The sequence below is a fragment of the Phoenix dactylifera genome, chromosome 4, assembly GCF_009389715.1.
Source record: "Phoenix dactylifera cultivar Barhee BC4 chromosome 4, palm_55x_up_171113_PBpolish2nd_filt_p, whole genome shotgun sequence".
Lineage (NCBI taxonomy): Eukaryota > Viridiplantae > Streptophyta > Magnoliopsida > Arecales > Arecaceae > Phoenix > Phoenix dactylifera.
Window position 1 is genome coordinate 32494306 of NC_052395.1, and position 144179 is coordinate 32638484.

The 144179-nt window shown below is 41.0% G+C and overlaps 7 protein-coding genes, 1 long non-coding RNA gene, 1 other non-coding gene and 1 pseudogene across 35 annotated transcripts in view; 4 read left to right on the plus strand and 6 right to left on the minus strand.

Annotated features, from left to right (window-relative positions):
- The window catches only part of LOC103718207 (exocyst complex component EXO70E2-like), a 3750-nt gene extending 2000 nt beyond the window's left edge, over positions 1-1750 (plus strand). For all 3 annotated transcript variants that reach the window (XM_008806909.4, XM_008806910.4, XM_008806911.4), the window contains exon 2: positions 1-1750. This exon is cut by the window's left edge. In XM_008806909.4, coding sequence (XP_008805131.2) covers positions 1-1454 — 1454 coding nt within the window. In that variant the 3' untranslated portion in view covers positions 1455-1750.
- A 4334-nt stretch (positions 1751-6084) lies between these two features.
- On the plus strand, positions 6085-7175 carry LOC120110695. The gene is made up of 2 exons (XM_039126287.1): positions 6085-6680; positions 7172-7175. The coding sequence occupies exons 1-2, from the start codon at positions 6085-6087 to the stop codon at positions 7173-7175; spliced, it is 600 nt and encodes a 199-aa protein (XP_038982215.1).
- Positions 7176-22618: 15443 nt separating this feature from the next.
- Positions 22619-26060, plus strand: LOC103718206 (magnesium transporter MRS2-5-like). 4 transcript variants are annotated; one of them, XM_008806906.3, is made up of 7 exons: positions 22619-22801; positions 23663-24144; positions 24680-24750; positions 24916-25044; positions 25137-25472; positions 25555-25602; positions 25690-26060. In XM_008806906.3, the coding sequence occupies exons 2-7, from the start codon at positions 23709-23711 to the stop codon at positions 25918-25920; spliced, it is 1251 nt and encodes a 416-aa protein (XP_008805128.1). In that variant the 5' UTR covers positions 22619-22801; positions 23663-23708; the 3' UTR covers positions 25921-26060. The 4 variants fall into 4 exon arrangements, with proteins under 4 accessions (XP_008805128.1, XP_038982088.1, XP_017700987.1 ...); XM_039126160.1 differs by having other exon boundaries at positions 22619-22795; XM_039126161.1 differs by lacking the exon at positions 22619-22801 and adding an exon at positions 22829-22916.
- A 2170-nt stretch (positions 26061-28230) lies between these two features.
- LOC103699214 (disease resistance protein RGA2-like) lies at positions 28231-51190 on the minus strand. Of its 3 annotated transcripts, XM_039126152.1 has the most exons (7): positions 50834-51190; positions 45979-48989; positions 40947-41079; positions 30510-30715; positions 30290-30383; positions 29286-29498; positions 28231-29023 (listed from the first exon to the last, which is right to left on the minus strand). In XM_039126152.1, exons 1-2 carry the CDS (start codon positions 51125-51127, stop codon positions 46029-46031), a joined length of 3255 nt encoding a protein of 1084 aa, XP_038982080.1. In that variant the 5' UTR covers positions 51128-51190; the 3' UTR covers positions 28231-29023; positions 29286-29498; positions 30290-30383; positions 30510-30715; positions 40947-41079; positions 45979-46028. The 3 variants fall into 3 exon arrangements, with proteins under 3 accessions (XP_038982080.1, XP_038982079.1, XP_038982081.1); XM_039126151.1 differs by having other exon boundaries at positions 29286-30383; XM_039126153.1 differs by having other exon boundaries at positions 29251-30383.
- Positions 51191-54263: 3073 nt separating this feature from the next.
- LOC120110696 lies at positions 54264-54749 on the minus strand. Its single transcript, XM_039126288.1, has one exon. It carries the CDS (start codon positions 54747-54749, stop codon positions 54264-54266), a length of 486 nt encoding a protein of 161 aa, XP_038982216.1.
- A 5348-nt stretch (positions 54750-60097) lies between these two features.
- Positions 60098-66260, plus strand: LOC120110616. Its single transcript, XR_005511803.1, has 2 exons — positions 60098-60157; positions 64881-66260. It is a non-coding gene; the product is annotated as an uncharacterized LOC120110616 (long non-coding RNA).
- LOC120110732 lies at positions 61214-61319 on the minus strand. The gene has a single exon (XR_005511865.1). It is a non-coding gene; the product is annotated as a small nucleolar RNA R71 (small nucleolar RNA).
- Positions 66261-68864: 2604 nt separating the features above from the next.
- On the minus strand, positions 68865-89608 carry LOC103698421 (putative disease resistance RPP13-like protein 1). 6 transcript variants are annotated; one of them, XM_039126155.1, is made up of 7 exons: positions 88902-89608; positions 83479-86536; positions 72867-73003; positions 71221-71426; positions 71001-71126; positions 69892-70236; positions 68865-69657 (listed from the first exon to the last, which is right to left on the minus strand). In XM_039126155.1, exon 2 carries the CDS (start codon positions 85900-85902, stop codon positions 84124-84126), a length of 1779 nt encoding a protein of 592 aa, XP_038982083.1. In that variant the 5' UTR covers positions 85903-86536; positions 88902-89608; the 3' UTR covers positions 68865-69657; positions 69892-70236; positions 71001-71126; positions 71221-71426; positions 72867-73003; positions 83479-84123. The 6 variants fall into 6 exon arrangements, with proteins under 6 accessions (XP_038982083.1, XP_038982086.1, XP_038982085.1 ...); XM_039126158.1 differs by lacking the exon at positions 71001-71126; XM_039126157.1 differs by having other exon boundaries at positions 69892-71094.
- LOC120110697 lies at positions 70173-76826 on the minus strand (annotated as a pseudogene).
- Positions 89609-127193: 37585 nt separating the features above from the next.
- Positions 127194-139810, minus strand: LOC103718205 (putative disease resistance protein RGA3). Of its 15 annotated transcripts, XM_039126144.1 has the most exons (7): positions 136349-139810; positions 134879-135011; positions 133309-133506; positions 132283-133218; positions 132063-132188; positions 130954-131298; positions 129732-130524 (listed from the first exon to the last, which is right to left on the minus strand). In XM_039126144.1, exon 1 carries the CDS (start codon positions 139699-139701, stop codon positions 136399-136401), a length of 3303 nt encoding a protein of 1100 aa, XP_038982072.1. In that variant the 5' UTR covers positions 139702-139810; the 3' UTR covers positions 129732-130524; positions 130954-131298; positions 132063-132188; positions 132283-133218; positions 133309-133506; positions 134879-135011; positions 136349-136398. The 15 variants fall into 15 exon arrangements, with proteins under 15 accessions (XP_038982067.1, XP_038982072.1, XP_038982074.1 ...); XM_039126139.1 differs by adding an exon at positions 127194-128027 and having other exon boundaries at positions 129969-132188; XM_039126146.1 differs by having other exon boundaries at positions 129732-132188; positions 132283-132449; positions 133093-133186.
- Positions 139811-144179: the final 4369 nt, after the last annotated feature.

The window sequence follows — 144179 nt, forward strand, 5'->3', positions numbered from 1 at the left end:
CAGAGGAGGATATTGTGACTGATTACTCGAGCAGCTCATTTGATGATGAATCAATTGATGGTGAGATTCAGAGTGATGCTGGTAGAGATTCAGAAGATTTTGTGATTGATTTGATCCACCCTAGTGCAATTTCCAGTCTTAAGTCCATTGCTGAGTTGATGTTCCAGTCAAATTATGACAAGGAATGTTGTCAAGCTTACATCAGTGTCAGAAAAGCTGAACTTGACGAGTGCCTGGCAGTTCTTGGTATGGAGAAATTGGGCATTGAAGAAATTCTGAGGATGGATTGGAATGTCTTAAGCATCAAAACAAAGTGGTGGAACCGAGCAATGAAGGTGTTCATCCGGGTCTACCTTGTTAGTGAAAAACACCTCTGTGATCTTATCCTTGGAAACATTACAAGATCAGAGACAGATTATTGTTTTGTTGAGAGCTCAAGGAATTCGATCATGCAACTCCTCAATTTTGGTGAAGCCGTGGCCATTGGACCTCCGAAGCCAGAAAAGCTGTTCCGGATACTTGATATGTATGAGTGTCTGAACGATCTTCTTGTTGACGTAGAAGCTTTGTTTCCGGGAGAGTATGGCTCTAGCATCCTAACTGAATGTCATGAAGTTCTACTCAGATTAAGTGAATCCGCGAGGGGGAGTTTCATGGAGTTCAAATATGCAATTCGATCAAACACATCAACCACTCCATTCGCTGGGGGCAGAGTCCATCCTCTTACAAAGTATGTCATGAACTATATAAAAGCCCTTGCTGTTTATGGAAAGACTCTTGATTTGCTTCTTGAGGACCTACATGAAAATGATCAAATTTCAGCAGCAGAAGATGATCGGAGGGACACTTCTGTTCATTCTTCTCCAACGGCTTGGCATCTGCTGTCAGTGACCTCGATTCTTGAATCAAACCTGGAAGTTAGATCCATGTTGTACCAGGATGGTCCATTACAAAATTTCTTCATGATGAATAACATTTATTACATGTTTCAAAAGGTCGTGGATTCTGATCTTCAAAACTTTTTAGGTGATGAGTGGATTCGTGCATACAAAAGGAAGTTCCGGCAGCATGCAACAAGCTATGAGAGGGCCTCATGGAATCCAGTCCTCTCTTTTTTGAAGGATGAGGGGATCTGCAGCCGAGGTTCTAGCACTCCTTCCACCACAGTCCTTAAGGAGAGATTCAAAAGTTTCAACCTTGCTTTGGAAGAGGTTTACAGGATTCAGACTGCTTGGTTCATTCCAGATGTCCAACTTCGAGATGAACTGAGGATCTCAATATCACTTAAGGTGCTGCAGGCATATCGGACATTCCTGGGTAGGTACTCTGTCCATCTGGATGGTACAAGACACCGAGACAGGTACATCAAGTACTGCCCAGATGATCTGGAGAGGTACTTATTAGATCTGTTTGAGGGATTACCTAAGTCATTGCAGTGTCCATACTGGAGGTGAAAGTTTCATATTAGCATTGGTTTCCCCTTCCTTTCTTTCATGATCATCTTGGGCCTTGCTGATGTACATAAATTTTCCTAATGTGTTTATGTCCATTCTTGATGCATGTGATGTATGGTGAGTTTCGGAAGAAGTTGGATCTCCCATTTTTTTTCTCCATTTGTGGTTGTTGTTGTATGATATATATTAATCGTGACTTATAAGCACGATTTCTTTCTCTTGAGCTGCTTGCTCTGCTTGTAATACAATCAAAAAAATATATTATGCATATCATGGTATTCTCATTTCCTTGTTTACATTGAAACAGTCTTCTGTTGGAAAAAGGAATGTATTTTGGTGTACCAGATTTTTGGATTCTTGTCCTTAAACATGTCATTAGGTTACACACGGTTGATTAATTCATAAATCAGACAGCTAGAATAAATTAGGACAGTAATAGTATTTTTTTGCCAGCAAACAATGCAAGAATTTGATCAGGTAACTGCAGGTTTTTAGCTTGCAGAGTCATGAAATTCCTAACTTGTGGCTCCTTTAGCTTGGAATTATTTGGCCATAAGCAATGTGCAAGCAAAATTTTAGTGATGGATTAAAAAACTAAATGCTGTTGTTCTTATTGCCGGATTAATCATGCAAGGATAATAAAAATTAGACCTGAGCATCAAAATATCAGTTTATATCAGGTGTCCTATGTGCTGCAAAACTAAGACGATGTTGCAATCTCTTTAAAATCAAGATTGTTGAGATTGATAAAGATCTGCTTTTCTTGTTTACCTGATGCTTCTATTCGAGTAGTCTACAGAAGCATGATTCATCGCATTAGACGATATCATCCCATACCAAGTATACCGTACTGTTCTACCGGTCAACCAATAACTCAATACTAAGAATATTACGAGTAACAGTACCAAGAATCAACCTATATTGATATTGTACGAGGATAGTATCGGTACAGCTTTCAAAGCTAGTACCATAAACCATGTATAGAAGGAACGAATCGCTCGCGATATCCATTGAAGTTGCAGTGGAGATATACCCAGTCTACTAGTCTGTGTTAATTATAGATAATACTGCAATTTATGATAAATTTTGAAAAAGATAGAAGTTACGAACGTGCACCATAAGTTATCAAGTCAATTGGACATGTATTCGCATGATTCCTCCTTGCACTACTTTCATTTCTATGAATTGAAAACCAGTGACACCGCAAGCTTTTCCTTCTCGAAGGAGGATCATTAACTGAGCATCCTAGCTGGAAGTTGCAGGTTATCTATGTAATGTCCGGGCCCAATACAGACCGGGCCCAATACTGTAGGGCCCAGTTAAATAGTATTGGGCCAGGGAAGGGTTAGCAGGCCTTGCAGGCCCAAGAAGAGTAGGCTGCCATCTCCCCGAGGGCTGAAAGGACAGTACCACCAGGTGGCCAACGGAGAGACCCCCCACAGAGCATGCACAACAGAAAACCGCCACCTCCTCCTTCCCTCGGCAGCCGAGCTGTGAGCTGGCCGGAAGGGGAGGGCAGCTGGTGGCTCCCGGGGCTCTGAGGAAGGAGAGGATGCCACCTCTCCTTGGGGTCAAATCCTAAGCCAAGTTTTTATAGCCCTAAAACCTACTAACCCTGATTTTTGATATACCCTCCCTAACTCTCTAACCCCCGAAATTCTATACCAGAGAGCTAGGCCCTGGAGCTGGAGGTAGAAGGTGCCCCCGCAGCCCTAGGAGAGGAAGGAGGGACTTTGTACCGAGGTGACACCGCACTACTTCGACCGACCACAACCAGGTAAAGACTCTGCAAGTATAATTTTAGATAGGAAATGGAGGGAGGAAACCCTCTGGCGGATGTTCACCTCTCTGTTCCGTCCATGGAACAGAGGGGAGTACACCGGACAGGGAGGAAGACCGGCGCTAGAAGGAAAGAGGGAGCACTGGGAGGATAACCCTGGGCCGGACCCACGGGCTGCAGGCCGGACCCACAGGCTGCGGGCCGGACCCACAGGCCGCGGGCCGGCCTGAGAAAGGCCCAAGCCCAGGCCCAACTGCCACCCGGGCCGAGCCCAACCGGACTCGGCCTGCGGGTGACAATCGCGGCCGCCGCCGCCCTGGGGCCGAGGGGCAGCCTAAGGGGCCGCCGGGCCTGGCCGTGCCGGCGACAGACGCGGCCCCAAGGCCGCCAGCCTCAGCCCCCACCTCTCGGCCGGCGAAGAGGGGGTAGTGCAGCTCCCGCCAAGGAACACAAAAAAAAAAAAAAGAGAGAAAGACCGGTGCTTACCTCGGACCACGGCCCTACCTCGCCGTGGTCGGAGCCGGTGAGGGCCCCCAGAGGAGATACGGTGTCGATTCCCCTCTCGGCTTTTCCCCTTTTCTCCGGCATCACTTCGGAGAAGGGGAAAGCAGGGACGGGCCTCCCCCGCCGCTGCCCCGAGAAGGGAGCACCACTCCGGCCGGCGGATCGGAGGGCGCTTCGTCTCCCCGGCCGCCTACGAAAGGGAGGGAGGAGCCGGAAGGCGGAAGGGAGCCGGAGGAAGGGGGGAGATGGAGAGACACGGGCGAAGAAGGGGGCCGAAGCCTCTGGAAGCTCCCGGAAGAAGAAAAAAAAAAAGAGAGAGAGAGAGAGAGAGGGGGGGCCTTAACGGGCTAGCGGGTCGGATCCAAGTCCAGATCCGAAACCCGTTAGGCCCAAATGGTTCAAATCGATTGGGTGAGCCCAAATGAAGGGTCGATCCAAGCCCAATCAGATTGGATGGGTCAATTAGGCCTAATTGGTGTTGGGTCTGAATCCGACCAAGCCTGAATGAACCCAAATTAAGTAAATTGGGCTAAATCCGGACCCAATTAAACCCAATTCAGCTGGGTCCGAACCATGTTCATGACAGGTTGACCCCAGCAAGCCCAATCAACCCATGTGGACCTAATCTGGTTTTAAATCGAGCCCCAAAAGCTCTAAATTGGGTAAATTGGACTTGGGCTAGATCCTTGGATGGGATCCAAACAAGTAAGTTCATAGTATGATGAACTAAGAAATTTTATAATAAATAAATGGGGAATAATGTGATCCCTATGGTGTTGTTTTAGGTGATTAAGGATTTGTCACCTGGACTTGAGAAATTTGGAAAGCGAATTGAGGTAAGTAATCTGTCTTAATCTTATCGTAGATCTTGTATTACATTTTATAAGATGAACCAGTATTTTTCATACAATTTGATTTGTATGCATGATTTGTGAAGAAAGTAAGTAATCTATTTTAATCTTATTGTGAATCATATGAGTACTATGTTTGTTAAGTTTTTAAAGTGTTATTCATGCATGATATGTTATGATGGATAAGTAACTTGCCTAATCTCATAAACTATGGCCATGTATGCACCATGATTATGCTTATATTTTAATCATGCATGCAAGTTAGTATAACGAAATACTATCTAGCCAAGAGGCATTATAATGGGCTCAAAGATGCTACTGATCGAATGCAACTGAGCTGGCCTTGCTAGTGGCCGAGAATAACTTCGCTGGCCTTGCTAGTGGCCGAGAATGACTAGCTGGCCCCGCCAGTGGCCGAATGGACTTCGCAGTAGCATCCGAGAGAATGGACCACGGCATGCCGGAGGCACGGTTTCATATGCATACTTTATGAAAATGATATTTGAAGCATGATCATGAGGCTCGTTTCAAAGCCTGGGTATATGAGGCGGGTGCTTCCAAATCCTGCAGATGCGTTTTTGGGGAGAAGCAAAATCGGTGAGGGGTGAAGGACGCTTGCGTGAAGCCCCGGAACCGGCCAACATCTGGCAGGGGAGCCCCGTGTTTCCCCCTCATATGGGCCCGATAGTCACGTGCCCTTTGCAGGCGGACCGTGACATTTATGAACGTGCCTGGCCAAAGCATACATTGTTTTACAACGGATTTTTGAATATATCCATATGAAATGTTGTATTTTGCTAAAACCGCTATCTCCTTTAAATGATGCTAATCGCATGAAATTCTTATGTTTTATGAAAATTCTGTTTGACTGAAAATACTGCTTTGTTTTCTAAGCATACATATTTTGCCATGATAAATTGTGAGATAATACGCATGTCAGCTTCTCAAACCCTGCATAAACATGGTTACCATTATGTTCGATCCGGTAAGATTATGTATGATTACTTACTGAGCCGTGTAGCTCATATCCGTTTATTTACTTTTTTCTTTCAGATCCTCACCACTGATAGCTGCCAGAGACACGTTAATTTGGTATCAGGGCTTCTTTTTTTTTGGGGTAAAGCAAGTATACTTTTGTGTACATAAACTACATAGAAGCTCTGTATTTGGGTACTGACCAGCATGTTGTACTAAGAATGCTTTCATATGAAAAGATTTGGTTGGTTTGACTACCCTGTTACCCAGGTATGAGGCTGCGTGCTATTGTGGGCAGTAGTCGGCAATAGCACGGCCGTGTCACGGATCCGGGTCCGGGGCATGACATCTAGTGGTATCAGAGCCTTAGGTTAAACAATAGAATAACCATAAAATGCCTAAGGAAAGGGGTAGTTAAGAATGTCACCGTCAAAATATATATATATATATATTATAATATGCTAGTTTATTGTAATCTTATTATGAGAACTTTTGACTGCAAGGCGATTGTTCGAGAGATATGGACGACGACAGGAGACAACCCTCCCCGGAGCCTAGTGAGCAGTCGGTTCCCCCAGATACTCCACGATCTGCAGCAGGTCAAGCAGGCCTTGCCGGGGTATATCAGCTTATGGCACAAGTGCTGCAACAGCAACAGATGATGCAGCTGGCCGCTATGCCACCGGCAGGCACCTGCTATGAGAGGTTTCGCCGACTAAACCCTCCGACCTTTGAGGGTGGGCCTGACCCTATGGCAGCAGAAGCATGGATCCGGGAAATAGAGAAGATGTTCCGAGCTCTTCTTTTCCCCGATGAGGTGAAGGTCCGGCTGGCGACCTCTATGATGAAGGGGAATGCCGAGTTCTGGTGGACGGCCATGGAGACAGCCTATGCTGTCGACGGACTTACATGGAGGGACTTCAAGAGGTTGTTTTACAACCAATATTTTCCGGATTCAGTCAACCAGTCTAAGCAGAATGAATTCTTGGCGCTAACCCAGACCGACCGGATGTCTGTTCTGGAGTATGCCAATAAATTCAACGAGCTGGGACGATTTTGCCCCCAGTTCATGGAGGAGGAGAGAAGTAAGGTGAACCGGTTTGAACAGGGATTAAGGTACGGGATTCGATTCCGAATATCCTCCCATCTGTTCTCAAGCTACAAAGATGTACTGGACCGAGCCTTGAAGGTTGAGGCTAACCTGATACGGTCCGGGAGGGAGAGAGAAGACATGAAAAGGACCCGATCGTCGGGAGCTCAGAGTAGTAGGTCCGGGGGCAGCAAGGGGTCGGAGCCCAAGAAGAAACAGAACAGAAGCTGCCCCACCTGCGGTAGGAACCATGGCGGACCCTGCTTAATGAAGACCGGAGCTTGTTTCTCTTGCGGGCAGATAGGACACATCGCCCGCGACTGCCCGAGTCGAAAGAAGGACGAGCCCAGACACACTGCACCAGAGGACCAGAGATCAAGGGGTAACCCTCGAGTTTTCGCACTGACTCGACAGGAAGCCAGTACTAGCGATCAGGTGGTGACAGGTACACTTCTGGTCAACTCGGTTCCTGCCCTCATTCTAATTGATTCTGGTTCTACGCATTCTTTCGTGTCAGTTAGCTTTTCCAGACAATTACATAGCACATCTGAGAAATTAGTGGAACCATGGCATGTTGCTACACCCCTTCAGAAAACCGCAATTGTTGACACTAAACATAGAGATTGCATAATTCAGATAGAAAAAAAAAAAAAAAGAGAATTAGAGACAAATCTTTTACAGCTTGACATGCAAGACTTTGATATTATCTTGGGCATGGACTAGGGTGGTATTTCGGATGCCTGGGGTGTTAGAAGTATGCCCTAGAAGCCAATCTGGCTAACACATTATTAATTCTGGGACATAATTTTGTACTTGACTTTATTATTATTGATTAATAAATGGGCATTCTTTTCATTCATATTGTTTATGTGTCTATGAATCGTCCAAGGAATTAATAAGATGATGATACATATTCTCAAGAGTTGAGAATTTGAGCCATGTATCATTGGTGATTAATTTCTAAATGCTCCTGATCAATAGATCATCACGAGGACGGTGATCGATCTGATTAGTACACACATTGCTTTCCTTATGGATGGACGAGACTCGAGTCCACAGTGTAGGGACACTGAAGTGATAGTGCAGGTGCTTGTTAGAGAACAAGGGTACTGAGCGTGACCAACACAAGAAGTCACTTGGATGTCTATCCACTCGTTAGTGACTTGCTTGATGTTGCAGTAGTGTGACTGGTCCTTTGACCTGCGGTGCTTCAGCTACTTACAGTAAGATTATTGTAGTTTGACTACACGTATACATGGTCTCTAGTCATATGGGTCCTTGTAGTGTAGATTGGCTGCAGTAAGTTCACTGTAGGAGTAGGATATGCACTTACATGGAATCTATCGACCTTGATAGAAGAGGAGTGATCCTATGTGATTTGTTAGACTGAGTTCTAAGACCTTGGCCAGGGCAGTAATATAAAGTGGAGAAAGAGTTTTCCACTATCGAACTCGAGTCGAATAAATCTTGACATATGACAGACGAAGGGGTTTGACGAGTTATCCATGACCTCCGTCCTGTAGGGATCCATGATAGTAGGACTGTATCACACGATAACTGCACCTAGAGGTTCATCATTCTATTCTACTGGGTAGCCACTACATGCTGCTAGGTGTCACTGGTGGATGGTGGGACTCACAGGGATTATCTCGATGATCGATAAACCCTAAAGAGTAGAGTTGGAATCGTTCCAATCCATTGAAAGGAGTTTTCAATGATATTGTGATAGAGATCATAATATATCTCACTACCAGTCAGAGTAGAACCTATGGGGTCACACACACTAGAAGTAATGACCGATCCGATGGTTGAATCGTGATTAGGAATCACAAGTAATCAATTTGATTGATAATAAGTTGAAGAAGGAACAAAGGGAATTGATTAATTGGACTTAAAACAAGAGTCCTACTTGGAGTAGGATTCATAGAGTCCTAATTGGATTAGGACTAGAAATCCTACTTGGACTGGAATTCCTACTTGGACTGGGAATCCTATTTGGAGTAGGACTAGGAGTCCTACTTGGAGTAGGATTCATAGAGTCCTAATTGGATTAGGACAGGAATCCTACTTGGACTGGGATTCCTACTTGGACTGGGAATCCTATTAGGAGTAGGACTAGGATTCCTACTTGGAGTAGGATTCCTATAATCCTAATTAGATTAGGAGTTTTGAATTAAATTTGGATTCCTACTTGGAGTAGGATTTCTAGAGTCCTAATCGGATTAGGACTTCGAATTCAAATTAGAGTCCTAATTGGATTAGGACTAGAATTAAACAAGTCCTAATTGGATTAGGATTTCTTAAGTCCCAATTAATTATTAATCCAATGAATCAAGATGGCTCCTAATTAGATTAGGATTGAAGAGTTCAATTGAGTCATGGTTCATTCAAGGTCTAATTGGATTAGGACTAGCATAGATTGAACCCAATTGATTCATGATTTGGACTAAACCTAATAGGAGCCCTAGATGCTATTTAAGAGGAGGCTTGGGGGCTGACCTAATTCATATGTGAAGCCCTCCTCCTCTCCATCACGTGGCCACCCTCCTCTCCTCTCTTTTCAGCCACCAACAACAAAGGGAAGAAAAGGATCTTGGTGGCCTCCTTCTTCCTCCACCGTTTGGTTCCAACGCAAGGAAGAAAAAGAAGGCTGCAGGGCTTCGTTCCTCTTCTTCTCTTCATCCTTCTTCTTCCTCCTTCCAAGCACAATCAAGGATTGATTGAAAGGGAGGATATCAGCCATCAAAGTTATCTCTGCAAGGGAGCTAGCACCCCGGGGAGATAGAAAGCTTGGATCGGTTTTCTGCTTCGTGTGGATACCCGTAGAGGCCGGGCACTTGAACGACTTCAAGCGAACCTTCATCCTAAACCACGATCATCAGTTTGCGGTGATCATCTACCCGCACAAAGGTGAAGATCTGATCTTCCTAATTGTTTAAAAAGTTTTAATCCTAATCCATCTACGAACGGTTTTTGAAATAACGTTCATGAGATGAACGTATGACCCCGTGCATGCCTCTTCCGCTGCATCTGAAAAATTTTTAATTTTCTGCGGCATGGGCGGGTTCCCAACAGTGGTATCAGAGCCTAGGCTTCGTAGATTATGATTAGGATTAAAAGAATCAAGGCATATTAGATCTGAAAATTAAAGGATTATGCCTGCTGATTTTTATGCATGCAGAATTTCATGTTGCAGAATTTTTCTGCATGCTGAATTTTGGTATGCATTGATTAATGATTCTGTTATGTAATTAATATGATTACAATTATTTAAGAATCATCCCTTGCATGATCAGCGACTCATGAGATGAGGTAATCAATTAAGTTTCAGATCTGTAAATTAAAATTATGCATGTGATGCGAATGGTGATGATCATGGATGACCCTTTTGTGAATGTGCTGAAATGTTCTGCAATGCCTGAAATGTTCTGTGATGTTATGTGATAACATGTAAATCATTTTTCCAGATGCCTGCGAGCATCTTAAATTCATGTATTAGAGACCTGCGTGTCTCATCGAAAAAGGGTTGTAATTATTCTTTTATTTTGAATTTTATCTGGGATGTAATCTGTAATGTATGTTGCACGTCGATGGTTGATCGATGTATGCCTCCTACAAGCAAGCCTTGTGCGGATTGAGATCATAGGTTGATTGAAGATGGATCAAGGAGTTGATTACAATTGAACCTAAGGGATCAAGATCGAGTCAAGAGTTGAAGACGATCAAACCAATTGACGTGCATGTGCTTGTACTATGACCCATCCTGGATCCATGATCATCACCAGTTACATTTACTTTCTTATATATATGCCTGGATGTTTAATGTTTATGCCTATGCATAGCGGGTAGATAGAAGTGTGCATAAGATGCGAGTTGCCAATCGAAAGAGACCTAAACTAAAACCTCCTCAATCAAGTCGAGAGTGAACCAACATGAACGGGTCATATTAGATTAATTGATCTAATTGGTGTCTAGGAAAGTATGAAAGGTGGTTACTTAATTAGGACCTTACTCTCTGAGTAAGGGGAGCCTCCCACCTGCTTACCTGGCCAATTGTTCGATTACCTCTTATGAAGAGCTCAAGTTGCAAACACTAAGACCTGATTAACCAATATTAAGTCAATAGGTCTTCCACTGTAGTAGAGCTGCTAAGGTCTTTCTGATGTTGATTTGTCTCGGCTGGATACAGTGGGCAAGTTGCATCGGGGGGCTGGACCTCTCTATAGATATGAGATGTTGTAGGGTAAAGGTGGGGTTGGGCACCAATAACTGTTAGGTGAGGACCCAATGACGACTTTATTCCTACGGTTATACGGTGGGTTTGACTTAACTAAAAAATGGGACCAATAACTGTTAGGTGAGGTCTTCATGGCTTAGAGACCAAGTAGCACTGCAACATGCTTGAGAAGCATTGTACAAGAGTTGTACATTCATCAATTTATGTGTCACCAATAACTGTTAGGTGAGGTGGCATGTAAATCGGTGGGACCGCAGTACCCACTAGAAACCCTAGTCGCGTAGGATTTCCGTTTCCCTACCAGGAGAGTGTGAGGGATTCGAGAAAATAGTGGGAGGTACATTTGTTCTAAAAGACCCTAGAACAAATTAGGATCAAGTACAAAATTCTAACTAGAATCTTTACTCTCTGAGGATTATAAAGTCAGCTTCTAGACTTTTAACTCATATCCTATAGAACAACCGTTTGACCAAACCCAGGAAAATAATGAGATGGCTCCATGTGCTCTGATTCATCATTTGTATTCTGATCTAGGAGCAATACCAACCCAATTATAAAGACTGGCTCAGCAAATTTCAAAAATAATTTTGAATTATGAAATTAGGGTATGTGCTAGACCATGGAATCCCTATGTTACCAATCTGTCCGATCACTGATCAGCGTAAGACGCATGCTAAAGTGGACGAACAATGACAATAAGGTTAGGTGCTGCATAATGGCATCCATGTCCAATGAATTACAATGCCAGCATGAGAACATGAAGACTGCCAGGAACATATTAAATCACCTGCAAGAGTTGTATGGCGATCAGAGTCGCGCAGCATGTTTTGAAGTGTCCAAGAGGCTCTTCAAGGCAAAGATGCGCGATGGACAGTCTGTCCATGATCATGGTTTGACCATGATAAAGGACTTAGAGAAGCTTGAGAAGCTCGGCATGACCATGCACAAGGAATTGCAAATGAATTTGATCCCACAATCCCTTCTAGCTTCATATGAACAGTTTATAGTAAATTACCATATGAACAAGATTGTATGCACCAAAACAGAATTGTTAAATAAATTGGTAACTACCTTAGGGGCCTTGAAGAGTTCAAGGGGCATCGTTCTCACTGTCGAGCTAGTTTCTACTTCCAAGAGAGAGTCTATTTGGAAGAAGAAAAAGCCTGCGAAGAAACAGAAGACCGAGAAAATGCCAAATAAGGAAGTTCCAAGAAAAAGGCCAATTGCAAGGAAAAATGTTTCCATTGCATCATGGACGGCCATTGGAAGAGGAACTGTCCTACATACATGGAAAAGCATAAAGAACATAAAGGGTGACAGACCTTCAGAAGGTATGTCAGATATGCTCAGGGTACTTAGGAACTGTTATCTGTTGCTAGCAGAAATTTGATTTCTGTATCTTAGCACAGAAAGATCTTTTTAAGAATGCTATTACATTTATTTGAGAAATAAATTAGGTTCAATGTGGTTTTATGATTGACAGTCTCTATCACATACATATGGATGTATCTGTGAATATATCTGAGCAAACAGTGAATACCATAGGATCTAATAGATCCAAAAATGAGATAAAACTAAAGTATTTGTGGCACCTCAGGCTTGGCCATATAGGAGAAGACAGAATAAACAAATTGGAGAAACATGAGCTTTTGGGCTCATTGACTTTCGAGTCATATTTGATTTGTGAATTCTGCCTTCAAGAAAAGATGGCCAAGTTATCCTTTGTAGGACACAGGGAGGTCCACTGAAATACTTATCCTAGTACACACTGATGTGTGTTGCCCATTCGATGTGCAGGCTAGGGGTTATAATTTTTTACTTCATTTACCGATGATTACTCACGATATGGATATGTGTATGATACACAAATCTGAAACTTTTGAAAGGTTCAAAGAGTTTAAATATGAAGTAGAAAAACATACAGAAAAACTCACTAAGGTTCTTCGATCAGATTGAAGAGGTAAATACCTTAGTGAAGAGTTCCGTGATTATCTCAAGGAGAATGGTATAGTTTTATAATGGACTCCTCCTGGTACACCTCAGTTCAACGGAGTGTCGGAGAGGAGGAATCGAACTCTATTGGATATGGTCCGATCCATGATGAGCTTCACTGATTTATCCTTGTTTCTTTAGAAGATGCCCTATTTTCAGCTATTTACTTAATGAATAGAATTCCCTCTAAAGTCCGTTCCTACCACACCATATGAGATATGACATGGTAAGAAGCCGAGTCTTGGTCATCTCAAGATTTGGGGATGTCCGGCCCACGTTAAGCGACAACAGGCGGACAAGTTAGAGGATAGGACAATTAATGCTCGTTTTATTGGATATCCTAAAGAGTCATTAGGATACGACTTTTCGTCCCAAAGGATCACAAAGTGTTTGTGAACCTAGATGCTATCTTCATGGAAATAGTTTATCCTTGACAGAGATAGTGGGAGGAAAATTTGAGCTTGAAGAGAAAGTCTCTAAACAGCAACGAGCCATTGTGCCTATAGAACCTATTTAAGCCAGTACACGTAGTACCTCCTCCACCTCGAAAATATAGTAGGATCTCCCGTCCGTCTGAAAGGTACTTAGGTATGCTTACAGAGGATGTAGAGGAAGTGTTTCTCATGAGAGATAGGGATCAAGGTAAGGATCTTAAAACCTACAACGAGGCGATGTTAGACATCAATTCTGAGAGATGGCTGGAAGCGATGAAGTTAGTGATGGACTCCATGCATTCCAGCCAAATCTGGATCTTAGTGGATCCACCAGAAGGTATAGTACCTATTGGGTGTAAATGGATCTACAAGAGAACATTAAGTTTGGATGGCTAGGTAGAGACCTATAAAGCAAGGCTAGTGGCGAAAGGTTATAGTCAGTGCGAAGGCATTGATTATAAGGATACTTTTCACCTGTAGCATTGCAAAAGTCCATTCGAATATTGCTTGTTGTTGCAGCATATCATGATACGATGATGGTGATCACAAGGTCTGTAAGCTGCAAAGGTTCATCTATGGACAAAAACAAGTATCTCGGAGTTGGAACACTCGTTTCAATGATATAATCAAATCGTTTGATTTCATCAAGAACGAAGAGGAACCATGTGTCTATAAGAAAGTTAGTGGGAGGACTATTGCATTCTTCGTATTGTACGTGGATGATATCCTTCAAATTGGCAATGATATTTCCATGCTAACTTAGGTCAAGTTTTGGTTGTGTAAGGAATTCTCCATGATAGACCTTGGAAAAGCATCCTATATTTTAAATTAAGGTCTATAAAGATAGATCTAAGAGGATGCTTGTCCTATCACAGCATATGTACATAGAGGGAGTGCTGAAGAGGTTCGGCATGAAAGACCTCTAAAAGGGGATTATTACCCTTTAGGCATGGGATAAATCACTCCAAGAAGATGTGCCCCAACACATATGAAGAGATTCAACGGATGAGCAAGATCCCTTATGCTTCGGCTATAGGGAGCCTCACATATACCATGCAATATACGTGATTTGATATAGTACATGCTGTGAGTGTCACGAGCATATATCAGTCAAATCCAGGCAAGAAGTGCAAGATAGCTGTGAAGAACAGTCTTAAGTACTTGAGAAGAACTAAGGACATGTTCTTGGTCATTGGGAGAAGATCAGAGTTGAAGGTAGAAGGATGCACACATATTGATGATAGAAAGTCTACATCAGAATATGTGCAATGGTAGTTCAATAAATTGGAAGAGTTCCAAACTGGTATCAGAGCGTAGACTCCACAGAAAATGTGGCGGACCCATTCACTAAGCAGCTAAGTCGGCAGAAAACTGAAGCGCATCTTGAGAAGATGGGGCTTAGGTTTATGGCTGATTGGCTTTAGTGCAAGTGGGAGATTGTTAGAAGTATGCCCTAGAAGCCAATCTGGCTAACACATTATTAATTCTGGGACATAATTTTGTACTTGACTTTATTATTATTGATTAATAAATGGGCATTCTTTTCATTCATATTGTTTATGTGTCTATGAATCGTCCAAGGAATTAATAAGATGATGATACATATTCTCAAGAGTTGAGAATTTGAGCCATGTATCATTGGTGATTAATTTCTAAATGCTCCTGATCAATAGATCATCACGAGGACGGTGATCGATCTGATTAGTACACACATTGCTTTCCTTATGGATGGACGAGACTTGAGTCCACAGTGTAGGGACACTGAAGTGATAGTGCAGGTGCTTGTTAGAGAACAAGGGTACTGAGCGTGACCAACACAAGAAGTCACTTGGATGTCTATCCACTCGTCAGTGACTTGCTTGATGTTGCAGTAGTGTGACTGGTCCTTTGACCTGCGGTGCTTCAGCTACTCACAGTAAGGTTATTGTAGTTTGACTACACGTATACATGGTCTCTAGTCATATGGGTCCTTGTAGTGTAGATTGGCTGCAGTAAGTTCACTGTAGGAGTAGGGTATGCACTTACATGGAATCTATCGACCTTAATAGAAGAGGAGTGATCCTATGTGATTTGTTAGACTGAGTTCTAAGACCTTGGCCAGGGCAGTAATATAAAGTGGAGAAAGAGTTTTCCACTATCGAACTCGAGTCGAATAAATCTTGACATATGACAGACGAAGGGATTTGACGAGTTATCCATGACCTCCGTCCTGTAGGGATCCACGATAGTAGGACTGTATCACACGATAACTGCACCTAGAGGTTCATCATTCTATTCTACTGGGTAGCCACTACATGCTGCTAGGTGTCACTGGTGGATGGTGGGACTCACAGGGATTATCTCGATGATCGATAAACCCTAAAGAGTAGAGTTGGAATCGTTCCAATCCATTGAAAGGAGTTTTCAATGATATTGTGATAGAGATCATAATATATCTCACTACCAGTCAGAGTAGAACCTATGGGGTCACACACACTAGAAGTAATGACCGATCCGATGGTTGAATCGTGATTAGGAATCACAAGTAATCAATTTGATTGATAATAAGTTGAAGAAGGAACAAAGGGAATTGATTAATTGGACTTAAAACAAGAGTCCTACTTGGAGTAGGATTCATAGAGTCCTAATTGGATTAGGACTAGAAATCCTACTTGGACTGGGATTCCTACTTGGACTGGGAATCCTATTTGGAGTAGGACTAGGAGTCCTACTTGGAGTAGGATTCATAGAGTCCTAATTGGATTAGGACAGGAATCCTACTTGGACTGGGATTCCTACTTGGACTGGGAATCCTATTAGGAGTAGGACTAGGATTCCTACTTGGAGTAGGATTCCTATAATCCTAATTAGATTAGGAGTTTTGAATTAAATTTGGATTCCTACTTGGAGTAGGATTCCTAGAGTCCTAATCGGATTAGGACTTCGAATTCAAATTAGAGTCCTAATTGGATTAGGACTAGAATTAAACAAGTCCTAATTGGATTAGGATTTCTTAAGTCCCAATTAATTATTAATCCAATGAATCAAGATGGCTCCTAATTAGATTAGGATTGAAGAGTTCAATTGAGTCATGGTTCATTCAAGTTCTAATTGGATTAGGACTAGCATAGATTGAACCCAATTGATTCATGATTTGGACTAAACCAAATAGGAGCCCTAGATGCTATTTAAGAGGAGGCTTGGGGGCTGACCTAATTCATATGTGAAGCCCTCCTCCTCTCCATCACGTGGCCACCCTCCTCTCCTCTCTTTTCAGCCACCAACAACAAAGGGAAGAAAAGGATCTTGGTGGCCTCCTTCTTCCTCCACCATTTGGTTCCAACGCAAGGAAGAAAAAGAAGGCTGCAGGGCTTCGTTCCTCTTCTTCTCTTCATCCTTCTTCTTCCTCCTTCCAAGCACAATCAAGGATTGATTGAAAGGGAGGATATCAGCCATCAAAGTTATCTCTGCAAGGGAGCTAGCACCCCGGGGAGATAGAAAGCTTGGATCGGTTTTCTGCTTCGTGTGGATACCCGTAGAGGCCGGGCACTTGAACGACTTCAAGCGAACCTTCATCCTAAACCACGATCATCAGTTTACGATGATCATCTACCCGCACAAAGGTGAAGATCTGATCTTCCTAATTGTTTAAAAAGTTTTAATCCTAATCCATCTACGAACGGTTTTTGAAATAACGTTCATGAGATGAACGTATGACCCCGTGCATGCCTCTTTCGCTGCATCTGAAAAATTTTTAATTTTCTGCGGCATGGGCGGGTTCCCAACATGGGGAGCAAGAATTTTTCTTTCAGGGCGACATACCCCTTCAGGGTGCTCCCACATTGCACTTCATTTCCGCTTTGAAAGCTGGAAAGGCTCTGAAAAAGGGGTGTATGGCCTATCTGGCCTGTGTAAAGAATGCTCAGAAAGAGATCAAAACTGGAGGATATTCCAGTAGTCAGAGAATATTCGGATGTTTTTCCGGAGGAATTACCGGGATTACCCTCAGACCGAGAGATCGAATTTGCTATCGACCTCGCACCAGGAGAGGAGCCAGTCTCCAAGGCTCCTGATTAATCAAAGGCTTCAGGCTGCCCAAGACAGACAGAAAAGATGGGCTGACAGAGGAAAAAGGGCCTTGGAATTTTTGGAGGGGAACTTTGTCTTCCTGAAAATTTCTCCGTCGAAGGGCATTACCCGATTCGGAAGACACGGCAAGCTAAGTCCTCGCTACATCGGCCCTTTCGAGATTCTTGCCAGGATAGGCAAGGTTGCCTACAAATTGGCCCTACCCCCGGAGCTATCAGGCGTACACAACGTCTTCCACGTCTCCTTGTTACGGAGGTATGTCCCGGATCCCAGCCATGTGGTGCCATATGAGCCTCTGCAATTAAATGAAGATTTAACCTATGAGGAGGCTCCCCTGCGCATCATAGACAGAAAAGAACAAATCCTGCGAAGGCGCACCATTCCCTACGTTAAAGTCCAGTGGACCAACCACACTGAAAGGGAAGCTACCTGGGAATTGGAGGAAGAGATGCGACAATGTTACCCTCAACTCTTCGAGAACCAAGGTATGCTTAATTTCGAGGACGAAATTTATTTAAGGGGGGAAGGATGTAATGTCCGGGCCCAATACAGACCGGGCCCAATACTGTAGGGCCCAGTTAAATAGTATTGGGCCAGGGAAGGGTTAGCAGGCCTTGCAGGCCCAAGAAGAGTAGGCTGCCATCTCCCCGAGGGCTGAAAGGACAGTACCACCAGGTGGCCAACGGAGAGACCCCCCACAGAGCATGCACAACAAAAAACCGCCACCTCCTCCTTCCCTCGGCAGCCGAGCTGTGAGCTGGCCGGAAGGGGAGGGCAGCTGGTGGCTTCCGGGGCTCTGAGGAAGGAGAGGATGCCACCTCTCCTTGGGGTCAAATCCTAAGCCAAGTTTTTATAGCCCTAAAACCTACTAACCCTGATTTTTGATATACCCTCCCTAACTCTCTAACCCCCGAAATTCTATACCAGAGAGCTAGGCCCTGGAGCTGGAGGTAGAAGGTGCCCCGCAGCCCTAGGAGAGGAAGGAGGGACTTTGTACCGAGGTGACACCGCACTACTTCGACCGACCACAACCAGGTAAAGACTCTGCAAGTATAATTTTAGATAGGAAATGGAGGGAGGAAACCCTCTGGCGGATGTTCACCTCTCTGTTCCGTCCATGGAACAGAGGGGAGTACACCGGACAGGGAGGAAGACCGGCGCTAGAAGGAAAGAGGGAGCACTGGAAGGATAACCCTGGGCCGGACCCACGGGCTGCAGGCCGGACCCACAGGCCGCAGGCCGGCCTGAGAAAGGCCCAAGCCCAGGCCCAACTGCCACCCGGGCCGAGCCCAACCGGACTCGGCCTGCGGGTGACAATCGCGGCCGCCGCCGCCCTGGGGCCGAGGGGCAGCCTAAGGGGCCGCCGGGCCTGGCCGTGCCGGCGACAGACGCGGCCCCAAGGCCGCCAGCCTCAGCCCCCACCTCTCGGCCGGCGAAGAGGGGGTAGTGCAGCTCCCGCCAAGGAACACAAAAAAAAAAAAGAGAGAAAGACCGGTGCTTACCTCGGACCACGGCCCTACCTCGCCGTGGTCGGAGCCGGTGAGGGCCCCCAGAGGAGATACGGTGTCGATTCCCCTCTCGGCTTTTCCCCTTTTCTCCGGCATCACTTCGGAGAAGGGGAAAGCAGGGACGGGCCTCCCCCGCCGCTGCCCCGAGAAGGGAGCACCACTCCGGCCGGCGGATCGGAGGGCGCTTCGTCTCCCCGGCCGCCTACGAAAGGGAGGGAGGAGCCGGAAGGCGGAAGGGAGCCGGAGGAAGGGGGGAGATGGAGAGACACGGGCGAAGAAGGGGGCCGAAGCCTCTGGAAGCTCCCGGAAGAAGAAAAAAAAAAAAAGAGAGAGAGAGAGAGAGAGGGGGCCTTAACGGGCTAGCGGGTCGGATCCAAGTCCAGATCCGAAACCCGTTAGGCCCAAATGGTTCAAATCGATTGGGTGAGCCCAAATGAAGGGTCGATCCAAGCCCAATCAGATTGGATGGGTCAATTAGGCCTAATTGGTGTTGGGTCTGAATCCGACCAAGCCTGAATGAACCCAAATTAAGTAAATTGGGCTAAATCCGGACCCAATTAAACCCAATTCAGCTGGGTCCGAACCATGTTCATGACAGGTTGACCCCAGCAAGCCCAATCAACCCATGTGGACCTAATCTGGTTTTAAATCGAGCCCCAAAAGCTCTAAATTGGGTAAATTGGACTTGGGCTAGATCCTTGGATGGGATCCAAGCAAGTAAGTTCATAGTATGATGAACTAAGAAATTTTATAATAAATAAATGGGGAATAATGTGATCCCTATGGTGTTGTTTTAGGTGATTAAGGATTTGTCACCTGGACTTGAGAAATTTGGAAAGCGAATTGAGGTAAGTAATCTGTCTTAATCTTATCGTAGATCTTGTATTACATTTTATAAGATGAACCAGTATTTTTCATACAATTTGATTTGTATGCATGATTTGTGAAGAAAGTAAGTAATCTATTTTAATCTTATTGTGAATCATATGAGTACTATGTTTGTTAAGTTTTTAAAGTGTTATTCATGCATGATATGTTATGATGGATAAGTAACTTGCCTAATCTCATAAACTATGGCCATGTATGCACCATGATTATGCTTATATTTTAATCATGCATGCAAGTTAGTATAACGAAATACTATCTAGCCAAGAGGCATTATAATGGGCTCAAAGATGCTACTGATCGAATGCAACTAAGCTGGCCTTGCTAGTGGCCGAGAATAACTTCGCTGGCCTTGCTAGTGGCCGAGAATGACTAGCTGGCCCCGCCAGTGGCCGAATGGACTTCGCAGTAGCATCCGAGAGAATGGACCACGGCATGCCGGGGGCACGGTTTCATATGCATACTTTATGAAAATGATATTTGAAGCATGATCATGAGGCTCGTTTCAAAGCCTGGGTATATGAGGCGGGTGCTTCCAAATCCTGCAGATGCGTTTTTGGGGAGAAGCAAAATCGGTGAGGGGTGAAGGACGCTTGCGTGAAGCCCCGGAACCGGCCAACATCTGGCAGGGGAGCCCCGTGTTTTCCCCTCATATGGGCCCGATAGTCACGTGCCCTTTGCAGGCGGACCGTGACATTTATGAACGTGCCTGGCCAAAGCATACATTGTTTTACAACGGATTTTTGAATATATCCATATGAAATGTTGTATTTTGCTAAAACCGCTATCTCCTTTAAATGATGCTAATCGCATGAAATTCTTATGTTTTATGAAAATTCTGTTTGACTGAAATACTGCTTTGTTTTCTAAGCATACATATTTTGCCATGATAAATTGTGAGATAATACGCATGTCAGCTTCTCAAACCCTGCATAAACATGGTTACCATTATGTTCGATCCGGTAAGATTATGTATGATTACTTACTGAGCCGTGTAGCTCATATCCGTTCATTTACTTTTTTCTTTCAGATCCTCACCACTGATAGCTGCCAGAGACACGTTAATTTGGTATCAGGGCTTCTTTTTTTTTGGGGTAAAGCAAGTATACTTTTGTGTACATAAACTACATAGAAGCTCTGTATTTGGGTACTGACCAGCATGTTGTACTAAGAATGCTTTCATATGAAAAGATTTGGTTGGTTTGACTACCCTGTTACCCAGGTATGAGGCTGCGTGCTATTGTGGGCAGTAGTCGGCAATAGCACGGCCGTGTCACGGATCCGGGTCCGGGGCGTGACAATCTAGACAAATTAAATATCAACATATTCTTTCTTGAATTGCTTTGTTTTTTTCCATCAATTAAAACCCCCACGGCACTTCAGACCTTTTGCTCATCAGAAGAAGAAAAATCATCAAGGGATGCGAGGTGGAGTAAGATAAAGATGAGAAGCTTGAGTGCAGATATTTAAAAGGTGGATCAAATTGCTGACATCCAACGAAAATTGAAGGCTCTTGAGCAAAGCAATTCCTTTTTTATTTTTTTTTAAAATTTTTTATAAGGGAATAGAAGGGGAACCCTCCAAATTTACGAGCTTTGCAGATTTAAATGTAAAATTTAAAGGGAAGATATAAGGTAACACCCAAAGATATTTATCGTTAATAGGAATAATATATTGTCAGTGTGAGAACTCGTAAATAGGACATGGCCCAGCCAAGACTTGGACAATATATCCACTCTTCTCACGGCAGTGCAAGGAAATCCAGGTGGTGACGGCTCCGGACATCAATAATTTCCAAAAGCAATCAAAATTAATTAGAAAGGAACGCATCCACATGGTGCCGTGCTTTGACGTCTTGTCACTGTCTTTAGGCATAAATTGTCATTATGTCAATTTATATTCTCTTATATATATAACCCCTTTAGCAACTTAAACCATATAAAAAGCCCATTGTCTAACTACAAATTTTGTAAAAAATTTGGTGCAAAAGTAGAAATACTATATGGTGTTTCCGATCAATGAACACTTTGTGCTGGCCATTTCATCCTATAATCAGTCAGTGTTTTATTTTGTGTAAAAAAATTCTTTTTTTTATGAGCTTGATTATTAAGGAACAACTAAAACTCCACAATGTGCGCAAAGCAGACCGATCTATTGGAACACAAAAAGGCTGAAAATATGGTGGTAAGGATTTATCAGAAAAAGCTCTAATTTAATTTTTGTTACCAAAAAAAATATTCCATTTCAAAGGGAGGTTGATAAAATTGCAGCCTTCTCAATATAGAAACTATAAAGAATATAGGAAGGGGTAGAGTGAGTGCTAATATTTTTCTCTATCTATAATATTTCTTTTTTTCTGAAGAATCAAGTGTTTATTATACGATAATCTTGAGATTCTTGCACTGTAGTTTAATTTTGAAGAAGAGTGATGTGAGTAGTAAAAAAAATATTTTATTGAGTGAAAATGACTCAATATTTAATAGCATAACAATCTTAAACAAATATAATTTTATATTAATGAAATTTTCCATCACTTCTCTCCTTGGCAATATTATATTAATGATCTAAAGTCAAATGACATTCGAATTGCAAATTGATCGAAATATGATCACAATATTTTTATCATGGTAAAATTACCATTTTTGCTAGGGTTAACCATTAAATGAAAACCATTATTTAAGACAAGCGGAGGTTACCACCTTTTTTTTTTTTTTTTCCCCAAAATTTGCCCCAGCCGTAGTTACTAGTAAATATTTTGATATCCAAATATCAAAGTCTTTAGGGGGTTATTAGCAAATATTTCTCGAAGGGCAGATCACGGGGGTGTTTTACTCTCAATCATTGAGCCGTCGCATTGTCGTATCCTAGAACCCTCAAAGCTTTTCGTTGGGCATCTACCCTCGATTTCTTCCGACCCTCATCTTTTCTCTTAATTCTCTTGGATGCCAATCTCTTTCTTTTTGATTTATCCTCTTTCTACGGTGACTAATCTTCTTCAGGCACTTTATGGAGTCAAGGTGGAGGTGAATCTTGTTCCTTTTAGCAATTCTAAACTGTTCTATTTATATATTTTTATTTATTTTGGGGGAAGGGATCATTATTTCCTGGTCTCTGAGTTCAATCACCAAGAAAATAGTAGTGAGTCTGCTGAGAATTCTTTCTTCGACTGTTCTAAAAGATGATGATATTTTGTTTAATATTCAATTTATCCTACTATGGGCTGGAACTTTGAAGCGTTAGGAATTCAGAAATTGGTTTTTACAGATTACATCAGCTCTTTTTGCAAGATCTTATTGTAGATAGATGTGTTGGATTCTGCGAGATGATTCATGGAAGTGTTCAGCCTGAACATATGCTATTGTTTTCAAAAAACAAGTTTTAATCTATCGTGCTAATAGATTCTTTTTTTTTTTTTTTTGATTTTTTTCTGGATAGTAAGTAACTAGCAGGCAATAGGAGAAGGCCTTTATATCTTTTTTGATTTACTCTTTCAATAGAAGCTGATGGGCCTAGATCAATTTTAAGAAAAAATGATAATGGTGATGTCGGTAAAAAGTCTATGCTGTAAGATCTGATCATGGTTTTGTTGTAAAGAAAAAGGAATAATTGTCTCCTTGTGAACCTGTTGAAATGTTTGTATTATTTAGATCCATAAGAATAGTGTGCAATTCATCTTTTATCTTCCATGAACTTGCACTCAAGAATTCTGTGGACAGCATATTATATTGTATTAGAAAGTTCCTTTAGAGTGAATGCTGTATTTCAGAAGCTTAACATTGTTTGGATGGTTTGATATGTCAATTTTGATAGTTAAGCTGTATGTCCCATTTTGCTGCGAATTTGACATGGGTGTTCTGGTGTTAAATTTGATGTATGTTAATTAGGTTGAAGCACCTTCAAAGTTTTACGGCATAGAAGGGAAGAAGTACAATGAAAAATCCATACTCTCCACTCATTCCATCTGCCCTTCCAAAACCAGCTTCTTTCCATGAAGGTGTTAAACTAGATGGCACTTCAAATACTTTCTTTCATGGATTTGGGGCTTTGGGTTTAAAGAAAAGAGGTCATGGCGGTCGTTCATGGATACAGATTGATAGGACTGGGGAATCAAAGGTTGTAACACTTGATAAGGCCACTCTAATGAGGCGGTGTGGTTTACCTGCTAGAGATCTTCGGCTCTTGGATCCTCTATTTGTTTATCCTTCCACAATACTAGGTCGAGAGAAGGCTATTGTCGTCAGTCTTGAACAAATTAGGTGTATAATTATGGCTGATGATGTCTTTCTCATGAATTCTCTGGACAGTTGTGTATTGCAGTATGAATCAGAGCTGTGCCATCGGCTTCAGACGATGAAAGATCAAAGTGGTATCAACCCACTCCCTCATATAAATTATGTTTATTTTCATGTTTTTTATGAGCAATATTCAGGATTTGGACACTGGACCTCCTCCAATGGCAAGCCCTTATGGAAGACGTGCCAACCAACTAGCCTAAGACTAGTTGGCTCTATTTGTTTTCATGTTGTATGAGATTTGTTTAACTACTTGCAACACTTCATAATGTTCACATAGTGTAATTTCATTTTGATTGCAAAGAAATCTGTAAGCACGTACCAACCATTATACTATTTAAGAACCCATCTTACTGACATCCACATTACAAATGCAAATTGTGCCCTTAGGGGGGCCATCACCTGGGCACATGACTCTATTCTAAATGTGGATCACAATGGGGATTATGTTGGTTTCATGAGGCAGATTTGCCATAGCTTTTGTTTCCATGATATTATTCTTGCATTTATCTTGATTTTTACTAGGATTAAGGTAAAATTGCATGCCTTGGTGCTACTTATAATTGAGTTCTATGACATGCTAACATTGGACATTCATGTGGCTTCAAGATAACCTGCCTTTCGAATTCAAGGCTCTCGAGCTTGCTCTGGAAGTAGCTTCTGCATCACTTGATGCTCAGGTGTGTTTAGCTTTGTTGTAGCATTTCCTTTATGATTGCGACTTCCTATGATAAAAGATTTTGTTCCAATAAATCCATAGATTTCTGAACTTTGAGTACTTATGATTTTGCAATTAGGACATATGCTAGTCTCTTTCGTCATGGTTGTACCTTTGGACTTTGCAGGTAACTGAATTGGAAATTGAGATATATCCTGTGCTAGATGAACTAGCATCATCCATTAGCACTGTTAACCTTGAACATGTTCGTAGGCTCAAGAGCCATCTTCTTGGCTTGACTCACAGAGTCCAGAAGGTATACCTAACGATCACCAAGTAATATGCATCATTCCATTGACTACCTACCTTTTCATCTTTAAGATTATTCACTAGAGTATATAATTCCAGGTCCGTGATGGGATAGAACAGCTCATGGACGATGATGGGGACATGGCAGAAATGTATCTAACTGAGAAAAAAGAGAGAATGGAAGCATATTTATACAGAGATCGGTACTTGAATGGTGTTCCAACCGGCAACTGGATCTCAACATCTGCACCTGTCTCACCCACATGCTCTAGCAGCGGACAACCAGAAAAGGCCTCAAACAGTACTATTATGAGTTTCAGTAGGCATGAGAGCTCTATGGGTTCATCTGATAGGGGGAGGCATGTTGAAGAACTAGAGATGTTACTAGAAGCATATTTTGTAGTTATAGACAACACTTCAAGCAAATTGTTATCGGTAAGAGATCTGTTCTAAGATCCAGATGTTTGAGTCCTTCTTCAACCACCACCCTTAATTTTGTTGTTTGGTGCTATCACAGCTCAAAGAGTATGTGGATGACACTGAAGATTTTATAAATATCAAGCTGGTGAGAAGCAGTTGACAGTTTCACTTATCTTTTTCCAGTTGTGTTAACAAATCAACCCTTATTTCGTCTAATTTGTGGCTTAAACAGGACAATGTCCGGAACCAGCTGATCCAATTTGAGTTGCTACTCACAGCTGCCACATTTGTTGTGACAATCTTTGCAGTTGTAACAGGTGTTTTTGGAATGAACTTTGAAGATTCTGTGTTTGAACGTGCATCCAATTTCAACTGGGTCCTGATTATTTCTAGCATCTCTTGTGCGGCAATATATCTCTCTTTCCTGCTATATGTCAAGTACAAGAGATTACTGCCATTATGAGATATTATCATGGATTTTAATTCACTTTGTTATTTTCTTCTCTTCATATTTTTTATTATTTAATTCTTGTAAGTTGTAACTAATTTTAATACAATCATTATTCCATTAAGCCGGATGCTTAGGATTTCTATTGCATCGCACACATATGTTCCTACTTTATCTTTTTTTCTTTTCTTTCTGGCACATGGCTAGTTTCCTTTATGTTAATTCTGTTATGCCTCATATGTCTTCCATTGGGTAGGATTTCATATCTTGACTTAACTCTGCAAGGGATGGACGACTGTTCCAAAGCCAAAGTTCTGACACATAAAGTTGGTTGCAACTCCAACCTAAACTGACCCATTGCTGTGATTCCAACCGACAGACTAAAGCTGTTTTGAGTGGCTAGGTAGCTGTAAAACTCATTTAGCTGGGGTATATAGCTAAATTTGCACACAAAAATGGAACCAAGCTTTATTTTTCCCATCCAGCATGAGTGGCCCTTCTCCACAGTCTACTGTATAATCTATAAAAGACAATTTGCATAGGAGCAGCAGCACCTTCTTAAAGAAAAAATGGATTTTTGGTACAAATTTTCTTTCATATTTTTATGAAATATGTAGGTTTATTCAAAATATATAGGTTTTTTCCATGCCTATTATGGATAAAAGACAGATTTCTCTCTTTTTTTGTTTTTGTTTTTATATCATCAGGTGATGAAATTAAGCTAGTAGTAAGTTTGTGTCTTTTTAGTCCATTAGTTAGCAAAACCAAATATCAAATGACTTAAAGATATTACAGCATTTGATTCATAATTTCTTGTTTAAATGTTTTTAGATCATCAAAATTCCGAAATTTGAATGTCAAAATTCGATCAAGTTTGTCAGCAATGTGATTTTTAGACAAGTTAGGATATATTTATGATTGAGAATTTTTCTTTTGCGACTATTTCTAAATCTGAGGTCAGTTTGGATGATAGTATCTTAAGGTTTTGATTTTGAGATTTATGTTTGGGAGAAAAATATTTCTTGTAATTTGAGAAGGAAAAAAGAAAATAGTCGTTAGCTGCAATGAAGAAAGATCCTCAATGGATTTCAGTATTTTTGAGCAGGTACAATCATGCAAACAATGTCAATCATCATTAACCAAGTCTTAATGTTTTCTGATCAAATACGAACTATTATTTGAATTGCTACATGTTTGTATAATGATCTGGGGGCTTGCCTCTCTTCATGCTTGCCTGATAAAGTCATTGATGATCTTGCTTATTTTTCATATTGTAGAGAACTGCATTAGTTAGCTATATTGAATTATTATTCCCTAGGCAAAATAAGTGAGAAGATTACTACAGGGCCCCTGCAAATGCCATGGATTCTTACTCTTCAAATAAAGAGGAGAAAACTTCAAATTTCTGGCGGTATAACCTCTCTTCTCCATATATATCAAAGCCAAGCTATGGTCTCTGACTCTTGGTGAATAAGAGCTATCAATTCTCCAACTGTGGATTGGAATAACTATTATAGATAGCTTGGAGCTGAGTTAATAAACCGCACCAAACACAATGTGGAGGGCACTTATGGAGCCTTATCTCTTTGATAAAGGCATATGGAAGGTTGTGGGTTCAGAAGGAAAAATCCCTCCAACAAAAACTAGTGAGAATACTGAGGCCCTGAAGAAATGGAAGATAGAAAATTTAACAATTTGTCTACAAGAGATCCACCTCTAATTTCTTTGAGCATATTATGGGTTGCAATTTACCTCGCAATATTTGGAAAACTTTTGATGCGTTGTTCAATGAGAAGAGTGCAGTCAACTTGTAATTGCTAGAGAAGGAGTAGGCTAACGTCACATAAGGGGATATCTCGATACACAATATCTCTTGAGGGTACGTATTCAGAGAGAAATTTCACTACTGGACCGGAAGAAGGCTATTTCACGACCTAAGGAGGGCATACATTGTACGTTATCTTAGTTGAAGGGCAAGTTTGGCAATGATCCTCCGTAAGGTTTTAGAATCTTCTTGCTTCGCAAGAGTCTTTGGCTCACCACTAGTTCTTTTCTATTCACAGGACAATAGAAAATACCCAAATAATCTTAACAGAATGAAGATCCTTCCAGAGAGACACAAATGAATGAAATGATTACATAATTAAAAACACTTGACGTGATTCAATTTGTGACTTCGTGTAATGATGTCGATCTGAATCAGGGCGTGCTAGCTGTAATCAAATGTCAGGACCCATTTCTGGTAATTACGTACAGGAGAACAAATAGCTCATGAACTACTAGACGCAACAAAAGACAAGCACATGATTATATGTTTCGGTGCACTGTAAACAATTTGGGATGATATACCACTATTTTTATTTAGAACATTTTGTCACTGCAAGTTCCCATTACAAACTTTGTGATGTCTTTTCTCATTTCATCTGTTATATTTTTCAGGAAATTCCATTTTCTTAACATAATCTGTCATCAACGTAACAGGTCAGCAAATATTAGAAATTTTATAATGAATATACAAAGATGTCATGGATTAAAAGCATAAGCATAGGTTGGTTATGCTCCCTTGAGAGTGTTGGAAATTGCAGGAACTTTGAGACTTAGAAGAGTCCAACCTTCCATGCTACATCTCCCTGCTCTTTCATTTCAGTTTCTTTTAGGAAGAGGAGAAACTCCAACAATAGTTCCCGTTACTCATGAACTAACTCCAACATCCATATGCAAGCCATTGTTGCTCGAAGGTTCATAGCTTGATTTGTTGATTATTCTGTTCCCATCAGTTATAACAAATGGCTTCGCAGCTTGTGCGGTAGGTGATGAGACTGAGTTAAATACGTACTCTTCAATTTCAAATTTTCCATTGTAAAGCAGAGGGACGAGACAGGTCTCAATAGAAGTAAGAGGCTTCACAGGGCACCTGCGAGACCGTCTACTCCTAAGAGTGCTTCGGTCCATACCATGCCCATAACCAAGAGCAACACTCCTTGGAGAAACATCGACGAGTGAATGGACCTGGGTCCTGGGTTTTGATAGCACCTCCACCTCCAACAACTACATCGGTGGTTTCTGCAAATGGACGGCTGTAATGGTGCGAATGCGATGCATTGCGCACGCAAGTATTCTGCAACCAAAGAAAGATATATTGATCAAGCTCAATATATTGAAACAAAGGAATAGATAAGAAAAGTGGGGAACAAAACTATGAAACCATCAGCTTCTCCCTGGAGGAATAAAATGAATGAAACAGTTAAATTCTAAATGGTTCAATGTGATTAGTATAGTTTGAAGCAGCCAATGCCTGTAAGAAGGATTTGTATTCATGCTAGCATGGCTGGTATTTGGACTTACAAAATGGAATACCCGAGTGCCGATAACATATTTACCTAGTAAATTGGACATATTCTTTCATAGTTGCGGACATGACCATAGAAGGCAATGTCAACCTTATACTTCTGCCAAAAATCTTGAAGGCTATCTTATCCCATTGGCTCCTCAAAGGATCTTCCGGACCATAGTATGCTCCAGCGGAATAACCAAGAACCGTATGAGAAAGGAAGATCAACCGTGGCTGTTTTTGTCTATCAACTGCTGATAGGCTGTGCTCGATGAATTCATAGTGATCAACCGTATGAGAAAGGAAGAACAAATTTTAAGATGAATTATTTGGCTATAGCAACAAGATGCGACAATATTAGTGGATATCATGATATCAGAATTTTAAATATTTCAATATTATAAGCAGAAGGCATTCCTATGGTAGAAGTTACACCAGCTTCATTATAGTTATAATACCAAAGCAACAAAAAGATAAGCAGTCAATAACATGTCCTTGATCTGTAAAGCATTTACAAATCAAAAACAAGAAGAAAAACATGGAATTTAGAGTGCAATGCCATACAATGCTGAAGAGAACTCACTCTCCATACAAGATTTCACACAAAGAAATTCTCCAAGAATTGTTACTCAAAAGGGGATGCCTAATGGATCGAACTCAACTTGAGTATTTAACAACTATAAATGTTTCTGTATTGCATTTGTACAAAATAATGATGCATAAGATAATCAAAAATTCAGCAATACTAACAACTTATTTGGAAGTCATTTCTTGATTCAACTCAATAGAAACTTTGCTTAAGTCAAAGTTTTCAGTGAATCTTTTAAGTTATTGATAGATATAACAAGAGAGGAAAAGGCATTGATCAATGAAACAATCTAAATGATTGGCTGTTTGATCCAGAAGAGATTTCACCAATTGAATTAAGATAAGTCTAACAGTACCACATTAAACAACTAAAATCATGGAACTATAAAAGCAAATGCTATGTCTTTTCAGAGAGGACAACAAGAAAAAATAAATTCAGCAGAGCTCATTTCTTGAGTCTTCTACCAGAATTTCGCCCGGTTCTCTGCACGAACATAAAGCATGGTTTCAGCTAGTACGCCACATTCTCCAACTGAATCCTTATTGCCATTGAAGGACCCTGTTCCAGGCCAATCACGTTCATGATTACCACCGAAGGGAAAACATACTCAAATGTTATTTGCTATGCTAACAAGAGAATGATGTTCTAAAGTATTATATGGAATAGTGAACTAATGAGACTAACCTTCCAATCATATAAGGCACAACTGAAGCAACGGGTTCAATTTGTGATGTAAACTAATCCCACTGTGATATGTATCCATTTGCATAGCATATATCTCCAATATGGATAACTATATCTACGTTGTTCAGGGCCTTGATTAGTTGGTGAGTGGTGTTCAAGGAGTCTGGCTGAAAATTGTTGTATTCATTGGAACCATCAGCTTCTGCCTGAAATAGAATCCAGAAGGAACATTTGTGAGGATATGTTAAATCAAATTCCATTTTTCACTAATATTTCAATGAGTAAAGAACTTGACACCATATAACTGGCCATATGATTTATATTAGAGAATTGTCGACTCATTATTTATAAAAAAGCCATTTTAGAAATGTACTTGTAATTTGATTCTGATAACAACGTAAAAAAAAAAAAGAAACTTTTAGTAATAAAAAGCACAACATTGTTAACGTGTCCCAGATAAATTTTTTTGACCCAATCTGTCACGCCCCGAGCCCGAGGCGCGGCAGACGCCGCACGCCCGCACGGCGGGCCGCGTAGACGTGCAAGGCATCGGATTACATCAAAGCAAATACAGATGTTCAAGACTTTATTTAAGGATTAATAGCAGATGCTTAAAATTGACAAAATACTTAAAATCATTCAAAAGCAGTCTTACAAAATTCCAAAATAACATATGCCAACATAATTCAAATGTCCAAACTAAACTAACTAAAATGCCAATAACTGAAGAATCATCGAAATCTCTAACGCACTCCCCAATCCCGTGCGATCAAGCCTCTGGATCTGAAAAATGGAGAATACAGAATAATGAGCTACACTAGCTCAGTAAGCAACAAAATACCCCAGAGTGGGGTCAGAGCATATCAGATCAAAATACAGGATAATGTTTGAAACAAATCACAAATAATATCATTTTTTTGTTTTTATAAAACTCTGATATCATAATCTCAACATGATAGGCTACGGCCACGTAACCCAGCGGCATGGGTTGCACAGAGTGCCAGAAACCACTATTATTAGTCACCGGTGGAAACGGTGTCCAGAAACCACTATTCTAATCACCGGTGGCGCGGTGTCGAAACCGGTTCCTCACAGAATACAAGTCGACAGGTCCAACGTATAATCCCCATTGGCGGGGCCAGAACAGAACAGAACAGATCATAGCTATGCTGAGAATATATATATATATATAAAAACAGATTTCATAAATTTTTCAGTCATAGTTTACGGATTTCAGAGCAAAATTTTCAAATGAAATGCCAGACCCATTTTACTAAATACAAAACATATTTCAGAATTTAATATATTTATTTGAAAATCACACTTGAAGTATTAAGTCACTTACCTCTTCTCGCTTAATTCCTACTTCAGGCAGGCGGATCAGGTTCACCTGTTAACATTTAATTAATTTCTTTGTAAATTTCAGAGCTAAGCGAAAATCCAAAAATAATACTATTGGGTTTCGGGTTCGGATTCGGATTCGGCGTTGAACTGGATTTCGGGTTCGGATTTCAAATAGACCCAAATTGGGCCCATATAGGGTATGGCCCAACTGGGCCTAACCGGGCTGGACTGGGCCCAAGTTGGGCCTGAAATGGACAGGGCCCAACGGGCCCAGTTTGGCCCGTGATGGGCCTCCTTCTTCCCCCAAACTCCCCATGGACAGGGGAGATGGAAACCGAGAGAGGAAGGGGGAAAAACGGGGTGGTCGGCCTGGGTGGCCGGCCTAGGCGGCTGGGGGCCGTCGCCCGATCGATGGCCGGCCGATCATGGTGGCGGCCGACGGCCGCTGCGGCTCCCGGCGTGAAGAAAACAACCGAGAATGGTCTCGGTTCATGGGGCCAAAACAGGGAAAGAAACATCATGTTATTGGGCATGAAAACGAAGGCAAGAAGGAGGAAAGCTCACCGGCAGTCGACGGAGGTGGTGGGTCTCGGCCAAGGGAAGATCGATCCGGTGTCAGGCGGCGGCGGCGACGCTTGAACCCAAGGAGATGGGTCTCAGAACAGGGGGTGGCTGCGAGGGGGATCCGGCGGCGCTCGATCGGGAGGGTACACCGGTCGGAGAGGAGGAGGAGGGAAGGAAGAAGAGGAGGAGGAGGAGGAGCTCGGGATGCCCTAGGGGAAGGAGTAGATGGGGCTTTATAGCCCCATCGTAACGGTTCTCCGCCGCGAAAATCGCGGCGGTCAAGCGAGATCCACGGCCGATTCACGGCCGTGAATCGGCCGTGGATGGACTAGGAGGGGCGCCGCGGGGATCTCGCGGCGCCCTTGCCTTGTTTACCCCTCCGGAGGAGCCGGAGAGGATCGCCCACGCGATCCTCTGTTCCGGCTCCTTCCCCAAATGAATCGGGGCTGAAGTCGGCGAGGGCTGCCGACTTCAGCCCCGTGTCTCACATTCTTCCCCCCTAAAAAAAAAATTTCGTCCTCGAAATTTAACATACCTTAGCTTGCAAAAAGGTCCGGATATTTTTCCTTCATCTCGTCCTCCAGCTCCCACGTGGCCTCTCGTTCTGAGTGATGGCTCCACTGGATCTTAACATAAGGAATCGTGCGCCTCCTCAACACTTGCTCTTTTCTATCAATCACACGTACAGGCTGCTCAGGATATGTCAAATATTCTCTAAGCTGCAAGGGAGCCACTTCTACCACATGGCTCATATCTGGAATATACTTTCTTAGCATGGAAACATGAAAAACATTGTGAACTCCAGACAGTGAAGGTGGAAGTGCCAATTTGTAAGCCACTGCTCCTACTCTTTCCAGAATCTCAAAGGGGCCGACATAGCGTGGACTAAGTTTTCCGCGTATTCCAAATCGCATCACCCCTTTAGTAGGAGACACTTTCAGAAACACATGATCTCCGACCTGAAATTTCAATTCCCTTCTTCTATTATCTGCATAACTTTTCTGTCTGCTCTGAGCTATCCGGAGGCGTTCCCTGATCAGCTGGATCTTCTCTACTGTTTGTTGCACAATCTCGGGGCCCATAATTTTTCTTTCACCAACATCATCCCAACAAATAGGTGATCTACACTTTCTTCTATATAGAGCCTCATAAGGTGCCATTTGAATACTTGCCTGGTAACTGTTATTATATGCAAACTCAACCAAAGGCAAGTGACGGTCCCAAGAACCTTTCATATCCATTACACAAGCTCTTAGCATATCTTCCAAGGTCTGAATGGTTCTTTCTGATTGGCCATCAGTCTGAGGGTGGAAAGCTGTGCTGAAGCTCAGAGTGGTCCCCAAGGCTTTATGCAAACTACTCCAAAAGTGAGATACAAACCGCGAGTCCCTATCGGAAACAATGGATACGGGTACCCCATGCAACCTCACTATTTGTTCAATGTAGAGCTCTGCAAACTTTTCCAAGGTCATTCCTACTTTGAATGCCAAAAAGTGTGCCGACTTTGTCAATCTGTCCACAATCACCCATATAGCATCATAACCTTTAAGAGTGCGAGGCAACCCGGAGACGAAGTCCATAGTGATGTGTTCCCACTCCATTCAGGAAGTGGTAGGGGCTGCAACAACCCTGCCGGTCTTTGATGCTCTGCTTTAACTTGCTGACATGTCAAACACCGAGCCACAAATTATGCAATTTCTCTCTTCATATTATTCCACCAAAATGTACCTTTCAAATCCTTATACATCTTAGTACCCCCAGGATGCACTGTATATCCAGTATTATGAGCTTCCTTCATAATTTCATTCTTTAAATCGGAGTCATTTGGAATACACATTCTGTTCCTGTATCTCAATGATCCATCCTCATGAAGTCTGAATTCTGATTGAGAACCTGATTCAATATCACTTCTAAGCTTTTGCAACTGAGGGTCATCTGCTTGAGCAATCCTGATCCTCTCTATCAAGGTAGGTTGGACACGTAAGTTTGCCAATTGTGCATCGGAGTCATGCCAACATACCTCAATTTCTGCTCTCCTCAGATCTTCCAGAATTTTCCTCTGAGAGGTGAGTAAGGCAGCAATACTACCAGTGGATTTTCTGCTCAGTGCATCTGCTACCACATTAGCTTTTCCCGGATGGTAATGAATAGACAAATCATAATCCTTCAGTAACTCTAACCATCTTCTCTGTCTCATGTTTAGTTCCTTCTGGGTAAAAAGGTATTTCAAACTTTTGTGATCAGTGTACACCTTACAAGATTCACCATATAAATAATGTCTCCAAATTTTTAATGCAAACACAACAGCAGCAAGTTCCAGATCATGAACGGGGTAGTTCTCCTCATATGACTTTAATTGTCGGGAAGCATATGCAATAACCTTATCATTCTGCATCAGTACACAACCCAATCCTTTCTTTGAGGCATCACTGTAGATGGTATAACCTTCGCCACTAGAGGGAAGGGTAAGGATGGGAGCGGACACCAAACGTTGCTTAAGCTCCTGGAAGCTCTGTTCACATTTATCTGACCACTCAAACTTAACTCCTTTACGAGTTAGTCGAGTCAAAGATGCAGCAATAGAGGAAAAATTCTCAACAAATCGTCTATAATATCCTGCTAGGCCCAAGAAGCTGCGAATCTCAGTAACACTATTGGGTCTGCTCCAGTTGACCACTGCCTCGATCTTCTTTGGATCCACATAGATACCCTCTTTAGATATTACATGCCCTAGGAACATCACACTGTCTAGCCAGAATTCACTTTTCTTCAACTTACCATACAACTGCTCTTGTCTTAGGGTTTCCAGTACTAACCTCAAATGTTGCTCGTGCTCGGCCTGGCTCCCAGAATAGATCAAGATATCATCAATAAAGACTACTACAAATTTGTCCAGAAAGGGTCTGAACACCCTGTTCATCAGATCCATAAAAGCTGCAGGGGCATTTGTCAGTCCAAAAGGCATGACCAAAAATTCATAGTGCCCATAGCGAGTACGAAAAGCAGTTTTAGGCACATCTTCAGCCCTTATCTTTAATTGATGGTACCCAGAACGAAGATCAATTTTAGAGAATATCTGAGCACCCTTTAACTGATCAAATAAGTCATCAATTCTTGGTAGAGGATACTTGTTCTTTATTGTTGCTTTATTTATCTCTCGATAATCAATACATAATCTCATACTACCATCCTTCTTCTTTACAAATAAGACTGGAGCTCCCCAAGGTGAAACACTAGGTCTGATGAAACCCTTATCAAGAAGATCCTGCAACTGCTCCTTTAATTCTTTCATTTCAGCTGGAGCCATTCTATAGGGGCTCTTAGAGATTGGTGTGGTACCAGGAATTAAATCAATTACAAATTCAATTTCTCTATCTGGTGGCAAGCCAGGAAGGTCTTCCGGAAAGACATCAGGGTATTCATTCACTACTCGAATATCTTCCAATCTTTGATCTGATTGTCAGGTGTCAACCACTGTGGCAATATACGCCATACTCCCCTTTCTAAGCAGCCGCTTAATTTGCATAGCGGAGACAACTCGAGGGGAGGTATAAGCACCACTCCCTACGAAGCTGAATTCGGTATCTCCGGGGATCTGAAAGTTTACCCGTTTCTCATGGCAATTAATGGTGGCAAATTGTGATGCTAACCAGTCCATACCGAGGATTATGTCAAAGTCATGCATATCTATAACTATTAAATCAGCAGGCAAGTCTCTACCTACAATCCAAATTGGACAAGTCTTGCAGACCTGATTACCAATCATCCCACTCCCTGCAGGAGTGCTAACATGCAGATCATACTCTAATTGCACACAAGGCAGATCATGTTTTTGCACAAATGTAGATGACACAAAGGAATGCGTAGCACCAGAATCAAATAGTGTATGAGCATAAACAGAAGCAACTGGCAATGTACCTGACACCACCGTGTTGGATGCCTGAGCATCCTGCTGAGTCAGTGCATAAATACGACCCTGTGTGCGCAGTCTCCCCCCTTTCTGCTGCTTAGGAGAAGAAGGCTGAGCTGACTGAGCCGGAGCAGGAGAAGCTTGCACTTGCTGGTTTCTTGAAGTTTGAGGCCTCTGAACTGATCGAAGGTCCTGTTGAGGACACTCAGCTACCTTATGACCCTGCTGGCCGCATCTAAAACAGGCACCAGATAATCGTCTACAGTGTTCAGTCTTATGCATACCACCATATGCATCACACTTCTGCTTCTCTTGCTGAATAGTCTTTCCATCAGATCCTTGCTTCCCTGATTGCCAAGATTGGTTATGTGATTTTGCAGTTTTGCTAGAATTCTGTCCACTGTGAGCATCATAATCTCTGCTTCTCTTCTTTTGTTTCTTATCTTTGGCATCATAGGTTTCTTTCCAGACAATTTCCAGATTCTTAGCCCTGTCTACCAGATCATCATAGTTTGTGGAGTTTATTGCGGCCAAACTCCGACGTAAGTGAGGCTTCAATCCTTCTTCAAATCTCCTCATCCGAGACTCTGCATCCATGACGAGGGTGGGAGCAAACCGAGATAGCCTGTCAAACTCTGCCTCATACTCATCCACAGTCATAGTTCCTTGATTCAGATTGAGAAATTCCCTCTCTAGCTCCCTCAGGCGACTGGAGGGAAAATACTTGGAGTAGAATGCTGTGCGGAATCTCTGCCAGGTAAGCGCCTCATGCTCGGGTGCCAATGTGCGCTCCACAGACATCCACCAATGATGAGCTCGGTCCTGAAGCATATAGGTGGCAAATCTGACCTTCTCTTCATCGGTGCACTCCATTGCCCTGAAGGCTTTCTCCATTTCATTTATCCAGGTTTCGGCCTCTTGAGGACTAGTGGTGCCTTTAAAAGCTGAAGGTGCCATTCTCTTGAATTCTGCTATACTCCTTCTTTGCTCAAGAGGAGCAACATCCTGCTGGACTGGTTGCTGGGGTTGTTGCCTCTGTTGGCGTACTAACCCGACGACCTCCTCGATCAGTTCGAGCACCCGAGTTTGATTTCCGGCGGCAGCTTCTGGAGTTGATTGACCCTGGGGCCCTGAGTTATGCGGTGCCTCGCCCGCTTGGTTAGTGGGGGCTCTTCCCCGAGAGCGCCCAACCATCCGATTTAAGCTACGGACACGGCGAGGCGGCATTCTGATTCAGTGGAAATATAGAAATGTTATAAATTTATCAAAACAGAATAATACATAATAGTTAACAAAACAAATGAACATTATCCCCTTAGCAGGTTCCTACCCATCTCTCAACCTTTCTGACGGATCCTACGAATCCTAAAACTTAGGCTCAATATAATTGTTTCAGTTACAATCCCTAGTGATCTTAAACCTGAGCTCTGATACCACCAAATCTGTCACGCCCCGAGCCCGAGGCGCGGCAGACGCCGCACGCCCGCACGGCGGGCCGCGTAGACGTGCAAGGCATCGGATTACATCAAAGCAAATACAGATGTTCAAGACTTTATTTAAGGATTAATAGCAGATGCTTAAAATTGACAAAATACTTAAAATCATTCAAAAGCAGTCTTACAAAATTTCAAAATAACATATGCCAACATAATTCAAATGTCCAAACTAAACTAACTAAAATGCCAATAACTGAAGAATCATCGAAATCTCTAACGCACTCCCCAATCCCGTGCGATCAAGCCTCTGGATCTGAAAAATGGAGAATACAGAATAATGAGCTACACTAGCTCAGTAAGCAACAAAATACCCCAGAGTGGGGTCAGAGCATATCAGATCAAAATACAGGATAATGTTTGAAACAAATCACAAATAATATCATTTTTTTGTTTTTATAAAACTCTGATATCATAATCTCAACATGATAGGCTACGGCCACGTAACCCAGCGGCATGGGTTGCACAGAGTGCCAGAAACCACTATTATTAGTCACCGGTGGAAACGGTGTCCAGAAACCACTATTCTAATCACCGGTGGCGCGGTGTCGAAACCGGTTCCTCACAGAATACAAGTCAACAGGTCCAACGTATAATCCCCATTGGCGGGGCCAGAACAGAACAGAACAGATCATAGCCATGCTGAGAATATATATATATATAAAAACAGATTTCATAAATTTTTCAGTCATAGTTTACGGATTTCAGAGCAAAATTTTCAAATGAAATGCCAGACCCATTTTACTAAATACAAAACATATTTCAGAATTTAATATATTTATTTGAAAATCACACTTGAAGTATTAAGTCACTTACCTCTTCTCGCTTAATTCCTACTTCAGGCAGGCGGATCAGGTTCACCTGTTAACATTTAATTAATTTCTTTGTAAATTTCAGAGCTAAGCGAAAATCCAAAAATAATACTATTGGGTTTCGGGTTCGGATTCGGATTCGACGTTGAACTGGATTTCGGGTTCGGATTTCAAATAGACCCAAATTGGGCCCATATAGGGTATGGCCCAACTGGGCCTAACCGGGCTGGACTGGGCCCAAGTTGGGCCTGAAATGGACACGGCCCAACGGGCCCAGTTTGGCCCGTGATGGGCCTCCTTCTTCCCCCAAACTCCCCATGGACAGGGGAGATGGAAACCGAGAGAGGAAGGGGGAAAAACGGGGTGGTCGGCCTGGGTGGCCGGCCTAGGCGGCTAGGGGCCGTCGCCCGATCGATGGCCGGCCGATCATGGTGGCGGCCGACGGCCGCTGCGGCTCCCGGCGTGAAGAAAACAACCGAGAATGGTCTCGGTTCATGGGGCCAAAACAGGGAAAGAAACATCATGTTATTGGGCATGAAAACGAAGGCAAGAAGGAGGAAAGCTCACCGGCAGTCGACGGAGGTGGTGGGTCTCGGCCAAGGGAAGATCGATCCGGTGTCAGGCGGCGGCGGCGACGCTTGAACCCAAGGAGATGGGTCTCAGAACAGGGGGTGGCCGCGAGGGGGATCCGGCGGCGCTCGGTCGGGAGGGTACACCGGTCGGAGAGGAGGAGGAGGGAAGGAAGAAGAGGAGGAGGAGCTCGGGATGCCCTAGGGGAAGGAGTAGATGGGGCTTTATAGCCCCATCGTAATGGTTCTCCGCCGCGAAAATCGCGGCGGTCAAGCGAGATCCACGGCCGATTCACGGAAGCGAGATCCACGGCCGATTCACGGCCGTGAATCGGCCGTGGATGGACTAGGAGGGGCGCCGCGGGGATCTCGCGGCGCCCTTGCCTTGTTTACCCCTCCGGAGGAGCCGGAGAGGATCGCCCACGCGATCCTCTGTTCCGGCTCCTTCCCTAAATGAATCGGGGCTGAAGTCGGCGAGGGCTGCCGACTTCAGCCCCGTGTCTCACACAATCACATGGAATAAGTTTTTCCAGCTATTGTTATTGGCATCAGGCAACTACGCACCATGCAAGTGCTTGCAGGAAGGTAAAGGTTATAGAATCAGAAGTGAACATATGCTGCGGTAAAAGCGACAAAGCATATCCAAAAAGTGGAAGGCTCACTGGATGGGAAGTTGAAGAAAGTGACGATGATGAACTATAACAGCTTTAGTAGATAGCATTGAAATCATCCAGAAAGAAGCAGCCGATGGCATTGATGGACATCTGTAATTCATTATATAGAAAAGATGCAACTAGGTGGATATGTGACCAGTTTGAAAAGGAAAAAAAGACTAATAAATTGGGGCTGGACAGCTATGACCATATATGTTACTTTTCTCCAACGTACATCTCATTGACTTTTGATCAGTTTTTGATGTTAAACTGTTTTGTCTTTTCGATGGTTATGATGCTTTCAGGAACTAGGTTTTCAAATCTGGAACTAGTATAGTGCATCATTCCTGTCATGACCTGCCCTCTTCTAGTAAACTTCTATAGCACCCATGATGACAAGAGTATCACTTTTCTGCATTTTTACTGACCCTCACCCAAAAAGCCACTCATCGGCCAATTCATTAACTTAAATGTGCTTTAGTTCCACTCTTCCAAGTCCATTCATGTAGGTCCATGCCACATCAAAACGTGTCCACGAATGCAGCCACCTATAGTCCTAGGTTTCATCACTGGCTCTTTGGCTGACTGCCACTTAATCATTCTCACCTTCTAGCATACTTTCAATCCCTATATAGTGATCCATCAAAGTTTCACGTGCCAAAATGTAGTTAACTAGGTCCATGAAAATTTTTCACCAAGTCTCTAGTAGTTTTTTCTAGGAAAATCTAACTTCAAAACAAATCACATAGAGGATCAAAAGTCAATTATTTTTATACATTTTACTCTTAAATATCTTAATCTAAATGATTTTTTCCTAGGTTTTAAAACTCATTCTGAGCGTTGTCTGAAAATTTCATATTTTCATAGTATGCAATATCATACCATTTATTGAAGAAAAGAATGAATTAGACTCATAAAACATGAACAGAAAGAAATCACTCTATGGAGACAGCATTAACAAAGATATAACATACTGAGGAACAAGATGGGTATCAATTATCAAAAAATGAAAAAAAAAATAATAGGATACAGAATAGGCATGAAGATATGTTGGGTACAATCATGGAGTGAAGCTAAAAGAAAATTTCTTACCTTCCCCATATCGCCAAAGATGACAACACGCTGCAATGAGTCTTGTCCAGGGTAAGGGGATGCTTTGAAACTGTATGACTGAGTCCGAATGTACAAACCATTAGATAATCTATGCCCAAGCCTGTATGTATACCTGCAACATTAACATTGTTATATAAGAATATTATGACTGATAAGACTGCTCATAGAAGCAATCAATAATTTTCAAAGTCAATAAAATGACAATGAATATGGAATCATCTTGCGGAACTTGCACTATGAGTTAAACTATAGATGAGCTATCAATACATCAAAACAAAAATGTACAATAAATTAGATACTTTATATTCACGACGAGTCCTTTGGAAAACTTGTATGCATGAAACCAGAATCACACGATCCCACTGTTCTTGCAGTTGAACATGCAAAATATTGATACATAAACTTTGGATTAATTATAAGATTTGTGGCACGCTACATTAAGTTTCCATCTTTAGGATCTAGAGCCATATTAAATATAACTTAAAAGAGCATGTGAAGGATATTAATAACAATCTCCTGTTGAAAAGTAAACTTAATTTAATGAATGACTTTTGGAGGATTCATGAATATGTGAAGGGTCACCTTGAGAATGGTGATTCATATATATGTATTTAAGTAGTTCATATCTTTTGGGTTTTCTATGTGTATTTAAGTGGTTCATATCTTTTGGGTTTTCTATGTGCATTTAAGTGGTTCATGTACTTAAGTTTATTCATGTACCTAGAAGTTCTATAAATAGCATGTAAGTCTTATAGTTTTGTAAGCAAGGCAAGAGCCAAAGTGAATAGAAAAAATCTGAATTATTCTTCCTCTCCATCCTTTCCTCTCTAATCTATCTTCCTATATTTCCAACAAACTGGTATCAGAGCTCCAGTTTCTTGATCCTGGAGATGGCCAATTCTACCTTCCCATTTCAATTCCCTCGCCTTACAAAAGAGAATTATGAGAATTGGTGCATTCGTATGAAGGCTTTGCTTGGATCGCAAGATGTGTGGGAGATCGTGGATAGAGGCTATGAGGAGCCTCGTGAAGAAGCTTTGATGAGTCCTGCTCAAAGGGAGGCTCTACCCAGAATGCGGAAGAAGGACCAACAAGCTCTCACCCTCATCCATCAATGTTTGGATGAAGTCATGTTCGAGAGAGTGGCTAATGCGACCACCGCCAAGCAAGCATGGGAGATCTTACAAAACTCCTACCAAGGAGTTGATAAAGTGAAGAAAGTACGCCTTCAAATGCTACGAGGAGATTTTGAAGGCATACGAATGCAAGAATCCGAGTCCATTGCGGATTTCTTTTCAAGGGTGTTGGCCATAGTAAATCAAATGAAGAGGTATGGAGAAAGATTGGAGGATGTCCGAGGCATTGAGAAAATTTTTCGTTCATTGCATTCGAAGTTCGATTACATCGTCGTAGCCATCGAGGAGTCCAAAGATTTGGAGACTATGACGGTTGATCAACTTATGGGTTCGTTACAAGCCCATGAAGAGAGAATCAACAAGAAGAAGGAGGAGCCGATCGAGCAAGTTCTAGCCACCAAGCTCTCGGTGAAGGAGAAAGAAAGGGAGTTTGGGAAAAGTCAACAAGGAAGAGGACGTGGAGGTGGACAAGGTCGAGGGAGAGGAGGAAGAGGAAGAGGAAGAGGTGGACAAGGCAATCAATACTCCAACAATGAAGAAAGGAGGTATTTGTCAAGAGGCCGTGGTAGAGGAAACTACACAAGGCAAAATGATAAGTCCAAAGTTCGGTGTTACAATTGTCAAAAGAGTGGGCACTATGCTCGGGAGTGTTGGAGTTCTCCTTTCAATGTTGAAGAGAAGGCTCATCATGTTGAAAATGAAGAAGCGGAGGCCACTTTGTTGCTAGCCTTCAAAGGAGAAGAAAGAAGCAAGAAAGATTTGTGGTATCTTGATAATGCCGCAAGCAATCACATGTGTGGAGATAAAAGCAAATTTGTGGAGATTGACGAATCGGTGACCGGGTTTGTCACTTTTGGAGATAACTCTAAAGTTCCAATTGAAGGCAAAGGTACGATTTTAATTCGTATGAAAAATGGTGGCCATCAACTTATGAGTAATGTTTATTATATTCCAAGTATGAAAAGTAATATTTTGAGTTTGGGACAACTTTTGGAGAAGAACTACGAGGTTCATATGAAAAATCGTAGTCTCTTACTTCAAGATGATAGAGAGAATGTGATTGCTAAGGTGCCCATGACAAAAAATAGGATGTTTTTGCTTGACATCCAAACTGATGTTGCTAAATGTCTCAAGACTTGTTTGAAAGATTCATCTTGGCTTTGGCATTTGAGGCTTGGGCATGTAAATTTTGGAGACTTGAAGTTGTTGGGACAAAAAGAGATGTTGAAGGGCTTGCCAACTATTGACCAACCAGATCAACTATGTGAAGGGTGTCTTGTTGGCAAACAATTCCGAAAGAGTTTTCCAAAAGAAACTACTTCAAGAGCAAGGGAGCTACTTGAACTTGTTCATGCCGATGTTTGTGGACCAATCAAGCCTTCTTCATTTGGTAACAATCGGTATTTTCTTCTCTTTATTGATGATTGTAGTAGAAAAACTTGGGTTTATTTCTTGAAAGAAAAATCCGAAGTATTTGGTGCTTTTAGAAAGTTTAAAGCACTTGTTGAAAAACAAAGTGGCTATTGTATTAAAGCCTTGAGAACGGATAGAGGGGGAGAGTTTACTTCTAACAAGTTTAATGAGTTTTGTGAAGCAAATGGCATTCGGCGGTTTTTGACCGTTCCAAGATCTCCACAACAAAATGGTGTCGTCGAAAGGAAGAATAGGAGCATTCTCAATATGGCTCGAAGCATGTTGAAGACAAAAAAAATGCCAAAAGAATTTTGGGCGGAAGCGGTTGACTGTGCAGTATACCTATCCAACCGGTGTCCAACTAGAAGCCTATGGAACAAAACTCCTCAAGAAGCATGGAGCGGAAGAAAGCCAAGTGTTTCCCATTTAAGAGTTTTTGGGAGCATTGGCTATGTTCATGTACCTGATCAAGAGAGGTCCAAGCTTGATGATAAAAGCAAGAAGCAGATCTTCATCGGGTATGATCAACGTTCCAAAGGCTACAAGCTCTACAATCCAAGTGTTGGCAAGGCGACTATAAGTAGAGATGTGGAGTTCGATGAAGAAGATTCTTGGGATTGGAGTAATGAAGATAAGGAGAGGTATGATTTCTTTCCATTTCTTGATGAGGAGGAGCAAAGAAGAGAAGTTCAAGAGCCCATAACACCTCAATCACCAACAACTCCTAGTACATTTTCTTCATCTTCTAGTGGAAGCTCTAGTGAAAGGCAACCACGAATGAGGAGTCTTCAAGATCTTTATGAGGTAACAGAAAATTTAAGTGATGATTTAACTCTTTTTTGTCACTTTGCCGACTGTGAGCCCATAGTTTTTGAAGAAGCGGTCAAAGATGAGAAGTGGAGAATTGCCATGGATGAAGAGATCAAGTCAATTGAGAAGAATGACACTTGGGAGCTAGCAACCATACCGGAAGGTCAAAAGCCCATTGGTGTGAAGTGGGTTTTTAAAGAAAAGAAGAATGCTAAAGGTGAAGTAGAGAGATACAAGGTATCATTTTCTTAGAAATTGCATTGCAAAGAATGAAGTGCAAGTGAAGTATGTGAAGACCCATGATCAAGTTGCAGATATTTTTACTAAGCCTCTCAAGTATGACACTTTTAGCAAGTTGAGGATGATGCTTGGAGTTACAACAAATTAAGTTTAAAGGGGGGTGTTGAAAAGTAAACTTAATTTAATGAATGACTTTTGGAGGATTCATGAATATGTGAAGGGTCACCTTGAGAATGGTGATTCATGTATATGTATTTAAGTAGTTCATATCTTTTGGGTTTTCTATGTGCATTTAAGTGGTTCATGTCTTTTGGGTTTTCTATGTGCATTTAAGTGGTTCATGTACTTAAGTTTATTCATGTACCTAGAAGTTCTATAAATACCATGTAAGTCTTATAGTTTTGTAAGCAAGGCAAGAGCCAAAGTGAATAGAAAAAATCTGAATTATTCTTCCTCTCCATCCTTTCCTCTCTAATCTCTCTTCCTATATTTCCAACATCTCCCACTCAAGAATGTCATCTTAGATCAATAAATTGTAGTTTCCTTTTCAATAATAGTTTCTAATTTTTCTCTACAACCACATAAATATAGACATCATCATAAATTTGGCAACGAGGATGAACGGTGATGATAATTAATCTAACCTAAATTTACCTTCATTTTGTGAAGGCTGGGGATGTAAAAACTTAACAACCTGAAAAATTGTATTTTTACCTATGTTCATGTAATGCAACAGAAATATATTTAGTCTATTTGAAATGCCATTATATTAATATATTTTTTTAAGAAAAAGAAGGGTTTCCCTATAATTTATTTCATGAGATAGGAAATGAATGCAACTGTAATTAAGTACCAAAAATTGTCTGGTAAAAACATTGCCTTCTAAAACTGTCTAATTAAAGCATGCCTGTGAATTGATCTAGACCAATCGCATATTTAGCACTAGAAACTGAATTCCATTTTTTTCGAAAAAAAATTATTATCATACAGAATTTCAGATAAAGATTTAGAAGATCTTCTGAAAATCCAGTTTTTCCTCGGAAACCAAATCCACAACAATAGATGTCGTGCCAAAGGAAAATTAAAAGAACCAATTGCTAAGTCCATGAGCTAAAAAGAAGCTTAGAGTCCCTGTTCTTCAAGTTCATTTTCATGCTCCCTTAACAAGAAAAAAGGTTTTAACAAACTTTCTCCATTATTGGAGAAAGGGTCCAATCAAAATAAATTTAAAATATGTATCAAGGAATATATATTTTGTGTGCGAACAAAGAATTGGAAAAAGGGTTCAGCTGGCTGCTATTGCAATGTAAAGATGTCATAAGATCTTGCTAGGATTGACGAACATAACCTGTCTCGGAGGGAATGAAAGAAAAGAGACATAAAATGAAGACAGGTCAAAGCAAGGCATATACCTGGAAAGAACTGTAGCCATAGTTGAAAAGGAGTATGGAAGTGGCATGGATCACAGAGCGAGGCCACTGCTGCTGCTGCTGCTGCTGGTGTCGTTGAAATTTGTAGTGAAGCTGAAGGGGGACTTGCTATAGACAACTTGCACCCTTCTATTATGCACCGATCTATTCTCTGAGTATGCATGCACCCGTTGGATGTCTTGGATTGTTGGCCACTCTGGGCTGGCCTTTTGGCAAATTTTTCTCACCAGTCCCATGTTGCACCGGATCACCAGCTCCTCCAGATGAGCTGCATGTACTCTTTTCCTTTTCTTTGCACCTCTTTGCACTCCTTTCAGTAAGTATGATGGGAGTGATTTCATCTCCTCATCGACAAGTTTCATCCTTTTCAAGGATTGAAGATTCTCCACCACTTGCAATTTCGGGCAGCTCTCCACCTCGAGGGTTGTGAGCGCAGGGAGGTCTGAAACTTTCTCCAGGTTGCGACTATGCCTTATATACAATTCTTTGAGCGAAAGGAGCTTCTCAATTGTCGTTAGTCTGTCCGCAGTATTGATATGCAATTTTGTTAGGGAGGTTGCGTAGAGTAGGAGACCCTCGGGAAGAGACATCAACTTGGGGCACTCCTTAAGGAACAGGTACTTTAGACACGGCATTGCTTGTGTTCCTTTATCCCAATGCCATTCCTGCCAGTCATACATATTGTTTAATTTTAGTGTCTCCAGCTTGGGAAATGCATACTTGGAAGCATTTACTCCTGCTCTGCCTCCGCCATTGCTACTGGTACTGGTACTGACCAAAAATTCAGGTCCAACTCCTATGACTGATGCAGCACCCACGATGAGAAGATATTTTAGATGAGGGAGCAGCCCACAAGGTGGAAGCCGCTCACAGTAATTGCAATCAACTAGATTCAACCGGCTCAAATTTGGAAAAAGAATTGATGCCGATGAAGTTGTCTCTGCTATCCACTTTGGGAACTCCCGGCCGAAGTAACATCTGATGGTCAGTTCTTCCAGGCAAGGTGGAGGGTGGAGCTCTTCAAACACCTCCTTGATTCCCCTCATCTCTTCCTCGTTGGGTTGAGGGCATTGCGTGCAAGTTAGCTCGAGTGACCGGAGCTTGGATTTGTTTCTAAGTTCAGCTGCTCTTGCTTCGGAGCTGCTAGATATACACTCCAACGCATCGATTGAGAGAGTCCTGAGACACGAGAGGGATCTCAGTTCTCCCATTGTGCACCATCCCTCCGTCCGGTTGCTCTGCAGTACAAATCCACTTAGTAGATGAAGATTTTGAAGCCTTCCTAGCCCTGCCGGCATCCCAACCACCCCCGTATCATAAAGATCGAGGCTCCTAAGGTTGTGTAAATTCACGATACATTTGGGAAGGCGAGAAAGGAGCGAACACCCTTGCATATCCAACAACTGTAGATTTCTAAGATTTTCTAGGCTTTTCGGTATCATGCTTATCTTGGTCCATGAGATATTCAAATACCATAAATTTCTGAGATTCCCTATGCTTTCCGGTATCACGCTTACCTCCGAACGTGAGATATCTAGGTACCTCAGGTGTATGAGGTTACCCAAAGAATCTGGCAGTCCTCGAATTGCTGGCGAACAGATATCCAGCACTCTTAAACGAGAAAGTTTATTAAAAACGACATCCATCTGAGTCACAGTCAAGCAGGTCTCTCTCCATATTAGAGTCCTTAGCGAGTTCTGTTTTACTAAGACATCAAAGATTTCCGTTGTTTGATTGTTGCTTATATATACACGACGCAGCTTCATTGGCCCATTACTGCTACCTACTTCGTGCACCTTCCTGACAACTGAGCTCTCATCTCGTGCCAGATAGCGAGCAAGACAGTGCAAGAGGTCATGCATGCAACATATATACGAATCATTATCAGATAGCTGCAGAAGATTCCGCATAATCAACTCTCTGTAGTACTCTTCTGCTGTCTCTTCCACAGTCAAACTCCCGTCAGCTTTCACAAATCCCTCGGCAATCCAAAGTTCAGTCATATCACACATATATAATTTATAGTCTTCAGGAAACAATGAGCAGTATATGAAACATTGCTTTAGATAGCTTGGTAGGTCTTCATAACTCAAATATAAGGCTCCCATGACCTCCTCAGGAAGCCCGGATGTGGACCATGCAGTGCTTTCAAGAACTCTACTCCAAGCTGTCCAGGTCTTCTCCTTCGTGCATAGCACCCCTGCAATCACTCTAATGGCTAGAGGAAGGCCATCACATTTCTTAACAATCTCCATCCCTATGTCCTTTAGATGCTGGATCTCGACCTCATCTCCTGTCAGGACCACCTTATTGCAAAGTAATAACCAACTATCCTCTAACGACAATTTGTCGACGTGATGGATGTTCACTGCCAACATCTGCATCGCGATCTGTTCATTTCTTGTAGTAACAAGGATCCTACTGCCAGCAACACAACTATTTAGCGTGTTATACAACAAGTCACACCAAACCTTTGCAGACCAAACGTCATCAAGAACAAGAAACAACTTCTTACCCCTAAGACTGCTCTCGACTTTGGGCTCAAGCGAGGACCTACTGTGCTCCTGGGCACCACCGATGATATCTTTCAGCAAATTTATCTCATCAAACTGTTGCGATACACACACCCACTTCTTCACTGAGAATTCCTCCTGTATTCTCTGGTCATTATATATCCTTTGGGCAAGGGTGGTCTTCCCAATTCCCCCCACACCCACAATTGCGAAAATAAGAATGTTTCTCCGTTCGTCATTCTTAATTAGCGAATCAACCAAGCTCTGAGCGTGCTTTTCAATTTCAGATCCTACAATATCAATCTCACCTATAGGAGATGTCATGCGACTAATTTGAGATGTCACTTGCTGCTTGTCATGGAAAGTGAGCTCGAGATTGAATTCAGACCTGCACCTCAAAATCTCCTCAAGCTTCTGATTGAGTTCTCTAATTTTCATGCCAATCTCTTGAGGCCTTCGAATCCTAGAGCGGAAGAGACACTGCAAGAAAAATCAATTAGTGACAAAATAGTTTGCATCGAATCACAATTTATCACTAATAAGAATCACAAGGCAATGAAATAAAAAGTTCGTTATAAAATATTATTTAAAAAGTATTTTTGGCAACAAAATATATTTCATTGCTAATTTTTGTCACCAAATTTATGGCACCAAATACTCCCATTCTTCTCTTTTGGTGGGAATTTTTTGGTAACAATTTATGATGTTCTTGCAATGAAAATTATTGTGGTGAATACCATAAATTTTAGTGACGATATATTTTTTCATGAGTTGATTATTAATTTTGAAGACGATGTTAGAATCATTCCCAAATATATACTTGCGAACATAAAAAATTAAAAAGAAATATTAGCAATTTTTGTGATGAATTAATTTCGTCACTATTATTTATTTTATATTTGTCAACAAAATTATATTTCATCATAGATAGATCTCTATTTTTTGACTAGGATAACATTTCATCATTGAATATTTACTTATCATTGATGTATATAGCTTTGTCGCATAATGTAGATTATTTAATAACAAAATAGTATTTCGCCATGCATTCTTCAATATATAAATTTACGATAAAAAATATTTTTATTGTTAATTATCTTATTAACATTTAGCAATGATAATATTTTGTAGTTAAACATACATTTATTATCAATATATATAGTTTTGTCGCTGAATACTAACTATTTAATGACAAAATGAGTTTTTCACCTCTACATCATTGTATAACTTTTATGATGAAATAGTTTTTGTTGCAAACGATTTATATGATTTAGCGATGATCATGTTTTATGAGTAAATATATATTTATTAGCAACATATATAGTTTTGTTGTAGAATATTGACTATTTAATGATGAAATGAATATTGTCATTTATACATCATTTTATAATTAAAATTTTTTGATGCTAATTATTTATGGTTTATTTTTTGACAAACTACTTTTGTTGTGAACTAATTTAGAGTTTCTAGAATAATTATATTTCATCAATAAATATGTGATTGATTCCTTTTCAGACATATGTACTTTTAAATATTTTTTACAAATTAATATTAAATATATCAAATATATTTTAGATGTAATGATTATATATAGATTATTATATATTCTTCATGTACTTAAAATATTTTCATAATTTAAATATGCCATTCACAACTTCATGCATCGACAAACTATTTGGTAATAGTTTTATATACGTCAGTGATTTTTAATTGATAAAACCTATATTATAAATAATTTATTAATATGAGAGCCTGCATAAAATCTTTTACCTACTTTTGTGAAAAAATGTCTTTAATTCAGGGATAGTAAATTTAATAAAATTGATTATATATTATATTTTAATTATGATATGAATAAAAAATTATAAATAATCTATTTTTAAAAAACTTTAGAAAATATATATACAACTATCAAAATATATTAAAATTATTTTAAACATTTTCAAAATATTATAAAGAATAAAATGAAGTCATTCATTTTTTTATTTTTTTATTTTTTATCAAAAAGAAGACGATTGATATTTTATAAAAATAATTAATTATTAAAATATAAACTATCATAATTTATTTGAAATGAATATATTTTATAATATAAATAAGTTTTGAATAAGTATACTAAACCATAACTTTATATTATGAGTTAATATTGTCATAGTGGCTATGCAATAGGTAATAAACTAAGAGATCTTAGGTTTAATTTATATATATATATATATATATATATATATATATATATATATATAATTATCATTTTTGGTCCTAATTTGCAATGAAATTTATTTTTAGCAACAAAATTTATTTTTAATTTGCGTGAAAAAGTGTACCACAATAGTGGATGAAGATGGTTCGCTCCACTTGTCGGCCTCGATGCGATGGATGTCAAGGATGTCATCGGCATCGTACATGAAATTCTTGAGCTGCTTGAGCCAGTCCTCAATGGCCAAATCATTGATTCTCTTCCTCTCGGCATCGGCAAGGACTTTGCTGATCATACGGAGCTTGTTCTGGAGCTTTTGGATCTCACCAGGCACACCTAAGAGCATGTCAACCTCTTGCCTCGCCAACTCGACCAGCATTTCAGCAAATTTCGAGACGAAGGCGTCCAATATCATCGCCATCTTCTTCCTCGACTAGTTGGGATTGGAAGCAAAGAAAGAGACAGATAGATCTGATTTCTCTCACAGGCTACCGGACATCAGGGTCGGGCATCGATGCAGGAATCTAGGGCTCGTTTGGTTCGCGGGAAGTATTTTCCCTCCTAGGAATATGATTCCTGGGAATCAGATTCCTAGGAAGAGGATACCTAGGAAAGTACTTTTGGCATGTTTGGTTAACCATGGGAAAGTGACAAATTTCCAAAGTGCTTATGTTTGGTTGACCATCCACTTTCCTAGGAAAGTTATGTATAATTCCTATTATGCCCTTAATAAAAATTAGGTCTTTAATGCCTCTTTAATGCTTCTTTAATGCTGAAGGGTCTTTTTGGGAAAAAATAAAAAAGGAGTGATTCCCACCTCATGGGAAAGTAACTTTCCCATGTTTCTCATGGGAAAGACTTTCCCATGAAATGTGGGAATCATATTCCCATGGGAATACAACTTTCCCATCTCTCTCCTTTGAAAACTCCAACCAAACAAGAGGCATTTCATTACTTTCCCGTTGACCACACTTTTCCCCCTCCTTTTCCTGCGAACCAAACGAGCCCCTAATAGGAAAGGGGGCAAAGGCATTGACACCATGGCGTTGACTTTAACGGGATCCACTGCGGTGCGTGCTTGCACCGAAGAAAGTTCTACAGCGCTCAGTCACCGCCACATCATCAATCATCGAGACAGATAGCTCACGTGGCGGCGACCGAGTGCTGTACGGCGCAAAACACGCACGACAGATCCAAACTCGACTCGATATCCGAAAAGAAATTTCTAGGCACCGCTGTAGCCACGGCACCGCTGGAAAGAGACCGAGCACCAACTGCGTGTTAACCTGCATGCAAAAGACAGTGCGTTCCATTTCATGAATCTAGACGGGTCATAATCTTGTCTTTCGTATACTGTAAATAAGTTTTTTTTAATCCCGATATCTTTTAACGGCACTCAACAATGTTATCTACTCTCCTTATTCCCAAGATGGCAGTGGCTCCAGAAACAACATCAGGCGGTGTATGAAGACAACAAGCACCCATTGATTTGTTCGCATAACATGTGAAGGAGAGGTTCCATGGAAAGAACGATATTATAACATGTAATATTGAAAATTGACAGGTTTCCATGATCAGAAAATAATTATCTTGGCAAACAAATCTTGTGAAATTTTTTTCATGTGCAGTCCCAATCCTTTCTGACTTTGGATATGTCGAGGACAATAGATTTGGAGTCCAAGAAAGAGATTTACGAAGAAAAAAATTGTTGGGAAAAAATAAATCGCCCCAAAGCACGTGAGCAGGCCGCCAGCACGTGGTCGGTGGCGCCCGACCTGGAAAGCACCCAATTTGAAAGCGTCCGATCTCGGAAGCCAGACCTCTCCGACTGTCCGCTGTGGTCACGTCCTTCTACGGCCCGATCTGGGACCATGCCTTGAGCGGTTTACTCAACCATTAATGCGCATGGCCTCTGCAGATCTCCGGCTTACTCAACCATTAATGCGTATGGCCTCTGCAGATCTCCAGCTTACTCAACCATTAATGTGCATGGTCTCTGCAGATCTCCAGCTTACTCAACAATAATGCACGCCATTCACGGACCCCAAGCTCTTCACGGCAACTCAGGCTCCGGACTGATCTCCTACGGCGACGCATTAATTCATACGATCGTGTTCAATCATGACGATAATTCGTCTGCCCCGTCACATCCCAAGGTACACCTCTATCCCTCTATAAAAGGAAAACCCCTCACCCTTATCAAGGGCGTGGGCTCAAAAAACTCTGAAAAATATCCTTTTCCTTCTCTGGCCCCCTCTGACTTAGGCATCGGAGGGCCGGCACCGGAAACCCTGGCCACCGGCTTTTTGCAGGACTCCCGGAGGATACCGTCCGCCAACGGATCGCCACCCACCGCCTGACGACGGAGGTCCTCCCTTTTTCAGCCAATGGTCACCCTCGGGTTCAATTTCCAGCAACAGTTGGTGCTAGAGGAAGGGCCCGAGTCGTGGCCATGAAGTTGAGAAGCAAAGGAGCCTCCAATGCCTCCCGACGTCTTCCAGCAAGTCCTGGACACTCTGTCCAGAATTCGCCATCTCTGGCTGATCCAGTTCCCCAAGTCCAGCCAGAACAGTTCAACATCCTGGTACAGCAGGTCCAAGCCTTGGCCGCAGCCGTTCAAGGCCTGCAGCGTGAGGAAGCCCCACCTATGCCTCCTCCGTAGGCCCAGGTCCAGCCGGTGTTTCCTCCGAACGGACCGGTGCCCCAGGGCCAAAACCTCCATGGCTCCTCGAGGGCCAATAATGAAGAATGATGCTGTCGTCAAGACTCAGCCCGGGCGTCTCCCCGGAGAAAATTGCCAGCGAGGAGCATAGACAGAAGGCCGCAGCTTTCGGAAGCTGAGTCAGCCCCGGACCATCATGAGCCGGAGCAGACTACTGTCTCAATCTCCCAGGCTGGGGAGCTCAACAGGAAGGTCGAGAACCTGGAGCGCCAGATTGAGGCGCTTCACAGCAGGAAAGCAACGCGCGAGGGCGACTTTGAGTTTACCACCAAGTCCCCTTTTCTCGCCAAATCGAGGATGAGCCGATCCCACCGAGGTTCAAAATGCCCCAAGTGGAGCCCTATAGTGGGAATACCAACCCCCTCGATCATTTGAAAAGCTACCGAGCTCTTATGGCATTGCAAGGGTCCTCGGAGGCCGTGCTCTGCAAGGCCTTTCCAACGACTCTTTGGGGAACGGCTCGTCTTTGGTTCTCTGGACTGAAGCCGAGCTCGGTATTCTCTTTTGAGCAGCTCGGCAGGCAGTTCGCCACCAACTTTGCTGCCAGCGACGAACATCAGATTCCCTCCTGGACGTCAAACAGAAGGGAGGAAATCCCTCAGAGAAGGGAGGAAATCCCTCAAACAGAAGGCTGAGCTGACTGAGCCGGAGCAGGAGAAGTTTGCACTTGCTGGGTTCTTGTAGTCTGAGGCCTCTGAATTGATCGAAGGTCCTGTTGAGGACACTCAGCTACCTTATGACCCTGCTGGCCGCACCTGAAACAAGCACTGTATAATCGTCTACAGTGTTCAGTCTTATGCATACCACCACATGCATCACACTTATGCTTTTCTTGCTAAATAGTTTTTCCATAAGATCCTTGCTTCCCTGATTGCCAAGATTGATTATGAGATTTTGCAGTCTTGCTAGAACTCTGTCCACTGCGAGCATCATAATCTCTGTTTCTCTTCTTTTGTTTCCTATCTTTGGTATCATATGTTTCTTTCCAGACAATTTTCAGATTCTTAGCCCTGTCTACCAGATCATCATAGTTTGTCGAGTGTATTGCGGCCAAACTCCGATGTAAGTGAGGCTTCAATCCTTCTTCAAATCTCCTCATCTGGAACTCTGCATCCATGACGAGGGTGGGAGCAAACCGAGATAGCCTGTCAAACTCTGCTTCATACTCATCCACAGTCATAGTTTCTTGATTTAGATTGAGAAATTCGCTCTCTAGCTCCCTCAGGCGACTGGAGGGAAAATACTTGGAATAGAATGCTGTGCGGAATCTCTGCCAGGTCAGTGCCTCCAGCACGGGTGCCAATGTACGCTCCACAGACATCCACCAATGATGAGCTCGGTCCTGAAGCATATAGGTGGCAAATCTGACCTTCTCTTCATCGGTGCACTCCATTGCCCTAAAGGCTTTCTCCATTTCATCTATCCAGGTTTCGGCCTCTTGAGGACTAGTGGTGCCTTTAAAAGCCGAAGGTGCCATTCTCTTGAATTCTACTATACTCCTTTGCTCAGGAGGATCAACGACTTGCTGGATTGGTTGCTGAGGTTGTTGCCTTTGTTGGCATACTAACCCAACGACCTCCTCAATCAGTTCAAGCACCCGGGTTTGATTTTCGGCGACAGCTTCTGGAGTCATTGTTGATTGACCCTGGGGCCCTGAGCTTTGCGAAGCCTCGTCCGCTTGGTTAGCAGGGACTCTTTCTTGAGAGCCCCTAACCATCCGATTCAGGCTACGGACACAACGAGGCGGCATTCCGATTCAGTAAAAATATAAATGTCATAAAATCATCCAAACAGAATAATACGAAATAGTTAATAAAACAAATGAACATTATCCCCTTATTTGGTTCCTACCCATCTCTCAACCTTTCTAACGGATCCTAGGAATCCTAAAACTTAGGCTCAATATAATTGTTTTAGTTACAATCCCTAGTGATCTTAAACCTGAGCTCTGATACCACTAAACCTGTCACGCCCCGAGCCCGAGGCGCGGCAGACGCCGCACGTCCGTACGGCGGACCACACAGGCGTGCAAGGCATCGGAACATATCGGAGCAAATACAGATGTTCAAAATTTATTTGAGGGTAAATCACAGATGCTTAAAATTGACATAAATATTTAAAGTCTTTCAAAAGCAGTCTTACAAAATTCCAAAATAATATTTGCTAACATAATTCAAATGTCCAAACTAAACTAACTAAAATGCCAATAACTGAAAAATCATCGAAAAATCTAACGCACTCCCCAATCCCGTGCGATCAAGCATCTGGATCTGAAAAATAGAGAAAATAAAATAATGAGCTACACCAGCCCAGTAAGCAACAAAATACCCCAAAGTGGGGTCAGAGCATATCAGATCAAAATACAGGATAATGTCTGAAATAAATCATAAATAACATCGTTTTACTGTTTTCAAAACTTATTATCATTTTTCCAAAAATCTGATACCAGAATCTCAACATGATAGGCTACGGCCACGTAACCCAGTGGCATGGGTTGCACAAAGTGCCAGAAACCACTATTGTTAGTCACCGGTGGCAACGGTGTCCAGAAACCACTATTCTAATCACTGGTGGAGCGGTGTGATAAGTGCTAAATAATACATAAATTAACCTCTTTCTCCAAGCACTTATCATTATTTTAACACATATATTTTGTAAATTTAACCATAAAATATGTGTTACCATCATCATTGCATTTTAATAAATTATAAGAGGTAATTTGAGTTGATTTAATTATTTAATGATTAAGCCTAATGAATGCAGGTCAAGTCAAATTTATTTGGGATGATCCCTGAACCCAAAACGTATGCACCCCGCAAATTAAATCCTCTCAAATTCTGATTCGGCTGTTCATTCCAACTCCCTTATTTCTTGTTCATTGAATTTGGTCTATCTTTTGATTCCGGTCATTTTTCAACATTGAGCTCATCCCAAACAAATTCCTTTCACAAATCTGAATTCCGTGCATCCCAAATTGAGTCCCCTCCCCTTCTTCCACGTCATTCCTCCCTTCCGTGTTCAAGAAAAGAAAAGGAAAAAAGACACTCCAATCCAGCCGAATTCCCAGGCTCTTCAAATCCCAGCCATTCCGTCATCCAGAAATCACTCTCGCCATCTCGTTCTGATCCATCCTTACCCGGATCAGCCAAGCCAACTCCTTCAAACAACCGTTCCGTGAGTTCCTCTCATGCTATTCTCCTCTGATTTGCGTCATCGAGTGCATCCCATCTCCTCCCGCATGATCCACGAGATAGAATCAAACCAACCTTGCTCCTGGATTGACCCCACCGTTCACAGCTCCCAATTCTTCCGACATCTCCTCTCAGCCAAGAACACCACCCCCCTGATCCCAGCCGTTAACGAAGTCCCAAGCTACCCATCCCGTCTGCAGATTAAGCATCCCAGCCTCAAAACAGAGTTCATCTCCCCTGCTCCACGTCTGCAGCTTCATCCTCCCGAGCTTTACGGCATCCAAACACATTCCCTTGCTTCGGAACAAAGTTCCGGATAAGCTCTATCCGCATCCCCTGCATCCCAGATACCATCTTCTTCGGATTATTTTCCTTCGCGATAGCCTCCCTCCCAGCCGAATCAAGCCAACCCGCGACGGAGTCCTTCCACGTCGCGTCCACAGACCAAGCTCCCCAGCCATGGAAATAGAACAGAATTCACCCTCTCCCACGTATTCCTCTTCTTCCGCTAGCTCCCAGCCTCCCCGTTTTTATCCACGGAAGAGTTCATCTTCTCCGAAAATCAGGCATCCCAATGTCCCACAATCATCCCGATTGCCTCCCACGATTTTCTACTCCGGATCAATCCAACCTTCCTCTCGTTCCGGGTTGATTCCATGATCCACAGGTGGAACAGAGTCATCCACACTCATCCCTTGCTTCCACGCTCCAGCCTCTTCCCAGATTTCAGGAAAACAACCCTCTCCCGCGTCCGAGAATCCCATCTTCCATCACCCACGGGATAAAGCCCAGGCATCCGTTCCCAGCTGTCAGCCGAGATCCCAACTTCTCTTCCCTGTTTCACGTTCAATCCGTTCGTAATCATCCAGTCTCGGCCTTATCCCGCAGCCGTTGATCCATCTTTATCTCAACTTGGAACAGGGGAGAGAGGGGGAGGTATGCAGTCTATAATAGGCTCTTCATAGAAACCAGAGGGGGCATTCTTCGGATGGAAGGATCAGCGAGCTTCTCCCTATAGCCGAGTTTTCAAAGAAGCTAGAAGGAGGGAGAAGACGGAGAGAAGAAGGAGGTAGCCGTGATGGGAGTCGGAGTCCTCTGCGCTACTGCTATCGTCCACAACTATATGGAAGGCTGATCTCCTCTTCAGGGCTGGATGCAGCCCTAACAAAGGGACACGGGTTTTAGGTATTTAATTTTATATTCTTGGAGTTGTATGAATCCTCTTACTCTTAAATGAATATTTTTCTTTCATCTCATATTTAATCTCTGTGACTTTAAATATGATGTTCGTACAATTGTTTTTCATGATCACTGAGTAAATATAAAATAGTCCATGCTTAAGGAAGATGTGGTGTGCTACCACCTTAGATTAGGATAGACATTTAATGCCAACTAAAGATGGATTATTCCCAAATTGTTTTTGTGAATTTCTATTTAAATGCTTATTAGGCTTGTAGCCAATTTGCATGTTAGTCCAAGAATAAATTAAAATACAATTAATCCTTGTTCCGATGTTAGTGGTGAATTACTTGCCCTAGGTTTCCTCAAACTGATATCCTTTTAATTGTATTTTTTTTTATTTTTTAAATTTCTTAAATTAATAGTCTTCACAAATTTTCTTTTTCAAATATTTTTAAGAAAACAACTGTACGCCAATCCCTGTGGATCGATACCCATAATCACTATCCTACTAGATACGTACTATTGCATGGTTTTTAAAGTTGACTATCAATTTTTGGCACCGTTGCCGGGGATTGCTAGCATAGTTGTTTTTTGGGTTTTTTGCATGGATACCCTTCTAAATATTGGATTTTGCACGAATATCCTTCCAAAATTGATATTTGCATGTATACCCTCATCCAATACTTGTTTTGCTATTCTACCCTTTTTTATTCTTGTTTTTGCATATGTACCCATGCCATCTAACGCCGTTAAAAAATTAATGGTTTCAAATTAAAATGACTAAAATATCCTTAATGGGTAGGCATGCAAATAGAAATATTTATAAGGGTATACAAGCAAATAGAAACTTTACAAGGATATTCATATAATTTTCTATATTTACAAGGGTATATATGCAGAAAAGAATTCTAGTAGATGGAAAAAATTTAGATACATCAATTAATATGATAGCCTTCATAATGCTGTATTTATTAGTTAATATCTTATTTCTAGGCCTTGGAAGAAACTTTATCACGAGCATCCTCTCCATAAAACACTTTGAAATAGAAATAATTATTTAAAAACTATTTGACACCATCATCATTTTCTTGTGTCCATTTTTGTATAAATTAGTGAAATTTCATTTGGCCTTATGGAATGCAGCTTGAAAACCTACACGAAATCAAGTCAAATCCAAGCTCTATTGCGTCTGAAGTTATGAAAGTGTTTGCTTCCAAGTCAACATCTGGTGAGAATAACTTGCCAGAGAGTGCCACCGGATCTTTATTTTTGAGTTCTTCACAGATGGGTACTACCAGTCGTGTTCCAAATAACTTGAAAGCAAATAAGGTGCAAAAGTATCAATCCAACCATTTCTAACTCCTATATAAAAATCACGACAGCGTTCTTGAATAGTAAAATGGGAACTGAATCACTTGAAACCAAACAGCAAGCAAGTTTGTCATCTTACTTGTCAAGAATGAAAAATGTGGGACTCCCAGGGTCCCTAAACTTTTTTTTTGAAGGTTAGGTTCTTCAAGAACCTAGGCTTGTCATCTCCTCTACATGTGATCAAAACGGCCTTCTCCTTCAAACCCCGGACATCCGGGCTGCCCACCTCCTTTAAATCCCTCCCTTCTCTTATATCAAGCAGCTAAGCATTGATGTCTTCCGATAACTTCGAGAAAGCAGTACTGGCAGACTCCACTCCCCAAGGCTTCGGCCTCTGAAAAATCTGCGACATAACCAGCAGCACCGCCAGCGCCGTAGGGAGGAAGGAGGAAGTTCGCGAGCGGCATCGTGATCTCGGGCCGATCTCGCTCGCGAGGCCGATCTCGCCCGCCCGCGGGCGATCGCCCAAGGGATCGCAAGATCGCAATCGCGATCTGTTCGCCCGCAGGCGAACAGCGTTCACGATCCGGAGGGGGAGGGGGAGAATAAGGATAATAGCGTAATTTCAAAATTTTATTTTATTATTAATCTATATAAATTTGATTTTTTTAACTCCGTTAAAACAACCGTTATATTAGGGGTATTTGTACAATAACAGAGTTTTTTGAAGGTATACACGCAAATATCAATTTTGAAAGGGTATTCAAGCAAAATCCGATATTTAGAAGGGTATTCATGCAAAAAACCCTTGTTTTTTTTTCATAAATTAAACTTTCAAAAAATATATATATATACAAATATTTTCTATTTTTGCTACTTTCCTTATCTCCTTTCTTTCTTTTACTAATTTTTGATTTTTTTTGGTATTATTTGATCAGGAATCGAAGAAGAAATCTGGGACGATCAAAAAGAAAACTGCTGGAAAAGGAATGCTGTAGAGGTTTGCCTAAAAAATAAAAGAAAAATTGCTGGGAAATTCCCTTTGGTAACCTCTAAATCTTTCTTAGCTTGAAATTTTGTGGTGATTGTTTGATTTTAATTTCAACAAAAGTGTGAATGCATGCTTGATACACATACACCAATTAATCCGCACATAGCAAGGGCAATCACCCCAACAAGATAAGAACTGGATTTCATCACCAGATTCTTGCCCAAATTAGGTGAACCAATTCTCACATAGCTATCATTTTAATTAAAATCAATTAGACGTTGGCCCCTAGGGACATTCGAGCTCAATAGGATGAAGATCATCCAAAGTTGCACCAATTTCGCTCTGTGGCTCAGTTGATGTCTAGGCAAGCTTTGTCCCTATAAGGGAGACAGTTCATCTGTTCGAGGCAAGTAGTTTTTAAGTGGGACCTTTGCGAACGCATCGTGACCCCCCCACTTACCTGGGAGCTTACCTGATCAACTCAGTTCATTAGACCGGATTGGAGGCTTAGGTGCCCTCTTCAAACTAGTTAGGAGCTATCTAGTGATTTTAGGGCAAATATAAGGATTTGATGTGTTTTTCTTTTATTGCATGCTTGACTGATCAAGTACTAGTTTATGCGAGGGAGTCGTTCTAGAGTACGTGACCTATTACCTTTTGACCCTGAAATAAAACGGACCCTTAGGAATATTCGAGCAGAGATCAGAACATTAGAATCATCCCCACCTTCTGAGATGGCTGAAGAACAACCAAAACTCCTGAGGGAGTACTTTACTCCCACCATTTACACTTCCCCATCTTGCATTCGATTACCTGAGGTAGCAGCAGTACAATATAAAATAAAATCTAGTGTGATCCAAATGCTCCCATTTTTTTATGGGCTCACCAACGAAGACCCATATAAACATCTAGATGAATTTCTTGAGATTTGCACCACTGTCAAGATTCAGAACTTCACTGATAATGCTCTGAAACTTAGATTATTCCCATTCTCCCTTAAGGATAGAGCCAAGCAATGGCTGAATTCTTTAAAAGCCGGTTCGATTCATTCTTGTAATCAAATGCAACAAGAATTCCTTAAAAAATACTTTCCTATAGGAAGAACGAACCAGTTTAGACGTGTCATCACAAGCTTCTCTCAAACTGAGGGAGAAGAATTTCATGAAACTTGGAAGAGATTTCGGGACCTAATTCGAAAATGCCCGCATCATCAAATACCTAAATGGCAGCTAGTGCAATGTTTCTATGATGAATTGACTGAACGAAACCGTCAGATGGTTGATGCTTCTTGTGGGGGAACTTTCATGCTTAAAAATGAACATGAAGCATGGGAATTATTTGAAAATCTCAAATAAAACTTCCTCCACCATGCTTCCTGTTCTCGTCAAGCACCCTCGAGTTTTCAAAGAAAAGGGACCATTTATGAAATAAGTCATTCTATGGACCTGTCTAGCAAGGTAGATGCATTGTCCCATAAGATTGACCAACTGATGATAGGAGGACATGTCATTAGCTCTTCCCAAGCACAAGTGTGTGCTATTTGTTCTAGCCTATCCCACCCTATTCATGAGTGCCCCTCAGCATCCCAATTCTCCGAACTTGTGCAAGAACAAGTAAATGCTGCTCAAATACAATCCCGACCGGATAATGATCCATATTCTACCACTTACAACCCGGGATGGCGCAACCATCCGAATTTCTCTTGGAAGCAGCAGACTTCCAATACTTCCCAGCCTTATTTCCAAAACTTTCAACCGTTCCAGAATGTTCATCCAAACCGCCTCCTACTTACTATTCACAATTTCAACATGTCCCTCCTCTACCACCCCAGAGAGATACATCTTTTGAGCAGAAAGTATTAACTGCTCTTCAAGGACTGGAAGCCAATACATAATTGTTGCACTCCCATACCCAATCTATTGCCAAATTAGAAACCCAGCTAGGGCAGCTAGCGAGTGCACTAAATAAAAGAGAGGAAGGCAAGCTTCCGAGTCAATCAGTGAGTAACCCGAGGGGACAGTACATGGCTCAAGAGACGCACTCGAATGATGTTCACTATGAACAAGCTAACGCCATGACTACCTTAAGAAGCGGACGTGTAGTGGACAATAAGGTTGGAGAAAAAGAACATAAGGTTGAAGACAAGAGTATAACTGTGCCTAACGAAAATCTAAATACTTCCTTGTCTCCATCTAGTCCAATATCGACCACATCTTTTAAACCGAAGGCTCCTTTCCCTCAGTGTCTGAATGCACCTTCTTCCTTTAGCAAGAAAGGAACTTCGTTGGAAGAAATAATGGAGGTATTCAAATAAGTCAAAATCAACCTCCTTCTCCTTGATGCTATAAAACAAGTTCCATCTTATGCCAAATTTCTCAAAGATTTTTGTACCTAAAAACGAAAATCTAGGATACATGTGCCTAAAAAGGTCTTCCTAACTGAACAAGTGAGCTATATTCTCAAGCACAAAACCCTCCTAAGTTCAAGGATCCTGGTGCGTCTACCATCTCTTGTGTGGTAGGAGACAATTCTATTGATCGAGCACTCTTAGATCTAGGGGCAAGTGTCAACCTTTTACCTTACTCAGTTGATGAGAAACTTGGGTTAGGTGAGTTAAAACCAACCTCGGTATCCCTGCAATTGGCTGATCGATCTGTTAAAATACCACGAGGAACAATTGAAGACGTCCTAGTCAAGGTAGACAAATTCTATTTTTCAGTCGATTTTATCGTCCTTGATATGGAACCTGTGCCTAATCTTAAGAAACAGATCCCTATGATTCTAGGTCGTCCCTTCTTAGCTACAGCCAATGCATGTATTAATTGTAGAACTGGGGTGATGAATATATCTTTTGAAAATATGAAGGTCAAGTTAAATATATTTCATGCCTCTGATCAACCCACAAAGGAAGTTGAGTGCTTCCTAATAGACAAAATGGACGATCTTGTAAAAGAAACCCTTTCCTACATTTTGGCAGATGACCCTCTGAAAACATGCTTGGCCCATTTTGGCTTTGCTATAGACAAAGCCATAGAAGCAGTCAACTCCGTGCCCGACAATCAGTCTCCCACAAATTTTCTTCCTTGGAAAACTCGGCATGAGCCCGACATGATATAATTAAGGATGCGCTGCGTCTGGCTGAAGACGTTAAACTTAGCACTTGTTGGGAGGCAACCCAATTCTCGTAGATTATTTTTGCATATTTTTTTGTCGTATTTTTTTGTTATTTTCTTAACAGGATCCCTCATATTACTGATGCAACTACGGTAAAATTTTTCTATCCTCCATCTGCATCATATTTTCGTCCAAAATAAAATAAAATAAAATAAAAAATAATATAATCTCAAAAAAAAATATTGAGGACAATGTCTGATTTAGGTTGGGGGTATAGGATTTGAATTTTTTAAAAAAAAATTTCGCATTTTCGCATTTTTAAATAAGTTTTTCGAAAAAAAAAATCTAATTTCTATGCCTTAGTGCTGAAATGATAAACACACAAAGTATATAAAATCTAAAAGCCCAATGACTAGTCAGGAATAAGTCAATTTGAGTTCTTTTCATTAAAAGTTCTTTTAGTGGGTTGTAAGATAATTTTTACTTTGGAATTGCACAACACACATGGCCTGCACTTCTGAGGGTTAGGTTCAACATTATGTTGTTAAGTCTGGTAGCAACCTTGAGTCCTGATGAATCATACCTATCTAATTCACTTTTATCCCATATTTATTTATTAAAAAAAAAGTGAATTTAGTCAGGTACTTCGAAAAGGGCTACGTATCGTCAAAGATCAGCGGGCTTGTGATGATGAACCCGAGCATAGGTCCGTAGGGGAGTCTTTATGCCCAACACTTTATGCCATCTGGTGTGTAAGTTGTTAACTGAATGCTCGCTACACGGAGGAATCATTACAAGAGTAAAAGTGCATAATTTATTTATAAAAATAAAATAAATAAATTAAAAAAAATAGAGAAAGAGAAAATAATATTGACCTTGAAAAAGAAGATAGTGTGAAAGCCGTCGTTGTAAAAATTCGAGTAAACTAGAATATTATAGATAAAGCCCATGAGGTATTAAAGTAAACATCCACAACTTTCGAAATCCTGTAAGATAGGATGATTTTGAATTAGTATTAGGTCTTATCTGACCAATTCTTGGAAACTACTAGCTTTAGCAGTATTTTGGAGAATCTAAAGCTTTAGTTTGTGTATGGCCCAGATATCACTGAGCACCCAAGTATAAAAAGTCTTACAACTCCCTAACGGAAACTTAATGACCTCAACTTGAATTGCATCTTGATCTAGGATTTGAGCTGACTTCGTAATTAAAACTTTGTGTGCTTTTGAAATTCTTGGCACTTATGCATTTGAAATTAGATTTTATAAAACAATAAAATAAATTCTTTGGGTAGAGATAACAGTTTGTGGGTATCTGAGCCGGAAACTCTCACGAGACAAAACTTGCCTACTAGGGCCACTTAGGGGTTTAAAGCCTTATTGCATACGGTAAATGCAATCGCAATTCCTGCGAAAGTGAGTTAATTTCTTTTTCTATTTTATTATTTTGCTCGAGGACTAGCAAAATGTAGGTTGGGGGTATGATAAGTGCTAAATAATACATAAATTAACCTCTTTCTCCTAGCACTTATCATTATTTTAACACATATATTTTGTAAATTTAACCATAAAATATGTGTTACCATCATCATTGCATTTTAATAAATTATAAGAGGTAATTTGAGTTGATTTAATTATTTAATGATTAAGCCTAATGAATGCAGGTCAAGTCAAACTTATTTGGGATGATCCCTGAACCCAAATCGTATGCACCCCGCAAATTAAATCTTCTCAAATTCTGATTCGGCTGTTCATTCCAACTCCCTTATTTCTTGTCCAACATTGAGCTCATCCCGAACAAATTCCTTTCACAAATCTGAATTCCGTGCATCCCAAATTGAGTCCCCTCCCCTTCTTCCACATCATTCCTCCCTTCCATGTTCAAGAAAAGAAAAGAAAAAAAGACACTCCAAACCAGCCGAATTCCCAGGCTCTTCAAATCCCAGCCATTCCGTCATCCAAAAATCACTCTCGCCATCTCATTGTGATCCATCCTTACCCGGATCAGCCAAGCCAACTCCTTCAAACAAACATTCCATGAGTTCCTCTCATGCTATTCTCCTCTGATTTGCGTCATCGAGTGCATCCCATCTCCTCCCGCATGATCCACGAGATAGAATCAAACCAACCTTGCTCCTAGATTGACCCCACCATTCACAGCTCCCAATTCTTCTGGCATCTCCTCTCAGCCAAGAACACCACCCCCCTGATCCCAGCCGTTAACGAAGTCCCAAGCTACCCATCCCGTGTCTGCAGATTAAGCATCCCAGCCTCAAACAGAGTTCATCTCCCCTGCTCCACGTCCGCAGCTTCATCCTCCCGAGCTTCACGGCATCCAAACACATTCCCTTGCTTCGGAACAAAGTTCCGGATAAGCTCTATCTGCATCCCCTGCATCCCATATCCCATCTTCTCTGGATTATTTTCATTCGCGATAGCCTCCCTCCCAGCCGAATCAAGCCAACCCGCGACGGATTCCTTCCACGTCGCGTCCACAGACCAAGCTCCCCAGCCACGGAAATAGAACAGAATTCACCCTCTCCCACGTATTCCGCTTCTTCCGCTAGCTCCCAGCCTCCCCGTTTTTATCCACGGAAGAGTTCATCTTCTCCGAAAATCAGGCAACCCAATGTCCCACAATCATCCCGATTGCCTCCCACGATTTTCTACTCCGGATTAATCCAAGCTTCCTCTCGTTCCGGGTTGATTCCATGATCCACAGGCGGAACAGAGTCATCCAAACTCATCCCTTGCTTCCATGCTCCAGCCTCCTCCCAGATTTCACGAAAACAACCCTCTTCCGCGTCCGAGAATCCCATCTTCCATCACCCACGGGATAAAGCCCAGGCATCCGTTCCCAGCTATCAGCCGAGATCCTAACTTCTCTCCCCTGTTTCACGTTCAATCTGTTCGTAATCATCCAGTCTCGGCCTTATCCTGCAGCCGTTGATCCATCTTTATCTCAACTTGGAACAGGGGAGAGAGGGGGAGGTATGCAGTCTATAAAAGGCTCTTCATGGAAACCAGTGGGGGCATTCTTCGGATGGAAGGATCAGCGTGCTTCTCCCTATAGCCGAGTTTTCAAAGAAGTCAGAAGGAGGGAGAAGACGGAGAGAAGAAGGAGGTAGCCATGATGGCAGTCGGAGTCCTCTGCGCTACTGCTATCGTCCACAACAATATGGAAGGCTGATGTCCTCTCCAGGGCTGGATGCAGCGCTAACAAAGGGACACGGGTTTTATATATTTAATTTTATATTCTTGGAGTTGTATGAATCCTTTTACTCTTAAATGAATATTTTTCTTTCATCTCATATTTAATCTCTGTAACTTTAAATATGATGTTCGTACAACTGTTTTTATGATCACTAAGTAAATATAAGATAGTCCATGCTTAAGGAAAATGTGGTGTGTTACCACCTTAGATTAGGGTAGACATTTCATGCCAACTGAAGATGGATTATTTCCAAATTGCTTTTGTGAATTTCTATTTAAATGGCTTGTAGCCAATTTGCATGTTAATCCAAGAATAAATTAAAATACAGCTAATCCTTGTTCCGATGTTAGTGGTGAATTTCTTGCCCTAGGTTTCCTCAAACTGATATCGTTTTAATTGCATTTTTTTTTAAATTTCTTAGTTTAATAGTCTTCACAAAATTTTTTTTTCAAATATTTTTAAGAAAACAATTGTACCCCAATCCCTATGGATCGATACCCGTAATCACTATCCTACTAGATACGTGCTATTGCGTGGTCTTTAAAGTTAACTATCACGGTGTCGAAACCAGTTCCTCACAGATTACAAGTCGACAAGTCCAATGTATAATCCCCATTGGCGGAGCCAGAATAGAACAGAACAGATCATAGCCATGCTGAGAATACATATATATAAAAACAGATTTCATAAATTTTTCAGTCATAGTTTACGGATTTCAGAGCATAATTTTCAAATGAAATTTAACATGCCAGACCCATTTTACTAAATACAAAACATATTTCAAATTTAATCCAGTAATAATTATTTTACCAAATAATTTAGAAAATGCACTTTGAAGCATTAAGTTACTTACCTCTTCTCGCTTAATCCTTACTTCAGATAGGCGGATCAGGTTCACCTGTTTAAATTTAATTAATTCCTTGTTAATTTCAGAACTAAGCAAAATCCAAAAATAATACTATTGGACATGGCCCAATAGGATCCAGAGTTGGCCCATAATGGGCATGGCCCGATAGGGCCCATAACGGACACGGCCCAATGGGCCCGCATAGACCCGGCCAAATAAGGCTCCCAAAGTTGGTCTCTAATGGATTATCTATGTAATACAATTCATTGCAGGGATTAATACTTAATTATAGGGTACTATTCTATAATAAAACTTTACTGAAGGGACCAATCAAATATATTTGGGGATCCTTATGTAATAATCTTTCTTATAGGGACCAAATATAAATTACATAATACCCTTTTTGTGAAATAATATACTGTCAAGGGCTTATCTGCAAAATTTCATTTATTGGCTAAACATGTTCGGGTTTCGGGTCTGAACTGGATTTTGGATTTCGGGTTTGGACTGGGTTTCATCTCTTTTTTTTTTGTTTTCAGGTTCCAACTGGGCCCAAGTTGGGCCCACAGTGAACTGGGCCTTGGTCCAGTTCGGCCCACATGGGCCTTCTTCTTCTCCAATGCCCCCCACATGGCAGGGGAAAACCGAGAGGGAGAAGGGACCGGCTGGGGGGGGGGGGTTAGCCTAGGCGGCCGGGGGCTGTTGCCCGGTCGACGGCCGGCCGACTGCAGTGGCGGCCGGCGGCTGCTGCGGCGACGGGCATCGAAGGAAAACCGAGTGATCTCGGTTTGGGGCCAAAGCAAAGGAAGGAAATCAAGCATGTTCAGGCTAGATCGAAGAGCAAAAAGGAAAAAGAGATTACCGGCAGTCGACGGAGAGGCAGATCCTGGCCACGGCTGCTCGATCCGGTGGACAAGCGGCGGCGGTAGCAGTGCTCGGAACCGAGAGGATGGATCTCGGAATAGGGGAAGGCCGCGAGAGGAATCCGGATGGCGCTCGGTCGGAAAGACACGCCGGTCACTCGGGAGGTAAGAACAGAGGAAGGAGAGAAGGAGGGAAGAGGAGGAGGAGACGGAGGAGAGGGAGGGCTCGGGTGATCTGGGAGGAGGAAAAAGAAAGGGCTTTATAGCCCTTTGGTAACGGCTCTCCGCCGCGTGAATCGCGGCGGTCGAGCCTAGTCCGCGGCCGGATTGGCCGCGGATGGGCTGGATTGGAGGTGCTGCGGATATCCCGCAGCGCCCTCGCCCCGATCGCTCCCGAGGGAGCCAGAGAGGATCGCATTCGCGATCCTCTGTTCTGGCCCTTCCAAAGAAGGAAGACGGTCCCAGCCGACTTCAGCCCGTATCTCACATTAACAGAATGAAAATCCTTCCAGAGAGACACAAATGAATGAAATGATTACATAATTAAAAACACTTGACGTGATTCAATTTGTGACTTTGTGTAATGATGTCAATCTGAATCAGGGTGTGCTAGCTGTAATCAAATGTCAGGACCCATTTCTGGTAATTACGTACAGGAGAACAAATAGCTCATGAACTACTGACGCAACAAAAGACAAGCACAACATTACATGTTTCGGTGCACTGTAAACAATTTGGGATGATATACCACTATTTTTATTTAGAACATTTTGTCACTGCAAGTTCACATTACAAACTTTGTGATGCCTTTTCTCATTTCATATGTTATATTTTTCAGGAAATTCCATTTTCTTAACAAAATCTGTCATCAACGTAACAGGTCAGCAAACATTAGAAAGTTTATAATGAATATACAAAGATGTCATGGATTAAAAGCATAAGCATAGGTTGGTTATGCTCCCTTGAGAGTGTTGGAAATTGCAGGAACTTTGAGAATTAGAAGAGTCCAACCTTCCATGCTGCATCTCCCTGCTCTTTCATTTCAGTTTCTTTTAGGAAGAGGAGAAACTCCAACAATAGTTCCCGTTACTCCTGAACTAACTCCAACATCCATATGCAAGCCATTGTTGCTCAAAGGTTCATAGCTTGATTTGTTGATTATTCTGTTCCCATCAGTTATAACAAATGGCTTTGCAGCTTGTGCAGTAGGTGATGAGACTGAGTTAAATACGTACTCTTCAATTTCAAAATTTTCATTGTAAAGCTGAGGGACGAGACAGGTTTCAATGGAAGTAAGGGGCTTCACAGGGTACCTGCGAGACCGTCTGCTCCTAAGAGTGCTTCGGCCCCTACCATGCCCATAACCAAGACCAACACTCCTTGGAGAAACATCGACGAGTGAATGGACCTGGGTCCTGGGTTTTGATGGCACCTCCACCTCCAACAACTACATTGGTGGTTTCTGCAAATGGACGGCTGTAATGGTGCGAATGCGATGCATTGCGCACGCAAGTATTCTGCAACCAAAGAAAGATATATTGATCAAGCTCAATATATTGAAACAAAAAGAAGAAAGGAATAGATAAGAAGTGGGGAACAAAACTATGAAACCATCAGCTTCTCCCTGGAGGAATAAAATGAATGAAACATTTAAATTCTAAATGGTTCAATGTGATTAGTATAGTTTGAAGCAGCCAATGCCCGTAAGAAGGATTTGTATTCATGCTAGCATGGCTGGTATTTGGACTTACAAAATGGAATACCCGAGTGCCGATAACATATTTATCTAGTAAATTGGACATATTCTTTCATAGTTGCGGACATGACCATTGAAGGCAATGCCAACCTTATACTTCTGCCAAAGATCTTGAAGGTTATCTCATCCCCTTGGCTCCTCAAAGGATCGTTCCGGACCATAGTATGCTCCAGAGGAATAACCAAGAACCAGATGAGAAAGGAAGATCAACCGTGGCTGTTTTTGTCTATCAACTGATGAAAGGCTGTGCTCGATGAATTCGTACTGCTCAGTCCCTCATCTCCAGTCATGCTCGGTGTCAGGTATACAGAAGCGAAACATGCCATAATCTGTTGAATACCTGATGATAACAATAATAAAAACAAATTTTAAGATGAATTATTTGGCTATAGCAACAAGATGCGACAATATAACTGGATATCATGATATCAGAATTTTAAATATTTCAATATTATAAGCAGAAGGCATTACTATGGTAGAAGTTACACCAGCTTCATTATAGTTATAATACCAAAGCAACAAAAAGATAAGCAGTCAATAACATGTCCTTCATCTGTAAGGCATTTACAAATCCAAAACAAGAAGAAAAACATGGAATTTAGAGTGCAGTGCCATACAATGCTGAAGAGAACTCACACTCCATACAAGATTTCGCACAAAGAAATTCTCCGAGAATTGTTACTCAAAGGGGATGCCTAATGGATCGAACTCAACTTGAGTACTTAACAACTATAAATGTTTCTGTATTGCATATATACAAAATAATGATGCATAAGATAATCAAAAAATCAGCAATGCTAACAACTTACATGGAAGTCATTTTTTGATTCAACTCAATAGAAACTTTGCTTATGTCAAAGTTTTCAGTGAATATCTTAAGTTATTGATAGACATAACAAGAGAGGAAAAGGCATTAATTAATGAAACAATCTAAATCATTGGCTGTTTGATCCAGAAGAGATTTCACAAATTGAATTAAGAGATCTAATGGTACTACATTAAACAACAAAAACCATGGAACCTATAAAAGCAAATGCTCTGTCTTTTCAGAGAGGACACCAGGAAAAAATAAATTCAGCAGAGCTCATTTCTTGAGGCATCTACCAGAATTTTGCCCGGTTCTCTGCAGGAATATAAAACATGGTTTCAGCTAGTACACCACATTCTCCACCTGAATCCTTATTGCCATAGAAGGACCCTGTTCCAGGCCAATCACGCTCATGATTACCACTGAAGGGAAAACATACTCAAATGTTATTTGCTATGCTAACAAGAGAATGATGTTCTAAAGTATTATATGGAGTAGTGAACTAATGAGACTAACCTTCCAATCATATAGGGCACAACTGAAGCAATGGGCTCAATTTGTGATGTAAACTAATCCCACTGCGATATGTATCCATTTGCATAGCATATATCTCCAATATGGATAACCATATCTACGTTGTTCAGGGCCTTGATTAGCTGGTAAGTGGTGTTCAAGGAGTCAGGCTGAAAATTGTTGGATTCATTGGAACCATCAACTTCTGCCTGAAAGAGAATCCAAAAAGATCATTTGTGACGATATGCTAGACCAAATTCCATTTTTCACTAATATTTCTATGAGTAAAGAACTTGACACCTTTTGCCTGACCACGTGATTTATATTAGAGAGTTGTCCACTCATTATTGTTAAAAACCCATTTTAGGAATGTACTGGTAATGTGATTCTGATAACAATGTCAAAAAACAAAGAAACTTATAGTAATAAAAAGCACTGATTGATAACATGGTCCTGATAAAATTTTTTGACCCAATCACATGGAATAAGTTTTTCCAGCTATTGTTGTTGGCATCAGGCAACTATGCACCATGCAAGTGGTTACAGAAATGAAAAGATTATAGAATCAGAAGACAGAAGTGCACACATGCTTTGATAAATGCAATAAGGCACATACAAAGAGTGGAATATTTACTGATGGGAAGTTGAAGACAGTGATGATGATGAACTACAATAGTTTTAGTAGATAGCATTGAAGTCATCTAGAAAGAAGCAGTGGAAGGCAGTGATGGACATCTGTAATTCATTTATAGAAAAGATGCAACTAGTGGATATGTGACCAGTTTGACAAGGAAAAAAAGACTAATAAATTGGGGCTGGACAGCTATGACCATTTGTGTTATGGAAGTAAGGGCTCTTGGTGGATGGTTCTACTCTTGATGAGAGAGAAGAGGCATTTGTGCAAGTAGTATACATTCCCTGCCAACTACTTTATGCTACTTGATCAGTTTTTGATGTTAAACTGTTGTCTTTTCAATGGCTATGATGCTTTCAGGAACTAGGCTTTCAAATCTGGGACTAGTATAGTGCATCATTCCTGTCATGCTCTGCCCTCTTCCTGTAAACTTCTATACCGCCCATGATGACAAGAGTATCACTTTTCTGCATTTTTACTGACCCCCACCCAAGCCACTCATTGGCCAATTCATTAACTTAAATGTGCTTTAGTTCCAGTCTTTCAATCCCTATGATAGTGATCCATGAAAGTTTCACGTGCCAAAATGTAGTTAACTAGTTCCATGAAAATTTTTCACCAAGTCCTTAGTACTTTCTTCTATAGAAATCTAACTTCAAAACAAATCACATAAAGGATCTAAAGTCAATTATTTTTATCCATTTTACTCTTAAATATCTTTATCTAAATGATTTTTTTCTAGGTTTTCAAACTCATTCTGAGCGCTGTCTGAAAATTTCACATTTTCAGAATATGCAGTATCATACCATTTATTCAAGAAAAGAATGAATTGGACTCATAAAACATGAACAAAAAGAAATCACTCTATGGAGACAGCATTAACAAAAATTTAACATACTGAGGAACAAGATAGATATCAATTATCAAAAAATGAAAACAAAATAATAGGATACAGAATAGGCATGAAAATATTTTGGGTACAATCATGGAGTGAAGCTAAAAGAAAATTTCTTACCCTCCCCATATCGCCAAAGATGACAACACTCTGCAACGAGTCTTGTCCAAGGTAAGGAGATGCTTTGAAATTGTATGACTGAGTCCAAATGTACAAACCATTAGATAATCTATGCCCAAGCCTGTATGTATGTATACCTGCAACATTGTTATATAAGAATATTATGACTAATAAGACTGCTGATAGAAGCAATTGCCAATTTTCAAAATCCAATAAAATGACAATGAATATGGAATCATCTTGCGGAACTTGAACTATGAGTTAAACTATACATGAGCTATCAATACATCAACACAAAAATGTAGAATAAATTAGATACTTTATATTTATTTGCGACCAGTCCTTTAGAAAACTTGTTTGTATGAAACCAGGATCACACCATCCCACCGTTCTTGCAGATGAACAGGCAAAATGTCATATGTAAACTTTGGATTAATTGTAAGATCTGTGGCACGCTACATTAAGTTTCCATCTTCAGGATCTAGAGCCATATAAAATATAACTTAAAAGAGAATGTGGAGGATATTAATAATAATCTCCCACTCAAGAATGTCATCTTAGATCAATAAATTGTAGTTTCCTTTTCAATGACGAGTTTCTAATTTTTCTCTACAACCACAAAAATATAGACATCATCATAAATTTGGCAATGAGGATGAACGGTGATGACAATTAATCTAACCTTAATTTACCTTCATTTTGTGAAGACTGAGGATGTAAAAGTTAACACCCTGAAAAATTGTATTTTTACCTATGTTCATGTAATGCAACAGAAATATATTTAGTCTATTTGAAATTCCATTATATTAATATATTTTTTTAAGAAAAAGAAGGGTTTCCCTATAATTTATTTCATGAGATAGGAAATGAATGCAACTATAAGTACCAAAAATTGTCTAGTAAAAACATTGCCTCCTAAAACTGTCTAAGTAAAGCATGGCCTTCTAAATTGATCTAGAGCAGTTGCATATTTAGCACTAGAAAATGAATTCCATTCTTTTCGATCTTCTGAAAATCCAGTTATTCCTTGGAAACCAAATCCACAAGAATAGATGTCATGCCAAAGGAAAACTAAAGAACAAATTGCTAAGTCCATTCGCTAAATCGAAGCTTAGAGTCCCTATTCTTCTGGTTCATTTATATGCTCCCTTAACAGGTGTCACGCCCCGAGCCCGAGGCGCGGCAGACGCCGCACGCCCGCACGGCGGGCCGCACGGGCGTGCAAGGCAGCAGATCATATCAAAGCAGATACAGCTTTTCAAAGATAACATAATTATTTAAATTATTCAAAAGCGGTCTTACAAAATTCCAAAATAACATATGCCAATATAATTCAAATGACCAAACTAAACTAACTAAAATGCCAATAACTGAAAAATCATCAGAAACTCTAACGCACTCCCCAATCCCGTGCGATCAAGCCTCTGGATCTGAAAAATGGAGAAAACAGAATAATGAGCTACACTAGCCCAGTAAGCAACAAAATACCCCAGAGTGGGGTCAGAGCATATCAGATCAAAATACAGGACAATGTTTGAAACAAATCACAAATAATATCATTTTTGTTTTTATAAAACTCTGATATCATAATCTCAACATGATAGGCTACGGCCACGTAACCCAGTGGCATGGGTTGCATAGAGTGCCAGAAACCACTATTGTTAGTCACCGGTGGAAACGGTGTCCAGAAACCACTATTCTAATCACCGGTGGCGCGGTGTCGAAACCGGTTCCTCACAGATTACAAGTCGACAGGTCCAACGTATAATCCCCATTGGCGGGGCCAGAACAGAACAGAACAGATCATAGCCATGCTGAGAATATATATATATATATAAACAGATTTCATAAATTTTTCAGTCATAGTTTACGGATTTCAGAGCATAATTTTCAAATGAAATTTAACATGCCAGACCCATTTTACTAAATACAAAATATATTTATTTGAAAATCACACTTGAAGTATTAAGTTACTTACCTCTTCTCGCTTGATTCCTACTTCAGGTAGATGGATCAGGTTCACCTGTTTAAATTTAATTAATTCCTTGTTAATTTCAGAACTAAGCAAAATCCAGAAATAATTCTATTGGACACAGCCCAACAGGGCCTAGAATTGGCCCATAATGGGCATGGCCCTATAGGGCCCATATCGGATACGGCCCAATGGGCCCACATAGACTTAGCTAACTAGGGCCCCCAATGTTGGCTTCTAATTGTACCTGTATACAATAAAATTTATTGCAGGGACTAATACTTAATTACATGGTACTGTTCTATAATAAAACTTGAGTGAGGGGACTAAATAAATATTATTGGGGACCTTTACGTAATAAGTCTTTTCTATAAGGATCAAATACAAAATACAGAAGATCCTTTTTGTGAAATAATATACTGTCAAGGGCTTATCTGCAAAATTTCATTTAGTGGCCAAATGGGTTCGGGTTTCGGGTTTCGGGTTTGGGTTCAGATTCGGGTTCCGGGCTCAGATCTGAACTGGATTTCAGTTTCGGATTTTTTTTTTTTTTAACCGGGCCCATGTTGGGCCCACAGTGAACCGAGCCCACTGTGAACAGGCCCATGTTGGGCCCTGTTCGGCCCGTAGGGCCATCTTCCTCCCCCAATCCCCCCCACGGCAGGGGAAGACCGAGAGGGAGAGCGGAAGAGGAAGGGGGCGGCGGGGTGGCCAGAGGCCACCCCTCGGTCGACGGCCAGCCGGCGGCCGTTGCGGTGGCCGGGGTCAAGATTCATCCGAGATGGTCTCGGTTCATGAGGCCAAAACAAAGGAAGGGAAGCTTTCTATTTGGCATGGAATCAAGGGCAAAAGAGGAGGGCTTACCGGCGGTGGCAGAGGCAGTGGGATCTCGGTCGAGGCTGCTCAATCCGGCGATCAAGCGGTGGCGACGGCGACGGCGACGCTTTCCGAAAGGGAAGTGGATCCCAAAACAGGGGAGGGCACGGGTGGTGATGGTGGTGGATCCGGCGGCCCGCCAGCCACTTGGGAGGCAAGAGCAGAGGAAGAAGAGGGAGGAGGAGGAGAGGAGGGGGGTTCGGTGGTGCCCTAGGGAAGAAAGGGTGGGGTTTTTATCGTCCCCACCATAACGGCCCTCCGCCGCGAAAATCGCGGCGGTCGGGCGAGATCTGCGGCTGTGAATTGGCCGCGGATTGGCTAGGGGGGCGCCGCAGAATACCCGCGGCGTCCTTGCCCCTTTTGGTCCCCCGGAGGAGCCGGAGAGGATGGCGATACTCTCCGGTTCCTCCCATATCAGGATCGGGGCTGAAGTCGGCTGGGGCTGCCAACTTCAGCCCCGTATCTCACATTCTCTCCCCCTTAAGAAAATTTCGTCCTCGAAATTTAAAAAAAACTCTAGGTCTGCCAAATTTAACATACCTTAGCTTGCAAAAAGGTTCGGATATTTTTCCTTCATCTCGTCCTCCAGCTCCCACGTGGCCTCTCGTTCTGAGTGATTGCTCCACTGGATCTTAATATAAGGAATCGTGCGCCTCCTCAACACTTGCTCTTTTCTATCAACCACTCGTACAGGCTGCTCAGGATATGTCAAATCTTCTCTAAGCTGCAAAGGGGCAACTTCTACCACATGGCTCATATCTGGAATATACTTTCGTAACATTGAAACATGAAAAACATTGTGAACTCCAGACAGTGAAGGTGGAAGTGCCAATTTGTAAGCCACAGCTCCTACTCTTTCCAGAATCTCAAAGGGGCCGACATAGCGTGGACTGAGTTTTCCGCGTATTCCAAATCGCATCACCCCTTTAGTAGGAGACACTTTCAGAAACACATGATCTCCGACCTAAAATTCCAATTTCCTTCTTCTATTATCTGCATAACTTTTCTGTCTGCTCTGAGCTATCCGGAGGCGTTCCCTGATCAGCTGGATCTTCTCTACTGTTTGTTGCACAATCTCGGGGCCCATAATTTTTCTTTCACCAACATCATCCCAACAGATAAGTGATCTACACTTTCTTCCATATAGAGCCTCATAAGGTGCCATTTGAATACTTGCCTGGTAACTGTTATTATATGCAAACTCAACCAAAGGCAAGTGACGGTCCCAAGAACCTTTCATATCCATTACACAAGCTCTTAGCATATCTTCCAAGGTTTGAATGGTTCTTTCTGATTGGCCATCAGTCTGAGGGTGGAAAGCTGTGCTGAAGCTCAGAGTGGTCCCCAAGGCTTTATGCAAACTACTCCAAAAGTGAGATACAAACCGCGAGTCCCTATCGGAAACAATGGATACGGGTACTCCATGCAACCTCACTATTTGTTCAATGTAGAGCTCTGCAAACATTTCCAAGGTCATTCCTACTTTGAATGCCAAAAAGTGTGCCGACTTTGTCAATCTGTCCACAATCACCCATATAGCATCATAACCTTTAAGAGTGCGAGGCAACCCGGAGACGAAGTCCATAGTGATGTGTTCCCACTTCCATTCAGGAAGTGGTAGGGGCTGCAACAATCCTGCCGGTCTTTGATGCTCTGCTTTAACTTGCTGACATGTCAAACACCGAGCCACAAATTGTGCAATTTCTCTCTTCATATTATTCCACCAAAATATACCTTTCAAATCCTTAGACATCTTAGTACCCCCAGGATGCACTGTATATCCAGTATTATGAGCTTCCTTCATAATTTCATTCTTTAAATTGGAGTCATTTGGAATACACATTCTGTTCCTGTATCTCAATGATCCATCCTCATGAAGTCTGAATTCTGATTGAGAACCTGATTCAATATCACTTCTAAGCTTTTGCAACTGAGGGTCATCTGCTTGAGCAATCCTGATCCTCTCTATCAAGGTAGGTTGGACACGTAAGTTTGCCAATTGTGCATTAGAGTCATGCCAACATACCTCAATTTCTGCTCTCCTCAGATCTTCCAGAATTTTTCTCTGAGAGGTGAGTAAGGCAGCAATACTACCAGTGGATTTTCTGCTCAATGCATCTGCTACCACATTAGCTTTTTCCGAATGGTAATGAATAGACAAATCATAATCTTTCAGTAACTCTAACCATCTTCTCTGTCTCATGTTTAGTTCCTTCTGGGTAAAAAGATATTTCAAACTTTTGTGATCAGTGTACACCTTACAAGATTCACCATATAAATAATGTCTCCAAATTTTTAATGCAAACACAACAACAGCAAGTTCCAGATCATGAACGGGGTAGTTCTCCTCATATGACTTTAATTGTCGGAAAGTATATGCAATAACCTTATCATCCTGCATCAGTACACAACCCAATCCTTTCTTTGAGGCATCACTGTAGATGGTATAACCTTCGCCACTAGAGGGAAGGGTAAGGATGGGAGCGGACACCAAACGTTGCTTAAGCTCCTGGAAGCTCTGTTCACATTTATCTGACCACTCAAACTTAACTCCTTTACGAGTTAGTCGAGTCAAAGATGCAGCAATAGAGGAAAAATCCTCAACAAATCGTCTATAATATCCTGCTAGGCCCAAGAAGCTGCGAATCTCAGTAACACTATTGGGTCTGCTCCAGTTGACCACTGCCTCGATCTTCTTTGGACCCACATAGATACCCTCTTTAGATATTACATGCCCTAGGAACATCACACTGTCTAGCCAGAATTCACTTTTCTTCAACTTACCATACAACTGCTCTTGTCTTAGGGTTTTCAGTACTAACCTCAAATGTTGCTCGTGCTCGGCCTGGCTCCCAGAATAGATCAAGATATCATCAATAAAGACTACTACAAATTTGTCCAGAAAGGGTCTGAACACCCTGTTCATCAGATCCATAAAAGCTGCAGGGGCATTTGTCAGTCCAAAAGGCATGACCAAAAATTCATAGTGCCCATAACGAGTACGAAAAGCAGTTTTAGGCACATCTTCAGCCCTTATCTTTAATTGATGGTACCCAGAACGAAGATCAATTTTAGAGAATATCTGAGCACCCTTTAACTGATCAAATAAGTCATCAATTCTTGGTAGAGGATACTTGTTCTTTATTGTTGCTTTATTTATCTCTCGATAATCAATACATAATCTCATACTACCATCCTTCTTCTTTACAAATAAGACTGGAGCTCCCCAAGGTGAAACACTAGGTCTGATAAAATCCTTATCAAGAAGATCCTGCAACTGCTCCTTTAATTCTTTTATTTCAGCTGGAGCCATTCTATAGGGGGTCTTAGAGATTGGTGTGGTACCAGGAATTAAATCAATTGCAAATTCAATTTCTCTATCTGGTGGCAAGCCAGGAAGGTCTTCCAAAAAGATATCAGGGTATTCATTCACTACTCGAATATCTTCCAATTTTTGATCTGATTGTCTGGTATCAACCACTGTGGCAATATACGCCATACTCCCATTTCTAAGCAGCCGCTTAATTTGCATAGCGGAGACAACTCGAGGGGAGGTATAAGCACCACTCCCTACGAAGCTGAATTCGGTATCTCCGGAGATCTGAAAGTTTACCCGTTTCTCATGGCAATTAATGGTGGCAAATTGTGATGCTAACCAGTCCATACCGAGGATTATGTCAAAGTCATGCATATCTATAACTATCAAATCAGCAGGCAAGTCTCTACCTACTATCTGAATCGGACAAGTCTTGCAGACCTGGTTACCAATCATCCCGCTCCCGGCAGGAGTGCTAACATGCAGATCATACTCTAATTGCACATAAGGCAGGTCATGTTTTTGCACAAATGTAGATGACACAAAAGAATGCGTAGCACCAGAATCAAATAATGTATGAGCATAAACAGAAGCAACTGGCAATGTACCTGATACCACAGTGTTGGATGCCTGAGCATCCTGCTGAGTCAGTGCATAAATACGACCCTGTGTGTGTGGTCTCCTCCCTTTCTGCTGCTTAGGAGAAGAAGGCTGAGCTGACTGAGCCGGAGCATGATAAGTTTGCACTTGCTGGGTTCTTGTAGTTTGAGGCCTCTGAACTGATCGAAGGTCCTGTTGAGGACACTCAGCTACCTTATGACCCTGCTGGCCGCATCTGAAACAAGCACCGGATAATCGTCTACAGTGTTCAGTCTTATGCATACCACCACATGCATCACACTTATGCTTCTCTTGCTGAATAGTTTTTCCATAAGATCCTTGCTTCCCTGATTGCCAAGATTGATTATGAGATTTTGCAGTCTTGCTAGAATTCTGTCCACTGCGAGCATCATAATCTCTGCTTCTCTTCTTTTGTTTCCTATCTTTGGCATCATATGTTTCTTTCCAGACAATTTCCAGATTCTTAGCCCTGTCTACCAGATCATCATAGTTCGTCGAGTGTATTGCGGCCAAACTCCGACGTAAGTGAGGCTTCAATCCTTCTTCAAATCTTCTCATCCGGGACTCTGCATCCATGACGAGGGTGGGAGCAAACCGAGATAGCCTGTCAAACTCTGCCTCATACTCATCCACAGTCATAGTTCCTTGATTCAGATAGAGAAATTCCCTCTCTAGCTCCCTCAGGCGACTGGAGGGAAAATACTTGGAGTAGAATGCAGTGCGGAATCTTTGCCAGGTAAGTGCCTCCTGCTCGGGTGCCAATGTGCGCTCCACAGACATCCACCAATGATGAGCTCGGTCCTGAAGCATATAGGTGGCAAATCTGACCTTTTCTTCATCGGTGCACTTCATTGCCCTGAAGGCTTTCTCCATTTCATCTATTCAGGTTTCGGCCTCTTGAGGACTAGTAGTGCCTTTAAAAGCCGAAGGTGCCATTCTCTTGAATTCTGCAATACTCCTTCTTTGCTCAGGAGGAGCAACATCCTGCTGGACTAGTTGCTGAGGTTGTTGCCTCTGTTGGCGTACTAACCCGACGACCTCCTCGATCAGTTCGAGCACCCGAGTTTGATTTCCGGCAGCAGCTTCTGGAGTTGATTGACCCTGAGGCCCTGAGTTATGCGATGCCTCGCCCGTTTGGTTAGTGGGGGCTCTTCCCCGAGAGCGCCCAAACATCCAATTCAAGCTACGAACACGGCGAGACGGCATTCTGATTCAGTGAAAATATATAAATTTTAAAAATATTTATTCAAACAGAATAATACAAAATAATTAATAAAACAAATGAACATTATCCCTTTGTCTAGTTACTACCCCATCTCTCAACTTTCCAACGAATCCTAAGGATCTTAAAACTTAGGCTCAAATATGACTGTTTCAAACATAATCCCTATGAATCTGAAACCTGAGCTCTGATACCACCAAATCTGTCACGCCCCGAGCCCGAGGCGCGGCAGACGCCGCACGCCCGCACGGCGGGCCGCACGGGCGTGCAAGGCAGCAGATCATATCAAAGCAGATACAGCTTTTCAAAGATAACATAATTATTTAAATTATTCAAAAGCGGTCTTACAAAATTCCAAAATAACATATGCCAATATAATTCAAATGACCAAACTAAACTAACTAAAATGCCAATAACTGAAAAATCATCAGAAACTCTAACGCACTCCCCAATCCCGTGCGATCAAGCCTCTGGATCTGAAAAATGGAGAAAACAGAATAATGAGCTACACTAGCCCAGTAAGCAACAAAATACCCCAGAGTGGGGTCAGAGCATATCAGATCAAAATACAGGACAATGTTTGAAACAAATCACAAATAATATCATTTTTGTTTTTATAAAACTCTGATATCATAATCTCAACATGATAGGCTACGGCCACGTAACCCAGTGGCATGGGTTGCATAGAGTGCCAGAAACCACTATTGTTAGTCACCGGTGGAAACGGTGTCCAGAAACCACTATTCTAATCACCGGTAGCGCGGTGTCGAAACCGGTTCCTCACAGATTACAAGTCGACAGGTCCAACGTATAATCCCCATTGGCGGGGCCAGAACAGAACAGAACAGATCATAGCCATGCTGAGAATATATATATATATAAAAACAGATTTCATAAATTTTTCAGTCATAGTTTACGGATTTCAGAGCATAATTTTCAAATGAAATTTAACATGCCAGACCCATTTTACTAAATACAAAACATATTTATTTGAAAATCACACTTGAAGTATTAAGTTACTTACCTCTTCTCGCTTGATTCCTACTTCAGGTAGATGGATCAGGTTCACCTGTTTAAATTTAATTAATTCCTTGTTAATTTCAGAACTAAGCAAAATCCAGAAATAATTCTATTGGACACAGCCCAACAGGGCCTAGAATTGGCCCATAATGGGCATGGCCCTATAGGGCCCATATCGGATACGGCCCAATGGGCCCACATAGACTTAGCTAACTAGGGCCCCCAATGTTGGCTTCTAATTGTACCTGTATACAATAAAATTTATTGCAGGGACTAATACTTAATTACATGGTACTGTTCTATAATAAAACTTGAGTGAGGGGACTAAATAAATATTTTTGGGGACCTTTACGTAATAAGTCTTTTCTATAAGGATCAAATACAAAATACAGAAGATCCTTTTTGTGAAATAATATACTGTCAAGGGCTTATCTGCAAAATTTCATTTAGTGGCCAAATGGGTTCGGGTTTCGGGTTTCGGGTTTGGGTTCAGATTCGGGTTCCGGGCTCAGATCTGAACTTGATTTCAGTTTCGGATTTTTTTTTTTTTTAACCGGGCCCATGTTGGGCCCACAGTGAACCGAGCCCACTGTGAACAGGCCCATGTTGGGCCCTGTTCGGCCCGTAGGGCCATCTTCCTCCCCCAATCCCCCCCACGGCAGGGGAAGACCGAGAGGGAGAGCGGAAGAGGAAGGGGGCGGCGGAGTGGCCAGAGGCCACCCCTCGGTCGACGGCCAGCCGGCGGCCGTTGCGGTGGCCGGGGTCAAGATTCATCCGAGATGGTCTCGGTTCATGAGGCCAAAACAAAGGAAGGGAAGCTTTCTATTTGGCATGGAATCAAGGGCAAAAGAGGAGGGCTTACCGGCGGTGGCAGAGGCAGTGGGATCTCGGTCGAGGCTGCTCAATCCGGCGATCAAGCGGTGGCGACGGCGACGGCGACGCTTTCCGAAAGGGAAGTGGATCCCAAAACAGGGGAGGGCACGGGTGGTGATGGTGGTGGATCCGGCGGCCCGCCAGCCACTTGGGAGGCAAGAGCAGAGGAAGAAGAGGGAGGAGGAGGAGAGGAGGGGGGTTCGGTGGTGCCCTAGGGAAGAAAGGGTGGGGTTTTTATCGTCCCCACCATAACGGCCCTCCGCCGCGAAAATCGCGGCGGTCGGGCGAGATCTGCGGCTGTGAATTGGCCGCGGATTGGCTAGGGGGGCGCCGCGGAATACCCGCGGCGTCCTTGCCCCTTTTGGTCCCCCGGAGGAGCCGGAGAGGATGGCGATACTCTCCGGTTCCTCCCATATCAGGATCGGGGCTGAAGTCGGCTGGGGCTGCCAACTTCAGCCCCGTATCTCACAACAGGAAAAAAGGTTCTAACAAACTTTCTCCATTACTGGAGAAAGGGTCCAATCAAAATAAATTTAAAATATGTATCAAGGAATATATATTTTGTGTGCGAACAAAGAATTGGAAAAAGGGTTCAGCTGGCTGCTATTGCAATGTAAAGATGTCATAAGATCTTGCTAGGATTGACGAACATAACCTGTCTCGGAGGGAATGAAAGACATAAAATGAAGACAGGTCAAAGCAAGGTATATACCTGGAAAGAACTGTAGCCATAGTTGAAAAGGAGTATGGAGGCGGCATGGATCACAGAGCGAGGCCACTGCTGCTGCTGGTAGTGTCATTGAAATTTGTAGTGAACTTGAAGGGGGACTTGTTATAGACGACTTGCACCCATCTATTATGCATCGATCTATTCTCTGAGTATACACGCACCCGCTGGATGTCTTGGATTGTTGGCCACTCCGGGCTGGCCTGTTGGCAAATTTTTCTCATCAGTCCCATGTTGCACCTGATCACCAGCTCCTCCAGATGAGCTGTATGTACTCCTTTCCTTGTCCTGGTACGTCTATGTACTCTTTTCCTTTTCTTTACACCTCCTTGCGCTCCTTTCAGAAAGTATGATGGGAGCGATTCCATTTCGTAATCGTGCAGTTTCATCCTTTTCAAGGATTGAATGTTCTCCACCACTTGCAATTTCGGGCAGCACTCAACCTCGAGGGTTGTGAGCGCAGGGAGGTCTGAAACCTTCTCCAGGTTGAGATTGTCCCTTATATACAACTCTTTGAGCGAAAGGAGGTTCTCAATGGTTGTTAGGCTGCCGGCATATGTGATATCCAATTTTGTCATGGAGGTTGCGTGGAGCAGGAGACCCTCGGGAAGAGACATCAACTTGGGGCACTCATAAAGGCTCAGGTACTTTATGCATTGCTTGGGTTCCTTTATCCCAATACCATTCTTGCCAATTACGCATATTTCTGAACTTTAGTGTCTCCAGCTTGGGAAATGCACACTTGGAAGAATCTACTCCTGCTCTGCCGCCGCCGCTACTACTGCTACTAGTACCAACCAAAAATTTAGGTCCAACATCTACGACTGGCGCAGCAAATTCGCCGATGGAAAGAAATTCTAGATGAGGAAGCAGCCCGCAAGGTGGAAGCCGCTCACAGTAATTACAATAATGTAGCTCCAACCGCGTCAGATGTGGAAAAACAATTGATGTTGATGAAGATGCTTCTGCCATCCACTTTGGGAACTCACGGCCGAAGTAACCGCTGATATTCAGTTCTTCCAGGCAGCGTGGAGGGTGGAGCTCTTCAAACACCTTCTCGATTCTCCTCATCTCCTCCTCGTTGGGTTTAAGATGTTGCGTGCAACTCAGCCCGAGTGACTTAAGCTTGGATTTGTTTCCAATTTTGGCTGCTTTTGCCTCGGAGCTGCTGGATATCAATTCCAACTTTTTGATTGAGAGATTCGTGAGACACGAGAGAGATCTCAATTCTTCCATCGTGCAGCATCCCTCTGTCCGGTTGCTCTGTAGCATAAATCCACGTAGTAGTTGAAGATTTTGAAGCCTTCCTAGCCCTGTCGGCATCCCAACCCCCCTCGTATGATCAAGATCGAGGCTCCTAAGGTTGTGTAAATTCACGATACTGTTGGGAAGGCTAGAAAGGCGCGAACACATCTGCATATTCAAGAACTGTAGATTTCTAAGATTCCCTATGCTTTTTGGTATCACGCTTATCTCGGACCAGGAGATATCCAAGAACTGTAGATTTCTGAGATTCCCTATGCTTTCCGGTATCACACTTATCTGGGACAATGAGATATTTAAGTACCTCAGGTGTATGAGGTTACCCAAAGAATCTGGCAGTCCTTGAATTGTCGACGAACAGATATCCAGCACTCTTAAACGAGAAATTTTATTGAAAGCAACATCCATCTGAGTCTCAGACAAGCGGGTCCCTCTCCATAGTAGAGTCCTCAGCGAGTCTTGTTCTACTAGGACATCAAAGATTTCTGTTGTTTGATGGTCTCTCATATATACACGGCGCAGCTTCATTGGCCCATTACTGTTTCCTGCTTCGTGCACCTTCCTGACAACCGAGCTCTCATCTCGTGCCAGATACCGAGAGAGACAGTACAGGAGGTCATGCATCTGGAATTCATTCCGATCATTATTACATGGCTGCAGAAGATTCCGCATAATCAACTCTCTATAGTACTCTTCTGCTGTCTCTTCCATAGTCGAACTCCCCTCAGCTTTCACAAAGCCCTCGGCAATCCAAAGTTGAGTCATATCATGCATAAATAATACAGAGTCTTCAGGAAATAATGAGCAGTATATAAAGCATTGCTTCAGATAGCTTGGTAGGTCTTCGTAACTCAAATATAATGCTCCCTTAACCTCCTCAGGAAGCCCAGATGTGGACCATGCAGCGCTTTCAAGAACTCCATTCCAAGCTTTCCTGGTCTTCTCCTTCGTGCATAGCACCCCTGCAGTCGCTTTAATGGCTAGAGGAAGGCCATCACATTTCTTAACAATCTCCATCCCTATGTCCTTGAGATGCTGGATCTCGACCTCATCTCCAGTCAGGACCACTTTCTTGCAAAGCAATAACCAACTATCCTCTAAAGACAATTTGTCAACATGATGGATGTTCATTGCCAACATCTGCATCACGATCTGTTCATTTCTTGTAGTAACAAGAATCCTACTGCCAGCAATACAACTTTTTAACGTGTTACACAATAAGTCACACCAAACCTTTGCAGTCCAAACGTCATCAAGAACAAGAAACAACTTCTTACCCCTCAGACTGCTCTCGACTTTAGGCTCAAGCGAGGACCTACTCTGATCCTGGGCAAGATCATTCTTGTCTCCATCGTAGATATCTCTCAGCAAATTTATCTCATCAGACTCTTGCGATACACACACCCACTTCTTCACTGAGAACTCGTCCTGAATCCTCTGGTCATTATATATCCTTTGAGCAAGTGTGGTCTTTCCAATCCCCCCAGCACCCACAACTGCGAAAACAAGAATGTTTTCAATTACAGATCCTACAATATCACTTAATTAGCGAATCAACCAAGCTCTGGGCGTGCTTTTCAATTACAGATCCTACAATATCAATCTCACCTACAGGAGATGTCATGCGACTAATTTGAGATGTCACTTGCTGCTTGTCATGGGAAGTGAGCTCGAGATTGAATTCAGACCTCCACCTGAAAATCTCCTCAAGCTTCTGATTGAGTTCTCTAATTTTCATGCCAATCTCATAAGAATTTCGAATTCTAGAGCGAAAGAGACGCTGTAAGAAAATGATCAATTAGTGACAAAATAGTTTGCAATGAATCACAATTTATCACTAATAAGTATCACAAGGAATCGAAACAAAAAGTTCATCATAAAATATTATTTAGATAGTATTTTTGGCAACAAAATTATATATTATTGCTATTTTTTGTCACTAAATTTATGGCACCAAATACTCCCATTCCAGTCTTTATGTGGGATTTTTTTGCTAACAATTTATGATGATTTTGCCACGAAAAATTATTGTGGTGAATACCATAACTACAAGAAACTTAGACATTAGCGACGCTTTTTTTGGCTATTAGCGACGCTTAAAAGCGTCGGTAGAAACCATCCCGACGCTTTCCAAAGCGTCGGTAAAGCGTCGCCTATGCTACAGTGGAAAAAATATTTTCCGACGCTTTTAAAAGCGTCGCTAATTTCAATTTAGCGACGCTTTAAAGCGTCGCTCTTTCCCGACGCTTTAAAGCGTCGCGAATTCCCATTTGCAAAAAAAATTACCATTTTCGGCCTACATCTTCTCCTCCATTCAGAAATACAAACAACCTTCCCGATCGGTACCTTCATTCCGTCCGTGCAGGGTGGTTGGGTTTGGCTATATAAATAATTTTTTTTTCAGATCCGCCGATGTGGGACTAAAATGAAGTGATTTTTTGGCTTCCGACGACGCTTTTTGACGGAAAAAATTTTTTGCCGACGCTTGGAATAAGCGTCGGCAAATAAGAGTCGGTAATGTCCCTTTTTTATGTAGTGCATAAATTTTAGTGACGATATATTTCTTCATGAATTGATTATTAATTTTGACGATGATGTTAGAATCATTCCTAAATATATACCTGTGGATATAAGAAATTAAAAAATATATTTTTGTGATGAATTAATTTCATTATTATTATTTATTTTATATTTGACAACAAAATTATATTTCATCATAGATAGATCTCTATTTTTTTTGACAAAGATAACATTTCAAACCTGAATATTTACTTATTGGTGCCTTATACAATTTTGTCGCATAATGTAGGTTATTTACTAACGAAATAGTATTTCCCATGCATTCTTCAATATATAAATTTACGATAAAAAACATCTTAATTGCTAATTATCTAATTACCATTTAGCAATGATAATATTTTGTAGTTAAATATACATTTATTATCAACATATATAGTTTTATCGTTGAATACTAACTATTTAATGATGAATTGAATTTTTTATCCATGCATCATTGTATAACTTTTATAATGAAATATTTTTTGTTTAAAACTATTTATATAATTTAGCAATGATCGTGATTCATGATTAAATATATATTTATTGGCAACATATATAGTTTTGTTGCAGAATATTGACTATTTAATGATGACATGAATATTGTCATTTATACATCGTTTTATGACTAATAATTTTTGATGCAAATTATTTATGGTTTATTTTTTGGCAAACTACTTTTGTTGCAAACTAATTTGGAGTGCCTACAATAATAATATTTCATCAATAAATATGTGATTGATTCTTTTTCAAACATATATATTTTAAAATATTTCCTACTAATTAATATTAAATATATCATTTATATTTTAGATGTAATGATCATATATCGATTATTATATATCCTCGATGTACTTAAAATACTTTAAAAATTTAAATATGCCATTCACAACTTCAAGCGTCCACAAACTATTTGGTAATAGTTTTATATATGTTAGTGATTATTAATTGATAAAAGGTTTATTACAAATAATTTATTAATATAGGAGGGTGTATAATATCTTTTACCTACTGTTATAAAAAAAAAGTCTTTAGTACTTATTGGTTATTAAAGGGATAGTAAATTTAATAAAATTGACTATATATTATATTTTAATTATGATATGAATAAAAATTCATAAATGATCTATTTTTAAAAAACTTTAGAAAAAATATATGCAAATATAAAAATATATAAAATTATTTTAGATATTTTAAATAAAAGGTTTTCAAAATATTTTAAAGAATAAAATGAAGTCATTCATTTTTTTATTTTTTTAATAAAAAGAAGAGGATTGATTCTTTATAAAAATAAATAATTATAAAAATATAAACTATCATAATCTAGTTGAAATGAGTATATTTTATAATATGAATAAGTTTAATTTGAATAAGTATATTAAACTATAATATTTTATTACGAGGTAATATTGTTATAGGGGCTGAGTAGTAGGTATTAAAATAAGGGGTCTTAGGTTAAATTTTTTATATAGGCATGTGCATAATTCTTCTCTTTTTCAGTCCTAATTTATAATAAAATTTACTTGTAGCAACAAAATTTTTTTATGGCTAAACGTATAAATTTTTGTAGTGGGAAAGGAGAAGCATACCGAAGAAGTGGAGGAAGAAGAACCTTCACTACACTTATCGGCCTCGATGCGACAGAGGTCGAGGATGTCGTCGGCGTCGTACATAACATCCTTGAGCTCCTTGAGCCAGTCATCCACGGCCTCATCATTGATCCTCTTCCTCTCGGCATCGACAAGGACTTTGCTGATCTTACGGAGCTTGTTCTGGAGCTTTTTGATCTCGCCAGGCACACCCAAGAGCTTGTCAACCTCTTTCTTCGCCAACTCCACCAGTAGTTCAGCAAATCTGGTGACAAAGGCATCCAATATCATCGCCATCTTTCTGCTATTAATCTGGTGACTAGTTGGGATTGGGAGCAAAGGAAGAGACAGCTAGATCTGCTTGCTCTCACAACGGCTATCAGGGACCAGGTCGGGGATCTGCAGGAATCTAATATGAGATAATGGCGAAGGTATTGACCCCAGCTCCGGTTGGGATCCTTTGCGGCGTGTGTTTGCACGGCAGACCATATCATCAATCATGGAGATAGATAGCTGATGCGGTGACGGCCAAGAGCTGTACGGTGCTTCCAGTCTTTCCCAGTCTTTTCCCACTGTTCCATAAAGCCTCTCGATCGGCATGGTAAAGAGACCTGCCGAATCATGGTCTTGCCTTTTATAAAGGCATTCCACTAGCTGCTGTCTTCCTAATCCCACTGGCTGCTGTCTTTGTCTTTTTATATGTGAAGGAATCCCACGAGCTGTTATCGCTTCTATGATTAAAGCTATGAAGGAATCCCACGAGCTGCTATCGCTTCTATGATTAAAGCTATAAACTTGTACAAAAAAGGAGAAGCTATAAACACACGACAGATACATAGGATGATCCTTATACGCTGCATTAAGAAGAAATAATTTAATTTATCTTAGCTGGTTGCCAGTATCCATCAAATCAGTGGAGAGGGAGGGGGGGGGGGGGGAGGGGGGGGGGAGAGGAGGCTTCTGAAATGTGTGAAGGGGGGGCTTCTGGCATTTAGAAGGAAAGGTGATATTTTAGATATTCAAGTAAATGCTGTATGTGTACCATAAGATAAGAAATTCAGCCAACAATACCGTGGTATTCTGGGGTAAAAAAAATAGTTTTCTGCATAATAATATTGCAAGAAGAGCATCAAGAGGGAAAAATCCAAAAAGATAAATAATAGAGGACATTATCTAACATGCAGCGGGAAACATCAAGATAGGAGCAAAACTAAGTAAAAGTGACTACTTGTTTATTATCAAAATTTGGATCATACAGATGTTCGGAGAAAATTTAGATCAGATACTCAACTAAACTTGCACCTTTACTGACTATTTTTCTTGCTGAACAAAGGCATTTGAGCAAATACAGAAAGATCAGCCTTAAATAGTAATTAATAGCAGAGATAACAGTAGCATTTAATGAGAAAAGAAGGGCAAAAATATGCATAATGATTAAAAAAATTCAGAAAGGATTCCTATATGATGACGCAGTTGACAGTTTCACTTATCTTTTTCCAGTTGTGTTAACAAATCAACCCTTATTTCGTCTAATTTGTGGCTTAAACAGGACAATGTTCGGAACCAGCTGATCCAATTTGAGTTGCTACTCACAGCTGCCACATTTGTTGTGACAATCTTTGCAGTTGTAACAGGTGTTTTTGGAATGAACTTTGAAGATTCCGTGTTTGAACGTGCATCCAATTTCAACTGGGTCCTGATTATTTCTAGCATCTCTTGTGCGGCAATATATATCTTTTTTCTGCTAAATGTCACGCCCCAAATCCGGATCATGACACGGCCGTACTATTGCAATCTTATGCACACAATAATACGAAGCCACTTAAAATTTCATAATAAAAATAAATAGTTTCATTTACTAATGTCATAACATTATTCATGAAGTTGGAATAGTACAGAGCTTCTAAATTTTGATTATTACATAATATTTTCAGTTACCCCAACCCTGAATAACACCAAGCTCCCTGCTTCTAGTAATCTTATTCATCTGTAGAGAAAAAAATAGGAAAAAAATATGAGCTACGCAGCTCAGTAAGTAACCAAGTACTATCTTATTGGATTAAGTACAATTATGTCAATGCAGTGATTAAAAAGCCAACAGTTGTAGCAAAATAAAATATTTTATAGATGGCATACACAAATCAAGTCATAAAGCAATGCATGTTCCATTCATGAAAGTTCATAATCATGATAATGCAAGTCATATAGAAATATTGCCATTTATCTATACTTTATAAAACATACTCTCAGACGGATGTGCTGCTATGGTCACTATAATCCCGTGACAGGGCCTGTTAATCTTAGTCGACTAATTTAGTTATTCGTTACCAACTTTAATCCGTTGGCAGAGGGCCTGTTATTCTTTGGATGCTAGCTCCAGGGTGTCGACTAGCCTCTATTTCTAGAGGTGGTCATAGCTATCTGAGAGTTCATAAATCATATTCTTTTTCTTTCATAAATCATAATCATCATAAATTGGTTGGAAAATGATAAATGACATCATATAATTTAAAATGCTTAAACATGCCTCCAATATCATTTTTCATACAGTCTAACATAATCATAATTTCATAACTCATACACCATCAAATATTCATGAAGGATGCTCTTTAATCAAATTCATGAATCACATGCAATCATATACTTGATCGTAATTTTGAGAAAAATATATCATAACCAATATATTTTCATAATTGTAAATAAACAGTAATTTAAAAACTTTAAGATCAGTGCCAAGGCTACTTACAGCAATTTGTTTTCCAATTTCTTACGTCCGGATGATGAATCCTTGATCACCTAAATTAATCACATAGGGATCACATTATTCTCTATTTATTTCATAATTTTTCTAATTTATCATAACATGAATTTACTTGCTTGGATCTCAAGTTCAATTTACCCAATTTGGAGCCCTTGGGCTCGATTTAGAACCATATTGGGTTTACATAGGTCAATTGGATCTTTCATTAAAGAATTAGACCCGGTTCCTGATTGGGTCTAGCCCTTTCGGGTCAATTTGGTCTCCTCATTTGGTTATTGGGCCCAATTTCAAATCCAATTAGGATTAATTTTGGTCCAGGGTCAATGTGGCTCATTTAGGCTTGAGTCAGGGTCAACCCGAAGTCAATTTGGTGTCATTTTAGTTAAACTGGTTTTGAATTGGGCTTGATTCATATTCAATTTGGGTCTGCCGAGACTAACTCAGCTTAATTGGGTTCGGACCAACTCAATTGGGCTTAACTTGGTTCGGATTTAACCTAATTTATAGTTTGGGTTCGTTCGGACTTAGCCCAATCTGAATGGGCTCGGATTTAGACAAATTTGGCTAAACCCATTTTTCTTTCTTTTTATTTGGGCCTAACAGGTTCGGACTTGAACCCGGATTCGACCCATTAGGTCGGACCCGTTAAGGATCTCTTTCCTTCTTCTTTTTTTGCCTTCTTCTTCCTTTCCGAAGGTTCTTCTCCCTCCTTCATTGTCAGGGGCAGGAGGGGAGGGGCCGGATTTATTGTCAGGGGCCCCGGCACTGATGCGATGGCAGCAGAGGGCTGTCAGATTTTTGATACTTCGGTTCCAGGGGCAGAGCTGTGCGCGGCCTGGATGGGTCTGCCTACGCGTGGCGGGTGCTCCACGCGAGCTCGATCCTTCTCGAGGGTGACTCAGCTACGGTGATCAGCTGGATCCGTAGGGGCCCAAGCTGTCATGGTGGTGCCCATCCCTTACTTCGTGACATTTGGATGATGGCGAGGGAGGGGGTTACATTACAGGCTATGCATGTGTATCGAGAGGCTAATGGGGCGGCCGACTGGGTGGCAGCGTATGTAGCGTGCCACTCGGAAGGTACCCTATGGGCTGGGGAGAGAGATATACCTGGAGCACTTCAGGATCTTTTGTATTCTGACTCTATAGGGTGTATTCGTACCCGCTATGTATGAATCGCCCGCTTTAGCAAAAAAAAAGTTTCTTCTCCCTCCTTCATTTCTTCTCCTCTTCTTCTCTCGCGACGGAAGAAAAGGAGAAGGGCTCGGGAGAGGCCGGGCAGCACCCCCCCCCCTCCAGGGTGGCCGGCGGCACTCACAGCCGCGCTTGCGGCCGTGCGGGTGGCGGTGGCGGGTGGCCTACGACCGCACGGGCAGTTCGCGACCTGTGGCCGCAGCGGGTGGCCTACGGCCGTGGTTGGCACCCGTGATCGGCGATCCCAGGTGAGTTCTTAACCCTTTTTTTTCCTCTCCCCCCTTCCTTCTCCCGTGAAGGGGAGGTCGTACTTGGGGAGGGCCCTAGCCGCAGCCGGTGGCGCTCCCCGGCCGGTCAGCGGCACCGGCCGGCCCTGCGGCCCCGCGACTTGCGGCCTCCCTTGCAGCCGACGTAGCTCGCGGCCACTGCAGCCGACGCCCGTCTCCTTTTTTTTTCTCTTTTGATCTAATCCCTAATCTAGATCTACCAAGAATAAAAAATAAGGAAGGGCATTACCTGAAGGGGATCGTTCGTCTCCTACTCCGGCGATACGGCCTTCAGCTCCGGCGGCGCCGGCCTAACTCCAGATCCTGTCCACCGGGGAGAGTTGTGCGAGAGAGAGGTAATGGAGGAGAACAAAAAGATGGCGAACCGCCTAGCTGATCGGGGGTTCTTGTAGCCTCGATCATTGGGGAGGTAGACAGTTGTAACCGCCCACCATCAGGCGTTACGAACGCCTGCATGACGGTGTAATGCCCCCCCCCCCCCTCCGTTTTTGTTGGGAGTGGGGCGGTTATCACACTATATGTCAAGTACAAGAGATTACTGCCATTATGAGTTATCATCATGGATTTTAATTCACTTTGTTATTTTCTTCTCTTCATATTTTTTATTATTTAATTCTTGTAAGTTGTAAATAATTTTAATACAATCATTATTCCATTAAGCCGGATGCTTAGGATTTCTATTGCATCGCACACATATGTTCCTACTTTATCTTTTTTTCTTTTCTTTCTGGCACATGGCTAGTTTCCTCTATGTTAATTTTGTTATGCCTCGTATGTCTTCCATTGGGTAGGATTTCATATCTTGACTTAACTCTGCAAGGGATGGAGGACTGTTCCAAAGCCAAAGTTCCGACACATAAAGTTGGTTGCAACTCCAACCTAAACTGACCCATTGGCGCCATCTAGGACCCTTGAGTTTGCCGCCGGCCAAGATCTAGATCAAGTTGCTATGGATTATCCTCCACTTTTTCGGGATTTTCTTGTGTCGGCTGACCATCGTCGGTGGTGGTGCCTCGACCGAGGGGCCACCCGAGGCTGTCATCGCCAGGGGTGGGGCTACCTTGGCCTGCCACCCTTTGATTAGAGAAGAAGGGGAGATGGAGTCTCCCCTGCTCTGAGAAGGAAGAAGAGAGTCTTCTCTCTCTTCTTTCCCTCTCCTCTCTCCTCTCTTCGCTCTCCTTCTCTCTCTTCTATTTTTTTAGTTTTCTCTCTTTTTTTTCCTCTCTACCTGGATTGTTTCTCAATCTTATTTCTCTCTCTATCTGGATTGTTTCTCTCTCTTATTCCTCTCTCTTCTCTCTACTTTCTCTCTCCTCCCTCTCTTTTCTCTCTTTACTTTCTCTCTCTAGAATGTCCAAGGAACCTAGAGTCGGATCATATCGATCTGATTTACGAACCCGAGTTGACCTCCAAAATAAGGTCCTAAACTATTCTGGTGTTCGAGGTTGCCTACTGAACCGATCACCCGACCTTGTCAAGTATCCATAGAACTCACTGATGACGAACTATGTTAAACGACCTTTGCCCTAATCGAGTCCATGCCACATGATTATTAATCGAATCGCTCGAGCCTAACCCATCCGAAATCGTCGAATGCTCGTTCCCATTTCTTATTGTTTTAATTCGATTAAAATCGTCAAACGAAAATTAATTTTGCTTTTAATATTTTTAATAGGGTTAACTAAATCGCCTAGTAAAATTTGACAGCCTAAGATGAAATAGATAAGTAAATTTTATACCCTTTACTAGTTTTCGAACTTGCAAGTAGATTTTGCACTCCTTACGATCATTCTTCTATGCATAAAATTTGCTTGTAAAAATATCACGCTTTTCTTCAAATTCTGGATTAGCATATATATTATAAAAATTATGCTTTATTATGAAAAATAGTTTCATGAATGTTTTAATAAAAATAGCTTTGTTATGAAATATGAATCTAATCATCTCATTTAGTATTTTTTTATCTATTTATGTGCATATTTTAATAAAAAGATATAAGTTTTTTAAATGCTCTCATATTGCTATAACCACCTCTAGAAATAGAAGTCAATCGACACTCTGGAGCTATCAAACGAAAATGGTCCTCTTCCAACATGTTAAAATTGGTAACGAATATGAATTATGATATCTTGTCGATTACGAAAATGGCCCTGTCACAGGTTATAGTGACCATAGCACAAATATTTGTAAGCAATATTTTGATCCATGATAGATTACATGAAATGAAGAAGGATTTATGAATTTAATTGCAATATAAACTTAGCATTATGTTTATGAAAGATGGATGATTTGTTCATGCATGATTTGCTTTATGACCTGTTTTTAACATACAATATTAGGAAATGCTTATTTTGGAATATTTGTTATTTTTCTTAAACTTGATTACAGATGTAGATGTGATAGCACTTTTGTTTTTGTTGCTAATTATTAGAGTGGGATTTGTACATGGATAAGCAGATTGTTCTTTGAGGTTAAATCTGCATGTGGATTGTATTTGTTATTGACATGTTTGGATATTGCAAATAGGTATATTTCTATTGGTGGATTAAATTCTTAAAGCCATAAGTATGCAAATTTGTGGAGAATTCTAGTTATCTGAATTTTCATATTTATATTAGGCTACTTGGTCTTTCTCATAATTGTTGAAGACTATTGGATGTGTTAATTCAAACTCAAGTCTAGATTTATGATTTGAGTAGGGATCTTTTATCATTGTTGATGAAGCCACTAGTAAAATATCATATAGACTAGAGACTTCGGTCATGAGATACTCACATGAGTTATCACATATAGTATTGCTGATAGATATTAAGAATCTTGGTGAAGGAAGAATTGGAGGTTGATAGAGTTAATTTTTACTCACAGTGATATTGGCTTAGAGACTCCTAACCCATTGAATTTTGTGTAAATTTTGAATTTTGGATTCTAAAACGGTTGTAACCTTAAACTTGACTAATGGCTTGAGGGTTAGTTATGTAAATACACTTTACATATTTGAGGACAAGGAGATTTAGAGGTTATGCTCTAATTCTATTTGAAATTTGAAACTTGGATTTTCTTAGTCCCAATGCAAAGTGATACTTTGGTCAAAAATCATTTAGTGACCTTAGAGTATTTGATGTATTAAATCAGAGTGCGCAGCAGAAACATAGTGAATTGAATTATTTGAAACTGGTTGGAAACTTTGATCTGAAGGTATTATGATGGAAGACTTGAGTCAGTTTTCTATTAGAGGAGAATATTGTTGATTATATAGATAATTTGGAGGTAGCTATGTTGCCCAGATAGACAACCCAAGAGGGGGGGGGGGGTGAATTGGGTTTTTAAATTAACTTAGCTAATTAAAACTTTGTGGATGATTAACTAAATACTATAGCCAGTTATTTAATTAAAGCTAAGTGCTGTGAGTAATGTGTGGGGAAGAAGATGAGAGACAATGCACTACAAACACAAAGTTTTATAGTGGTTCGGAGCTAACCCTTGCTCCTACGTCCACTCCCCAAGTCTCACTTGGGAATTTCACTATAACCCCCTTGGATTACAGCCGGTTGTTTTGCAAGCTCACAACCGAACTTGTTGTTTTACGAGCTCACAACGAACTCGGTCGGTTTTCCCAGGCTCACCGACTAGAACCAACCCCGATTGTTTTTCCGGGCTCACAATCAAACCCTTACACTCGTTGGTTTTAAACCGGCTCACCAACCAACCTTAATCCCCTTGATTCAATCCCCCGATTGAATCAAGTAAATACACGAGATAGAAGAAAACAGAAAATAGCTTCTCAAAAAGCAGATTTAAAACAATATAATCGTAAAGGAGTTAGAAGCCCTCAAACGCTTTTAAGATGGTGAAGAGGTGTGGCTTCTGGAACTCCGGTCTCCTCTTGAAAGAGTGATCGACTTGAAAGCAGGAGGAGGAAGCTTTGAATGCTGGGAAGATGTTGGTGGAGCAGTAAATGCAGATCTTCCCTTTTTCTCGTTGAAGAGCACTTAGAGAGCTTGAAGACTTGAATGCTAGGAGTGGAATGTGTGTTCTCTACCTTGCTACAGTCTTCTGTGGCTATTTAAGCCAACCCCCACGGAAACTAGCCGTTACTCTGCTTTTTCTGGCCGTTCTGCACACTCTGCGCAGCCTGACAATGTGATCGTTGGTGGGTTGGAGTCGACTCGCGCGATCAGGAGTCGACTCGGCTGTAGCAGGAGTCGACTCGAGCTTTTCCGGAGTCGACTCGGCAACTGTTCCAGTTTGAATTAAAGTTGCCGTCTTGACTGGGAGTCGACTCGTCTTGACCCGGAGTCGACTCGCCAACTTCTGGCGCTGACCTGGCAATTTTGGAGTCGGCTCATCCTCTGTAGTCCGTGGATCCAAATTTGAATTTTGTCCACTCGAGTCGACTCGACTGTCCTGGGAGTCGACTCGAATCTCAGAGCCCGAACTCCCGATTCTCTGTCTTTTGGCTCATCCAGTCTTGGAGTCGACTCGAACTTCCTTGGAGTCGACTCGGCTCTCAGTTTCCGAAAGTTGGTCTTCTGCCTTTTGACGTGAAGCTTGTCTTGGAGTCGACTCGAGCTGTCTGGGAGTCGACTCGAATCTCAGAGGCAGTAACATGGTCTTCTGTCTGTCGATGGTTGCACAGTCTCGGAGTCGACTCGCGTACTGCGGGAGTCGACTCGAATCTCAGAGTCCATAAAACGCTCTCTGACTTTTTCTTTGTGTACCGCTGGGAGTCGACTCGCATTCCACTGGAGTCGACTCGAATCTCAGAGTCCATAAAACGCTCTCTGACTTTTTCTGTGTGTACCGCTGGAAGTCGACTCGCATTCCACTGGAGTCGACTCGAATCTCAGACCTGAAAAACTGCTCTTCTGTCCTTCTGTCTGTTTTCAGTCGGAGTCGACTCGTACTGATCAGGAGTCGACTCGAGCTCGTGCCAGTGACCTTGATACGCTTGGAGTCGACTCGTGAAACTCGGGAGTCGACTCGTATCTCAGACATTGGTTCATGCAGACTTCTTAACTTATCCAAAATGCTATGAACCAAGTCTAGAGACACTTGGACAGGATTTTCACTGAAACACTCAATTGAATTCATTAGTAATCACAAGATATACTCAAATGCTTTGAGCTCATCAAAATCAAACGGGGTTTTAATCGATCACTCCACAAGCTATATAATTTCCACTAATGGGTTCTTCTATTGTTGACAACTCTTGAGAAAATTTTATGCATCTTAAATTTAGTGTTAACAAATTGATAATTTCTTGGTTGGGCTTAGACCTAGAACGTTTTAACATGAATCTCCTACTCCTAGCTCTGACATTATTAATCTATCTATTTGAAAGAGTTTGAAATTTTCCTAGGACAAAGGTTGATCACTAAATCATGGGCGAAGTTAAGAAAGAGGATTATACATTATGAAGAGCATTTGATGCTAAAGCTTTCTCCTATTTCTATTAAGCCGATAACGATCTTTATGTGAGATTAATTAAGCCCAATTAATTTCTTGGGCAAAGAATTATGTCATTTAAATCCAAGGTTGGACAGTTGGCCTTCTTTTAGAAGAGATCAAGAGAATTTAATAAGTATTATGAATTCAATAAGTATTCAAAATGTTGTGAGTAGGCTTTCTAAGAGGGAGATTGTTTAGGAGCTCGAGGATGATATGATGGTTGCATACTTTCAAAGTTCGAGGCTTCAAGTAAGTTAATTTCGAGGATAAAATTATTTTATGGGAGGAAGAATATAATAATCCTGATTTTTAGGGCTCGTGGGCCAGCCTGGAGTAGCCAGGCCATACCCGATAGCTCTAGCCCAGCCCTTGGGCTTGTGGGCTGGCCTGGAGTGGCCAGGCCCTGCCCAATAGCACCTAGCCCATCCCTTGGGCTTGTGGGCCGATCCTAAAGAGGACAAGACCAAGGCAAATCGTTTCTGTGGCATAATGCAGAGAAGAGACTCCGGTTGGAGTCTTCTTCTTCTTCTTCCCTGATTGTCGACGGAAATCAAGGCTATCAGACAATCCGAGTTTGAGTAGAACTCTAGGATCTTTCCTATTAAATTCCTCCTCCTTCGTTGTTGAAAGCCATCACCGGTTTCTCCAAGAGTCGCTGCCGATCTCGATGACTCTTCTCTGAGTCTCCTCCTTGATTCCCCACCGAATCTTAGTCGGACTGAGGTAAGACCCAAGCATTCCTCCTCTCTTCTTCTTCTGGTCATCTAGCCGTGTTTCTGACTTGAATTGAGCCGGCAAGTCGCCAGATTTTCATCCAAAAGGGGGTGCTCTATTTCGGCTTCTTCTAAGTTTCAACGTCGTCGACCACTGGGTGTGGCCGAGTTTTGCCGCCGTCTAGGATCCTTGAGTTTGGGTGGTAGCTAGTCAGTGGGCCGGCAAAGATCTAGACGGAGTTGCCATGGATTATCCTCCACTTTTTTGGGTTCTTCTTTGTGTCGGCTGACAACCACCGCCGATGGTGCCGCAACCAAAGGGCCGCCCGAGGCCGTCGTTGCATGGGTGGGGCCACCTTGGCCTTCCACTCTCTAATCAAAGAAGAGGGAGAGATGGAGTCGCCCCAGTTATGAGAAGAAAGAAGAGTCTTCTCTCTCTTCTTTCTCTCTCCTTTATCTCCTCTCTCTTAGTTTTCTCTCTCTTATTTCTCTCTCTATCTGGATAGTTTCTCTCTCTTATTTTCTCTCTCTTCTCTGTCTAGAAGTCCACAGAACATAGAGTCGGATCATGTCGACCTGATCTACAAATCCGAGTTGAACCCTGGAATGAGGCCCTAAACTGCCATGGTGCCTCGGGTTGCCTACTAGATGATTATCTGGCCTAGCAAGTGTCCATGGAACCCATTGATCGAGTCGATGCCATATGATTATTGATCGAATCACCTGGGCCTCACCCATCCGAAATCGTCAAATGCTCGTCCTTGTTTTTTATTGTTTTAATTCGATTACAATTGTCAAACAAAAATTAATTTTGCTTTAAATATTTTTTAATAGGATTAACTGAAATGCCTATTGAAGTTTGACGGTCTAAGATGAAAAAGATAAGTAAATCTTATACTCTTTACTAGTTTTCGAACTTGTAAGTAGATCTTGCACTTCTTATGATCCTGTCTTCCATGCAAAAAATTTGCTTGCGAAAATATCATGCTTTTCTTAAAATTAAGGATCAGCATGTATATTATGAAAATCATGCTTTATTATGAAAATGATAGTTTAATGAATGTTTTGATGAAAATAGCTTTGTTATAAAATATGAATCTGATCATGCTACTTAGTATTTTTCATCTATTTATGTGTATGTTTTAAGAAAAAAATATAAGGCTTTCATATTGCTATGACCGCCTCTAGAAATATGGGTCAATTGACACATTAGAGCTAGCATCCACCGAAAACGACCCTTTGCCAACGGTTAAAGTTGGTAACGAATATGAACTATGATATCTTGTCGATTACGAAAATGGACCTGTCACGGGTTATAGTGACCATAGCACGAATATATGTGAGCAATATTTTGATCCATGATAGGATTACATGACATGAAGAACAATTTATGAATTTAATTCCAATATAAACTTGGCACTATGTTTATGAAAGATGGATGATTTGTTCATGCATGATTTGCTTTATAGCCTATTTTTAATATGCTATATTATGAAATGCTTATTTTGGAATATCATTTATTTTTCTTAAATAATGCATCGATATGAAAAAATTTATGTTTGATCCGGTAAGGTAGTGAAAGGTTTACGTACTGAGCTCTGTCACTCATATACCTGAACTTTTATTTTTTCCTTACCAGGTGAATAAGCTCGATAGGAATGAAGGATGGTTTAGACTTGAAGTTCGTGCTAGCAAACTTGTCGATCTATATAGCAGAGGAGAACTTCAGTTCTTCAGTTGATTATGAATTTGTAGTTAGTGATTTTCTAAATAGTAAAGATTATGATTTGGTATTTATGTTTGGATTTAGATGCTCCGAACTAATAATTATTAGTTTTATTTAATGTATAATGAAATTGGATTCCTATTTAATCTATTATATTTGAGATGTAATTGAAAGCTAAATGTAAGGTTAGCTTGGTGTTATCGTGGGCTATACCCCTCGGTAGCACGGCCATGTCATGTTCCGGATCTGGGGCGTAACAACTTATTTTTCATATTGTAGAGAACTGCACTAGTTAGCTATATTGAATTATTTTTCCCTAGGGAAAATAAGTGAGAAGATTACTACAGGGCCACTGCAAATGCCATGGATTTTTACTCTTTAGATAAAGAGGAGAAAACTTCAATATTCTGGTGCTATAACCTCTCTTCTCCATATATATCAAAGCCACGGTATGGTAATCTATGCATTTCAAGACTCTTGGTGAATGAAAGCTATCAATTCTCCAACTGTGGATTGGAATAACTATTATAGATAGCTTAGATCTGAGTTAATAAACCACACCAAACACAGTGTGGAGGGCACTTATGGAGCCTTATCTCTTTGATAAAGGCCTATGGGTTGTTCAATGCGAAGAGTGTGGTCAACTTGTAATTGCTAGAGAAGGAATAGGCTAACGTCGTCGTATAGGGGTATATCTCGATATCACAGTATCTCTTGAGGGTACGTATTCAGAGAGAAATTTCACTACTGGACCGGAAGAAGCCTTTTTCAAAAGCATGGACAAAGCAATACATCATGTCACGACCTAAGGAGGGAATACATTGTACGTTATCTTGGTTGAAGGGTGGGTTTGGCAATGATCCTTCGTAGGGTTTTACAATCTTCTTGCTTGCAAGAGTCTTTGGCTCAAAACATAGTTGTTTTCTATTCATAGAACTATAGAGCATTACATTCTCTGCCAATAGATCCCCATCGAATCATTGCAAAGGTTAATTAGGTTTGGTTTTACCAAAGGTTGTGCAAAAACCACAGGCACATTCGTAATAATAAAATTTAGGTCCTGTTTGGCACCATTGCCGATTATTGTTTTCGAAACCTGAAACACTGGAGCAGAAATAGTTTTTGGCAACCCATTTTTTATCTTTAATTTTTTGAAAATGCTTTCTTAGTTTCTAGAAATTATGATTTTTTTTAAAAAAAATTAGTTTTCATTTTTTAAAAAATCAAAACTTTCCATAGTCACCAGCTAGCTACTAGCCAATGGCCAGCAGCACCACTGCCACTGTCGCTATCGACCACTACCTCTAATTACCAGTTCTCACAATTGCTATCACAACTACAATCCCCGTCAAATAAATGTGACTACTAGGTAAATTTTGGATTTCAGTGTTCCAAAAAGAAAAATAGAATTTGGTTTTAGTTTTCATAACATTGAAAGGTAAAAACTGGAATTGATGCCAAATATAACCTGAATAATATGGTTACCTATGGGGTTTAAAATCAAATACGACAATTGAATTACAAGGAATCTGAAATAACTAGTTAATTACTTGATCTGAGCTGAAAGAATTTTACTTTTAGCTTCTACGTGCCCCCATTATGGAAAAGTTCATGAACTTTGGATGTTAGAATCATTATTCCTTCTAAATTAGCCCAGGTTGGCCTCACGCAATGACAGGTTTACATATTGCCAAGGAACATGCTTCATACATGAATAATACTTACGCGTCAAAGTATTTGTTCCATTAAGTCCGGTTTCCTTCACAAAACAGATCTTGATTCAGCATAAGAGAACCAAGTGGACAAACAGATACTGAGAAAGCCAATAGAATCTTGGGTGCACAAGAGAATTCAAATAATGAAGCATAGTACTAGAACAAGGCATAAAACCATCTACAATTACATAGAATTTACCAAAAATCACTTCTATGTCCATGCTATCTTGATTCCAGCTACTGCTTACTTGGACATCCCTAAACCTGAAGTTCCTTGTAAAATAAAAAATTATATAAATGTAACAAGTTACAGCAATTAAACAGATGGTTATATTGTTAAAACAGAACCAAATCAATGGTCAATCATCGAAAAATACCAGCTAATTTCATCGTCATACTAGAGCTTCTCTTTGAGCCTGACCATCAATACCAGCTAAATCATAAGCCATATGCTGTTGATCTTTGGCAGCATCCAAAAGCTCATTGGAAAGGAATGGCTTTTTTACTGGCACATATCATATTTGTGCACAAGATTGATCATTTCTTGAAAACAAAAAAGCAGCAGCTAAGATTTTATACATCATGTACCATCAAAATATCAATAAATATCATATAATTCTATCTTCAACAAAGTTTTGCAGGGTTAGGAGTACTTGAAGTTTCACGAAGTCAGGAGTATTTGGAAAAAGGATACCTTGCAGTTTTGCTATGGAACATCATACTAGTGCCATGTATTCAGCCAGAGGGTTAATCTTGAAAAATCAACCATCAGATTTAGCCCCAGGACCCTTATAGCAATGAAGCAGCTCATTAAAGGCCACGTAAATATCACTGAATTGGCTTCAGTGATATTTGGCTTTTGTAAGACATGTTTGGCTTAATTTACCACTTATTCATACATAACTAAAGGGATGCCAGAAAATGTAAACCTTCTGAAAGGCCAGTGGTCAAAAAAGCTAACAAACTTTAAATCCCATAACAGTGAAACACAAAGGACTGATAGTCTACATACAAGAATTAGAAGAATGCTGACTAACAATCTATCAAGATATTATCCTGGTTGCATCACCCACTCCAGAACAATTTCTTAGGCATTAAACACATTGTCGACCAAGCATCTTTGCCTCTCTCTTCTTTTTCCCCCTCACCAAAAAGAAATCAAGAAACTTCTCTAAAACAGTATTGGTAGGCTCTAGAAATCACAACTTTGGGATACACGCTTAATGCTTAGAATTAACAGTGATTTCAAGTCAAAATAATGGAAGATGAATTTTTAGGGGTGGCAATCGAACAGGTTGGATCAAGCCTCGTTCAAGTTAGAAAATTCTCAACCCATACCTAAATCATTTATTTTTCATAAAGCTGCAGACCGAACCCACCCACCAACTCAATTAAGTTTTCACTTGTCAATAATATACAAAAATGCAATATAAAGCAAATATGGCATGCAAAGATCACAAACAACAAAATCAATTAGGAATTCAGGATATATAATAGTCATAAACTAATTAAGGATAAAACTATCTAAAATCCAACCCAATATCCCAAAACCTTGAGGTATTTCCTATCTGTCACTCATAAATCCTTTTTTCTTAATTTAAACTGAACCACATGCAAATAAGAATAGAAGTATCAACCGAGGTTTGCAGTGTTAGTACCGGACTTTGTATTAGAAAATCCTGTACTAAGTGTTGGTTCCATACTTTGGTACCAACACTTGCTATAGGGGGCATACTAAGGCTCAATACTCTATGGGTACGACAAAATATGCCTTTATTGGGCAGTTCAGTCCAATACAACAAACTATACTATCGAATATATTGGGTCTGAGAGCTGGCTAATTCCCAAAGGGTTCATCGAGTGAACCACCAGGTCTAGGGGGTCTAAACAAAAACTACCCATTCGTAATCGTTTTTTACAGGTTGATATGGAACCAATCTGTTGAGTGATTGTTGTTCCCCTATTTGATTTTGATGAGCCCAAAACACTTGAGTATATTTCATATTATACTAATGAATTCAAATGAGTGTTTCATAGAATATATTGTTAAATATGCTAGAATGCCTTAGAAAATGGTTCAGGGATTTTGAGTTTAGTTTTTGCAATGTTCGGAACCATTTTTAATCTTCTCCCTGCACTCGAGCCGACTTCGAAGATTCTCGAGTCGACTCTGGCACAAAGGCTGCTATCTGGCACGCCCTCGAGCCGACTCTCAGCATGGACGAGTCGCTCATGACGGATTGGCAGAGAGCAGAATTTCTGAGTGCAAAGCATGAGTCGACTCCGTCTGATACCGAGCCGACTCGTAGAGCAAAGACATGGAAGTGTTTTCAGAGGCACAGTGCCGAGTCGTCTCCAACTGATGCCGAGTCGACTCTTGCGAAAAAATAGAAGATTCACTTTTAAGCCAACTGATACCGAGTCGACTCCAGCTATAGACGAGTCGACTCCGACAAGAAAGATAGAAGAGTGTGCTCTGCAGCACTGAGACCGAGTCGACTCCTGTTGAGGCCGAATCGACTTCGCAGAATAAGTTAGAGATCGAGTTTTCAAAGCTTATGATACCGAGTCGACTCCAGCTGTGGACGAGCCGACGCTGACAAGAAAGACAGAAAGACAGTTTTTGATACAATGAGGGCGAGTTGACTCCAGCCGTGATCAAGTCGACTCCAATGAGAAAGGACAGAAAGTCAGTTTCTGATACACTGAGATCGAGTCGACACTTGAAAGACGTGAGCCGTTTTCTGCTTTTGGCGAGTCGACTCCGAAATGTTGCAAGCCTTCCTGAAAGAGCGTCTGTACAATACTTCTAAAGATGCCGTGAGCGAGTCCTCTCTGAACATGAGTCGTCTCCAGTTTTAGCTGAGCCGTTTGATAGTCAACTTTAAAGACCACGCAATAGCACGTATCTAGTAGGATAGTGATTACGGGTATCGATCCACAGGGATTGGGGTACAGTTATTTTTCTTTAAAAATAATTGAAATAAAGAGAATTTGTAGAGAAAATTCAACTAAGAAATTTAATGAAAATGCAATTGAAGTGATATCAGCGTGAGGGGACCTAGGGCAAGAAATTCACCACTAACATCCAAACAAGGATTAATTATATTTTAATTTATTCTTGGATAAACATGCAAATTGGCTACAAGCCTAATAAGCATTTAAATAGAAATTCACAAAAGTAATTTAGGCATAATCCATCTTTAGTTAGCATGAAATGTCTACCCTAATCTAAGGTGGCAGCACATCGCATCTTCCTTAAGCATGAACTATCTTATATTTACCTAGTGATCATGAAGAACAATTGTATAAACGTCATATTTAAAATCACAGAAATTAAATATGAGATGAAATAAAATATTCATTAGAAGCAAAATAAGGTTTATACAACTCCAAGAATAGAAATCAAAATATAAAACCCTTGGCCCTTTACTAGGGCTGCATCCAGCCCTGTGAGGAGATCAGCCTTCCATGGAGTGGTGGGCGACAGCAGCAGCGATATAGAAGGCCTTCATCATGACTGGGTTCTCCCTCTTTTCTCCCGTCGGCTTCCTCTCAGCACATCATCATCTTTTATATGTGGGAAGTTATTCCCAAAATAGCCAAACCTCTCTCCCTCCTCTGTTTCCTGTGGGACTTCCACCCGAGAAGAGATATGTGGAACCCCTCCCGGTGGAGAATGAGGAATGGAAGAGAATGCCTCTAGCCTTCATCATCAACTCCCTTTTATAGCCTTCTCTATCTTCTGTTAGCATCCGGAGGATAAACTTCCCGAGTGAAAGGATGAGGATGGAGGAACGGCTTCTGTTTCACGGCAGCGGGCGACGCGTAGAAGATTTGATTCGAGCGAAGAGGCAGATGGTTGGGGAGCTTGATCTGCGGACTGTTGCAGTTCTGATCCGTTGAAGGGATTTTGCTGGGATGAATCAAGGAGAGTTTGGATGAAGCTCACGGCTGAAAACGGATTCTGTTTTGAGGATGCTGGGATGATTCGGATGAAGATAAAATGAACTGGAAACAGGGGATAGCGGGGATGCATGATTGAATGGATCCTGAGTTTGGTTGGCGATGAAGACGGGATGCTACACGTAACAGGGGATTTGAGCTCATCCGTGGGTGCTGGAACTGGGTGCTTGAATGATATTCACGGTTGAGAGGGGATAAGAATGAATCGTGGAGAGGACGCATGAGGTGCTGGGAGCTGGAATTCCGTTCGTAGGATATTCGGAAGGATGCGGATGAGATCCTGGTTCTGTTTCCGTGGCTGGGGTTGTTTGGATGAAGATGGATCACAACGGGATAAGATTTGGATTGGTTCCGAAACAGGGGAAGTAAAGTTCGATGACGTTGGGATCATTTGGTTGTGCTGCCATTGGCTGGAAATCCGGGAGATGGGCATGAGATAAGGATGAAGTCGGAACAGATTGAACGTGAAACAGGGGATTCGGAGAGGAGCATGGGACGTTGGGGTTAATCCAAAAGAAGGTTAGCTTGGTTCGGAAGAGGAGAACGTGGCTGGGGGTTTGGATCAAATGGGATGAACGGCTCTAATCCTGGTCCGAATAGCATGCACACAGGGGAGGTGAGTTAGGATTCTTATCCGTGGGAGATGATGATATTGAATATTTAAATGGAATTGATATGGAAAAAAATGACTAGTGGATGGCTGGGAAGTGGGAGAATCACGTGAAGGGGAATGATCCATGGATGCTCTGTTCTTTGTTTCAATGCATGGGAAAAACAATGGGTTTGAGAGGCGTGGAGTTGGGTGATGCAAGATGAATGGCTGAGATGGGATGAGGCTTTGAGATCCGTGCAACTAAGATGATATGCTTTGAGATTTGAGAAACAAATAATTGAAGGGATTTTATTGTTTTTGAGATTAAAATTAGATCATGTGGAAAAACAGTTGGAACGAGTGGGGAGAAATTTAGTTGTTGGATGGTTAGGACACCCCGTCTTTAGAGATAAAGAAGGGCGCGAGCTTTTTGTACGTCGTATGCCTACTTTTTTTGAAACATTTCCGGTAGTTTTAGTAGATGGAGACGGAATTGTGATGAACTTAGAAAGCACTGGATTTTGGAGAAGAGTTTTTGAAGTCGACTCCGGAGAATGTGAAATTGTAAAATGATGTAGTGTCCGTTTAGGCTTTACCTAATTGAGCTCGACTCGACCTGCATGCATTAAGCTTAATCAATAAATAATCAAATCAAACTTGAATTACCTTGGATAATTTATTAAAATGCAATCATGAAGGTAATACAATTTTTAGTTAAATTTACAAAATATGTGAATTAAAATAATGATAAGTGCTATAAATAAGATATTAATTTATGCATTATTTAGCACTTATCACACCCCCCAACCTACATTTTGCTAGTCCTCAAGCAAAAATAAAAACTAACTCACTTTCGCAGGAATCGCGATTGCATTTACCGTATGCAATAAGGCTTTAAACCCCTAGGTGGCCCTAGTGGACAAGTTTTGTCTCGTGAGGGTTTCCGGCTCAGATACCCACAAACTGTTTGTCTCTACTCAAAGAGTTTTTGTTTTATAAAATCTAATTTCAAATGCATAAATGCCAAGAATTTCAAAAGCACACAAAGTTTTAATTACTAAGTCAGCCCGAATCCTAAGTCAGTATGCAACTTAAGTTGAAATTATTAAGCTTCCGTTAGAGAGTTGTAAGACTTCTTTATACTTGGGTGCTCGGTGATATCTGGACCATACACAAGCTAAGGCTTTAGATTCCCAAAATACTGCTAAAGCTAGTAGTTTCCAAGAATTGGTCAGATAAGACCTAATCACTGATTCAAAATCATCCTATCTTGCAGGATTTCGAGAGTTGTGGATATTTACTTTAATACCTCATGGGCTTTATCTGTAATGTTCCAGTTACTCGAATTTTTACAACAACGGCTTTCACACTATCGTCTTTTTCAAGATCAATATTATAATTTTTTTTCTTTTTCTTTTTTTTTTAGATTTATAAATTACGCACTTTTACTCTTGTAATGATTCCTCCGTGTAGCGAGCATTCAGTCAACACTCCCACACCAGATGGCGTAAGGTGTTGGGCATCAAGACTCCCTACGGACCTATGCTCGGGTTCCTCATTACAAGCCCGCTGACCTTTGACGATAGGTAGCCCTTTTCGATGTACCTGACTAAATTCACTTTTTTTTTTAATAGTAAATACGAGATAATAGAGAATTAGATAGGAATGATTCATCAGGACTCAAGGTTGCTACTAGACTTAGCAACGTAATGTTGAACCTAATCCTTAAAAGTGCAGGCCATGTGTGTTGTGAAATTCCAAAGTAAAAATTATCTTACAACTCGCTAAAAGAATTTTTAATAAAAAGAACTCAAATTGACTTACTCCTGACTAGTTATTGGGCTTTTTAGATTTTATATACTTTGTGTGTTTATCATTTCAGCACTAAAGCATAGAAATTAGGTTTTTTTTTTTTTGAGATGAAATACTTATTCACAAAATCAAAAATTTCGAAAAATTTCTTCAAAAATTTGAATCTTATACCCCCCAACCTAGATCAGACATTGTCCTCAATATTTTTTTTTAAAATATTTTATTATTATTATTATTATTATTATTATTTTGTTTTACGAAAATATGATGCATATGGAGGATAGAAGCATTGTACCTTAGTTGCATCAGTAATATGAGGATTCCTGAAAAAATATGACAAGAAAATGTGCAAAAATAATCTATGGAAATTGGGTTGCCTCCCAACAAGTGCTAAGTTTAATGTCTTCAACCAGACACAGTACATCCTTATTCATCCCGATAAATAGGATCCATTAAATCAAGGGATTCAATCATCTGTCCGTCTGCAACACATTCTATATAAGGTTTCAATCTTTGACCATTGACGTTTAGGATACGACCATCACTGAGGTTTTGAATTTCTACTGCCCCATGAGAAAAAACTTTCTTAACTAAGAAGGGACCATCCCACCTAGAGCGAAGTTTACCAGGAAAGAGACGCAATTTAGAATTGAATAACCAAACCTTTTGATTAGGCTCGAAAGACTTGCGGTTAATGTATTTGTCATGAAAAGCCTTAGTCCTTGCCTTGTATATTTTGGCATTTTCATACGCTTCATTGCGTAACTCTTCAAGCTCATTAAGTTGAAGTTTCCGGTTAGAACCAGCTGCAGCCATATCAAAGTTAAACTTTTTAATGGCCCAAAAAGCTCTATGCTCGAGTTCTACGGGTAAGTGGCAAGCTTTTCCAAAAATCAGTCGATAAGGAGACATGCCAATATTATAGGCAGTACGATAAGCCCAGAGAGAATCATTTAATCTTTGAGACCAATCCTTCCTATCAGGGCGTATTGTTTTCTCTAAGATGTGTTTTATCTCCCTATTAGAAACTTCAACTTCAACTTGTCCGCTTGTTTGGGGATGGTACGGGGTGGCAACTTTGTGGGTGATTGAATATTTGCGAATCAAAGCTTCAAAAGATCGGTTGCAGAAATGTGATCCCCCATCACTAATGATAGGTCGGGGTACGCCAAAGCGACTAAATATGTTTGTTTGTAAGAACTTAACCACAACCTTGTGATCGTTACTTCTAGTGGCAACTGCTTCTACCCACTTTGAAACATAGTCAACCCCGACAAGAATGTACTCAAAACCAAAAGAACGCGGGAAAGGGCCCATGAAGTCAATACCCCATACATCAAAAATTTCTATAATTAAAATGGGGTTAAGTGGCATCATATCTCTACGGGTGATTATACCCATTCGCTGGCATCGCTCACAAGTTTGGCAAAATTTGTGAGCATCCTTAAACAAGGAAGGCCAATAAAAATCACTCTGTAAGACTTTAGCTGCAGTTTTTCTACTACCAAAATGTCCTCCGCAAGCTTGGGTATGACAAAAATTAAGAATACTCTGAAATTCACATTCCGGCACACATCGACGGATTACTTGATCTGGGCAGTACTTAAATAGATCAGGATCATCCCAAAAGTAGAACTTAACTTGCGAAAAGAATCGATCCTTGTCCTGCTTGGACCAGTGATCGGGGATTTGTCCTATGGCAAGATAGTTCACTATGTTAGCGAACCAAGGTGTTTTCATTTGTTGTACCTCAAACAATTGTTCATCGGAAAAGGAGTCATGAAGTGGTGAAATGTTATGAGGAGGTTCGAGAACGATCCTAGACAAATGGTCTGCTACAACGTTTGTGGTGCCTTTCTTATCACGAATTTCTAGATTGAATTCCTGTAACAATAGGATCCATCGAATTAGGCGAGGCTTGGTGTCTTTCTTTGAAAGGAGGTACCGGAGAGCAGAATGATCAGTGAACACAATAACCTTGGACCCTAAGAGATAGGACCGAAACTTATCCAGGGCAAATACTACAGCTAGTAATTCTTTCTCAGTAGTGGTATAATTCAATTGTGCATCTGAGAGTGTTTTACTAGCGTAGTAGATGACGTGAGGTAGCTTTTCTACTCGTCCTAAAACTGCCCCAATGGCATAGTCAGAAGCATCACACATAAGTTCGAATGGAAGGGTCCAATTAGGAGGTTGTATGATTGGTGCTGTAGACAACTTAGATCGGAGTTTTTCAAAGGCCTCTTTACATGCTTCATCAAAAACAAAGGGTGTATCCTTGGCAAGGAGATTGCACAAGGGCCTCGAGATTTTGCTAAAGTCTTTAATCAAGCGACGGTAAAATCCAGCATGGCCAAGAAAAGAACGAATTTGTTTCATAGATTTGGGTGGAGGAAGATTAGAAATAAGATCAACTTTAGCTTTATCTACTTCAATCCCTCTTTTGGACACAATGTGTCCCAAAACTATTCCCTCTTGAACCATAAAATGGCTCTTTTCCCAACTTAGCACTAGATTGGTTTCCTTACATCTTTTCAGAACCAGGGCTAAATTACTGAGACAATCATCGAATGAGGGGCCAAAAACTGAAAAATCATCCATGAATACTTCCAGAAATTTTTCTACCATGTCGGAAAAAATTGCCATCATGCATCGTTGAAATGTCGCAGGTGCATTGCATAGTCCAAATTGTTGGGAACCCGCCCATGCCGCTGATATTTCAAAAAAATTCAGATGGCAGCGGAATCGGCATAAGCGGGATCAACGTTCATCGCATGAACGTTGTTTCATGAACCGTTCGTAGTTAGATAAGAATTAAAACTTTTAAACCTTTAGGAAGATCAGATCTTCACCTTGTGCGGGTAGATGATCACCGCAAACTGAAGTTCGTGGTCTAGGATGAAGGTTCGCTTGAAGCCGTTCAAGTGTCCGGCCTCTACGGGTATCCACACGAAGCAGTGATACGATCAAAGCTCTCTTGTCTTCCCGGGGTGCTAGCTCCCTTGCAAAGACTTCTTTTGATGGCTGATTTCCTCTCTTTCAATCAACCCTTGATTGTGCTTGAGAGGAGGAAGAAGAAGGATGAAGAAGAGGAAGAAGAAGAATCCCCACGCAGCCTTCTTTCTTTTTCCTGCGTTGGAAGGAAGAAGGGAGGAAGAGGATGCCGCCAACACCTTTGGCTTTTATCTTCCTTGCTTGTGGCTGAACCAAAAGGAGAGGAGAGGGAGGCGTACGGCAAGGAGGAAGAGGACTTCTTCTATATCCTAGGTGCCGCCCACAAGTCCCTTTTTATAGACATGTGGAGCTCCTAACATTTAGGAGTTCTTGATGTCTTTCCTAAGAGGGGGCGCCGTCTCTTCTCCCTTCTCCACGTGGAAAGGGGAGGGGCTTATCCCCTTCCTCATGGTAAACCCTAATCCATATTAGGTAGGGATTGGAATGCCCTAATGTGGTCAAGCCCTAATCCAATTAGGCTTAGCCCAAGGGTGAACCAATTTGGATCCAATCTAGGTAAGTCCTAATCCAATTAGAACTTAAATCAATTTTGACTCAATTGAACTCTTCAATCCTAATCCAATTAGGAGTCATATTGATTCATTAGATTAATAATTAATTGTGACTTAAGAAACCCTAATCCAAATTAGGACATATATAATTTTAGTCCTAATCCAATTAGGACTCTATTTGAATCCGAAGTCCTAATCCGATTAGGACTCTAGGAATCCTACTCCAAGTAGGAATCCAATTTTGATTCAAAACTTCTAATCTCATTAGGATTGCAGGAATTCTATTCCAAGTAGGAATCCCAGTCCTACTCCAACTAGGATTCCCAGTCCTAATCCAATTAGGACTCTAGGAATCCTACTCGAAGTAGGACTCTTGTTTCAAGTCCAATTAATTAATTCCCTTTGTTCCTTCTTCAACTGAATATCAATCGAATTGATTACTTGTGATTCATAATCACTTTTCAACCATCGGATCGGTCAATACTTCTAGTGTGGGTGACCCCATAGGTTCTATTCTGACTGATAGTGAGATATATTGTGATCTCTATCACTATATCATTGAAAACTCCTTTCAATAGGTTGGAACGATTCCAACTCAACTCATTAGGATTTATCGATCATCGAGATAATCCCTGTGAGTCCCACCATCCACCAGTGACACCTAGCAGCATGTAGTGACTACCCAGCAGAATGGAATGATGAACCTCTAGGTGCAGTTAACGTGTGATACAGTCCTACTATCGTGGATCTCTACAGGACGGAGGTCATGGACAACTCGTCAAACCCCATCGTCTGTCATATGTCAAGATTTATTCGACTCGAGTTCGATAGTGGAAAACTCTTTCTCCACTTTATATTACTGCCCTGGCCAAGGTCTTAGAACTCAGTCTAACAAATCACATAGGATCACTCCTCTTCTATCAAGATCGATAGATTCCTTGTAGGTGCATACCCTACTCCTACAGTGAACCTACTGCAGCCAATCTACACTGCATGGACCCATATGGCTAGAGACCATATATGTGTGCAGTCAAACTACAATAACCTCACTGTGAGTAGCCGAAGCACCGCAGGTCAAAGGACCAGTCACACTACTGCAACATCAAGCAAGTCACTGACGAGTGGATAGTCATCCAAGTGACTTCTTGTCTTGGTCACGCTCAGTACCCTTATTCTCTAACAAGCACCTGCACTATCACTTCAGTGTCCCCACACTGTGGACTCAAGTCTCGTCCATTCAGAAGAAAAGTGATCTGTGCACTAATCAGATCGATCACCGTCCTCGTGATGATCCATTGATCAGGAGCATTTAGAAATTAATCACCAATGATACATGGCTCAAATTCTCAACTCTTGAGAATATGTATCATCATCTTATTAATTTCTTGGACGATTCATAGACACATAAATAATATGAATGAAAAGATGCCTTTTATTTATTCAATAATAAATAGTCAAGTACAAAATTATGTCCCTAGAATTAATAATGTGTCAGCCAGATTGGCTTCTAGGGCATACATCTAACAATCTCCCACTTGCACTAAAGCCAATCAGTCATATATCTAAGCCCCATCTTCTCAAGGTGGGCTTCAGTCTTTTGCTGACTTAGCTGCTTAGTGAACGGGTCTGCCACGTTATCCGCGGAGTCTACTCTCTGCACCTCTACATATTTCTTCTCAACATAGTCACGTATGAGGTGGAAGCGCCGCTCTATGTGCTTGGACTTCTGATGAGACCTTGGCTCCATAGCTAGTGCTATGGTGCCAATGTTATCACAGTAAAGTGTTATGGCATCTAATGACATTACACCTAACTCTGCAATGAACTTTTAACCAGAAGGTTTCTACTGCACCCTTAGATACGGCTTAACATTCAGCTTCTAAGGTAGAATCTATAATGATCGGTTGTTTGGAACTCATCCAATTTACTGAACCACCATTGCACATATTCTGATGTAGACTTTCTATCATCAATATGTGTGCATCCTTCTACCTTCAACTCTGATCTTCTCCCAAAGACCAAGAACAAGTCCTTAGTTCTTCTCAAGTACTTAAGACTGTTCTTCACAGCTATCCAGTGCTTTTTGCCTGGATTTGATTGACATATGCTCGTGACATTCACAGCATGTACTATATCAAGTCATGTACACAGCATGGCATACATGAGGCTCCCTATTGCTGATGCATAGGGAATCTTGCTCATGCGTTGAATCTCTTCAGATGTGTTGGGGCACAACTTCTTAGAGAGATTTATTCCATGCCTCAGGGGTAAGAGACTCCTTTTAGAGTTTTCCATGCTGAACCTTTTCAGCACTTCCTCTATGTACATCTGTGATAGGCCAAGCATCCTTTTAGATCTAACTCTATAGACCTTTATTCCCAAAATATAGGATGCTTCCCCAAGGTCTTTCATGGAGAACCTTTTTGACAACCTGACCTTGACCGAGGTTAGCATGGGAATATCATTCCCTATCAGGAGGATGTCGTCCACATACAGTACGAGAAATACGACAGCGCTCCCACTAACCCTTTTGTAAACACATGGTTTCTCTTCGTTTTTGATGAAATCAAACGTTTTGATTGCGTCATCGAAACGAGTGTGCCAACTTCGAGATGCTTGCTTTAGTCCATAGATGGACTTTTGCAGCTTGCAGACCTTGTGATCTCCATCACTGGAAGTGAAACCCAAAAGCTGTTCTATATAGATGTCTTCATCAAGATATCCATTCAAGAAAGCTGTTTTCACATCCATCTGCCTCATCTTATTAATTTCTGAAATGCTGCAATGGCAAGCAATATTCGGATGGATTTCAGCATGGCTACAGGTGAAAAGGTCTCCTGATAGTCAATGCCTTCGCGCTGACTATACCCTTTCGCCACAAGCCTTGCCTTATAGGTCTCTACCTCTCCATCCGAACCTATCTTCCTTTTGTAGATCCATTTGCATCCAATAGGTACAATACCTTCTGGTGGGTCTACTAAGGTCCAGACTTGGTTGGAATGCATGGAGTCTAACTCTGACTTCATAGCTTCCAACCATTTCTCGGAATCGATATCAGATATCGCCTCGTTGTAGGTTTTGGGATTCTGTATGTGATCCCTATCTCCCACTAGGAACATTTCCTCGGTATCCTCTTCTATTATACCTAAATATCTATCGGGAGGATGGGAGACCCTACTAGATCTACGAGGTGGTCGAGGGACATCGTGTACTGGCTCTGTATGAATGGGTTCAATAGGATCCATGACTCATAGCTTTTCAGAGACTTTCTCTTCAAGCTCAATTTTCCTCCCACTGCCTCTATCAAGGATAAACTGTTTTTCCAAGAAGATGGCGTGACGGCTCACAAACACATTGTGATCCTCTGAGACGTAAAAATTGTATCCTAATGACTTTTTAGGATATCCTATAAAACGAGCACTTATGGTCCTAGCCTCTAGTTTGTCCGCCTGTAGTCTCTTGACGTGGGCCGGACATCCCCAAATCTTGAGATGACCAAGACTTGGTTTCTTACCATGTCATATCTCATATGGTGCGGTAGGAATGGACTTTAGAGGGAACTCTATTCAACAAGTAAATAGCTGAAAATAGGGCATCTATCTAAAGAAACAAGGGTAAATCAGTGAAGCTCATCATGGACTGGACCATATCAATAGAGTCCAATTCCTCCTCTCTGACACTCCATTGAGCTTGAGGTGTACCAGGAGGAGTCCATTATGAAACTATACCATTCTCCTTGAGATAATCACGGAACTCTCCATTAAGGTATTCACTTCCTCGATCTGATCGAAGAACCTTAATGAGTTTTTGTGCTTATTTTTCTACTTTATATCTAAGCTTTTTGAACCTTTCAAAAGTTTCATATTTGTATCTCATACACATATCCATACCGTGAGTAATCATCGGTAAAATGAAGTAAAAATTACAACCCCTAGCCTGCTCATCGAATGGGCCACACACATCAGTGTGCACTAGGGTAAGTATTTCAGTGGACCTCTCTGTGTCCTACAAAGGATAACTTGGCCATCTTTCCTTGAAGGCAGAATTCACAAATCAAATATGACTCGAAAGTCAATGAGCCCAAAAGCTCATATTTCTCCAATTTGTTTATTCTGTCTTCTCCTATATGGCCAAGCCTGAGGTGCCACAAATACTTTAGATTTATCTCATTTTTGGATCTATTAGATCCTATGGTATTCACTGTTTGCTCAGATATATTCACAGATACATCCATATGTATGTGATAGAGACTGTCAATCATAAAACCATTTTGAATCAATTTAATTTTCAAATAAATAAAAATCTTTCTGTGCTAAATAAAATACAGAAATCAAATTTCTGCTAGCAATAGGTAACAGTCCCTAAGTATCCTGAGCATATCTGACATACCTTCTGAAGGTCTGTCACCCTTCATGTTCTTTATGCTTCCCATGTATGTAGGACAGTTCCTCTTCCAATGGCCGTTCATGATGCAATGGAAACACTTTTCCTTGCAATTGGCCTTTTTCTTGGAACTTCCTTACTTGGTGTTTTCTTAGTCTTCTGCTTCTTCGCAGGCTTCTTCTTCCAAATAGACTCTCTCTTGAAAGTAGAAACCAACCTGACAGCGAAAACGATGCCCCTTGAACTTCTTCAAGGTTCCTAAGTTAGTTACCAATTTATTTAACAATTCTATTTTGGTGCATACAATCTTGGTCATATGGTAATTTACTATAAACTGTTCATATGAAGCTAGAAGGAATTGTGGGATCAAATCCGTTTACAATTCCTTGTGCATGGTCATGCCGAGCTTCTCAAGCTTCTTTAAGTCCTTTATCATGGTCAAACCATGATCATGGACAGACTGCCCATCGTGCATCTTGGCTTTGAAGAGCCTCTCAGACACTTCAAACCGAGCTGCGTGACTCTGATCACCATACAACTCTTGCAGGTGATTTAATATGTCCCTGGCAGTCTTCATGTTCTCATGCTGGCATTGTAATGCGTTGGACATGGATGCCATTGTGCAGCACCTAACATTATTGTCATTGTTCGTCCACTTAACAAGCGTCTTACGCTGATCAGTGATCGGACGGATTGGTAACATGGGGATTCCATGGTCTAGCATATACCCGAATTTCTCACAATTCAAAACTATTTTTTTGAAATTTGTTGAGCCAATCTTTATAATTGGGTTTGGTCAAATGGTTGTTCTATAGGATATGAGTTAAGAGTCTAGAAGCTGACTTTATAATCCTTAGAGAGTAAAGATTCTAGTTAGACTTTTGTACTTGATCCTAATCTGTTCTAAGGTCTTTTAGAACAAATGTAACTCCCACTATTTTCTCGAATCCCTCACACTCCCCTGGTAGGAAAACGGAAATTCCACATGACTAGGGTTTCTAGTAGGTACTGCGGTCCCACCAATTTACATGCCACCTCACCTAACAGTTATTGGTGACACATAGATTGATGAATGTACAACTCTTGTACAATGCTTCTCAAGCATGTTGCAGTGCAACTTGGTCTCTAAGTCATGAAGACCTCACCTAACAGTTATTGGTCCCATTTCTTAGTTAAGTCAGACCCACCGTATAACCGTAGGAATAAAGTCGTCATTGGGTCCTCACCTAACAGTTATTGGTGCCCAACCCCACCTTTACCCTACAACATCTCATGTCTATAGAGAGGTCCAGCCCCCCGATGCAACTTGACCACTGTATCCAGCCGAGACAAATCAACATCAGAAAGGCCTTAGCAGCTCTACTACGGTGGAAGACCTATTGACTTAATATTGGTTAATCAGGTCTTAGTGTTTGCAACTTGAGCTCTTCATAAGAGGTAATCGAACAATTGGCCAGGTAAGTAGGTGGGGGGCTCTCCTTACTTAGAGAGTAAGGTCCTAATTAAGTAACCACCTTTCATGCTTTTCTAGACACCAATTAGATCAATTAATCTAATATGACTTGCTCATGTCGATTCACGCTCGACTTGATTGAGGAGGTTTTGATTTAGGTCTCAATTGGGTTTGCTACATCACATGTAAACCTATCTACCCGACTCACATTCACATCACATGCAAACGGCACATTGCAGGCAGTTACAATCGCAGCAATAATTAAAGCTAAACTTTAAATAGGTAATGATCATGGATTCTAGTTAGGTCGTATTACAAGCACATGCACGTCAATCGATCAACTGGTCTTCAACTCTTGAATTGGTTCCAAGCCTCCTTGATCCGATCCTTGATCAACTCTTGATCCAATCGCCATCAATCGCTTAGATCACCTGTTCATCTCATGCCTAGTCTTCAACTTGATCGTTGACGTACATCACATCACACAAATACAACCAGATTGTAAAATAAAAATAAAAATAAATTACATCTCCTTTTAGGAGGCACGCAGGCCTCTCAAAACATCAAATAAGATGCATGCAAGCATCTGAAAAATTACATGACATCGCAGATCACATCGCAGGTCATTACATTTGATACCAAAAGGGTTTGAATCCTATGATCATCACCATATGCAACAATTATAATTTTCAGATCTGAAAACTAACTGATTATATCATGACATAGGTTGCTGATCATGCTAATCATGATTCTAAACTTTGTAATCTCATTAACAATGCAATTAGAATCATCTTTTTATCACATAAAAAATCAGCATGCAAAAATCAGCACCCCTGAAAAATCTGCATGCAGAAATTTTCAGCATGCATGATCATTCAATTTTCAGATCTAATAAGCCTTTAGATAATTAATTTTTACCTTAATCTACGAAGCCTAGGCTCTGATACCACTGTTGGGAACCCGCCCATGCCGCTGATATTTCAAAAAAATTCAAATGGCAGCGGAATCGGCATAAGCGGGATCGACGTTCATCGCATGAACGTTGTTTCATGAACCGTTCGTAGTTAGATAAGAATTAAAACTTTTAAACCTTTAGGAAGATCAGATCTTCACCTTGTGCGGGTAGATGATCACCGCAAACTGAAGTTCGTGGTCTAGGATGAAGGTTCGCTTGAAGCCGTTCAAGTGTCCGGCCTCTACGGGTATCCACACGAAGCAGTGATACGATCAAAGCTCTCTTGTCTTCCCGGGGTGCTAGCTCCCTTGCAAAGACTTCTTTTGATGGCTGATTTCCTCTCTTTCAATCAACCCTTGATTGTGCTTGAGAGGAGGAAGAAGAAGGATGAAGAAGAGGAAGAAGAAGAATCCCCACGCAGCCTTCTTTCTTTTCCCTGCGTTGGAAGGAAGAAGGGAGGAAGAGGATGCCGCCAACACCTTTGGCTTTTATCTTCCTTGCTTGCGGCTGAACCAAGAGGAGAGGAGAGGGAGGCGTACGGCAAGGAGGAAGAGGACTTCTTCTATATCCTAGGTGCCGCCCACAAGTCCCTTTTTATAGACATGTGGAGCTCCTAATATTTAGGAGTTCTTGATGTCTTTCCTAAGAGGGGGCGCCGTCTCTTCTCCCTTCTCCACGTGGAAAGGGGAGGGCTTATCCCCTTCCTCATGGTAAACCCTAATCCATATTAGGTAGGGATTGGAATGCCCTAATGTGGTCAAGCCCTAATCCAATTAGGCTTAGCCCAAGGGTGAACCAATTTGGATCCAATCTAGGTAAGTCCTAATCCAATTAGAACTTAAATCAATTTTGACTCAATTGAACTCTTCAATCCTAATCCAATTAGGAGTCTTATTGATTCATTAGATTAATAATTAATTGTAACTTAAGAAACCCTAATCCAAATTAGGACATATATAATTTTAGTCCTAATCCAATTAGGACTCTATTTGAATCCGAAGTCCTAATCCGATTAGGACTCTAGGAATCCTACTCCAAGTAGGAATCCAATTTTGATTCAAAACTCCTAATCTCATTAGGATTGCAGGAATCCTATTCCAAGTAGGAATCCCAGTCCTACTCCAACTAGGATTCCCAGTCCTAATCCAATTAGGACTCTAGGAATCCTACTCGAAGTAGGACTCTTGTTTCAAGTCCAATTAATTAATTCCCTTTGTTCCTTCTTCAACTGAATATCAATCGAATTGATTACTTGTGATTCATAATCACTTTTCAACCATCGGATCGGTCAATACTTCTAGTGTGTGTGACCCCATAGGTTCTATTCTGACTGGTAGTGAGATATATTGTGATCTCTATCACTATATCATTGAAAACTCCTTTCAGTGGGTTGGAACGATTCCAACTCAACTCATTAGGGTTTATCGATCATCGAGATAATCCCTGTGAGTCCCACCATCCACCAGTGACACCTAGCAGCATGTAGTGGCTACCCAGCAGAATGGAATGATGAACCTCTAGGTGCAGTTAACGTGTGATACAGTCCTACTATCGTGGATCCCTACAGGACGGAGGTCATGGACAACTCGTCAAACTCCATCGTCTGTCATATGTCAAGATTTATTCGACTCGAGTTCGATAGTGGAAAACTCTTTCTCCACTTTATATTACTGCCCTGGCCAAGGTCTTAGAACTCAGTCTAACAAATCACATAGGATCATTCCTCTTCTATCAAGGTCGATAGATTCCTTGTAGGTGCATACCTTACTCCTACAGTGAACCTATTGCAGCCAATCTACACTGCATGGACCCATATGACTAGAGACCATGTATGTGTGCAGTCAAACTACAATAACCTCACTGTGAGTAGCCGAAGCACCGCAGGTCAAAGGACCAGTCACACTACTGCAACATCAAGCAAGTCACTGACGAGTGGATAGACATCCAAGTGACTTCTTGTCTTGGTCACGCTCAGTACCCTTATTCTCTAACAAGCACCTGCACTATCACTTCAGTGTCCCCACACTGTGGACTCAAGTCTCGTCCATCCAGAAGGAAAGTGATCTGTGCACTGATCGGATCGATCACCGTCCTCGTGATGATCCATTGATCAGGAGCATTTAGAAATTAATCACCAATGATACATGGCTCAAATTCTCAACTCTTGAGAATATGTATCATCATCTTATTAATTTTTTGGACGATTCATAGACACATAAATAATATGAATGAAAAGATGCCTTTTATTTATTCAATAATAAATAGTCAAGTACAAAATTATGTCCCTAGAATTAATAATGTGTCAGCCAGATTGGCTTCTAGGGCATACATCTAACACAAATGGCATTCTTCTATATGCAAATGTTCCAAATGGACATGTAAAAGTGGTTTTCTTTTGATCATCAGGATACACGGCCACTTGGTTATATCCAGAATAACCATCTAAGAAACAGTAGAAACCCTGACCGGCTAATCTTTCTAATATTTGGTTAATAAATGGCAAAGGAAAATGATCCTTCCTAGTCATGGAGTTAAGCTTTCTATAGTCGATGCAAACACGCCAGCTAGTGGTCGTGTGTGTAGGCATTAATTCTCCTTCTGCATTTTCAACCACAGTAATGCCCGACTTCTTTGGTACTACTTGAGTCGGACTCACCCAGTTGCTATCAGAGATAGGATAAATGATTGCAGCATCTAGCAACTTTACTACTTCTTTCTTGACCACCTCTTTCATGTTAGGGTTAAGTCTCCTTTGCATTTCACGGGTTGGTTTTGCATTTTCTTCTAGGTGAATGCGATGCATGCAAATAGATGGGTCAATCCCCTTTAGATCAGTTATAGACCATCCAATTGCATGTTTGTGTTCTCCGAGTACACTCAAAAGTTGACTCTCCTGTTTGTCAGATAGGTCAGCTGCGATGATTACAGGTAGGGTATCTTCGGGTCCTAGAAAAGCATACTTAAGGGTTACCGGAAGTGGCTTTAACTCAAGTTTGGGAGGGGACTCGATGGAGGGGCACTGTAGCGTACTAGAAAGAGTAGGAAGAGGTTCATATCGGACATGCCAGGGATGAAAATTTGTGAGAGACGGATTGTCAAGTAGGACATTGACTTCTTTTATGGCATTGTTTAAATCAAGATTATCAATGTCAAAATGGGCTAGACATGCTTCCAAAGGGTCATCTGCCAGAATATAGGGAAGGGCTTCTTCTACAAGATCGTCCATTCTGTCTACTAGAAAACACTCATCTTCCCTTGCAGGTTGATCGGAGGCGTGGAATACATTCAGTTTGACTTTCATGTTCCCAAAGGATATATCCATCACCCCCGTTCTACAGTTAATACATGCATTGGCTGTAGCTAGAAAGGGACGACCAAGAATCATGGGGATCTGTTTCTTGAGATTGGGCACAGGTTCCATATCAAGGACGATGAAATCGACTGGAAAATAAAATTTGTCGACCTTGACTAGGACATCTTCAATTGTTCCTCGTGGTATTTTAACAGATCGATCAGCCAACTGTAGGGACACCGAGGTAGGCTTCAATTCACCTAATCCGAACTTTTCGTAGACTGAATAAGGAAGGAGGTTAACACTCGCCCCTAGATCTAATAATGCTCGATCAATAGGATTGTCTCCCACCACACAAGAGATGGTAGGGGCACCAGGATCTTTGAACTTAGGAGGGGTTTTGTGCTGAAGGATGGAGCTCACTTGTTCAGTCAGGAAGACCTTTTTAGGCACATGTGTCCTAGATTTTCGTTTCTGTGTACAAAGGTCTTTAAGAAATTTGGCATAAGATGGAACTTGTTTTATAGCATCAAGGAGAGGGAGGTTGATTTTGACTTGTTTGAATACCTCCATTATTTCTTCCAACGAAGTTCCTTTCTTGCCAAAGGCAGAAGGTGTATTCAGACACTGGGGGAAAGGAGCCTTCAGCGTAAACGGTGTGGTCGATACTGGACTAGATGGCGACACAGACGAGTTCGCGTTCTCTTTAGGCACAGTCATATTCTTATCTTCATTTTCTTTATGTTCTTTTTCTCCAACCTTATTATCTACTATGCGTCCGCTTCTTAAGGTGGTCATGGCATTGGCTTGTTCATGGTGAACATCATTCGGTTGAGTCTCTTGAGCCATGTATTGCCCTCTCGGGTTACTCACTGGTTGGCTTGGAAGCTTGCCTTCCTCTCTTTTATTTAGTGCACTCGCTAACTGCCCTAGCTGGGTTTCTAATTTAGCAATAGACTGGGTATGGGAGTGCAACAATTGTGAATTGGCTTCGAGTCCTTGAAGAGCAGTTAAAACCTTTTGCTCAAAAGCCATATCTCTTTGGGGTGCTGGAGGAGGGACATGTTGAAATTGTGAATAGTGAGTAGGAGGGCGGTTTGGGTGAACATTCTGGAATGGTTGAAAGTTTTGGGAATAAGGTTGGGAAGTATTGGAAGTCTGCTGCTTCCAAGAGAAGTTTGGATGGTTGCGCCACCCCGGGTTATAAGTATTGGAAAATGGGTCATTACCCGGTCGGGATTGCGTTTGGGCAGCATTTACTTGTTCTTGCACAAATTCAGGGAATTGAGCTGCCGAAGGGCATTCATGAATAGGGTGAGACGGGCTAGAACAAAGAGCACAAACTTGTGCTTGGGGAAAGTTTAGAAACTGTTCTCTAGACATTAGCTGGTCCAACTTGCGGGATAGTGCATCTACTTTGTCAGATAGACCTATGGACTGGCTAACTTCATATATGGTTCCTTTTCTTTGAGAACTCGGGGGTGCTTGACGAGCGGAGGAGGCATGGTGGAGGGAATTTTCATTAAGGTTCTCAAACAATTGCCATGCCTCATGTTCACTTTTAAGCATGAAAGTACCCCCACAAGAAGCATCAACCATCTGACGGTTTCGTTCAGACAACCCGTCATAGAAACATTGCACTAATTGCCATTTGGGTATTTGATGATGCGGGCATTTTCGGAGTAAATCTCTAAATTTTTTCCAAGTTTCATGAAATTCTTCCCCATCAGATTGGGAGAAGCTCGTGATAGCACGCCTAAATTGGTTTGTTCTTCCTATGGAAAAATATTTTTTTAGAAATTCATGTTGCATTTGAGCCCATGAAAGAATGGAATTGGCTTCTAATGAATGTAGCCACTGCTTAGCTCTATCCTTAAGGGAAAAAAGAAACAGCCTAAGTTTCATAGCATCATCAGTGAAGTTCTGAATTTTAACAGTAGTGCAGATCTCAAGGAACTCATCTAAATATTTGTATGGGTCTTCATTGTTGAGTCCATAAAAAGAGGGAAGCATTTGGATGACACTAGACTTAATCTCAAACTGTACAGCAGCAGTGGTATCAGGTAGTCGGATACAAGATGGAGAGGTATAAATGGAAGGAGTGAAGCACTCCTTTAACAGCTTGGGTTGTTCTTCAGCCACCTTGATAGGTGAAGCAGATCCTAGGGTTTTATAAGTGCGGATTTTAGCTCGAAGGGTCCTAATAGAACTCTCTATTTCAGAGTCAAAAGGTACTAATTCAGGAGACCTGGAACGACACCCTAGCATACACTAAGACTCCTTTGATTAGTCAAATACAGTCAAGCATGCACTAAAAAGAAAAACACATCAATTCCTTAAGTTTACCCTAAAATCACTAGACAGCTCCTAACTGGTTTGAAGAGGGCACCTAAGCCTCCAATCCGGTCTAATGACTGAGCTGACCAGGTAAGCTCCCAGATAAGTGGGGGGGTCACGATGCGTTGCAAAGGTCCCACTTAAAAACCACTTGCCTCGAACAGATGAACTGTCTCCCTTAAAGGGACAAAGCTTACCTAGACATCAACTGAGCCACAGAGCGAAATTGGTGCAACTTTCGGTGATCTTCGTCCTATTGAGCTCGAATGTCCCTAGGGGCCAACGTCTAATTGATTTTAATTAAGGTGAAAGCTATGTGAGAATTGATTCATCTAATTTGGGCAAGAATCTAGTGATGAAATCCAGTTCTTATCTTGCTGGGGTGATTGCCCTTACTATGTGCAGATTAATTGGTGTATGTGTATCAAGCATGCATTCACACTTTTGTAAAAAAAAATTGGAATCAAACAATCACCACAACTTGCAGGCTAGATGGGAATCAATTTGAAATAAGAAAGGTTCAGATGTTACCAGAATTTTCAACAATTTTTTTTTAAAAGTAAACCTCTACAGTATTTCTTTTTCAGTCGTTCCCTTTCTGATTGTCCCAAACTTCCTCTTTGGTTCCTGATCAAATGCTACCAAGAAAAATCAAAAATTAGTAAGAGAGGAGAAGGAGATAAGGAAAGTAAAAATAGAAACTATTTTTATTTTATTTTTTTTTTTCGAAAATTTTTTTTTGAAAATTTTTTTTAATAAAAAGAAAAACAACTATGCTACCAATCTCCGGCAACGGCGCCAAAAATTGATAGTCAACTTTAAAGACCACGCAATAGCACGTATCTAGTAGAATAGTGATTACGGGTATCGATCCACAGGGATTGGGGTACAGTTATTTTTCTTTAAAAATAATTGAAATAAAGAGAATTTGTAGAGAAAATTCAACTAAGAAATTTAATGAAAATGCAATTGAAGTGATATCAGTGTGAGGGGACCTAGGGCAAGAAATTCACCACTAACATCGGAACAAAGATTAATTATATTTTAATTTATTCTTGGATAAACATGCAAATTGGCTACAAGCCTAATAAGCATTTAAATAGAAATTCACAAAAGTAATTTAGGCATAATCCATCTTTAGTTAGCATGAAATGTCTACCCTAATCTAAGGTGGCAGCACATCGCATCTTCCTTAAGCATGGACTATCTTATATTTACCTAGTGATCATGAAGAATAATTGTATAAACGTCATATTTAAAATCACAAAAATTAAATATGAGATGAAATAAAATATTCATTAGAAGCAAAATAAGGTTTATACAACTCCAAGAATAGAAATCAAAATATAAAACCCTTGTCCCTTTATTAGGGCTGCATCCAGCCCTAGTGAGGAGATCAGCCTTCCATGGAGTCGTGGGCGACAGCAGCAGCGATATAGAAGGCCTTCATCACGACTGGGTTCTTCCTCTTTTCTCCCGTCGACTTCCTCTCAGAACATCATCATCTTTTATATGTGGGAAGTTATTCCCAAAATAGCCAAACCTCTCTCCCTCCTCTGTTTCCTGTGGGACTTCCACCCGAGAAGAGATATGTGGAACCCCTCCCGGTGGGGAATGAGGAATGGAAGAGAATGCCTCTAGCCTTCATCATCGACTCCCTTTTATAGCCTTCTCTATCTTCTGTTAGCATCCGGAGGATAAACTTCCCGAGTGAAAGGATGAGGATGGAGGAACGGCTTCTGTTTCACGGCAGTGGGCGATGCGTAGAAGATTTGATTCGAGCGAAGAGGCAGATGGTTGGGGAGCTTGATCCGCGGACTGTTGCAGTTCTGATCCGTTGAAGGGATTTTGCTGGGATGAATCAAGGGGAGTTTGGATGAAGCTCACAGCTGAAAACGGATTCTGTTTTGAGGATGCTGGGATGATTCGGATGAAGATAAAATGAACTGGAAACAGGGGATAGCGGGGATGCATGATTGAATGGATCCTGAGTTTGGTTGGCGATGAAGACGGGATGCTACACGTAACAGGGGATTTGAGCTCATCCGTGGGTGCTGGAACTGGGTGCTTGAATGATATTCACGGTTGAGAGGGGATAAGAATGAATCGTGGAGAGGACGCATGAGGTGCTGGGAGCTGGAATTCCGTTCGTAGGATATTCGGAAGGATGCGGATGAGATCCTGGTTCTGTTTCCGTGGCTGGGGTTGTTTGGATGAAGATGGATCACAACGGGATAAGATTTGGATTGGTTCCGAAACAGGGGAAGTAAAGTTCGATGACGTTGGGATCATTTGGTTGTGCTGCCATTGGCTGGAAATCCGGGAGATGGGCATGAGATAAGGATGAAGTCGGAACAGATTGAACGTGAAACAGGGGATTCGGAGAGGAGCATGGGACGTTGGGGTTAATCCGAAAGAAGGTTAGCTTGGTTCGGAAGAGGAGAACGTGGCTGGGGGTTTGGATGAAATGGGATGAACGGCTCTAATCCTGGTCCGAATAGCATGCACACAGGGGAGGTGAGTTAGGATTCTTATCCGTGGGAGATGATGATATTGAATATTTAAATGGAATTGATATGGAAAAAAATGACTAGTGGATGGCTGGGAAGTGGGAGAATCACGTGAAGGGGAATGATCCATGGATGCTCTGTTCTTTGTTTCAATGCATGGGAAAAACAATGGGTTTGAGAGGCGTGGAGTTGGGTGATGCAAGATGAATGGCTGAGATGGGATGAGGCTTTGAGATCCGTGCAACTAAGATGATATGCTTTGAGATTTGAGAAACAAATAATTGAAGGGATTTTATTGTTTTTGAGATTAAAATTAGATCATGTGGAAAAAGAGTTGGAACGAGTGGGGAGAAATTTAGGTGCACTTAGAAAGCACTGGATTTTGGAGAAGAGTTCTTGAAGTCGACTCCGGAGAATGTGAAACTGTAAAATGATGTAGTGTCCGTTTAGGCTTTACCTAATTGAGCTCGACTCGACCTGCACGCATTAAGCTTAATCAATAAATAATCAAATCAAACTTGAATTACCTTGGATAATTTATTAAAATGCAATCATGAAGGTAATACAATTTTTAGTTAAATTTACAAAATATGTGAATTAAAATAATGATAAGTGCTATAAATAAGATATTAATTTATGCATTATTTAGCACTTATCACCGTTTTCGAGACGCGGGAGTCGATTCCGATCTCAACGGTAACATTGTCAAGCTGCACAGTCATGTCAGAACGGCTATTTTACTTCTTCCAATGGCTATTTTTCGAAAATTAAAGCTCTGAAAAGTGGTTATAAATAAAGTAGAGACAAGAATACAAAGACCAAATAAGAGGATTCAAAGTTCACAACCACCAAAGAAGAGTTAGAGCCTTTTCAAAGAGAAAAGAGGAGTAACTGCGCCTACATCGATTTCAGAAGTATTCCTCACATTCAAGGCTCGATTTATTGATCCTCAACCACCGGTATATTCAAGAGAAGATCCAGAAAAGGAGAAGCCACATCTTCCTTCAGCAAAAATCTGTTTGAAAGCTTTTTTCTTTTTCATATTGCTTACATTGTTAAATCTGCCTTTTTAGAAGCTGCAACTTTTAAACATTTAAACTCTGATTTTGTTACTTGATCCAATCAGGAGATTGAATCAAGAAGATTGAGGTTTGTTGATGAGCCAGTGAAAACCAACGTTGTAAAGTTGTAGTTGGTGAGCTGGAAAAAATCAACTAGGTTGGATTCTGAGCCCGAAAAAACAATCGGATTGGTTCTAGTCGGTAAGCTTGTGAAAACCGACCGAGTTCGTTGTGATCTCGTGAAAATAACAAGTTGGGTTGTGAGCTTATAAAACAACCGGCTGTAAGCTAAGGGATTATGGTGAACTCCTAAGTGAGGCTTGGAGAGTGGACGTAGGAGCAGGATTGGCTCCGAACCACAATAAAATTCGTTGTGTTTGTATTGTGGTTCCTTGAGTATCCCTTCTCTATTGCTTTCTTTATAGCTTGATTAATCTCTTTAGATTAAAATCAAGAAAGCTCTCATAATCACATTAGACAATCTGAAGAAGAAACTAAAGTTTTATTTAGAACCCAATTCATCACCCCCCCCCCCCCCCCCCCCCTCCCTCTTCTTGGGTTGTCTACTAGGCAACACTCCCACCTACACTTGTTTAATCTAGGTGGGTTCAGGGGGCTCAGGGGTGCAAGTCAGATTTTTCTACCAATCAACAATAAAATGGCATGGGTTCTAGAGTGTAGGACTTCTTAAACTAAAGAACATATTATATTAACAGTATTGATAGAAGAATATATTTGAATCCAGTATTTGCAATAGCATAAGAGCCCTAAATAGGATTATTATTTTGATTCAGTTCAGGATCAGCCATTACTTAGGATAACACAACAGGTGGACCTACATATATCATAAGATCCTTTACCTGAAAAGAAAATACCCAAATAATCTTAACAGAATGAAAATCCTTCCAGAGATAGACACAAATGAATGAAATGATTACATCATTAAAAACACTTGACGTGATTCAATTTGTGACTTTGTCTAATGATGTCAATCTGAATCAGGATGTGCTGTAATCAAATGTCAGGACCCATTTCAGGCAATCACGTACAGGAGAACAATTAGCTCATGAACTACTAGATGCAACAAAAGACAAGCACATCATTACATGTTTCAGTGCACTGTAAACAATTTGGGATGATATACCACTATTCTTAATTAGATCATTTTGGAACTGCAAGTTCACATTACAAACTTTGTGATGCCTTTTCACATTTTATATGTTATATTTTTCAGGAAATTCCATTTTCTTAACAAAATCTGTCATCAACGTAACAGGTAAGCAAACATTAGAAAGTTCATAATGAATATACAAAGATGTCATGGCTTAAAAGCACAAGCATAGGTTGGTTATGCTACCTTGCGAGTGTTGGAAATTGCGGGAACTTTGAGAATTAGAAGAGTCCAACCTTCCATGCTGCATCTCCCTGCTCTTTCATTTCAGTTTCTTTTAGGAAGAGGAGAAACTCCAACAATAGTTCCCGTTACTCCTGAACTAACCCCAACATCCATATGCAAGCCATTGTTGCTCAAAGGTTCATAGCTTGATTTGTTGATTATTCTGTTCCCATCAGTTATAACAAATGGCTTTGCAGCTTGTGCAGTAGGTGATGAGACTGAGTTAAATACGTACTCTTCAATTTCAAAATTTTCATCGTAAAGCAGAGGGACGAGACAGGTCTCAATAGAAGTAAGAGGCTTCACAGGGTATCTGCGAGACCCTCTGCTCCTAAGAGTGCTTCGGCCCCTACCATGCCCATAACCAACACCAACACTCCTTGGAGAAACATCGACGAGTAAATGGACCTGGGTCCTGGGTTTTGATAGCACCTCCACCTCCAACAACTACATTGGTGGTTTCTGCAAATGGACGGCTGTAATGGTGCGAATGTGATGCATTGCGCACGCAAGTATTCTGCAACCAAAGAAAAATATATTGATCAAGCCATGGTATGCTGTACTGGTCGGTATCAGTCGGTACCGGGCGTACCGTACCCGTACCGATGGGTACCGGAATCGATATGCCAATATCGGTAGGCCTGGCGTACCGCATACCGTACCGTACCGACACTCGGTACGCCTATACTAGTGCGGCACAAGTACGGGGTTCGGTACCGGTACAGCGAACCTTCATCAAGCTCAATATATTGAAACAAAAAGAAGAAATGATTAGATAAGAAAAGTGGGGAACAAAACTATGAAACCATCAGCTTCTCCCTGGAGGAATAAAATGAATGAAACAGTTAAATTCTAAATGGTTCAATGTGATTAGTATAGTTTGAAGCAGCCAATGCCTGTAAGAAGGATTTGTATTCATGCTAGCATGGCTGGTAATTGGACTTACAAAATGGAATACCCGAGTGCCGATAACATATTTATCTAGTAAATTGGACATATTCTTTCATAGTTGCGGACATGACCATTGAAGGCAATGTCAACCTTATACTTCTGCCAAAGATCTTGAAGGTTATCTCAACCCCTTGGCTCCTCAAAGGATCGTTCCGGACCATAGTATGCTCCAGAGGAATAACCAAGAACCAGATGAGAAAGGAAGATCAACCGTGGTTGTTTTTGTCCATCAACTGATGAAAGGCTGTGCTCGATGAATTCATACTGCTCAGTCCCTCATCTCCAGTCATGCTCGGTGTCAGGTATACAGAAGCGAAACATGCCATAATCTGTTGAATACCTGATGATAACAATAATAAAAACAAATTTTAAGATGAATTATTTGGCTATAGCAACAAGATGCGACAATATAACTGGATATCATGATATCAGAATTTTAAATATTTCAATATTATAAGCAGAAGGCATTACTATGGTAGAAGTTACACCAGCTTCATTATAGTTATAATACCAAAGCAACAAAAAGATAAGCAGTCAATAACATGTCCTTCATCTGTAAGGCATTTACAAATCCAAAACAAGAAGAAAAACATGGAATTTAGAGTGCAGTGCCATACAATGCTGAAGAGAACTCACACTCCATACAAGATTTCGCACAAAGAAATTCTCCGAGAATTGTTACTCAAAGGGGATGCCTAATGGATCGAACTCAACTTGAGTACTTAACAACTATAAATGTTTCTGTATTGCATATATACAAAATAATGATGCATAAGATAATCAAAAAATCAGCAATGCTAACAACTTACATGGAAGTCATTTTTTGATTCAACTCAATAGAAACTTTGCTTATGTCAAAGTTTTCAGTGAATATCTTAAGTTATTGATAGACATAACAAGAGAGGAAAAGGCATTAATTAATGAAACAATCTAAATCATTGGCTGTTTGATCCAGAAGAGATTTCACAAATTGAATTAAGAGATCTAATGGTACTACATTAAACAACAAAAACCATGGAACCTATAAAAGCAAATGCTCTGTCTTTTCAGAGAGGACACCAGGAAAAAATAAATTCAGCAGAGCTCATTTCTTGAGGCATCTACCAGAATTTTGCCCGGTTCTCTGCAGGAATATAAAACATGGTTTCAGCTAGTACACCACATTCTCCACCTGAATCCTTATTGCCATAGAAGGACCCTGTTCCAGGCCAATCACGCTCATGATTACCACTGAAGGGAAAACATACTCAAATGTTATTTGCTATGCTAACAAGAGAATGATGTTCTAAAGTATTATATGGAGTAGTGAACTAATGAGACTAACCTTCCAATCATATAGGGCACAACTGAAGCAATGGGCTCAATTTGTGATGTAAACTAATCCCACTGCGATATGTATCCATTTGCATAGCATATATCTCCAATATGGATAACCATATCTACGTTGTTCAGGGCCTTGATTAGCTGGTAAGTGGTGTTCAAGGAGTCAGGCTGAAAATTGTTGTATTCATTGGAACCATCAGCTTCATTATAGTTATAATAGCAATGCAACAAAAAGACAAGCAGCCAATACCATGTCCTTGATCTGCAAGGCATTTACATATCAAAACAAGAAGAAACACATGGAATTTGGGGTGCAATGCCCTACAATGCTGAAGAGAACTCACTCTCCACACAAGATTTTGCACAAAGAAACTCTCAGAGAATTGTTACTCAAAAGAGATGCCTAATGGATCGAACTCAACTGGAGTACTGTACAACCATAAATATTTCTGTATTACGTTCATACAAAATAATGACGCATAAGATAATCAAAATATCAGCCATACTGACAATTTAATGGCAGTCATTTCTTGATTCAACTCAAAAGAAACTTTGCTTGTTTAAAAGTTTTCAGTGAATATCTGAAGTTATTGATAGATATAACTAGAGAGGAAAAGGAAATAATGAATGAAACAATATAAATGATTGGCTGTTTGATCCAGAAGAGATTTCACTAATTGAATTAAGCAATCTAATGGTGTTACATTAAACAACTAAAATCATGGAACCTATAAAAGAAAATGCTATGTCTTTTCAAAGAGAACATCAAGAAAAAATAAATTCAGCAGAGCTCCTTTCTTGAGTCGTATACCAGAATTTCGCCCGGTTCTCTGCAGGAACATAAAACATGGTTTCAGCTAGTAAGCCACATTCTCCACCTGAATCCTTATTGCCATAGAAGGACCCTGTTCCAGGCCAATCACGCTCATGATTACCACTGAAGGGAAAGCATAAATGTTATTTGCTATGCTAACAAGAGAATGATGTTCTAAAGTATTATATGGAATGGTGAACTAATGAGACTAACCTTCCAATCATATAAGGTACAATTGAAGCAATGGGTTCAATTTGTGATGTAAACTGATCCCATTGTGATATGCATCCATTTGCATAGCATATATCTCCAATATGGAATATTTACGTTGTTCAGGTCCTTGATTATCTGGTAAGTGGTGTTCAAGGAGCCTGGCTGAAAATTGTATTCATTGGAACCATCAGCTTCAGCCTGAAATAGAATCCAGAAAGAACATTGTCAGGATATGTTAGACCAAATTCCATTTTTCACTAATATTTCAATGAGTAAAGAACTTGACACCTTTTAACTGGCCACATGATTTATATTAGAGAAGTGTCGACTCATTATTGATAAAAAAGCCATTTTAGAAATGTACTTGTAATTTGATTCTGATAACAATGTGAAAAAAAAAGAAACTTATAGTAATAAAAAGCACAACATTGTTAGCACGGCCAGATAAAATTTTTTGACCCAATCACATGGAATAAGTTTTTCCTGCTATTGTTATTGGCATCAGGCAACCATGCACCATGCAAGTGCTTGCAGAAAGGTAAAGGTTATAGAATCAGAAGTGAACATATGCTTCGGTAAAAGCGATAAGGCACATCTAAAAAGTGGAAGACTCACTGGATGGGAAGTTGAAGAAAGTGATGATGATGAACTATAACAGTTTTAGTAGACAGCATTGAAATCATCCAGAAAGAAGCAGGGGATGGCATTGATGGACATCTGTAATTCATTTATCTAGAAAAGATGCAACTAGCTGGATATGTGACCAGTTTGACAAGAAAAAAAATTCTAATAAATTGGGGCTGGACAGCTATGACCATATATGTTACTTTTCTCCAATGCACATCTCATTGACTTTTGATCAGTTTTTGATGTCAAACTGTTCTGTCTTTTCAATGGTTATGATGCTTTCAAGAACTAGGTTTCAAATCTGGAACTAGTATGGTGCATCATTCCTGTCATGCCCTGCCCTCTTCCAGTAAACTTCTATACCACCCATGATGACAAGAGTATCACTTTTCAGCATTATTACTGACCCCCACCCAAAAAGCCACTCATCGGCCAATTCATTAACTTAAATGTGCTTTAGTTCCACTCTTCCAAGTCCAATCATGTAGGTCCATACCACATCAAAACGTGTCCACAAATGCAGCCACCTATAGTCCTAGGTTTCACCAAGTCTCTAGTAGTTTTTTCTAGGGAAATCTAACTTCAAAACAAATCATATAGAGGATCACAAGTCAATTATTTTTACACATTTTACTCTTAAATATCTTAATCTAAATGATTTTTTCCTAGGTTTTGAAACTCATTCTGAGCGTTGTCTGAAAATTTCACATTTTCAGAATATGCAGTATGATACCATTTATTCAAGAAAAGAATGAATTGGAGTCATAAAACATGAACAAAAAGAAATCACTCTATGGGGACAGCATTAACAAAGATTTAACACACTGAGGAACAAGATAGGTATCAATTAACCAAAAATGGAAAAAAAAACAATAGGATACAGAATAGGCATGAAGATATGTTGGGTACAATCATGGAGTGAAGCTAAAAGAAAATTTCTTACCTTCCCCATATTGCCAAAGATGACAACACATTATAAAGACTCTTGTCCAGGGTAAGGAGATGCTTTGAAACTGTATGATTGAGTCTAAATGTACGGACCATTAAATAATCTATGCTCAAGCCTGTATGTATACCTGCAACATTCTCATATAAGAATATTATGACACATAAGACTACTCATAGAAGCGATCGTCAATTTTCAAAGTCCAATAAAATTACAATGAAATATGGAATCATCTTGCGTAACTTACACTATGAGTTAAACTATAGATGAGCTATCAATACATCAAAACAAAAATGTACAATAAAATAGATACTCTATATTCGCGACAAGTCCTTTGGAAAACTTGTATGTATGAAACCAAGATCAGACCATCCCACTGTTCTTGCAGACGAACATGCAAAATATGATACATAAACTTTGGATTAATTATAAGATTTGTGGCACGCTACATTAAGTTTCCATCTTCAGGATCTAGAGCCATATAAAATATAACTTAAAAGAGAATGTGGAGGATATTAATAACAATCTCCCACTCAAGAATGTCAGGAAAAATAATTTCAACTTCTTCTTTTCGGAAAGGGAGACTTAGATCAATAAATTGTAGTTTCCTTTTCAATAATGAGTTTCTAATTTTTCTCTCCAACCACATAAATATAGACATTATCATAAATTTGTCCGCAGGATGAACGGTGATGATAATTAATCTAACCTTAATTTACCTTCATTTTGTGAAGGCTAAGGATGTAAAAACTTAACACCCTGAAAAATTGTATTTTTACCTATGTTCATGTGATGCAACAGAAATATATTTAGTTTATTTGAAATGCCATTATATTAATATATATTTTTTAAGAAAAAGAAAGGTTCCCCTATAATTTATTTCATGAGATAGGAAATGAATGCAACTGTAAGTACCAAAAATTGTCTGGTAAAAACATTGCCTTCTAAAAGTGTCCGAGTAAAGCATGGATTTTAAATAGATCTAAACCAATCGCATATTTAGCACTAGAAACTGAATTCCATTCTTTTCAAAAAAATCTAAAATCATACAGAATTTCAGATAAAGATTTAGAAGATCTTCTGAAAATCCAGTTCTTCCCCGGAAACCAAATCCACAAGAATAGATGTCGTGCCAAAGGAAAATTAAAAGAACCAATTGCTAAGTCCATGAGCTAAAAAGAAGCTTAGAGTCCCTGTTCTTCTAGTTCATTTACATGCTCCCTTAACAAGAAAAAAGGTTCTAACAAACTTTCTCCATTATTGGAGAAAGGGTCCAATCAAAATAAATTTAAAGTATGTATCAAGGAATATATGTTTTGTGTGCGAACAAAAAATTGAAAAAAGGAATATATATTGCAATGTAAAGATGCTATAAGATGTTTCTAGGATTGAGGAACATAACCTGTCTCGGAGGAAATGAAAGTAAAAGAGACATAAAATGAAGACATGTCAAGGCAAGGTATATACCTGGAAAGAACTGTAGCCAAAGTTGAAAAGGAGTATGGAAGCGGCATGGATCACAAAGCAAGGCCACTGCTGCTGCTGGTGGTGTCGTTAAAATTTGTAGTGAAGCTGAAGGGGGACTTGTTATAGAAGAGATGCAGCAGTCCATTATCCACCGATCTATTATCTGAGAATACGCTCACCCGCTGGATGTCTTGGATTGTTGGCCACTCCGGGCTGGCCTTTTGGCAAATTTTTCTCATCAGTCCCAAGTTGCACCGAATCACCAGCTCCTCCAGATGAGCTGTATGTACTCCTTTTCTTGTCTTGGAAGGTCTATATACTCTTTTCCTTTTTTTTACACCTCTTTGCACTTCTTTCAGAAAGTATGATGGGAGAGATTTCATTTTGTAATCGATCAGATACATCCTTTTCAAGGATTGAAGATTCTCCACCACTTGCAATTTTGGGCAGTACTGAACGTCGAGGGTTGTGAGCGCAGGGAGGTTTGAAACTTTCTCGAGGTTGCGACTATGCGCTATATACAATTCTTTGAGCGAAATGATGTTCTCAATTGTCGTGAGGCTGTTCGCAACATAGATCATCAATTTTGTCAGAGAGGTTGCATGGAACAAGAGACCCTCGGGAAGAGACTTCAACTTGGGGCAGTGTAGAAGGTGCAGGTCCTTTAGACATGGCATTGCTTGTGCTCCTTTATCCCAATGCCATTCCTGCCAATTACATATATTTATGAACCATAGCGTCTCCAGCTTGGGGAATGCATACTTGGAAGAATCTACTCCTGCTCTGTCGCCGACCAAAAATTCAGGTCCAACGTCTATGACTGCTGCAGCACCCCTGACATCAAGATGTTCTAGATGAGGGAGCAGCCCGCAAGGTGGAAGCCGCTCACAATATTTGCAATATTGAAGCTCCAACCGTCTCAAATTTGAAAAAAGAATTGATGTTGATGAAGATGTCTCTGCCATCCATTTTGGGAACTCACGGCCAAAGTAACACGTGATGCTCAGTCGTTCCAGGCAAGGTGGAGGGTGGAGCTCTTCAAACACCTCCTCGATTCTCCTCATCTCCTCCTCGCTAGGTTGAAGGTCAAGTGTGCAACTCAGCTCGAGTGACTTGAGCTTGGATTTGTTTCCAATTTCGGCTGCTTTTGCCTCGGAGCTACTGGATATGCACTCCATTTTATCAATTAAGAGATCCGTGAGACACGAGAGAGATCTCAATTCTTCCATCGTGCAGCATCCCTCTGTCCGGTTGCTCTGCAGCATAAATCCACGCAGTAGTTGAAGATTTTGAAGCCTTCCTAGGCCTGCTGGCATCCCAACCACCCCCGTCTCAGAAAGATCGAGGCTCCTAAGGTTGTGTAAATTCACGATACTGTTGGGAAGGCGAGAAAGGGGCAAACACATCCACATATTCAAGGACTGTAAATTTCTAAGATTCCCTATGCTTTCCGGTATCACGCTTATCTTGGTGCTTGAGATATCCAAGTACCATAAATTTCTGAGATTCCCTATGCTTTCCGTTATCACGCTTATCTGGGATCCTGAGATATTTAGGTACCTCAGATGTATGAGGTTACCCAAAGAATCTGGCAATCCTTGAATTGTCGACGAACAAATATCCAGCACTCTTAAACAAGAAAGTTTATTAAAAACAACATCCATCTGAGTCTCAGACAAGCGGGTCTCTCTCCATATTAGAGTCCTCAGCGAGTCCTGTTTTACTAACACATCAAAGATTTCTGTTGTTTTACGGTCTCTCACATGTACACGGCGCAGCTTCATCAGCCCGTTACTGCTGCCTACTTCGTGCTGCTTCATGACAACCGAGCTCTCATCTCGTGCCAGATACTGAGCAAGATACTGCAGGAGGTTATGCATCTGGAATGCCATTTGATTGACGGAAGACTGCAAAAGATTTCGCATAATCAACTCTCTGTAGTACTCTTCTGCTGTCTCTTCCATAGTCGAACTCCCTTCAGCTTTCACAAATCCCTCAGCAATCCAAAGTGTAGTAATATCCTTCTTAAGGATTCTATAGTCTTTAGGAAACAACGAGCAGTATATAAAACATTGCTTCAGATAGCTTGGTAGGTCTTCGTAACTCAAATATAATGCTCCCTTAACCTCCTCAAGAAGCCCGGATGTGGACCATGCAGTGCTTTCAAGAACTCTATTCCAAGCTGTCCAGTTCTTCTCCTTCGTGCATAGCACACCTGCAATCGCTTTAATGAGTAAAGGAAGGCCATCACATTTCTTAACAATCTCCATCCCTATGTCCTTGAGATGCTGGATCTCGACCTCATCTCCAGTCAGGACCACCTTCTTGCAAAGCAATAACCAACTATCCTCTAAAGACAATTTGTTGACGTGATGGATGTTCACTGCCAACATCTGCATCGCGATGTCTTCATATCTTGTAGTAACAAGGATCCTACTGCCGGCAACACAACTATTTAGCATGTTATGCAACAAGTCACACCAAACCTTTGCAGTCCAAACGTCATCAAGAACAAGAAACAACTTCTTACCCCTAAGACTGCTCTCGACCTTGGGCTCAAGCGAGGACCTACTCTGCTCCTGGGCAAGATCATCCTTGTCTCCATTGAAGATATCTTTCAGCAAATTTATCTCATCAAACTCTTGCGATACACACACCCACTTCTTCACTGAGAACTCCTCCCGAATCCTCTGGTCATTATATATCCTTTGAGCAAGTGTGGTCTTGCCAATTCCCCCCACACCCACAACTGCGAAAACAAGAATGTTTCTCCGTCCGTCATCCTTAATTAGGGAATCAACCAAGCTCTGAGCGTGCTTTTCAATTTCAGATCCGACAATATCAATCTCACCTGCAGGAGATGTCATGCGAGTAATTCGAGATGTCACTTGCTGCCTGTCATGGGAAGTGAGCTCAAGATTGAATTCAGACCTCCAACTCGAAATCTCCTCAAGCTTCTGATTGAGTTCTCTAATTTTCGTGCCAATCTCATGAGCAACTAGAGGCTTTCGGAAAGGGAGAAAGGACAAGGGGAAGCGCACCCAAGAAGTGGACGAAGATCCTTCTTTACATTTGTCGGCCTCAATGCGACAGAAGTCGAGGATGTCATCGGCATCGTACATGAAATCCTTGAGCTGCTTGATCCAGTCATCGACGGCCTCATCATTGATCCTCCTCCTCTCGGCGACGGAAAGGACTTTGCTGATCATACGGTGCTTGCTCTGGAGCTTTTGGATCTCACCAGGCACACCTAAGAGCATGTCAACCTCCTCCTTCGCCAACTCGACCAGCATTTCAGCAAATTTTGAGACGAAGGCCTCCGATAAGGCCTCCCATAAGGCCTCCAATATCATCGCCACCTTCTTCCTAGACTAGTTGGGATTGGGAGCAAAAGAAGATACAGCTAGATCTGATCTCTCCCAGGCTGCCGGTGATCTGGTTCGGGCATCGATGCAGGAATCTAGCAAGACATGGGAGTAAAGGCGTTGTCTCCATGACAGTGACTCTAACGGGATCCACTGCAGTGCGAGCTTGCACCGAAAAAGGTTCTACGGAGCTCAGTCACCGCCACATCATCACTCATCAAAACAGATAGCTCACGTGGCGACGATCGAATGCTGTACGGCACAAAACACGCACCACAGGATCCAAACTCGACTCGATGTCGGAAAAGGAATTTCGAGCCACTCTGTCACCATTCAGTAGAGCCGGTCGACACGGCACCGCTGGAAAGAGACTGAGCACCAAATTAATCAATGCATGTGAAAAATTTTTCATGTACAATCCCAATCCATTCGGATACGTCGAGGACAATAGATTTTCTCAAGATTTTCCTCCCAGTAACACAGGTTCTTTCCATTCAGACACTGGAACCTCTCTTTCCAGTAATACAGGCTCTTCCCATGAGAACCCCAACGGCTCTCTTTCAGTTCAAACTTTCATAACGTCTCAAACGGTTTAAACGTTTCGTGAACAGTAACTATTGAGACGGAGAAACAGAAACCAGTTGAAACAGGACTCTGAACTCCATGATCTAGAAACTTCATCTTTTTAAATTTTAGATTAGTTACATTCAGTTACAATTTGCATTGCTTAAATAGCTAGATTAGTTACACTTTAATCCAGCTCAATGTATATAAATATCACCAATCTATACTATGAAAGAGGAAGAAAAGTGAATGAAATCAGTATTCTCCTTCTCCCCTGTTTCCAGCTTCCTTCTTCTTTTTTTTCCTAACATGGTATCAGAGCAGATGCTAGAATTCTAAATCAAGCTTCTTCTTCCTCTTTGAAGATGCAGTAATCTGTATCAGCCAATTCTTTTTGTCTTAGGATTGTTCTAAAATGGCAGATGGAGAATCTTCAGCTCATGTATCCCCTGCATACTCTTCAACTCACATTCCTTCTCCCTCCGAAGATCCAAACAGTCCATTTTTCCTTCATCACAGTGATAATGCTAACACTGTGGTGATCAGTCCTCCTTTAACAGGATCCAACTATCTCTCATGGAATAGATCCTTCACTTTGGCCATTTCTGTCAAGAATAAGCTGGGATTTCTTGATGGAACTATTCCCACACCAGAATCAACAAGTCCTTTTTACTTACCCTGGTTGAGATGCAATAATCTAATCCTTTCATGGATTCTAAATTCCATTTCAAGGGAAATTGCATCCAGTGTTTTGTATATAAATTTTGCAAGGGAAGTATGGGAAAAGCTAAAAATCCGGTTTGCACAACCGGATAATGTGAGGATCTATCAACTTCAACAACAACTTAGCTCGGTGATGCAGGGAACCCAATCAGTAAGTGATTATTTCACTCAACTCAATGCCATTTGGGAAGAATTACACAACTATAGACCACTACCTTCATGTACTTGTGGACATTGTACATGTAATGCAGTGGGAACTATCAATGAAGCTCAACAGAAGGATTATGTGTTCAAATTCTTAATGGGATTGAATGATTCATATGACAGTATAAGAGGACAGGTAATTCTTATGAGTCCTATGCCCTCCTTAGATAAAACTTTCTCATTAGTTTTACAAGAGGAAAGGCAAAGGGAAGCACGTACATTAACGCTTCCTACTTCTGAATCTTCTGCATTTTCTGTAACAAATACAAAGAAAAGGGAAACGTTAGAATTAGTGTGTTATCATTGTGGGAAAATTGGACATACTAAAGACAAATGCTATAGGCTGATAGGATTTCCGCCCAACTTCAAGTTTACCAAAAACAAATCCGGAAATCTCAATGGTGTTCCTTCAAACAAATATTCAGCAAATCAAGCAATTATTCAGAGCCAAGGAAAGGAATCAATATCATCTCAGACAGTGCTCACTCAAGCTCAAATGCAGCAACTCATTGATCATTTCAATGCTCAGATGCTTCATCAACCTAAGTCAAATGACTCATCTTCCCTGATGACCAAGACATCCACGGAATCATCAAACACTCACTCCTATGCTAACATGGCAAGTACTTCCATCTTTACTTCTTCAGCACTTTCTGTCATCAAACAGAATTCTAAACTAGTCAAGGAACAAGGAACTCCATGGATACTTGACACAGGAGCCACTGATCACATGGTTTGCTCAGTTTCCGTTCTTACTTCCATAATTTCTGAAGTACATGCATATGTTCAGATGCCAAATGGAACTAAGGCAAGGGTGACTCATATTGGAAATGTGAAGTTATCAGATCATCTAACTCTCACAAATGTTTTGTGTGTGCCTTCCTTTACCTTTAATCTTCTCTCGGTCAGTAAACTCACCCATGATGCTTCTCTATGTCTTATCTTCTTGGACAAACTATGTTTTATACAGGACCCCTCTTCATGGATGACGATTGGGTTTGCAAAGGTTCATAATGGTCTCTACTTCTTCCTTCCAAGTTCTGCAGACAACCAAATCACTCTTCCCAAGTATACTTCATTTTTCAAAAGTCAAGCTCTTCATGCTAAAGTCGAACATTCTTTTGATCTTTGGCATTTTAGACTGGGACACTTATCCAACCTTCAATTGAATTTAATTCAATCTCATGTCTCTGATGTAAAAGGAAATGAGCCAATGCAATGTATTGTTTGTCATTTAGCCAAACAAAAAAACCAACCGTTTCCTGTAAGCAATTCTGTTTCTTCTTCCCCTTTTGATTTAATACATTGCGATATATGGGGCCCTTATTCTCAAGCATCCATTCAAGGTCATCACTATTTCCTAACCATAGTTGATGATTATAGCCGAATAACCTGGGTATATCTCATGAAGTTCAAATCTGAAGCTAGAAACCTTATGCAAACCTTCATTCATTTAGTTCAAACCCAGTTCAATGCCAAGGTGAAGAAAATCAAAACTGATAATGGCATGGAGTTTCATATGCCTGAGTTCTATAGTTCCAAGGGAATTATACATCAAAAAACCTGTGTCTACACTCCACAACAAAATGGCATAGTGGAAAGGAAACACCAACATCTTCTCACTGTTTCTAGAGCTCTTCTCTTTCAAGCTTCACTTCCAATAAAATTCTGGGGAGATGCAGTTCTCACAGCCACTTATCTAATCAATTGTATACCCACTCCTACCCTTAAGAACAAATCTCCATATGAAACTTTTTTTGGCTCTGTTCCTTCTTATACCCATTTAAGAGTATTTGGTTGTCTGTGTTTTGTTTCCACACTTAAACACAACAGAACTAAACTCAGTCCCAGAGCTAGCAAATGTATTTTCCTTGGATACCCAGCAGGGATTAAGGGATACAAAGTCTATGACTTAGAAGCTCAATCATGTATCATTTCCAGAAACGTTGTCTTTTATGAATCTACTTTTCCTTTCCAAAGTCCTAGTACTAAGAACTTGAAACTTCATCAATTTCATTACCACCGGCCTTACCAGACATTTATTTACCATGTCAACCGAAAATGAGTCATCTTTCCAACTCTCCAGCATCCAGTTCTGTTGACATTAACATGCCAAATGAATCACTGTCACAAGATGAACATCACAATACTGATATTCTCCTCAGAAGATCCAATAGAAACAGAGTTCCACCAAGCTATTTGAAGGACTACCATTGCCAGTTAGCCACAAATGTAACTGCCGAACATCCAAAGTTATGTTCTACCTTCCACCCTCTGTGCAAGCATCTATCTTATGACAATCTTTCATCATCCCACAAAGCATATACAGTCGCCCTCTCCTTGATCAAAGAACCTAAGACATATACTGAAGCCATGACTTCTCAGCATTGGAAAGATGCAATGCGAGCTGAAATAAAAGCCCTGAAAGAAAACAAAACTTGGACCATTACTTCTCTGCCTCCCGGGAAGAAAGCTGTAGGATGCAAGTTTGTTTACAAGACCAAGCTTAAATCAGATGGAACAATTGAAAGATACAAAGCTAGATTGGTGGCTAAGGGCTACACACAAAGAGAAGGTTTTGATTACCAAGAGACTTTTAGTCCGGTTGCAAAACTCACAACCATAAGGGTATTTCTTGCCTTAGCAGCAATCCATGGTTGGCATTTGGGACAATTAGATGTTCATAATGCATTCCTTCATGGGGAGTTGGATGAAGAATTATGTATGGAATTACCTCCGGGTCATCAGATTAAGGGGGAGTCATCTAACATGAATTTGGTGTGCAAATTACACAAGTCCATCTATGGTCTAAAACAGGCTTCTAGGCAGTGGTACTCAAAATTCTCCTCTTCTCTTACCACTATTGGTTTTCGGCAATCAAAATCTGATTACTCTCTATTCACAAGAGATGATGAGCATGGTTTTGTAGCTCTTATAGTTTATGTGGATGATATTATTGTGGGTAGCAATAGTAT

Excerpts from the sequence above, each read along its gene's own strand:
- LOC120110696 (XM_039126288.1), bottom strand. The coding sequence starts at position 54,749 with ATGTCTGTGGAGCGTACATTGGCACCCGTGCTGGAGGCACTGACCTGG.
- LOC103718205 (XM_039126139.1), bottom strand. The coding sequence starts at position 139,701 with ATGATATTGGAGGCCTTATGGGAGGCCTTATCGGAGGCCTTCGTCTCA.
- LOC103699214 (XM_039126152.1), bottom strand. The coding sequence starts at position 51,127 with ATGGCGATGATATTGGACGCCTTCGTCTCGAAATTTGCTGAAATGCTG. Across the intron at positions 48,990-50,833 it reads CATCTTCATCCACTATTGTG|TGTCTCTTCCGCTCTAGGAT; the intron begins GTACACTTTTTC and ends TTTTTCTTGCAG.
- LOC103698421 (XM_039126159.1), bottom strand. The coding sequence starts at position 85,902 with ATGCAGATGTTGGCAATGAACATCCATCATGTTGACAAATTGTCTTTA.
- LOC103718206 (XM_008806906.3), top strand. The coding sequence starts at position 23,709 with ATGAAAAATCCATACTCTCCACTCATTCCATCTGCCCTTCCAAAACCA. Across the intron at positions 24,145-24,679 it reads GACGATGAAAGATCAAAGTG|ATAACCTGCCTTTCGAATTC; the intron begins GTATCAACCCAC and ends TGTGGCTTCAAG. Across the intron at positions 25,045-25,136 it reads TGACTCACAGAGTCCAGAAG|GTCCGTGATGGGATAGAACA; the intron begins GTATACCTAACG and ends ATATAATTCCAG.
- LOC120110695 (XM_039126287.1), top strand. The coding sequence starts at position 6,085 with ATGGACGACGACAGGAGACAACCCTCCCCGGAGCCTAGTGAGCAGTCG.